General features: G+C 36.2%; 2 protein-coding genes and 2 long non-coding RNA genes across 10 annotated transcripts; 2 read left to right on the forward strand and 2 right to left on the reverse strand.

The window, feature by feature from the left end:
- Window positions 1–50683: 50683 nt before the first annotated feature.
- LOC114318935 (putative disease resistance protein At5g63020) lies at window positions 50684–100689 on the forward strand. Of its 7 annotated transcripts, XM_082879752.1 has the most exons (10): window positions 50684–50911; window positions 55037–55160; window positions 55305–55440; window positions 70153–72904; window positions 83305–83694; window positions 84651–85040; window positions 86667–87386; window positions 87536–87614; window positions 99889–99933; window positions 100579–100689. In XM_082879752.1, exons 4-8 carry the CDS (start codon window positions 70262–70264, stop codon window positions 87611–87613), a joined length of 4221 nt encoding a protein of 1406 aa, XP_082735878.1. In that variant the 5' UTR covers window positions 50684–50911; window positions 55037–55160; window positions 55305–55440; window positions 70153–70261; the 3' UTR covers window position 87614; window positions 99889–99933; window positions 100579–100689. The 7 variants fall into 7 exon arrangements, with proteins under 7 accessions (XP_082735878.1, XP_082735880.1, XP_082735881.1 ...); XM_082879754.1 differs by lacking the exon at window positions 99889–99933; XM_082879755.1 differs by lacking the exon at window positions 84651–85040.
- Window positions 96764–98427, reverse strand: LOC145795433 (uncharacterized). Its single transcript, XR_014336384.1, has 2 exons — window positions 98063–98427; window positions 96764–97008 (listed from the first exon to the last, which is right to left on the reverse strand). It is a non-coding gene; the product is annotated as an uncharacterized LOC145795433 (long non-coding RNA).
- A 157-nt stretch (window positions 100690–100846) lies between the features above and the next one.
- LOC145795432 (uncharacterized) lies at window positions 100847–101621 on the reverse strand. Its single transcript, XR_014336383.1, has 2 exons — window positions 101177–101621; window positions 100847–101012 (listed from the first exon to the last, which is right to left on the reverse strand). It is a non-coding gene; the product is annotated as an uncharacterized LOC145795432 (long non-coding RNA).
- A 20671-nt stretch (window positions 101622–122292) lies between these two features.
- On the forward strand, window positions 122293–127969 carry LOC114318933 (indole-3-glycerol phosphate synthase, chloroplastic). Its single transcript, XM_082879759.1, has 10 exons — window positions 122293–122588; window positions 123298–123558; window positions 123647–123823; window positions 125263–125337; window positions 125484–125528; window positions 125618–125782; window positions 126325–126403; window positions 126803–126885; window positions 127013–127081; window positions 127592–127969. Exons 1-10 carry the CDS (start codon window positions 122448–122450, stop codon window positions 127682–127684), a joined length of 1188 nt encoding a protein of 395 aa, XP_082735885.1. The 5' UTR covers window positions 122293–122447; the 3' UTR covers window positions 127685–127969.
- Window positions 127970–144179: the final 16210 nt, after the last annotated feature.

Consider the following 144179-nt stretch of genomic DNA (forward strand, 5'->3'; position numbering starts at 1 on the left):
TAAACCATTAAGCACAAGACCTCAATCTCATGCTTTAAACAAGCAAACGGGTTGAACCAACTTTCAAAGCAAAGCAAAAGCCAAGAAAGGAGGCAGGTTGCAGAAGTGATTAAGGGTGAAAACAAGTATGGAAAGCCATAAAAAAATGCTATCAACTCAAATAGGTGGGTGGCTAAAGCCTAAACCACCAACCTAGGAGGACTATTACACTACAAGCATGCAATACAAGGCTCAAATACAACGAATAGCTAAAAATAGTCCTAAAACAGTGCTAAATCAGTCCTAAAACATGCTGGAATCAAGACAAAAATAGCTAGAACAATAAGCTAAAACATGGAGCTATGTAAGCTAGTAAACAAAGCATAAGGAGGGGAGGCTACCTCCTCTATTTTTGGACTTCAAAACAACATTTTGGCCACTGAAAAAGTTCTGAAATTTAGTATTTAAAAGCTCAAAGAAAGTGGACAAAGAGGTAGGAAACATAAGGGTAAAGGCCTTGGAAGCTAGGTGGGAGGAATGGTGAGCCACCCCTCTACCCTTATTGGACTTAAACCATAAGTTTTAGCCCAAAATTTCAGAGTTTAAACAGCCCAAAAATAGTAGGCAAAATAGCAATTAAAGCAAAACAATAAACTAAGACTTATAACTCTTGAAGAGGAGAACACTTTCCAAGTGTTAAACCAACACTTACACACCGTCAAGAGCTCAAAGTAGGCTCAAAAGTACCTTAGCTCAAAGATCACAATGTTTGGTTTAGAGTGCATAGGCAAAGGCTCACGAAATTTGCAAGAGAGAGAGAGAGAATTATAGAGAGAGAAAATATTCGCTCTAAAATTTTCTAACCTTAAATATGAAAGGGGAGGTCTCCTATATATAGACAAACATCAAACTCCCTCAAAAATATCAATACATACACGTGTAGGCAGATGCAAGCATCGGTGGAAACAGCTGGCACAGTTGGCAAAAATATCTGCAAAACACACTTGCGGCTGGCAGGCCACTAATTCTGGCCAGCGGGCCTCACAAGTGGTCGGCAGCCAAGATCAGTGGCTGGCAGCCAACAGTGGTGGCTAGCAGGTCCCAAGGTTTTTCAGGCTTGAAGAACTATGGTTGTGGTCCAAAACAAGGCAAGAGGTGTATAAGATTTTGAAGGCTTAAAGCGATGGTATTTTGTTGAGGACTCCGAGCACTTGGCAAGCATATACACATTTATCATTGGAAGTGCAAGTGATGACGTCCAAGTCATAAGGGCGGTCAAAAATGGGGTGTCTATAGTTTCCCCTCTTTGACAAAACTCAAAGTCATGAAATGATGTGAGTGAATGTCAAAGCCCGAAGACAACCCATTTTGACAAGGCCGTAAGACTTGGGCAAACAATCAAGACATAAATTAAATGGTTGCGCTCACAAGCTGCCTACGTATCCCTTTGCAAGGAATCAAACCGGCATAGTTCTGAGGCAAGATACAAATGCTATGCACGAAAAAAAAACTTTGAAAGCTGGAATCACACGCTTCGCGAAGCCGGCTATTTTGAAAACTCATGATCATGCAAGATGACGCAATAAGCAATAACGGATGCAATAAGCAATAACAAGATAACAACATATAAATGAGCAGCTTTAAGCTTAACATGCAAAAAGATCTAAAACACACTCTAACTACGCCAAAACGTGAGACAAGGAAGGAAAACATCGATTAGGGTTGCGTTTCACGCATCCTGAGAAACAGAGAAACGAAAACCGCTTAAGGTCACGTTTCACGAGTCTTGAGAAAGAAGAAAAACCACTCAAGCTTGCGTTTCATGCGTCCCGAGATAAAAGCAAAATCTCTTAGGGCCACGTTTCACGCGTCCTAAGATAGAAGAAAAAAACCGCTCGGGCTCGCATTTCATGCATCCCGAGATAAAAGAAAAACTGCTCAAGGTCACGTTTCATGCATCTTCAGATAGAAGAAAAACCACTCAGGGTCGTGTCTTACGCATCCTAAGATAAAACCTGCCTGGGGCCACACTTTACGCATTGTGAGATAGAAGAAAAACATTGCTCGGGCTTGCGTTTCACGCGTCCCGAGATAAAACACGCCCAGGGCCGTGCTTTACACATCCTGAGATAAACAACAAAATCGCTCAGGGTCGCGCTTCACGCATCCTGAGATAAAACACACCCAGGGCTATGCTTCACGCGTCCGGAGATAAAAGTAAAAGATACAAAGAGGAATGGGCATGTGCAATAGATGCACAAAGTGAACAAGTGCGATAGATGCACAAAGTGAACAAGTGCGATAGATGCACAAAGTGAACAAGTGCGATAGATACACAAAGTGAACAAGTTCGATAGATGCACAAAGTGAATAAGTGCGATAGATGCACAAAGTGAACAAGTGCCATAGATGCACAAAGTGAACAATATTACAAATCAATATAGTGACAAAGCATATTCTATGCAAGATAAACAACCGACGTATGATGCTAATTAAAAGCATGTTCTATGCAAGAAACAAAAACAAATTCTATGCAAAATTGAAAGCATGTTCTATGCACAAATCATGAATGATGTAAGACGCCTGTGCAACATAAGTGTATGTGAAAATGCATATCCTATGCAGTAGACGAATACAACTATGCGATTTTGACAGAACGAGCAAAAATTATATTTGGTGACAACCTCCGATTTACCTCTCGGAGACTTTGCAACATGTTCAAAAAGGATACATCTCATTCATATTGGCAAGTGGAGAACGTTTGCATGCCGAAACACAGTTTCAAGATCCCTTAGAATCAATCCGAACCCAACAATGAACCTCTCATACACTTCTCGGGTAACAGAGGCACAAAACAACACCAGGACACAAGTGAGGGCCACCAGCCACCTGCTGGCCACAAGTTGGGCTTGCCAGCCACTCGTGCACAAATCAAGGTAGATTTGTCTTTTTTCCTCGAGACTTTAAATATACACACCCACACTTCATTTCTCACACACCCACACATCTGAAATCTTCACTCTCTCTCTCTAGGTGCTTCCTCTCTCTAGATTTGTGCTTTTTACGCGTTTTCCAATGCCCCATGCAAACTTTGTTCATAAAGCCCTCTTGATTCTTTACACTTTGAACCGATCAGATTTTGATTTCGTCGCTTTTCTTGCATTTTCACCACTCTAGGCTTGTTCTCCTCGAGTTTCTCTTGGGTTTTGCAAACTTTCCCGGGTTTTGACTTTTTCTTCTATTTTCTCTCTCCAAGGGTTGACTTTTTCCAAGTTTACCCTATTTTCTCCATTTTTCTTCATTTTTCACCCATTTTTTCACCCACTTTCTAGATGGCGGATGATATTTCCCATGACACTCCTCCCCCCCGAGGTTCAACCTCCATTATCATCCTTTGCTGAGTTTGAGGAGTCGGTGATTACCGAAGCCGGTGAGGCGGTAGACGACATCGCAGTTGATCTTGAGGTGGAATTTGCTCCAGAGCTCAAGCCAAAGCCACCACCACTGAGGGTGCGGCCCTTTGATCTCCTGACTTATCATCCTCGTACCTATATACTACCGACTGGAGGCATCAGGCATTTTAGTTACTTCACTCGTGGCATGCCAAAGGACCTCCTATTGAGGGAGCCGAACTCCTATCTTTCTTCCAACACTACCAAGGTATGAACTCTATTTTCATGCAATCTTGTCTTCCCTTTAACTGCATTTCTTGCACTACCTTTTATCCGAATGCTCTTTTGTCACTGCATTTCATCTAATTCACCTTTTCTTTGCCACAGGGGGACTCTCTCTCTTATAGGGGATATAGAACGATAACGGCAAGAGACTAGTATGATGTGCTCCCCGCCGAGGTCCGCGACATTATTGATGAGGTCGGCTTCAGCCTATTATGCTCTCGGCTCTCACGGCACATAGCGAGCCAGACTCTTCTCGGGCCGTTGGTGGAGAGGTGGTGGGACACCACCAACTCTTTTAACCTCTCTTCTGCTTGGGAGATGACGATGACTCCCTACGACTTTGCCATGCTCACAGGCTTAGGAGTAGAGGGTGATTCAATCCCCTTCGATATGGATATGGGCGAGTGGGAAGCCGCTTGGATTCTCCTGCTGGGAGCACGCCCACCTCTATACAGACCGACGATGGTAAGGTATAGTTGGTTCACCGAGCAGTTTCGCAGGAGCGAGCCCGAGACACCAGAGGAGGTGGAGTAGTACGCCCGGGGTTTCTTGATGTTTCTCCTCAATACTATCTTGTTTTCGAACAGGTGGAACACCGCAGACTTATATTTGCTGAGCGCCCTGGTGACACAGCCCCAGGTGCGATTTTATCATTAAGGTAAAGCTGGTCTCGCCACCCTCTACGGCTACACAAGCTCCACTTTTCGGATGAGGGGAGAGCGAGTTGGAGGTTACTGGCGAGCCTGGGAGGTATGCACCATACCTTTCTGACTTTGTACTTTCTGTTCAATATCTGTTTACAACTTGTGCTTTCTGCTTTGTACTTTCTGCTTTAATATATGTTCATGATTTGTGCTTTCTACTTTGCACTTTCTGCTTTAATATCCGTTCAGAACTTGTGTTTTCCGCTTTAATATATGTTCACAACTTGTGATTTTTGCTTTAATATTTGTTCATGACTTGTCAATAACACTGCTGCTCTTTCCTTGTAGTTGTGGGTTTATGCTTACTTCCTAGCTCTTGCTCCGAAGTCTGTGGAGGAGATTTTTCCTGTGGTACCGTATTCATGATGGTATGACGGCCGGTGTCGACGTCGAAGCCGTGATGACACGATCTTCGCCTTTTTCCGTCGATACTTCGATACGGTGGTGACTGATGAGGTAACTCAAAACGCACAGTCATTTTTTCTTTACTACTGCTCTGATCCATACTTCGACAACTAATAGCACCAACAATCTGTACATTCTCTATTTGCAAATCACATAGCAGTCCTTGGCAACGATGCCGGCTAATGTGAGGGACCAGTACGCTGGGACTTGGGCCACATCTCACTTTCAAATTTTACTGGAGGGCCTAGTCTACCAGGCCTTGTTTCTAAGTGAGCGATTTATACGACAAATCATAGGCTCGCCTAATTTGGTTGCTCTGATGCTACCCCCAGTGTCCATGAGGACAACAAATAGCCTGTCGGTTGATGCGATCATCCAGTTCATGGTGGGCCTAGACACTAACTTTTTCAGAGTATAGGGCGACTACGTGACATTCATCCTGACTTATCTTATGCCCCCTCTGACAGGCATTCACGTAGGCGAGGGAGCAGAAGCTCTTGTGGCGGGTGAGATGACTCAGGCGACCAGGGCCCATACTAGAGGGGCCCCTCCTATTGGTCAGATGACCAGTTGGCCGAAGATTCCACTATGCTCACATGTTGGCGGCTGATCGAGATAGCCTACCAAATTTGGATCGAGCCGGCAGAGGCAGGTAACGGATATATCAGAGCTCGAGGCGCACCTCAAGTATGGACCACACTTTACAATTTACATCCCACATTTCCATTTCAGATATGTTTATTCTAGTTATTGATCAGTCAAATGCACTTGCAGGCACCTACGGAGTATACAAAGAGCCTCCTTGAGCTTGCCTCTCTGATTGGCATGGTGCAAAAGAGAGAGACGCTACTTGGTCTCCACGGTTTTAGGTAATTTCCTCCATTTCAGCATGCATTTCACTACTAACTCTATTGTACACCACATTTATCATATTCCCATTGATACATTGGCACCTCAATAGTTGTCTTTCCCAAACTACACTGATACACTGCATTGGCACACTATACTCATATTGTATCTGATTCTTGCATGACGCTCATTTTACATACTATGCCTGTATTTGATACATACACTGTAGCTGATATGTTAACAACTATTTTTCCAGATTCTATCTATATCGAGGGCACCAGTGGCAGTAGCAGCACCAGCACCAGCTGCACCTCCTCAAGCAGCAAGAAGAAGAGAGAGGTAGGCCCCAGCACGTTGCCAAGTTGTAAGCCATGACCACGGCAGGGATAGAGGTACTCGAGGCCGAAGCAGTCCCTCAGAGCTCGTTTTGAGCAATGACGATGCTGAGTGTAGCGACTCTGAGGAGGCAGCGAGTCGACATTCTGAGTCATCTGAGACCGGAGATGATGATGTTGGCTTAGGTTTTAAGAGCAAAGATGACGCCGAGACTGGCTCTGAGGCAAGGAGCGAAGATGATACCGGCTCTGGTTTAGAGTCTAATTCTGACAGCGGTACTGATGGAGACAGTGCCTTTAAGTCCCCTCCGAGGAAGAGAACGAAGACAGCCTCTTGAGCTTGAGCTAACTGGTGCCGATTTTTGTACTTTTTGCTTAGTTTCTTTTTGTTTGGTAGCATAGCACATGTATAGCTTCATATAGGTTTTACTGTTGCTTTTGAAACTTGTACTCCTCTTGTAAAAAAAAACATGATCTGAATAAAACCTCACAGTTTTTTATGAAAAGTGTTGTTATTTTTACATTATGAGCACCATATTTGCATGAAAATGAAACAGAATTGAATTTGAAAATGAAAACTTGCATTGGCACAATTTTCTTAATTGGGTAATGAGACAACCAACAACCAAATACAAAATACAACTAGACAAGCAAAGCAAAAACAACTCAAACATGGTTATGCACACTTGCTAAGACTAAAAGACACGAAACAAGACCTCAAAACACAAAGATCAAGACAAAAACTAGGCTACCAACACTACCCAGGACACAAGTGGATGACAAGCCAGAAAAGGGGGTTACCAGCCATAATTAGTGGCCTGCCGGCCACCACTGGTAGCCTGCCGACCATTAACAGTGGCTTGCTAGCACAAATGTGAGGATCACTAGATTGCTGACAACTGGCCTCCACTCATAGCCTTATCTTCTACAAAAGGTCCTCCTTCGTGATTTTTTCTCCAGAACCTCATTTTAGCTATTATTTCTTCTACAAATGGAGATGTTCCTTGCCAAGAAGCTCATGGTTGGATAGCCACTATAGACGGCACGAAAAAGGTAAATCTTTGGGGTTTCAACATAAACGTGGTTTTTTCGTTGAGCCATACTCCACTTTACTTTTCGTTCCTCCATGCCGTGTCCCAATGCTGGGACCCAATTACGCATGTATTTCACTTCGAAACACAAGAAATGTGCCTGACTCTTGAAGAATTCTAGGTATTGTTAGAAACCTTGCATGATGAGAAAATCATGCCTTAGCCCCATTTTGGCTGCGCCCAAGCTTTGGGATGAATGTGTAGGCTCACTTTGCACGAAGCTCGATCTTTTGCCCATAACGGAAAGCTAGACATACCCAGCTTGATTAATCGATTTTTTGACATCGGTGACAGGGGAAACTTCCTCTGGCGAGGTTTTCGGCAACAGGTCCCTCTGTTTACGTATGCTTGCGATTTCTTTCTTGCCACTAGTTACGACAGAACCAGCATTTGGTTGATCGAAGTGGCCCAATGTCTAAAAGAAGGTAAAACCTACATCGGTTTGGCCCTGGCCAAAACCCTGATGGACTTGGATGCTTTTCATCGGCAAGAGACCACCAGGTTTACAGGGAGTCCACTACTTCTTCAAGTATTGTTTTCTATCCTTTCTCATATGTGTTTCTCATATCACTCGACACTCATGCTCTATTTTCTCTCAAAGCCCTTTCTTTTCTTTTCTCTCTACATACATCTCTCTATTCTTTAATCTCTCTTATTTTTCATCCCTTCCCAGGTATGGCTTATGGATAAGCTGAAGGTGGTAGACTCTTTCCCCGAGTACTCAGCTCGAGCTTATTTCTCCCGCCTACGACTAGTGGATTTTCCCAACGAAGGATGATGGTGCAACTGGATGTGCAGCAGGTCTACGGTTGACATTGCTTGGCATTGCCCCTGGCTTCATCTGACTGAGATGAGTTATAGCATGACTCGGCAGCCTGGCATATAGTTGATTGGCCTCACACACTGCATGTTCTACTTTCCCTTCCGGTTCAAACGCCAGTTCAAGCATGATTAGACCTGCCCAAAGGAGGGTGTAGACTACCCGGCTTCATTCCCGATTCGTGCTTCGCACTTGGCTAGGTACCTCACTACTTGGAGGATGAGAGAGCTTCTATCCCCTTCCTCTAGTTTCAGTTATGCCCTTTCTGGTGAGTGCTTGGCTTGGCTCGAGGAAGAGGCACAAACCGGGCCCACTTTGGCTTCAGAAACTTTCTCAAGCATGAGCAGAAGACACAGGAGCACCTGACTCGCCTATGCCCCTAGTTTATTGCTTTGACCTTTCTTTTCAAATTTTATGATGTAATAAACAACTTTGATTTGTATCAAAGAGTTAGAGAACTTTATGTTTGAAATCAATGGAATTAAAGTTGTGAGCACTAAAAATTTTCCTTTTGGTCCAAAAATGGTCTAAGTTGTAAAAGGTAAAATTTTGAACAAAATCAACTTTTATTAAAACTTTCCAAAACCATTTTCGAACGTGACCACCACCTAACAGGCACAGAATCAATCCTCAAGATGTACAACTCCGAATCAAAAGATCATAACTGCCCCTAATTGAATACATTACTGCTCTGCATTGTAACCAGCTTTTCTACCTAGAAAAAAGATCACAACCAAGCTCTTAGATAATGGATAGACAAAGATCACCTGATTAGACAGATGGACAGGACAGTTGAGTTGGAGGTGATTATGGCCGAACTTCAAGATGAAGTTGCCTATGTATCCTAAAGATGGGAATTAGGCCTTACCTAGTTCGGTTCAGGTTCATTCGAGTATTAACTTTCTCCTTTTGGGCTCTAACTTTTACCAAAGTCGCCCTTTAGGGTTTTCAAACTTGCGAGCTTAGTTTTTCTTTATTTCTAATTTTTCATGCTTTAACTTTTCCCTAGGTCGCCCTTTCAGGTTTTCAGCCTAGTAAGCCTCTTAAGGATAGTATTTCTAACTTGTCTATATTGATCGGCTGCGAAAATTCCAGGCCATCTAGGACCACGAGAATAACTGCCCCTCCTAACCAGATAGCTTTGATGATGTAAGGACTAGTCCAATTGGGTCTGAACTTGCCCCTAGGGTCATGGATGGGAGCTCGGTTGCCTCTCAGCACCATGTCTCCCTCCTTAAGATTCTAGGACTTAACTTTCTTGTTAAAAGCCCTAGCAATTTTGCGCTGGTAGCCCTAAACATGATATAATGTTTTTAGCCTCCTCTCATCAAACAACATTAACTCCTCAAATCTACTCTATTGCCAGTCTGCCTCTGCTATCAGATACTCAGCCATAACTCGCAACGACGGGACTTCTATTTCAATTGGCAAAACGGCTTCCATTCCATAAAAGAGAGAATAAGGGGTTGCACTTGTAGATGTCCGAATCGAAGTTCTGTAGCCCCAGAGTGCGAATGGCAATTTATCTAGCCAGTCCCTGTAGGTCTCAACCTTCTTTTGCAAGATGTTCTTGGTTTATGGCATGTATGTAGATGACTTATGAAATGCTACATTGCATTTGTCCAACAAGTCTATCACATTTTTCTTGAAGTGGGAGTCGTTATCTAATATGATCTCGTTCGGGACTCCGTACCGACAAATGATATTATTTTTGATAAACTTAGCCACATGCGATGCCTTCAACACTGCATACAACTGAGCTTCCACCCACTTCATAAAATAATCTGTCACCACCAAGATATATTCATGCCCATTCGACCCTTTTGGTGTGACTGCACCGATAACAGCGATTTCCCAAAACGAGAAAGGCCATGGCGAAGTCATGTTGCAAAACTTTGATGGCGAAATATTCATACGATTGGGATGAATTTGACATTTGTGGCATCTCCACCCAAAACCAATACAATCCTCCTCCATGGTGGACCAGTAGTTACCTTACCTGAGAATCTTTCGGGCTAGCATCACATCATTCATATGTGCCCCGCATTCTCCACCGTGGATAGCCTCCATAAGGCGCTTCGATTCCTCTTCTTCCACACACAGCTTATACATTCCCAGATGACCTCTTTTATACAACTTACCCCCACAGATGATAAATTGGATAGCTATTCGCCGCATTCCCCGTTTGTCTTTGGTATTTACCCCTGGTGGATACACCTCATTTTTCTAGGAAGCTCCAAATATTGTAGTACCAAAGGGTTTTGTCTTGCACTTCATCTATTGCGGCAATAGTTTCGTAAGCTGGCTTGTATTTCTATTCAATGATAATCGGACACATCCAAACTCCAAGTGGAATGTCTACCATAGAAGATAGAGTTGTTAAAGCATCAGTGAACCTATTGTTCTCTCTTAGTAGATGTGTGAAAGTCAATTTTTCAAACCTAGGAACTAGAATATCCAGGGTCTAATGGTAAACCTTCATCTTCTCTTCTTTGACTTTCCAGTCTCCATGTGCTTGAGAAACAACTAAGTTCAAGTTCCCGATAACATCCAATCTTATTGCCTCTAGTTCCAGTGTGGCTTTTAAACCAGCAATACACGCTTCATATTCTGCTTCATTATTGGACACCTTGAACCAGAGTTTGAAAGCTAAAGGTATATCGGAGTCGTCTGGTGTTATCAACAACACACCTATCCCATAACCGTACTAATTAGACGCTCCGTCAAAGTACATCGTCCAAGTTTCCTCTTCAACTTACAGAATGGCTTCATCTGGGAACAAGTATTCTACTGTCTCATCTCCTTCTACCGGGTGGTTTGCCAAGAACTCCGCTACAGCTCTTCCGTTAACTGACTTGCGGGTGGCATATTTGAGATCAAATTCAGAGAGAAAGAACAACCAACGAGGCAGCCTACCTGTAAGCGTTGGTTTCTCAAAGAGATATTTAATGGGATCTAATCTTGAAACCAGGATTACAGAGTGAGCTAACAAGTAGTGCCTCAACTTCCTGGTAACCCATAACAAGGCTAGGCAAGCCTTCTCCAACGGAGCATAGCGGGTCTCGTAATCCAACATTTTCTTGCTCAAGTAGTAGATGGCTTTCTTTCCCTTATCTTCAGATTCCTGAGCGAGCATGTATCCTATGGTCGTGTCTGTTGCTGACAAGTACATAATCAAAGGCTTTCCCGACTCTGGCAGCGACAACACAGGCGGATTCTGGAGGTACTGCTTAATCTATTCAAAGGCAAATTGATAACAATCATCCCATCAGAATTTCTTCCCTTTCTTCAGGAGAACAAATACTAGTTCACAAGTCAAGGTTAATTTGGAAATAAACCATCTTATGAATTGCACTTTATCCAGAAAGCCTCGCACCTCCTTTTCAGTCCTCAGTGGTGACATTTCTAGGATGGCCTTGATTTTGAAAGGATCTACTTCAATGTCCCTCTGTGTAATCAAAAAGCCCGGCATTTTTCCTTCCGTTACGCCAAAGGTGCATTTCTGCGGGTTTAACCTCAATCTGTATTCCCTGATTCGCTGAAAGAATTTCTTCAAGATGGTGTAGTGGCCCTCTTATTCTTTGGACTTGACAATCATGTTGCCCATGTACACCTCGACCTTTTTGTGGATCATGTCATGCAAAATGGTGGTCGTAGCCCTCTGATAAATAGCTCCAGCATTTTTCAAACCAAACGACATAACCCAGTAGCAGTAGGTACCCCACGGCGAAGTTAATGATGTCTTCTCTCTATCCTCAGGTGCCATCAGAATCTGGTCGTACCCGAAAAACCCATCCACGAACGATAGCAATGCATGGTCCGCAGTGAAATCCACTAACTCATCAATATACAACAGAGGAAAATCATCTTTCAGACTGGCTCTGTTCAAGCCTCGGAAGTCCACACACACCCGGATCCTACCATCCTTCTTCGGCACTGGGACAATGTTGGCTAACCAAGTCGGATACTCAGATACTCACAAGAAACCTGCCTCGATCTGCTTGGTGACCTCTTCCTTAATTTTCAATGCCCAATCCGGACGAATTCTACGTAGCATCTGCTTGACGGGTCAGGCCTCGGGGTCAAGAGGGATCCAATGCTATACAATCTTAGGATCGATTCCAGGCATGTCTTCATAGGACCACGTGAAAACATCTTTGAAATCTTTAACAAAGCAATTAAACGCTCGCGCTTCTTCAAAGACAACGTGGACTCGATCTGGGCCAGGCACAGATCCTTCTTAGTACCCACATTAAAAGTAAAGATTTCATCAGCACAGGGTTTAGCAAACCTCTCCTCCTCTCGATTAATCAAGTTTTTCAAAGCTAGGTGCATTTCTTCCCCTTTATTTTCATTAAAATTCTGAAAATCTTGGTCAATACAATAAACCAACAGCACGGAGAATTACACAGAATCTGCAGAGTTTTCATTCAAAAGGTCCAGATCTTCGGTTACAGACTCAAAAGAAAAACTGAATGAAAACCGAGACAAGACTTTAGTATCCGGGTTACCATCCCCAGAAATACCAAACTTAGACTCAGAAGAACTTCAATCTGATCCCTACTCCATAAATCAGTGGAATCAGATTCTAGCTCATCACCCAATTCAGAATTGGCAAGATAGCCTTCCTCTAGCTATCAGGTAAGAGATGGTGCCCCTGATGCATCCAAAATGCCACTAGTTGGGTTCACACCCTGTTCTTCCTCGATCATGGAGATGTTAAGGTTATCTCCCAAGTTCTCTAGGTCGGCCACAGGACTTGTCAGGAGACTAGCCAATGCTGCCCCTACTCCCAGTTCGCTGCCATCTGAGTCACTTTCTATGCTCTATTCAACTTTGATGCTCGGCTCAGCCCTATCTAGAATATCACTGTCCTGTAGCTGTAGGTCAAAGAAGATTTTGAATTCGGGGACACGTTCCTTCGTGGAATTCACCCAAGGCTCGGGAAAGCCACAAAAAGGGAAATCTTCTCCCTCCCGAACAAAGCAGCCATTCAGTGTCCCTCGGATTGGCCTGTGGATAAACTCATAGTATTTCTCAGCTTGCTTGGCCTTGGCTCTACCTTTCATTTCTTCTCTCTTCCTGATCCAATCTTTTTTGGTGGGCACATAGCCCAGACCAAAGGCATGTGGGTTGTGTGGCACATCTATCAGTGCTATAACACCTTTCTGACCACTTCTTCTAAGGCCCATTCCTGGAACATGCTGCAGTTTGTTGATGAAATAGATAGACTGGGCACTGACATACATGCCTTCGTCTGCGGCTCGGATGGTCTGCACTACTCGAGCTTCAACTCGAGTGAATCCTGAGAGGAATACATCCTCCTCGCCATGGTTGATTTCCAACACTGGCGTAATTACCTCTGGCGGCGGATGGATAGATGAATTCCCAAAAATAATCGCCACTCCTCCCCTATGAGGATACTTCAACATCTGATGAAGAGTAGAGGAGATGGCCTTTACATGATGTAACCAAGGCCTTCTTAACAATAAATTGAAGGTAGTCAGCACATCCAAAACATGGAACTCGACCTCCTACTCAGTTCAGCCAACCTGGACTCTGACTTGCACCGTGCCCATGACCTCTCTGCTTGTATTATCATATGCCTGAATTACTTAGGCTATGGGAACAAAGTCTATTGTTTAAGGCCAATTGCATAGGCAATGCGAGAATGACAGACATTGATGGCCAAACCGGTATCTATTAACACCACCGGCACCCATTTCTCCCTACATTCCATGGATATGTACAAAGGTTTGTTATGGGTCGAGCCTTCTAGCGGTAGTTCTTTATCAAAGAAGGTAAGAGTTGGTCTGGCGCCACTTAGAAAGACCAATCCCACTAGCTGCTCGAGCGTGGTGTCAATGGACAATTTAGCCTTGTCCATCATCGACAATACTGCCTGTCGGTGTACCTGGGAAGCCATGAGCAGACCCCAGATAGAGATGTCAGCTTGAATTTTCTTAAGCTGTTTCAACACTGCCTCTTCTTCTAGTTGTTTCTCGGCCTCTCTATCTTTTCTAGACACCTCTACTTAATCCAAGCGCAGCGGCTTAAAATACCGCCCATTTCTTGTCAAATGGTCTATTTCCTCAGCATACCATGTATTGTCCGAAAGGCACTCACCCTAGTCTTCGTCAGTGTAGGCTAGATGCAGATCACCATCGTCCCACCATTCACCTTCAACAGTCGACAAATAGTTGTCTAGCTCTGTCTGTATCACCTTCACATCATAGGTATCCCCCATAGGGTGTTGGGTCATTATAGCTTCTTGGTTGTCTTCAGCCCTTTCTAGTTCAAACTGCCTTAATGCAGCTTCATGTTCCGTATCCGCAGTGCTCATAGCGCCCAATTCCTGGGATGAATTTTCCATACCAGCACTCTCTGACAACTTTCTTTCTCATCAGCCTTTCCGACCACTACAGTGATCCCCGCTTCCTTTCCCTCTAGTTTCATTCCAGCTTCTTCTTCCATATCTGGCTCATCACTCAACCATCCAGAGTTGTCAGTTGATCCGTTCAAGTCGAACTAATCGATCTGTACCTCCCCCTGATCTTGCTCGTCAAAGAACTGCAGGTTGTCCAAATCCTCCTCAAGTTCTACTTGATCATCCAACCCCTAGCTCAGGCCATCTTCCCTGACCACATTGATGTCTACCAAGACCGGCAACACTAATTCGAGATCATACACCCAATTAGGTAAGTCCTCAGAACACTCCAGCAACAGAGTAGTATCTTCCTCCAAGGTAGACTCCCCTTCCACTGTAAGCATCACTATAGGCTTGGGTTGGAGGTTGGATGTGCCCATCATGCACAGATCCGCGCCTTTTGGAATGAACAACGTCGGTTTTGGTAGGTAGGAGGGGTAATATATACGCTGGGGTCATAAGAGGTGGCCAGTGTATGGATCATGTTGAGATTTCGAGGTGAGGGAACTTGATTATGGGTTGGGAGTGGATTTGTGGTCACGTTGGGCTTTTGAGGTGGTGCGATCACCTTGTTGTCAATGAGGTCCTGAATCTTATGATGTAATCGAAAGCACTGGTCGGTATCATGACCATGCTGTTGGTGAAATGTGCAGTATTTTGTGAGGTTATGTTTGGATAAAAGCGGATCAGGCAATGGGTGGGGTTCTAATGGTTTGAGGTGCCCTTTTTTGACTAGCACCTTCATAGCTTGAGACAGGGTAGGGTTGGGCGGTGTTTGTGAGCTTGTGTTGGCAAAGGGGTCGGTAGTTTTGGTTGTGGTGACAACGCTTACATCTGATGGCCTCGCAGCTGTGCTACCACTGGTAGCATTGGAACTGCGTACAAACGGCCTTTTTCCCGGCTTCTTCTCGTCCGTAATAAGCCCCTGTTTCATGGCGTCTTCGATTTGCACTCCTATTTCATGGAGTTCTGTAAATATAAACAGAGGTAGGACAATCATCTTTTGCAGCAACTTGTCATGCAAATTTCAGACAACCTTCCTAATCTGATCCTTCTCAGAAGGCCTTATGGTCAACATCAAGGCCTTAGCTCTCTACCTTGTCACAAATTCAGAGAAGCCATCTTTCAACTCTTGGCGTGTTGCTTCGAGATCACGAGTTGTGACTTTGATTTGAGTATTGTACAAATACTGCGTCATGAAGGCCTCGGCCATCTCCTCCCAATTCTGTTTGACAGAGTCCTCCAACTTAGCATACCATATGGCCGCTATACCCGACATGGTACGGCCAAAGAGAGACAACTTCTGTACTCTAGTCAGGCCCATAGGTCACAAGATATCCGAAAAAGCCAAAGGTGAACCATTGGATCCCCGAAGCCGTCAAATCAATCGATGTGCGGCATTTTGAACCGATTTGGCAATGTCACTGCAGAATCGGTATACCCGTCCTCTATGTCCGGGATAGAGTTAACCCCTTGTGCTCTCTTGAACATTTTTTCCAGTTTATTGACCTTGAGTACAGTTTGGTCAACCTCAAACTCAAACGGAGCCTCAGTCTGATAAACACTGGGATTGGCTCTGCTGGATTGCCCTGATTTTCTTGGACATTGGCAGTATGAGCAGTGGCTTTGGGTGCTGGAATACCCGTGGGAGGTGTATGGGATGCAGAGGTCGTAGCCAGCTGTGGTTGCTGTTGTTATAGTCTGGCTATAACCTCAGCCTAACGGGCCGTGACCTCGGCTTGGCAGGCAGCATCTTGCTGTAGGGTTTCAACTGTCTGCTGCAGATGATGTATCAATTTTTTCATATTGACTGGGGGATACTGTGTCATCAGAATAGGTGAGTGATCTCATGCTGGGCTAGAAGTAGAAGACTGTCCCTGAACCTGACTGGACACAGGTGAATTGAGGGGTGACTGCTATAAAAATTGAACTGGTGAACTCTATCTGATTCTCCTTCGTCTTGTAACAGGTGGGAGTGCGGTGAACACAAGCTGTCCCTGAACAAGATCCCCAGCTTTGCAAAGCTGTCTGACTCGGGTCTAGAGTACTTGGGGGATATCCGAACTTTCTAAAGCTATGGTGGTAAACTACCTAGCAAAAAAAAATAAAACAAAAGAAAACAGTAATCAGAAACCGCACAATACCTTAGCTAAAACGCTATCAACACAGACATGATCAAAGTTGTAGGATGGCACTCCACATTGAATTCAACCCCCAAAACGTATACCAAACTTGCAAACTTGCAACTGCTATGCACATTCTTGTACAGTTTCACTGTAAAGCACATACGAGTCAAGTGAGAGCCAAAACACCCCTATGAGCGGGTAGGGTTACCTTGTCCTAGTTTCGTCAGGAACTAGGGTTCACTATTCAAACAAAATGGTTTTCACGCAATCCTGTATTTCGGATGAGCATCAAGTCCTAGTTTGGACCAGTCTCTATGGCTTTTCAATATGCAACTAAACCGAATGGTCAAAAGGGTACCTCAACAAGACTACAAAATATACCTCTCACACCTAACACCGAGAAGTAAAAGGAGGATCAAATGGTACAGCGGTTGTCTAGATCCAAGGGTTATGTTCCCATCATAGCAGAACCCACAACCGGTCAGCCTTTTGGCAAGTTTTTAGGCAAGACTCCGGTAAATCGTCCAGGAATAGCAGATGGCAAACACAGTGACTTAAGTGCACCAATGCAAATGTAATGCAAAGAAACATATAAGTGTAGATAAAATTTCACAACATTAAGTCAAGTTCTCTAAATTCCCCAGCAGATTCACCAAAAACTGTAGCTCAACTTTTCACACTCCTTTCGAAAGACGAAAAATCCCTACAGTATCGGAGTCCTGCGGTTCTGAATCTGATCTCACAAGCGCAATGTGAAAAAGATAAACAGCAAAGAGTCCAAATCTGAAAAATCTTTTGAAAAATAAATTTTGAATCAAATTGCCAAAAATGGACTGCTTTGCCAGATACATAGTCACCACCTAAATATTTTTTGAAAATTTAGGAAACCCATGCCTCCTGCCAAAGGCTACGTGTCTGTCATCACCAAGATTGTCTCAGCTTGGGAACTTAGGTACGAGAGGGGAAGGTCATGAATTGAGCACCCCAACTCGCCCAATCAAAGATCGGCCTCTACTAATTGTGATGTGAATGTTATTTGTATTATATGCTCTTGTTCCAATTTATTAGGCTAACTTACAATGTGATGCGCACACAAAACATTTGATTTCATGTTTGTTTTTGAAAATTGTTTTGAATATGTACCACTTGAAAAAGTGATCGTATATGAACATTACTCAAATTATTCCAATTCAAGCAATTAGCCTTCATCCACAAGCATTCAAGCAATTTATCAATTAAGCATTTAGCCTCATGGCAAGCATGCTAGACATGGCAACACTAACATACAATGCAATATGCTAAAACGAACAAAAGCTCACCTAGTACTCCAAGCCAAAAAAGATGACAGAGTTAGAATAATGCATGATCCTAACTATGCAATATGACTAATGCAACAGATGCAATATACAATCACTAGGCTCGACTACTAATATGGCATATAAATCAATTTGATAGCATGCGGTCTAAGCATGTATTCAAAGAACGTTTAACTAACAATGCAAGTTAGAATAATGCGCCGAACTCAATGCATACAAGACAATGGATGCAAGGAATGAGAGATGCTAAACAAAACTTGATGCCCTAAACTAACCATCATAAGTAGGTAAATAAAAGGGAGAAAGACGTGGGGTTAGAAGACATACACGTTATTACAAGTTTGCACCCTCATGTAGGAGGGTCCGAATAACTAACTAGCTAAGCTAATTACTACGAATTAACTAACCATTACAAAACGAATTAAACTATGCTAGCTTAATTATTACAACAACAAATTAAACAACTAGTCTAAAAATAATTAGAACGCAAAACTAACTAAATATTTACAAGACAAAATTAACTAGCTACAACTAATTAATTACAACAAATAACTAAGCTAAGTAATTAGATTAAACAGCCCCGGGAAGTGAGGAGTGCTCATGTATCTACGCAAATTTCCACCCAAAAAGGCCACTGTTCTGCTGCCAGAAAGCCTCTGTTGCACAGTTAGAATACTTGCACTATTTTTCACCTCAAAATCAGCTATCTTCTGTTTCAAAAGGGCACTGCTCAATTTGAGAAAAGTGGCCAATAGGCTAGAAATGGTGGCCTCCTAGCCACAAATGATATCTTGTCGTCCAGAAATGGTGGCCTGTCGGCCACAAAATCGTGGGTCCTCCTACTACAAAAGAGAGCAAACAAAGCACAACCAAGGCATTTTCAAGGGTTGTTTGTACACCTTACCCCTCCTTATCATCAAACAGCTCGAAGGAGTGACAACCTTAATTCACAAGCCATCAATCGATGCAATTTCATTACATGATGGCCTATGAACCAAGGTGTACAATTTCAATAAATGCACAAATAAAGACTCTCAAACCCCCTCCCTATCATAGATTGACCAAGGGAAGTGGTTGATATTGACTCTTGAACAATTTACATCACTAACAAGTATGAAACAATTCAAGACTTAAGGGTTCAATTAACGTCCGATTGAACCCAAACCAAGTTATTATCTTGCATCATTTTTAGTCCTCATTTTATTACTCCATTTTAATTACCAACCATTCCTTAGTAAATTAAGTCCAAAGGTGAGCTTTAAGTCCTCTAATGGAAAGAAACATCAAGCCAAGAGTTGTTTTAGGTATGAGAGAAGTGTCATGCCGTTGGTAATGAACCCCCAAAGGGATTAAACCATTAAGCACAAGACCTCAATCTCTTTGCTTTGAGCAAGCAAACAATTTGAACCAACTTTCAAAGCAAAGCAAAAGTCAAGAAAGAAGGGAGGTTGTAGAATTGATTAGAGGTGAAAACAAGTATGGAAAGCCATAAACAGATGCTTTCAACTCAACTAGATAGGTGGCTAAAGCCTCAACCACCAACCTAGAAGGACTATTACACTACAAGCGTGCAATACAAGGCTCAAATACAATGACTAGATAAAAAAATTCCTAAACCAGTGCTAAATTAGTCCTAAAACATGCTGGAATTAAAACAAAAATAGCTAGAACAATAAGCTAAAACATGGAGCTATGTAAACTAGTAAACAAAGCATAAGGAGGGCAGGCTACCCCCTCCATTTTTGGAATTCAAAACAACATTTAGCCACTGAAAAAGCTTTGAAATTCAATATTTAAAAGCTAAAATCAAGTGGACAAAGAGGTGGGAAACACAAGGGAAAAGGCCTTAGAAGCTAGGTGGAAGGAATGGTGAACCACCCCTCCACCCTTATTGGCCTTAAACCATAACTTTCAGCCCAAAATTTCAGAGTTTAAATAGTCCAAAAACAACCCAAAAATAGTTGGAAAAATAGCAATTAAAGCAAAACAATAAGCCAAGACTTATACCTCTTGAAAAAGAGAACACTTTCCAAGTGTTAAACAAATACTTACACACCCTTAAGAGCTCAAAGCAAGCTGAAAAGTACCTCAGCTCAAAGATCACAAGGTTTGGTTTAGAGTGTATAAGCAAAGGCTCAAGAAATTTGCAAAAGAGAGAGAGAGAGAGAGAGAATTGTAGAGAGAGAGAAAATATTTTGCTCCAAAATTTTCCAACCTTAAAGATAGAAGGAGAGGTCTCCTATATATAGACAAACATCAAACTCCCTCAGAAATATCAATACATACATGTGTAGGTAGATGCAAGCATCAGTGGAAACAGCTGGCACAGCTGGCAAAAATATCTGCCAAAACACACTTGTGGCTGGCAGGCCACTAATTCTAGCCAACAAGCCACACTAATTCTAGCCAACAAGCCACACAAGTGGTCGGCAGCCAATAGTGGTGGCCGAAAGGTCCCAAGGTTTTTCAGGCTTGAAAAACTATGGTTGTGGTCCAAAACAAGGTAAGAGGTGCATAGGATTTTGAAGGCTCAAAGCAGTGGCATTCTGCTAAGGACTCCGAGCACTTGACAAGCATATACAAATTTATCATTAGGTGTGCAAGTGGTGACGTCCAAGTCGTAAGGGCGGTCAAAAATGGGGTGTCTACACTCGGCCGGGTCTAAATGAGCCTCGACCGGGTCCAAAAATCTGTATTTTAAGCCCGACTTCAAACGGATATATCTCCCTTATCCGGACTCGATTTTAGGTGATTCTTGAGTCTAATTTGAAGCCACGGAAGTCTACTTTCCAATGGTTATGACCTCACATACAAATTCTAAGTGGTCAGAGAGATATGCCTAATTTACTGAAGGTTGCTCATTTCTAACTTAACAGATTGATGCCTCACTTCTTCCCCAACAAGCTTCTTCCCTCCCCTCTTATTCCCTTCAACTTCAAACCTATGCATAAGATATTTTTAAAGATTTTTCAAAGATTTCACCTCCCTTTCATGTACCTCCACTTTGTCCTTACTTGGTTTACCGAAAAGTGTAATATTTTAAACAAAATGCGAGCTTCGAAATATTGTAGAAACATTTGAAAAAATATTTTCAAAAAGAGGGTTTCAAGGTCTAAAATAGTTTGGTCAAAATGGGGTGTAAGGTTTGGGATTAGAGCTTGAATCCAAATTTCTTTGCGGAGAATTTAAAAGATTGCACAGTGTAACTTTTATCATCGGGTGTTTGGAATAAAGCGCCCAAGTCTTAAAGGCGGTCAAAAATGAGGTGTCTACACGATTATTCCTAAGCTTGAATATCCATACCATACCTCGAGCCATTAGAGATAGCGAACCCAAATGGCCTAAATGGGCCCAACTGGACCCTTAAGGATTACTTCACACCCACTGCATATACATCACCATCATGCATTCATTTACCGGACACCACTGCTGCTCATTATGAGCTAAGTCCAGCACAATCCAAATGCTTCCATCATTCCATGGACTAGCTCATGATGACCCTTACAAACATTTGCATGAATTTCTGGAAATTTGCTCTACGGTGAGGATCCAAAAATTCACCAATGAGGCCCTAATGTTGTGATTATTCCCCTTTTCACTGAAGGACAAAGCCAAACACTAGCTGAACTCCTTACCTGCTAATTCTATCACAATTTGGGATCAATTATAGCAAAAGTTTTTGGAGTACTTTTCCATTGGTAAGACTAACCAACTCAGGTGAGCCATCACCGATTTTGCTCAAATTGATGGCGAGCTATTTCATGAAACATGGGAAAGACTTCGTGACCTTCTCCAACAATGTCCCCACCACTAAGTGCTTTATTGGCAACTTGTTTAGACCTTTTACTATGGCTTAAATGAGCCTCACTGCCAAATGGTGGATTCATCTTGTGGTGGGACATTCATGTCCGAAAATGACGCCGAGGCATGGCAACTATTTCAGAACTTAAGTGATAATTCCCTTCACCATGCCTCCACAGCCCAGCAAGTTCAGCAACCGATAGTTGGAGCCCTAAAAACCAAGGGCATTTATGAGGTAGGGAAAAACCTATAGTTAGCCCAACAAGTAGAGGCATTGTCCCACAAAATGGACCAATTGTTAGCTTCAGAACATGCCCCTACACAACAAGCTTAGCCTCAATTTCACGAGGCACGTGCTATTTGTGCGAGCCCTACTCATGACTTGAGTGAGTGCCCTTCGGCATCATAATTTTCGAAATTAGTCCAAAAGCATGTGACTGCAGCTCAAGGATTCTTCAACCGGGTAATGACCCATATTCTAACACATACAATCTGAGATAGAGAAATCACCCTAATTTTTCATGGAGACCTCCTTCACAAGGCACTTCTTACAATCCTCCACCGCCAAGGCAGAATTTTAATAATTTTGCCAACCAATCTTCTTATCGACCACCACAACCTTACCGGCAACCACAACCTCTGCCTGTTCCTCAAGGCAACTCGGCCTTTGAGACTCAGGTGTTGGAAGTTCTCTCAAAACTTAAGGGGTTAGCACCAGTAGTTCACTCCCATACTCACTCCATTGCCAAGATAGAGGGCCAATTGGGTCAAATGGCTAATAACATGAATAGGAGAGAGGAGGGAAAATTACGGAGTCAGACTGTGGCCAACCCTAAGGGTCAATATAGGGTAGAGGGGTTGTTGGGAATGGAAAGCACCATGAACAGGTGCAAGTGGTGATTACCTTGAGAAGTGGGAGGGAGTTAGAGCCTCAGCCAGTTACGTCTGATGCAACTAAGGCTAAGAACGGTGATCATGGTGGTCAACCCAAAGAGAGCAAGGGTGAGGGAGAAACACCTAAGGGAGATAACTTAGCCCCTAGCACTTCACATGTGCCTAAGGCACCCTTTCCCCAATGCCTTGATACACCGTCCCCTTTTAATAAGAAGGCGGCATCCATGGAAGCGATGATGGAGATGTTTAAACAAGTTAAAATCAACCTCCCCTGTTGGAGGCAATTAAACAAGTACCCTCATATGATAAATTTTTGAAGGACCTTTGTACGCAAAAGCGTAAATCTAGGATATATGTCCCAAAAGGTCATACTCATGGAGCAAGTAAGCTCCATCTTATTAAGTAAGACACCCCCTAAGCTTAAAGACCTGGGTACCCCAACCATTGCATGCATTATAGGGGACCATTTTATTGATAAGGCCTTGTTAGATTTAGGGGCTAGTGTTAATTTGTTGCCGTACTCTGTGTATGACAAATTTGGTCTTGGTGAGTTGAAGCCCACTACTATTACTTTCCAGTTGGCCAACCAGTCCCTCAAAGTGCCACGTGGCATGATTGAGGATGTGCTAGTAAAGGTCGATAGGTTTTATTTTCCTATTGACTTTTTGGTTTTAGATATGGAACCAGTAGCCAGCTCTAGGAAACAAATCCCAGTGATCTTAGGTCGACCTTTCTTGGCTACAGCCAATGCATCATAAATTGTCGCACCGAGGTTATGGATGTTTCATTTGGAAATATGCAAGTGAAACTCAATGTTTTCCAAAAAGAGAAGTGTTTATTTGTGGATGTTGTGGATGGGATTGTGGAGGAGGCTTTACCCTCAATTCTTGTAGAGGACCCTCTAGAGGCTTGTCTAGCCCATTTTGGATTTGAAAATTTTAATATTGATGGGTCGGTTGAAGAGGTGAACGCCTTACTTAATTCTTCTTTTACACCGGATTTTCCTCCATGGAAAGCCCAGTTTGAGTCCCTTCCTTCTCTATCTACAGAGCCTGCCATACCATCCTTAGTCACACCACCTACACTTGAGTTGAAGCCACTCCCGACCACACTCAAGTATACACTTTTAGGGCCAAAGGATACTTTACTTGCCATCATTGCATCAGACTTAACTGTAGAGCAAGAAAGTCAAGTATACTTGAGTTGAAGCCACTCCCGACCACACTCAAGTATACACTTTTAGGGCCAAAGGATACTTTACTTGCCATCATTGCATCAGACTTAACTGTAGAGCAAGAAAGTCAATTAATGAGTGTTCTTGTGGCACATTGGAGTGCTATAGGGTGGTCGGTGGCTGATTTGAAAGGGATAGATCCCTCCATGTGCATGCATCATATACATCTAGAAAAGGATGCCAAACCTTCTCGGGAAATTCAACAGAGACTTAATCCCAACATGAAAGAGGTTGTGAAAAAAAGAGGTTTTGAAATTTTTAGATCCGGGTATTATATACCCCATCTCCGATAGCAAGTGGGTGAGTCCCACAAAAGTGGTGCCCAAGAAATCGGGCATCACTGTTGTCGAGAACGAGCAAGGAAAGTTAGTCCCCGCACGAACCACTACTGGGTGGCGAGTGTGTATTGATTATAGGAGATTGAATTCCATGACTAGGAAGGACCATTATCCTCTGCCATTTATTGATCAAATTCTTGAGAGGTTAGCGGGGCAGGGTTTTTATTGTTTTCTTGATGGCTACCCGGGGTATAATCAAGTCTCGGTGTACCCCGCTGACCAGGAAAAGACCTCGTTCACTTGCCCTTTTGGCACTTTTGCGTACAAGGGCATGCCCTTTGGGCTATGTAATGCACCGGCAACTTTTTAATCGTGTATGATGGCCATTTTCTCCGATATGGTGGAGAAATTTCTCGAGGCTTTTATGTATGATTTTTCAGTGTTTGGACCGTCTTTTGAGGAATGCCTTAGGAATTTGACTAGAGTGTTGGAAAGATGTACTGAGGCAAACCTAATTTTGAGTTGGGAGAAGACCCATTTTATGGTTCATGAGGGTATAGTGTTGGGATACATTGTGTCCCCTCAAGGTATAGAGGTAGACAAAGCTAAAGTCGACCTCATTGCAGGCCTTTCTCCTCCCATTTTTGTGCGTCAAGTCCGATATTTCTTAGGGCATGCAGGTTTTTATCGTAGGTTCATCAAAGACTTTAGTAAAATATCTCATCCTTTGTGTAGTTTAATTGCTAAGGACGCATCTTTTATCTTTGATGAGACATGTTTGAAAGCCTTTGAAACACTGAGAGTGGCCCTTACTACCGCCCCAATCATGAAATCACCCGATTGGTTGCTTCCCTCTGAAATCATGTGTGATGCCTCAGATTACATTGTCGGGGCTATGTTGGGCCAAAGGGTCAGTAGGGCACCATATGCTATACGCTAGTCGCACTCTCTCGAACGCACAATTGAATTACACTACCACCGCGAAAGAGTTGCTAGCTATGGTATTTGCCTTAGATAAATTCTGGTCCTATCTCCTAGGTTCCAAGGTCATAGTCTTCACTGATCATGTTGCTTTGCGATATTTACTATCAAAGAAAGAGACCAAACCTAGGTTAATTAGATGGATTTTGTTGCTTTTGGAATTTGACCTAGAGATCCGAGATAAGAAAAGATCTAAGAATGTGGTGGCGAATCACCTCTCCCGAGTCCTTGTTGAGTATACTAGTGACCCTTTAATTTTACATGATTCGTTCCCCGACGAGCAACTTCTTGTGGTGTCACGAGCGAGCCCCTCATGGTTTGCACATATTGTGAATTACTTGGCCATTAGGAAAATTCCTCAAAATTGGTCTAAGCAAGACAAAGACCAATTCTTTTCGCAAGTCAAGTATTATTTTTGGGAGGATTCGGAGTTGTTTAAATATTGCTCCGACCAAGTGATCCGAAGGTGTGTGCCAGAGAGTGAGGTACATAGCATTCTTACATTTTGTCATTCTTCTGCATGTGGCGGTCATTTTAGTGGGCATAAAACGGCCGCCAAGGTTTTACAAATCGGGTTTTACTAGCCCACCATTTTTAAAGATGCCCGTCAATTTTTTAGAACTTGTTTGCGCTATCAGCAAATAGGTTTGATATCTCATCGTGATATGATGTGAATGTCCCTTATTCCTATGGTAGAGATCTTTCATGTTTGGGGGATTGATTTTATGGGCCCTTTCCCGTCATCGTTCAAGTTTGAGTATATTCTTTTGGCAATGGATTATGTTTCTAAGTGGGTGGAGGCGATAGCTACCAGAACAAACGATCATAAAGTAGTAATCAAATTCTTGCATAAAAATATCTTTAGTCGTTTTGGGTTTCCTAGAGCCATAATAAGTGATCAGCGTATGCATTTTTGTAACCGGTTCTTTGAGTCCGTAATTAAGAAATACTCTATCACTCATAAAGTTGGCACTCCATACCACCCTCAAACTAGTGGCCAAGTGGAAGTCTCTAATAGGGAGGTGAAGCATATAATAGAGAAAACGATGAGGCCAGATAGGAAAGATTGGTCAAAACGTTTGATTGATGCATTATGGGCTTATCGCACTACTTATAAGACACCCATTGGGATGTCACCATATAGAGTGGTGTTTGGAAAATCTTGCCACCTCCCGGTTGAACTTGAGCACCGAGCATTGTGGACCATAAAGAAGTTTAACTTCAATATGGCCGCAGCAGGGCTCAACCGGAAATTGGAACTCAATGAGTTGGAGGAAATTCGAAATGATGCATATGAGAGTTCGAAAATTTTAAAGCTCGGACCAAGGAATTCCATGATAAGCACATTAATAGAAAATCCTTTGAACGCGGCCAAAAAGTATGGCTTTTAACTCCAAATTGAGACTCTTTTTGGGTAAGCTTAGATCAAGATGGGATGGTCCCTTTGTGGTTGTAGAGGCATTTATTCATGGCGTTGTTGAGGTGCAAGATCCAAGGAATGGCCACACTTTTAAAGTAAATGGCCAAAGGCTGAAGCCGTATATAGAGGGGATTGGGAATGGGGATATGATTGAGTCCATTGCTTTAATGGACCCGTTTTACTTTGATTGAGAGATTGATGTCTGGTTCTCTTTTCTTTCCTTTCTATTCTATTATATTTTTCTTTATTCTTGTTATGCTTTATTTGACGCCTAGGAGATTTTAAATCCTCTAAAGGTGTAATTCCTCTGGTGTTAGCCATGCCTGAACGACATCTGACGGTCTGGTATAGCCACCTAACTGTGTTTGTAGTGAGTTCCTAGAAGACCAACTTAGACGGTGGAAACTAGAGTTCGAATGGCAAAGCCTAGAACGCAAAGGTTTGGAATTTCTGAGACTAGAGTCTGGTTTAAATATCCATGGGTGTAGAGATTGCTTCAAAACCACCCCGGCTTGAACTCTGTATGACAATCCCATAGGTCGAGTTAGCTTTATGCGCCTCGATCCTGGATACCGAATCAACCTAGTCTATCACCCTATTGGAGAATAGGGAAAGTTACAAGCATTGTTAGGGAGAAAAGTAGTACCTGTGGTTTTCACGTGAAGATTATACCTTTGTTGAACATTTATTTATTTATCTTCTTTTTTTTTTTTGAAATGCTATATTTATTTTGGATGTAAAATGAAGGTAGAAATGGCTTGAATTGTTTTTATTTATTTATGTACTTGGGCTTTAAAAAAAAAAAAAAATCCTGCACGTGCGGCTAAAATCCAAAATCCAAGGTTGGCCACTGCTTTAAAAGCAAGTGCGCGAGGTGTGGCTTGCACGCCGCATGTGCGGGAAACTTTCTGGGTGTGGCTTGGACTCCAGCACGTGCAGGACGTCGGAAAAAAAAAATTCAGATTTCTTTGTTACAATTTTTTTTTGTATTTTATTTATTTTATTTTTGTTTTTCAAAAAAAAATTATACAACCCTAGACCCACTTCAATCACTCTTACAGATTTTGTCTCTCTCTACCTCTCATCATCTTGTTCTCTCTCTTCCACTCTCTCTCTCTTAACCCCACAAACCCACAAACCCCACCATCACTAACCCTTCAACTCTCAACCTTCCCTCATTCTTCCTCAATATCACCTCACTGCCAGTGGCCCTTTTCTCTCCATCTATCGAATCTCCGGCGACCACCATTGTTTCGGGCGAATCTCTGCTTTTCTCTCTCTTTCTTCACTATTTTAAGGTAAATCCTTCTTTTTAGTTTAGGTTTGTATATTTCTTCTTTCAATCTTCACTTATAGTTAGGTGTAGGGATAGATTAACTTGTAAAGATTCATCCAAAATAAAATAAAAAAAATTTAAAAAAAAAAGTGTGGAAAACGTTTCTAGGTGGTGCACTACCACACATGTGGCCCCCATCGACGCACGTGCGGCCCCTATCGGTGCACGTGCAAAGATTTCAAAAAAAAATTGTTTAGCCTATTTAATTCTTTATTATTTACTAAATTGTGTCTTTTATTTATTTATATATATATATATATATGTATTATTTTGCTTGCTTACCATAGTTTAGTTCATTCAAATAGTTTAGTTCTGTTAGTTTTAATTATTTAGTCATTAGTTAAATAAAATTGTTGTTTAGTAGTTAGTTTAATGTCGATGCCTATAACTAGTTGTAGTATACTAATTTAGTTGTTGTTTCTTTTATTTTTATTCGTATTTTATTTTAGTTTATTTATTCATTTTTTTTTATGATGTATGTTATTTATTTTATTTCTTTTATTATGTTTTTGGAAAAAAAAAAAGAGCAAGAACAAGAACAAAAAGAAGAAAAATGATGAGAATTGCATGTGGTACATCAGTGAGCAGACTTGTGCTTTAATATCTTATTTTATTCTCATGCTGGTTCCACAAGTATATGTGTCTATTGTTGGTGTATACAGGACATGAGTCGACAAATATCCACCTGGGCCTCCAAAAAGGCCAGAGGTTCATCCTCCTCGGTGTCCCCACCGCCACCATCACCACTATCCTCGCCGCCACCACCAGTTGAGTTGCCACGACCGGAGTGGGCTTCATGCCTGCTTCACAAGCTCACACAGTTCAACATTACCTATTTGCAGCATGACCCACACACTTCTTGGGCCGTTGAGTAGCTCCACCTCCGGCAATAGTTGGGCCTTTGCATGGTTTCGGCGCCCACTTATCCTCGTTTAGTACGGCTCTTCTACCAGAACATGTATGAGTCGCTCACTGAGGTAGGACTTTTGTCCACTATTGATGGCTACATCGTCAGCATCACAGAATCCATGATTGCCCAAGTGTTAGGGTTCTTTTCCAAGGCGGACCACCAGCCCTTCTCGGAAGTTGAGGGTCGACAACCCATACGCAGTCTCATCCAATAGTACTTCCCGGGGGCCCATGATAATGCAAGTTACACGTGCTTGCACCGGCGTAAGCTGCCTGGCCATTTGTTATTCATTGACTCAGTGATATATAAGAATGCCCTTCCACTTGGGCATAAAGCAGAGCGCCGCATGGAGTTTGTCCGGGTCCTACATGCTTACCAACATGGTTATCAAGTCTCGCTTGCGCACGTGATCTAGATGCATATGCACAAATTTCGATAAGAGGCCGTTCAGCCTCAACCAATGTAAAGCCTGACTTGGTCCCTGCCATGTGCCAACTTTCTCACAATTGTCTTTGAGCTGAACAGCCTCCCTATTGTTCCGACTGAGGAGATTGACACTGTTTATCCAACTTTCAGGTAACGAGAATGGCAGCATAGCTTATCCCCTATCCAGCAACAAGTTGGTGCCCCGGTTGATGAGGCCCATAACCCCGTCCATGACCAACCACCTCCTCCTGCCTCCCCTGTGCCTCCCCAAGGGGACCCACTATACATGACTTAGGAGGAGTACTTACAGCTTCAGCACTCTGTGGATTAGGTCCACAGTACTCTTCACGACCACCACTAGATTCTCATGGGGTTGCGTACGAATTTTTAGGCGCATCGTGACTATTCTTAGGTAGCTTTCGACCAACTCAACGCTTACCAACTCAACATTCAGTAGTCAGTTACATCACTGCAAACTGACTTTTATACATATCAAGAGTCCAACCAGCAGTGTTTTGACTAGCTCGGCGCTCAGGTTCAAGACACAGCATTCGAAACACAGTCATTAATGAACGCCTTGTTTGCCTAACATTTTCCTCCACCGCCACCATCGGATTCTCAATAGTACTAGACTATCTTTTTCATTGTTTCTTTTATTTCTGTATTTTCCTTTTAGTTGTTTCTCTTTCTAAAAAAAAGAAAAAGGTGTGTGTGTGTGTGTGTTACAATTTGTCTACCTGGATGTGCACATACAATCTCTGGTAATATTCTGTCTTGCCTATTTACTTAGCATTTGCTTCCATGGAGGGCAATGTCATATTCAAGTTGGGGGGTGAGGGTATTTTCTTTTGTGCATTTATATTTGGCTCATAATTCATGCTTATACATGTTTCACTTGAGTACATTACTTCACTTGATGTTGACTTGTTGCTAGTAGGGTGATGATATTTGCATATGTTAATTGGTGAGCATAGTAGACTTGTATGAAAAGGTTTATTGGGTAAACACTCGCATGTGATGTTTGCACTAGGATAGTTGTTTGTGGTTGTGGTATAAGTACACTTATCATGAGTATGCCCTGACTCACATGAACACACTATCATAATGGTGACCTTTTTATTATAATCCCCGGTGTATATCATTGATAATTGCTAGTGTTGTAGAAAAAAATAAATGACTAGCCTTGATTCTCAAAATAAATTCAAAAAAAAAAAAAAAACACTTGACTTGTTTGGGTTCGTAGCCTCTTTAACTCGAGTTATTAACTCGAGTCATTGGCCCAATACTTGCTACATGGGTTAATTAGAAGGCTTAAGGGACCTAAACATTGCACAATTAAGGAAAAACAAGGAAAATGACTTGTTCGGATTCATAACCTTTTCAGCTCGAGTAATTAAGCTCGTAGGGGTGTCTTCACACCTAGCGCCCTAAAACCGTCTAGTTTGGGAGTCATTGGCACAATGCTTGCTACATGGGTTGATTAGAAAGCTTAATGGATTAGGACATTGCACAGTCTTTCGAAAAAAAAAAAAAAAAAAAAAACATTTTGAGAATCCTAGTTACAAAAGTTTAATCTTGTCTGTATATGTTGGGGGTTATTATGAGTTACACTGGACTATTATACTGGTCAGTTAACTAGTTATGGAAATTGCATGTTACACCGAGGTTACTGATGATGTGTTCTACTAGCATTCACAAGTACATAGAACTTGATTTGTGTAATACTGAATTGCAGTCTCTACTCAATAGATTCCTTCATACTTGTCTACTATACCTTTAATGATTCATCATGTCTTAATATTGCACTGTAGTGGCACATAAGTTAATTCTTGAGTGGTGTAGTGTGATTGATTGTTGCTGGATAGATGTGAATATGTTAATGTTTGTGGGCATCATTTCTAGAAACCCTCACGAGACTTTACTCGTCCATTTGGGGTAACTTTGTGGTTTAAAGGCTTGTTACATATGCTAAACGCAACCGTTCTTCTCACAAAAGAGGAGATAACTATATTTTGTTTAATTTTATTCTTTCCTTCTTTATTCCTTGCTTGAGGACTAGCAAGTTCTAAGTTGGGGGATATGATTAAAGCCGAATTGTGCAACACTGAGGCCGTTAATTAAGATCTCTAAACTTTACTTGCTTGTCAAACTATATATTTTATGTCTGTTTAATGCCAATCAGGTTGTACATAGCAGGAGCATAAAATGAGCAAAAATGCAGGACTTGTAGAGAAAAGTGCTTCCCGCACATGCGTTAACTTTCCCGCACGTGCAGCAGCACCTCAGAAATTGTTGCCGTTTTGAACTTGTTTGAAAGACAGCTGAGGTATAAAAAGAAGAAAGGGAGGTTGGATTAGGGTTTTGATATTTTTCCAAGGAAAGAGAGGCTAGGGTTTGAAACAAAAGTACCTGAAGCTTGAAGCATGTCTCCCATGGTGGTTTCTTCTCCATCTACCTTTTCCCACTTCTCCATGAGTGGCTAGGCTCCTCTTTCTAGGGTTTTGATGAAACCCTAGCTATGTAATTAGGTTTTCTCTTTGCTTTTTGATTATGTAAAGGTTTGAACAAATTGTATGGTGTTTAAGAAGTTTCAAATTTATATTTTTCATTATCTCTTCAAGTATTCTGCTTTATGTGATTGTTGAATGTTTTCCATACAATGGTTTTCTATTCTTTCATGTTCAAGGTATGAGACGAGCCATACTACGATGAATGAGTCATGTTGCTACCCTAGTTTAGAGCGAACAACTCGTGCTACTTGAGATGGTTTGTGCCTATACATTGAATGTGTTAATTTTCTTGATAAATGTTTCGAACTTGTAGTTGCAAAGTATATTCATTACCCTAGGTTTTTCCACAATTAGTAATTCTAATTTCAATTTTAATTGCTAGTTTAATTGCTTTTTTAAATTTAATTAATATTAAATTATGAACAACCATCTTTTTCATCAACATTAATTTAGGAATTTAGTATTTAAATTAGTTTAATTTCACAATTGTCCCTGTTGATCGATACCTAGACTTACCATTATTCTAAGAAATTTGGTTTAGTTTAGTGTTTAATATTTGGTGTGTGAAACGACCCATCACCTTTCCATGCGGAAGCGTGGTTTCGCTCATTTCTGATACGCGGCAGCATAGTTTTATTGCTTATTGATTTCATTTCAATTGTTGGGTTGCCTTGATTTCAATTTCTCATTTTTTGAGTCGTATGCCCGTTTGTATTCTTAGCTGTTGCATTGCATCATATTTGTATCATGTTGCATTTTGCCCCTGAACTATGCTAGTTTGATTCCTTGCAAAGGGATACGTAGGCAACTTTTGAGTTCAACCAATTTACCTTTATGTCTTGATTGCTCACCCAAGTCTTACGGCCTTGTCAAAGTGGGTCGTCTCTGGGCTTTGACATTTACTCACGTCATTGCATCTCGAGTTCTGTCAAAGAGGGGCAACTGTAGACACCGCATTTTTGACCGCCCTTAAGACTTGGGCGCCACCAATTGATCACCCAATGATGAATTTATACGTTTGTCAAACACTCGATTTCCTCAGTAGGAAGCCTCTATTTTGAGGCTCAGAAGCCTACAAGCCTTGCATCATTTTTGGACCAAAAACACAGCTTTTCAAGCCTAACCACCAGCGGGCTGCAGACCCACTTGTGACAGCCCACTGGTGGCCGGCCGGCCACTTCTAAGTGTACGGCCGTCCAAGTAGTGGTCGCCCGACCACTTGTGTTTTGAAAACCAGATCTTTTTGCCAACTGTGCTAGCTGTCTCCACAGGTGCATGCACTACACCAGTTGTTTGTATACTGATATTTTCAAGAGCCTAACATGTTTTTCTATATATACATGATCCCCTCTCATAAAATTAGGTTAGAAAATTTTGGTGAAACCAAATTCTTGGAAAATATATCTCTCTTTTTCTTGCAACCTATATACATCTATACATACCTTACCTAGGATCCTTAAACTAACATTCTTGAGGGTTCTTGGCTGAGGTTATTGAGCTTGAATACTAGCATTTGAGGGTGTGAAATTGTTGGTTTATAACTCAAAGAGTTACTTCTCTTCAAGAGGTATAACTCCTAACTTCTTTCCCTTATTTATTTACCATCTTTACTTGCTGTTTTTAGACCATTTTTCAATTGTGTTTATGGGCTAAAACTTGCGGTGAAAGGCTATCCAACACAGAGGGGTTGACCACCCTTCTTTGTACCTTGTGTTCCAATCTTTTACCCTTATGTTTCCCATCTTTTCATCAACTTTGTTTAGCTTTTTACCACTGAATTTCAGAGGTTTTCAGAGTTTAAAAAATGTGATTTTGAAGTCCCAAAAATGGAGGGGTTAGCTTTCCTTCCTTGTGCTTGTTTACTAGCTTAATATCCTCAATATGGTAGTTTGCTTTTTCAAGACTTTCCATGTGAATTCCAGCACTATTTAGGACTGTTTTAGGTCATTCATTTCATTTATACTTTGTATAGCATGCTAGTAGAGTAATGGTCCTCATAAGTTTGGAGGTTTAGGCCTTAGCCACCAACCTATTTGAGTTAATAGCATTTATTTCAAGCTTTCCATACTTGTGTTCACCTCTAATCATCTCTAGAATCTCCCTCCTTTCTTGGCTTTTTATCTCTTTTGAGAGTTGTTTCAACCAAGTGTTATTTAAGCTTGAGAGAGAGGTCACCCCATGCTTAATGGTTTAATCTCTTCGAAGGTTCATTACCAAAGGCATGACCTCTCTTTCATGCCTAAACAACTTCTTGTTTGACACTCCTCTCCATTAGTGGACTTAACTTTCACTTTCGGACTAAAATGACTAATGAATGGAAAGGTAATAAAATGAAGTAATAAAATTGGGGCTAAAATGGAACAAGGTAATAAAATCAACTTGGGTTCAATCGAACGTTAATTAAACTCATTGAGTCTTGAGTCATGTCATACTTGTTAGTGATGGCAATGATCGAAGATTCAAGGTCAACCACCTCCCTTGATCGATCATGATGGGGAGAGGTTTTTGTTGGTCTTTTTTAGCTTTATTTATTAAGTTTTTGTCCCTTGATCCATAACTCATCACGCAGTGAATTTTTGTTGATTGATGGTTTGATGATAAGGAGAGGCAGGGTGGACAAACATCCCCTAAAAATACTCTGTTTGTGCTCTATTTCATGTCTATTGCAACAAGGCAGTACCAAACATTAGTGGGCAGCCGGCCACCTTTATAGTACGGCCGGTCAGCCACCTTTTTCATCCAGGCAGTGTCCTTTTTTCCTGTAGAACAAAGTAGAGGCTAAGGTATAAAAAAAAATAAAAATAAAAAAGCAGTGCAATTTTCTGACTGCAAAACAACATCATTTTGGTAGCCAAACAAAGGACATTTTCGGGTGGAAAATTTGCACTCATGCATGAGTCATCCCTCACTTCTCAGTGCCCGTTCAATTATGTTTAGTGGTTGACTTGCAAATAATTAATTACTTAGCTTTGTTAGTTAATTAAAATAGCTAATTAAATTTTATGTTGTAATTAATTAGTTCGTTTCAATTTGTAAAAACTAGCTAGTATAGTTAATTTATTTATTTTGGTATTGTAATAGTTAGTTAATTCATTAATTAGCTAGGGCATTTATTCGGACCCTCCTATGCAAGGGCAAATATATAATAATTCGTGTGTGTCTTCCAACCCCTGTTCTTTCTCCCTTTTATTTACCCGCTTATGATGGATAATGTATTACATCATACTTCATTTAACATTTTTCATGATTTGCATCTATTTGTCTTGCATGCATAAGGTTCGTTCATCATTCTAATAGCATAGTCATTTATTACTTTCTTGAATACGTGCGCTACCGCATGCTATCAAATTGATTCACATGACATGTTAAAATCGAACAATTGTATTCTCGCATGTATGGCATTAGGCACTTGCATATTAGAGCATGCATTTTTCTAATTATTTTATTTCTTTTGGCTTGCCTTGGAGTACTAGGTGAGCATTTATTGCTTTAGCATATTGCATGCATGCGATTGTTGTCATGACAAACATGATTACGATGAGGCTAAGTGCTTAAGTGATATACTTGTTTGAATGCCCGTGGATGAAGGCTAGTTGCTCAAATTGGGATGATTTGATCCATGTACATATGAGCTCACTTTTTCAAAGTGACACATGTTCAAAACAATTCTCAAACAAACATGAAATCAAAACGTTCCAAATTGAGCAAATTAGTCTATACTTGTGTGTAACACATAGTACGATTAACCTAATAATCGGAAAAAGAGCATATATTGTACATAAGATTCACATCATGATTAGTAGAGGCCAATCTTTGATCGGGCGAGTGGGCTGCTCAATTCATGACCTTCCCTTCTTGTACCTAAGTTCCTGAGTCGAGACACTTTGGTGATGACGGATAAATGGCCTTTGGCACGAGTCTCGAGTTTCCTAAATTTTCCAAAAATATTTAGGTGGCGACTCTATATTTGGTAATGCAGTCCATTTTTGGCATTTTGATTCAAAATCAATTTTCTAAAGGATTTGTCAGATTTGGACTCATTAGTGTTTATCTATTTCACATTGCACTTGTGAAATCAAATTCAGAACCACGGGAGTCCGAACTGTAAGGCTAATCGTATTCGAAAGGAGCACGAAAAACAAGCTACAATATCATGACAATTGCAAATCTGGATTCTGATTTCTTAATAACAATGCATGGACAAATTGGATCATTCACATATCCCTCTTTCAACAGATATACACTGAGGCGATTGTACCACATGCGTCCAAATTATTTCAACCCGTGTATAGATCTTTGTAGCTTGATTGAATAAACACTTATGGGTTTTGGATTAGATGCTTCTGGCATTTTAAATCCTTTAGGAACTTTTATATATATATATATATATGTATGTATATATATATCAGTATCAAGTGATCCATATGAATATGCCGTAACAACATCCATTAGGCGCATATCTAAATTTTCTATAATTACCAAGCTAATCAAAAATCTGAATGTAATTACATCCATTACAGGTGAATATGTTTCCTCATAGTCAATACCAGGTTACTGCGAGAAACCTCCTTGCCCAACAAGTCGTGCGTTATGTCTTACAATTTCATTTTGCTCATTGTGTTTTCGAACAAATACCCATTTATATCCCAGAGATTGTATCCCTTCAGGGGTCTGGACTACAGGTCCAAATACTTCATGTTTTGCAAATGAGTTTGACTCTTCTTGTATTGCTTTTTTCCACATTGGCCAATCATTTCCCCATCAACATTTTTCAATAGTTCGTGATTCATTGTCATCATCACTGTTGATAATATTTTCAACATTACTTATGATAATGTCAAGAGCAACTTTAAACGAAAATATGTTGTCGACAACAATTTGATTTCTATCCCAAACTTCTCCTGTACTCATATAATGTATTGAGATCTCATTATTTTCAGGTACCTTTTCCACTTCAGAGAATAACTCTTCAAGAGATTCCTCTTCTGGAGATTTATAAGTAGGAGATTTGGATAGACTTACGATAGCCTATTTTGTGATTCTAGCCTCTTCATGAGTGCTTTCATTTATGGGTATGATCTCTTCCAGAGATCCAGTCATGGTCTCTTCTAAAGTACCAACTTTTTGTTATTGAGCTTTTCTTTTTCAATGAATTTTGTCTTTTGCACCGACAAGTCTTCCACACTTCTAGCATGCCTTAAACTCGCTTGCTGCTATGCCTACTGATTGTCTGATAGGGACATCAATTCTTGTTGGGGTATTAGCAGCTAGTATGTAAGATTTTCCCACATTCTTTATGTCAGTGAATGCATCTAGTAACTGATTTGCAATACTTTGCAAATGAATGATCCTTTGAACTTCGAATTCACATTGATTAGTATGAGGATCAACATGAGATAACGTCGAAGTATTTCAAGTGATTTCTCATTGAGCTTCAAGCTGTGACTTGTCTCTCTCTAATGATGGGAAAATTGTTTCATCGAAATAACAATCTTCAAATCGCGCCTTAAACACATCACCAGTCAAAGGTTTTAGATATCTAATGATTAATGGAGAATCAAAACCAATATAAATTTCAAGTCTACATTATGGGCCATCTTAGTGCGCTGTGGAGGTGTAATAGGAACATAAATAGCGTAACTAAACTCTAAGATGAATAACATTTGGTGGTTGACCAAATACAAGCTGCAATGGAGAATACTCATGATATGCAATTGGTCTGACACGAATCAAAGAAGTTGCATGCAATACAACATGACTCCATGCTAAAATAGGTAATTTACTTTTCATAAGCAAAGGCCGAGCAATCAACTAAAGTCTCTTAATGAATGATTCAACTAAACCATTTTAGATATGAGTGTGCAATAGGGTGTTCAATACCAATGTCAATGGACATGTAATAATTATCAAATGCTCGAGATGTAAATTCACTAGCATTATGCACACGAATTGTCATGATAGGATGGTTTGGAAAATGAGCTCACAATTTAAATATTTGAGCAAGAAGTCTAGCAAATGCAATATTATGTATAGAAAGTAAACAAATATGTGACCATCTAGTTGACGCATCTATTAAAACCACAAAATAACGAAATGGTCCACAAAAAAGGTGTATGGGTCCACATATATCCCCTTGAATTCTTTGCAAAAATGATGGAGATTCAACAATTATTTTTGTGTGTGATGGACTGGTAATTAGTTTCCCCTGTGAACAGCCAAAATCTTGGATAATCAATTGGTACTCCCTCCGTCTCAAAATAATGGTCCCTTTTGGGGAATCTAACTTTTTTTGGTAGTACAATTATTGCATTTGAAAAAAGTTGATTTTCCAAAATAATCCTTTTGATAGTACATTTTTTGGGAATATCAATGCATAATTGTACTTTTTATGTTGTTTATTAATTTAAAAGAAGGGTAAAATAGGAAATTTATATTATTTTTGTACTTGATTTTTGAAGAGGGACTAATATTTTGGGACAATGAAAAATAGAATAAGGGACTAATATTTTGGGACGGAGGGAGTAAAAGAATCTTTTAGTTCTTTAATGGATGTCCTTGTGAATTTTTAATTATTCGATGCATCATTATAGATTCTAGATGCTTGAGTCGAGCGCGGGTCGGTTGCAACCACGGAACCTCCAATCCGCCATCCGTCCGCCAGATTGGCGGATTGGAGAAAATCAATCCGCATCCATCCGCCAATCCGACGGATGTGGATTGGGCGAATTGACGGATGGATGCGGATCGGTTTGGCGGTTTAAAATTTTATAAATTTTCAACATAATTCAACCTGTGCACTTTCTTAACAAAAAAAAAAAAGTATTATAGTCATTAAATTAAAAAAGTATTACAATCACTGCATGCCTCATTCAAAGAAAGAAAGTTTGAAACTTTAGAATATTACAATCACTTTACAATATATGATTCTTAAAATATAAAAATAATTCAAATCACCAAAACCATGAATAGAGCAGCAGTAGAGATAGTATGCCTCTATATTGTTATATCTATATCTGTTTTTGAAAATAAAAAACCAACCAGCATATATCATCTTTTTTATATATTATTTTTAGAGTTAGATTTAAAAACCAGAAAATATAGATAAATAATACATTTATTTTTTTCAATTCAAAAAATATATTCAAATTGAAAACTCTTTTTCAATAGAATATTTAAACTATTTTTCAATTGAAAACACAAACAGAATATCTAAACAAATTGAAAACATAAAATCTTACAAATTACTAAGGGTGCTCGTAGTTTGATGGTTTGGTTGCAGCCAAATGAACCTCAAATTCGCTATCTGTCCAAAACTTGGAGGATTGGAAAAAAATCAATCCGCAATTGTCTGCTCGTCATCACGCATCCGTCCAAAATGCAGCAGATCGGTTCGGTTTAGTTGGTTTGGGTGGATCGATATATCCGCTGCTCACCCGTATGCCATAGCATAAATATTTTTGGGTCAAAGCATTTCTGGTGCATTACAATATGTGATTCAATCATTTTTATCGTTGTATAATATAATCCAAATGAAAAAATAGGAAGTTTTTCTAATGCTAGTTTCTGGCTAGAATTAGTTGAAGCAATCAATAAATACTCATTGTAACTTTTATTTATAATTTCAATATGATAACCATTACAGCGTATATCTTTAAAACTTGAAAGATTTCTTCTGGATCTGGTAGAAAATAAAGCTCCATCAATACAAATTTTTATTCCACTTGGCAACATAATATTAGCTCTTCCAGAGCCCTCAATCAAGTTTGCAGAACCTGAAATTATATTCACATTAGCTTTTTTTCATGATTAATTGTATAAAATATTTTGCATCACGTAAGATTGTGTGTGTGGATGCATTATCTACTAAACAGATATCATCACCAGTCATTTTTGAATGGGAAATTTGGCTATAAACCCCCTTTACTTTCCTTTCATTGTTAGAAGGACTAAAAAAAAATTATACTTTCTAAACCCCCTCATAATTATAAAGTCTTGCATAAAGGACAAAATTTATTATTTAAATATTTTATCAGACTATTATACCCTCACATATACACAATCCAGATACAAAATTTATCTTCTCTCTCGTCTCTCACTTCTAACCCTAGCTTCCTCCATAGCCGGAGCTGTGTCATTCCTAAGCTCCGACGATCTCTCTCCGCATCTTCTCAACTCTCCTCCTTCAACTCTCCTTCAACTGTTCATCTTCTATCTCGTCTCTCTCTTCTAACCCTAGCTTCCTCCATGGCCGGAGCTATGGAGAACTTGCAAATCGCGCTGATACATATATATATATATATGTATATCTATATATATGTGTGTGTTTGTGTGTTTTGATATTTGAATTCGAATATATATGTGTTTTGAAATTTGAATTCGAATATATATATATCTACATATTCCGATCTGTAATCTATATATATATATATATATCTATATATGTGTGTGTTTTGAGTCTTTAAGATCAGAGATTTGAATGATTGCATGGATCGGTCTCGGCGATCATTTGATTCGAACTCAAAAGCTCAAAGATTTAAAGTAAAATCTGAAAAATCTGTGTGTACGAAAAATCTCAAGATTTTTGAAAGCTCAAAGTTTCAAAAATCTGAAAAATCTGAAAAATCTGAAGAACCGGGGTATGAAAAGTTGAGATTTCTCTAAAATTTTCAAATTATAAGCCTGATTCAAGGATTATAGGCATGATTCAATGTTTTTCAGAGTAAACATCGATTGATTCAAGGATTATAGGCCTGATTCAAAGCTCAAAGTTCAAAGTTCCAAGTTCCATCGATTTTTCAGAGTAAACATCAAATTTCATTTGATAGAACCAGAGTAAAATTTTATTCTGGTTCTATTGCTCTGTTTTTTTCATTTGACAGAACTAGAGTAAAATTTTACTTTTAGTTTCAGATTCTCACAGTTTACTTATTTTTCAGAGTAAAATTTTACTTTTATACAGAGTAAAATTTTACTTTTAATTTCAGAGTGTAAAATTTTACTCTCATTCAGAGTAAAATTTTACTTTTATACAGAATAAAATTTTACTTTCATACAGAGTAAAATTTTACTTTAGTTTCAGAGTGTAAAATTTTACTTTCATACAGAGTAAAATTTTATTTTCATACAGAGTAAAATTTTACTTTAGTTTCAGAGTGTAAAATTTTACTTTCATACAGAGTAAAATTTTACTCTGAAATACATAGTGAAAATGTCTTAATAAGAGAGCTGATAGATATGAGGGTAATATAGTAAAAGAAACAAGTTTTAATATATCAGGAGGTTTTGAAAATACTTATATAATTCTTGTCCTTTTAAAAGAGAAATTAGATAGTGAGGGGGCTATGACCAAATCCCCCTTTTTGAATTAGTCAATGTATTAATGAAAGCCATGCCTATATATAAAACAAAAACTGAAATTCATTAATCTCAAATTTCAAAGTAGGAAATTACAAACTCCCAAATCAAAAAATAAAACTTAAAAATCATAATCAAAGTAGGACAATACAAAACATAATATAATATTTAGAGAATCAGGTTAATTAATGTGAACATTTCCATCACTAATTAAATGATCAATTTTTCCTTCAGAATCTTCAAAGAAATCCGAAGCATCAAGATGAGTAATATCTATTGGTGCATAAGGATCTGTGAAATTCATTTCAATTCATTTTCCTTCTTTTTTTCTTTTTTTTTTTTAATTGATGCTTGATAAAAATCCACCAAATATTTGGGCGGATGATAGGTACATGACCAATGTTCTTTCATACCATATCTGTGACAAGCAGTTTCATATATCTTTGTAGGTTTATTCTATAAACTTTTTCCTTTTTCTTGTGATATCTCAGGATTATTCCACTTATGGTGGAATGGCATGGTATTTTTCTAAACATGTCCTCCACGGATTTGATAATTATTTCTACCTCAGCCACATCTAAACCCATGACCTCTCCCTCGTCCATAACCATGACCTACAACCTCATTCACATACGGGAATGGAGCAAAATCGTAAATGGTTTTTCAATAACAATTGATTAGTTTGTTCAACCACAAGATATGAAATCACTTCAAAGTACTTTGCAAATTGGCGCTCCGCATATTGCTATTTCAAAAGCACATTATTAGCGTGAAATGTGGAGAATATATTTTCAAGCATATCTTCTTCATTAATTTTTTCTCTATATAATTTTAATCAAGAGATAATTTTAAATAAAGCAAAGTTGTACTCACAAACTAATTTATAATCTTGCAGCCTCAGGTGCAACCAATCATAACGAGCTCTTAAGAGGATTACGATCTTTTGGTGCTCGTATCTCTCCTTCAAATTGTTCCACAAAATAAGTGGATCTTTTACCATGAGGTACTCATTTTTTAATTCTTCTTGGAGATGATGATGAATGAATATCATTGCCTTTGCGCAATCCTACAAGGATGTTTCATTTTCATGCTTTATAGTATCTCCAAGATTCATTGTCTCAAGGTGGGTCTTAATATCAAGGATCCAAGATAAATAATTTTTTCCAAAAAATGTCAAAAGTTGAGAATTCCAATTTTGAAAGATTTGACATATTTATGCACTCAATACAATCAAAATAAAATATTTAGTATCACGTGAAAACAAAGAACTTATTTATACTTATCTCAACCGCTAAGTAACTTTTACTTCTTAGCTGGCTAGAATCTTGTACTGATAATGTGTTATAAAATTAAAGCAATAGACAAAATGAGAGCTAAAGAGAATACTAAAATTTTAGAATCAAGAAAGTAAATATTACTTCTCATTCAATCTTATGCATACCAAAATATCTAGTAAACATTTGCTTATACAAACAAAATTTTGATAGATACAACATATGAATTTGGAGAAGTTGGTGGAGATAGGAGGTTGGTGAAGTAAGTGAAAATGGTGAGGTTGGAAAAGTTGTTGAGGTTGGAGATAGGAGTGTTTGTGGTTCGGTTGCGGCCGGAAAACCTCCAATCCGTTATCCATCTGCCGGATTGACAAATTAGGAAAAATCAATCTGTATCCGTCCACACAAAAATACCAAATACCAACACTTGGCATTTGATAAAAAGATTTTCAAATTGAAAATATATTGAAAACACAACAAAATATCTAAACTCTTGTTCAATTGAAAATACAAACAGAATATCTGAATAAATTGAAAACACAAAGTCTTAACGGATAGGTTCGGTTTGGTTTGGTCGTTTTGGGCGGATTAGAATATCTACTACTCACCCCTAGTTGGAGAGGTAATATGTTTGCCATAAGGTTTTTTTTTTTTTTTTTTTTTTTTTGCTATTTTAGCCACAAAAAGACAAAATATGTTAAAAAGTCAATAAGATAAAATGTCACATTCAAATCATAATAATTTTATTTTTTTCCTTTTCTAAAAGTCAAAAAAGTCAAAAAAAATCCATCTCAAATGAGACTTTTTAACCTCAAGATAAAATAATTAAAAAGCCAAACTTTTTAACCTCAAGATAAAATAATTAAAAAGACAAAAATTCAAAATGTCAATTCAAATGCCAAACAAAGGCTAAATTAACACAATCTCATCTACTAAATTCTGTTATGTTCCATTAATCTCATCTTCTTTTCTTTTAATGATTATTTAAATATTTTACGATACAAATCAATTTTTTAATTTTTGAAGTTTAGCTAAAAATTTGGATAAGTGATTGCCACTTCACTTCTTTACATAAAGCAACAAATGTCTTGTCTAGACAACTAATAAATGCACTTATGGCACTATCCATCATTGCTAAAAGTTTGGATAAGTGGATTGCCACTTCACTTCTTTACATAAAGCAAAATGTCTTGTCTAGACAATTAATAAATGCACTTGTGGCACTATCCATCACTTCTCACTGGGAAAAAAATAACAATAGAGTGATATCAATAAAAAAAAAAATAGAATCATAAATATATATAATATTTTAACTATTAAAAAAGAAAGTATTTTGAAACTATAATTCTTGAATTTTAAAAAAAAATAACAATATGGTGATATCAATAAAAATCAGTTATAGAATCATAAATATATATAATATTTTAACTATTAAAAAAAATACTTTGAAACTCTAATTCTTGAGCTCTAAAACCAGCTCTAATGAGCTGACAGTAGATCTCACCCACTATGATGTGATGTTTTGGTCTTGGTTTGTTTTTTTTTTTTTTTCCCCCTCATTGTCATGTCATTAGTGTTTCATTAGAGCACCAAAATTAATGCTATGAATCTTTACTATTATTAAAATGTATAAATTTTATTGTAAATTTCTTTTTTTAAAAAAATATATTTCAATCTAAGATTGTTTAGAAAACAAAACAAAAAAAAAATTGCAATACAAGTCAAGTGATTAAAAAAGAAAAAAAAATTATATAAAAAAAATCGATCGTTGTAATAAATAAATTTTTAATTTTATCAATTTAAATTATTTTTTTTTTATTTTCTTTCAATTTAATCTATTTGTTTATTATCGTTAACTAAAAATGATAAATAAAAAATATATATATTTTAGTTATTAAACTTAAGCCCCGTTTGGTAAGATGGTTAGGACTAATTTATCTCACTAAAAGACAAAATAAGCTAAAATATAATAAGATAAAATATAATATTCAAACCATAACAAAAATAGGTTGATGGTTTAAATTGAAATCAAATTAAAAAATTAAGATTTAAATTGATAAAATTAAAATTTTAATATTTGAATACAATGGTTAAACTTTGGGATTTTGTTTATAATTTTCTCAACAAAAAAAAAAAAGAAGAAAAATTAGATTTATTTTAAGTTTAAATCCAAACTTGAGAAAACTTAAGGGACCCGTGAGATCCATCACAGGTCATGCTTCAATGATTAGAACAGCATATTTTATAAGACCCTATGTGTATAGTATTCATGGATTACAAATATGTTTTTTAAAAATATTCCATGAATTTTTTGAAGACAATCACAATAAAATAAAATGTTACGATTCTTGAAATCAGCTTAATTTTTTTCACGAATGATATACACTAAGGTTCCTTCATAATGAACATGTCAAATTAAGATAAATGACATTGACACTCCCTGAATTTATTTGAAATGACAATGATACCCTCTTTATTTTTTGAAATATCATTACACTCCCTTATTTTAATAGTAATATGTGTAACAGTTGTGTCCATTTGTTCATAGACTATCAATTAATAAACAAAAAATGATGTGTTCGGCATAAAAAAAAGATCTGAAATGCGAAAATTACCCTTCCTCTCCCCCTTTCTCTCTTTGTTCCTCTTTTCCCACTGAAGGCCACAGCCACAATAGCTTTATATATATATAGGCCTCATCTGAGAAGATTTTTTTAACTAAAATAGTCAAAAAGATAAAATATCAAATCACATAACTCCTTTTTTTTTTTAACATACTTTCGTAAAAAATTAAAAAATCAACTAAAATAGTCTATTCTCAAATAGGACCATATGTATGTATAGGTATGCATATTTACACATATCCATCACCACTATTACAAAATCCATAATCAATTCAAACAAATATGATATTGTAATTTTATAGAGGAAAAAGAGGTTAGAGAGAGAGAGGAGAGAGAATTGCTAGGGAAGATTAGTTCATCCCGCACCACCAGTTCAATCTCAACAATAATAAACAGTGGTTGTAGGGGTAGAGGAAATAGCAATGACAGAGACCTCCACAAAATACAACCCCCACAATCTTTAAAATGATCTGGACCATTCATGTCACTGTCAGAGATAGAGAAAAAAAAATTCAAATACATCAATAGTTAATACATCAATGAGGGTCGTGGGAGTCCTCCTTGTAGGGGACCCAAACATTTTCCGTAGAGGAAATTGTTGTGTCAGTGAAAATTGACAATGGTGGTGGTCTTTTCGGTTGCTATAGCGATAGCGCTGATATAAAATATCTTCTCACTTTTTTCTCTACTATACTATTCTCTCATTTAAAATAAATAAAGGGTATTATAATAATTTTACCATTGTAATTAATTGTGTCATTTGACAAGGGGTAACAGTGTGATTTCAAAGAGTAAGGGGACGATACATTGATTTCAAAGAAATTCGAATGTAATGTTCTTCTCAAATTATTAAATGAATCTCACAAATTTCTCAAGTACTCTCAAATAGACATTAAAAAAAAGGGAGGTGATTGAGTGCAAAACACTGCTGTTTCACTTTGGAAAGGTAAATTGTGTCATAAAATTTTCTTTGAGACCTTGTTTGGAAACATGTTTTTTTAATAATTTTTTAATTTTTTGACTAAAATATGATGTAAAAACAAATTAAAAAAAAAAACTAGTAGATTTGGGATTACTTTTTGATTTTTTACGAAAAGATGTGCAAAAAGTAGAAAGAAAAGGAAATCTTTGACTTTTTGATATAGGCTATTGGCTTTTTGATTTTTTTAGTAACTTTTTAACTAAAATCATCACTTGCTAAACGAGGCCTGAGTAATACTAAAATCCAAACCTAACTATTAAAAAATTATCTAAAATTGTCATCTAATTATTTAAATTTATTTTATACATAAATTTTACGGTATATAAATTTAATCACAACCAAAGATTATCATTCTGAAAAGATTTGAGGACTGTAAGTCTGGTCCCAGACTTACTCATTTCTTTAGCTCTCACCCAAATTCCATACCTGTATAGTAATTTTTTATGTCCCTACTTTGTTTGCAATTATTGAAAATTATAAATATTTACCATTCACTTCCCACTAACACAAGTCAGGAAACCGAAGCAATCTTTTCATTGGAAAAATAGATCTCTGATTTGAAAAGTCTCCCACTGAAGGTAATGTTTTTAGTAATTTTTTGATTTTTAATAAAAAATATATATAAAAAAAATAGAATGATATGATAATTTATAGTGACTTTTTATTTTTTATCTAAAATATATAGTTAACAAACGAGGCCTTAATTTAGTTTTTAAAACATGAAAAAAAAAATTTATTTGGTTAACAAATTTAAAATACAACTCAAAATTCAATTTTTTCCTCTTCTATTTTTTTTCTTTTTCTTTTTGTATTATTAATAAATCAATCAATCGCTTTTTCTTTCTATCGTCTCCTCTCACATTCTATATATTATTCAATCAAATTTTCTCTCACACTCATCTATTAAACTAAAAAAAAAAAAAAATTACAAATCATCCCATAACTATTTTCAAAACTTATGAACAAATAAATTTTTAACTTTCAAAACTCTTCTCAATGACTTATCTTTCAAAATACGACTCAAAACTCATTTCAAAAACTAAATCAAAATGAGCCTTTGTTTAGTTTATAATTTTTTTCAATCACTTTTTCTATCTTTTATCTTCTTCTCTCACATCTTACACATCCATCAATCAATTTTTCTCCCTTTTCTCTCATTCTCTTGGGATAAGCTCTCTTTCATATCTCATTTCTCTATACCTTCTCCATACTTGCTTGTTTTAATTCAGACCCTCCAAACAGTCTATCTTGTAAGCCCCGCAACGAAGGTCAATCATGTAAAAAATTAGGTTCATCGGACAACTATAAACATAGGAACAAATCATATTTTATTTTATAAAATAGATGGTTTAAATTTAATTATATTTACCATTCATTTTATAAAACAAAATTCGATTTATTTTTGTATTTATAATTTTCTAATGAAATTAAATTTATGCATTGATGACTTTTATTATGGGACTTACAAAATAAACAGTTCGGATCATAAGTGCATGTATGAATTATAAACCATATAAGGAGTATGAAGAAGTATAGAGAGATGAGGTATGAAGGGGAGCTTATCCCTATCCTTTTACAATGTGCGTATCAATCAATCATTTTTTTCTCATATTCATCTATTTAATTACAAAAAAAAATTACAAATCATCTCAAATTATAAAACTACAAAACTCCAACTATAAAATAATTTTCAAAATATATAACTAAATAAATTTTCAAATTTTGAAGACTCTTTTTGAAAATTTATCTTTTAAAATTAAATTTAAAACTTAACCAAATGTAGCCGTATGGTAGATTTTGATTTGATTTTAGAATCATGCTCAAACAAACTCAAACAAAGTTTTCAAAATTCAATTCAAAAATTCTTTTTAAAATTCATAACCAAACTATTTTCAAAACTCTATTTTTAAAAAAAAAAAGTATTCTTTTATTTTGTTATTTAAAATTATTTTTTATTTTTTTGAAAAAATATTTTTTTTATTTTTATTTTTGAAGAAAAATATTTTTATTTTTTTATTTTTACAAAAAAGTATTTTGTTATTTTTGTAAGTATTGGCCAAATAATTTGTTATGTTAGATATATATGACCGATCCAAAAAAATTTAAAATATTTTAAAAAATAAAATAAAATATTTAAAATAGAATAAATGAAATTATTTAAAATAAAAAATTTAAAATTTAAAATATTTAAAATATTTTAAAAAATACAGCACACAAATTAAAAATAGTAAATAAATATTTATAATAAAAATATGTATCCTAAAAAAATAAAATTAAGAAATTTTTTAAATATTTTAAAAAAATAAACTCAAAACAATTTCAAAATACAACTCGAAACTCAAAACTATTTTCAAATTTTTTTCAAAACTCATAACCAAACAATTTTTCTTTTTCAAAACTCATTTCAAAAACTTGTCTTTCAAAACATAACTCTATACTCAAAACTTAATATAAAAACTAAATCAAATCGAGCTATTTGAGTTTTGAACTCTTAAAAATTATTTTCACAATTACGGATTTATTTTTATTATTATTATTATTATTATTATTATTATTATTTTACATTTGATCAATGCCATAGTGTAGTGGGTTCTAGCTCAGAAAAAAATAACTTTTAATCTTGCTTACATCATGATTATGATCTCACGAGATAATCATAATCCAAATAGCGTGAGATAATCATAATTCAAATAGCGTGAAACACGTTGAGTCTTACCGCGTTTGGGCTTAGTCTTGGACTAAAATATTTTAATTAAAAAATTTAAATTTTATTACAAGTAGTCTATCATTTTTTTTTCCTGTAATTTTTATAAAAAATTAAAATAATATTAAAAAAAATTGTTCTAAACGAGGCCTTAAATAATTGAGGACTTTCCAATAATTGATGACTTTAGGGACTATTTGGCATTTTTTTTAGTCATATCATTTTCTATTTTTTTATACATCTTTTTATAAAAAGTCACAAAATATGTTTATTTAAATTATTCCAAACACCCTCTTAATTTTCAAAATAAAAAATTGAATACTTATTTTTTAAAATTGAGGACTTTTCAATAATAGAGGACTTTAATTTTCAAAATTAAAAATTTAAAAATTGAGGACTTTTCAATAATTAAGGACTTTTTAAAAGTTTGAACTTTTAATTCATATTTTTTAATTTTTGATAATTTTTTATGTTTAAAGAAAAAATTGATGATAAATTCAATCTAAGTAATGTGTAAGGCACTAGTATATGACCATGACTAAAGGCAATGTGCAATTAATGGTGAGATCAAAATATAATTAAATATTAAATTATTATGTTAAAAATTAATTTATCAAATTTGTTGCTAAAAGTTTGAGGTCAAAATATAATTACAAGTCATGTTGGTTTCGACTTTCAAATGAATTTTGTAAAATTATCCAAGGATAAATGCACATATTATTGTTTATGCGTCGTGGGTTTTGTCACTGACATGGGTAACAAAGTTCTATTTAAAAAAAAAAAAAAAAAAAAAAAAAACTCCTCTTTTCAATTTTTAAACAAATCACACCACCCTATTATCTCTCTTGTCTTTCTTTCTCACTTGCCTTTTGAAAAGATTCCGTACTAGTAAAACATAAATACTCCATCCGTTCCAAAATATTAGTCCCTTATTCCATTTTTCATTGTCTCAAAATTTTAGTCCCTCTTCAAAAATCAAGTACAAAAATAATATAAATTTCCTATTTTGCCCTTCTTTTAAATTAATAAACAATATAAAAAGTATAATAATGACATTGATATTCCCAAAACATGTACTATCAAAAGGATAATTTTGGAAAATTAACTTTTTTTCAAATGCAATAATTGTATACCAAAAAAAATTGAATTCCCCAAAAGGGACCATTATTTTGGGACAGAGGGAGTAACTTTTATCTCTTTTTTTTTTAACAAAACCCAATTTAAATTTCGAGTTCAAATTTATTTTTTTTAAAAAAAAGAACAACATTTTCCAGAAAAAGTGGATTTAAAAAAAAAACATTTAAACCCACTTTTTTTTTTTTTTTAATGATGTTGCATTTGTTAATAAACAACATTTTTGTTATATTTTTAAAAATTTTAAGTTTAACATTGTCAACCAAAAAAATATTTTTTTTTCCACAAACATTTTTTAACATAGCCACATTTTAACATAGCCACATTCACAATCGTCTCTAGACTATTTGATAGTATTTTTTTAAAAGAATTTCTACTCTCCTCACACATAAAACATTGGACATTGTCTACCGGACTATTTTTAAAAAAAATTACTACTCTCCTCTTGTTGCTTTGTTTTCAAAAAAATATTTTTCAACATGGTGGATGAAATAGGAAAATGATCTAATCTCGTGTGTGATATTATGTATGTATATATATAGATATATAAAAATATTTTAGAATTTTAATTAGAGGTGAATCCTAATGTGATAGTAATGTCTATGTCTTTTTTTTTTTATTTTACATATTATTAAAACTCAATTAAAATTTTAAAATTAAGAGATATATATTGTTACGTAGTTATATGTGTACATGGGTGAAGTATATGGTGTGTATGTATATATATAAAATAAATGTACATATATAATTTATTTTTTTTGGGGGTGTTGTGCCGACAGAACCCACATGGTTGTCTATCAATTCTCCAATTGACTCATTTTGTTTATGGACTTTTCTTAAGTGTGCAACTTACACCTTACAGTTACGTTTTTCTGTTTGCTGTCCTGTTTTATGTTTACATCTTCCATTTATACCTTTTGTGTTGGTTGCATATGGTGTATAACACACCATAACACTACCCTTTGTTTATTATTATTATTTCTTTTCCTATCTTTTCCATCACTCTCCAATTGACTCAATTATTAGCCCATTATTTATTCATTTATTTATTTATTTATTATTATTATTATTATTATTATTATTAAAGAAACTAACCAATGGTTTCTTCAAAACCAGCCCCCAGTTTTGACAAAAGTGTTCAAAGCATTAACAAAAAGTTGCCTTTCACTATGTGAGTTCACTTATGTAAGGCTGACAGAGAGGAAGAGACTTAGTGGCGAATCCCAATACCTACTCGTCTACTCTTCATCGATGGTGAATGGAGAGTCTGTGAAGAAGAAACGTATCCTGTAATCAATCTCTCCACTGAGAAGATCATAGGTATATATATTATCTGCTCATATATATATATATATATATATGTATATTATGTATGTTTTTGATTTGTATCTCTTTTGTCGGATTTAGTCGAAGATCGAAGTATCACTCTTCAATTTTACTTATCTAATTTACAATTTGTCTACACTTCTGCTTGGTTGATGAAAAAACCAAATGAAATATATATATATATATATGTATACGAAAAGAGAAGAGAAAGAGAGAGAGAAAAAGAAAAAGAGAAGAGGAGACAGTAAATAAATAAATCACTCTCCTAATACTAACGGACTAATTTTCAATACTAAGTGTTGGGGCAGACTAACAATCCCAATATGCAAGTCCCATCTGAAACCCTCTGGCTTATGAGGGCCCGTTTGTTTTGGGAGATAGAATAGAGGGGATTGATAGTGAGGGGATTATTAATGAGGGGATTGATAGTGAGGGGATTAGTAGTGAGGGGATTGATAGTGAGGGGATTAGTAGTGAGGAATTGTTAAATTATTTTTATATAAAATAATAAAGCAAATAAAAAAATATAAAAAATTAAAAATTATATTTTAAAAATTTTTTCTCATATATAAAAAATAAAAAAAATAAAAAAATTTCTAATCCCCTCACTATTTTTCTAATACCATCTCTACCTCCTCCTTACCAATCCCTTCTCCAAGGGTATTAGTAATACCAAGGGACTAATAGTCCCAAGGCCTTCTCCCAAAACAAACAAGGCTATTACTAATACCTTGGTATTAACAATCCCAATACTCTCTCTTTCACCCAAAACAAACGGGGCCTGAATTCATTCCCAAAATCTATAAACAAACATGAGGTATGTTCACTGTTTATCATTCACAGTCCACTCTGAATTGTGAAAGAGAAAAACAAACGGGCCGTAGAGAGAGAAAGTCCAATTCTCCCTCTTTGGTGGCATGCTCTACTCTCTCCCCCCTAATCCCTTAATATTTTTGGAAAATATTATAGTTTTAAAATTTTTTATCAAATAAATAATCAAAATATCTCATATGTAAATCTTATCATGTGAGAAATTTAGTCATTTATTTGGTAAAAAATTTAATATTCCTAACATTATCCAATATTTTTTAATACAATAAATTTGTGATTTTTTTTTATTTTATTTATGGAATTAGAAAATAAAAGCCAATCTCTTTATTTTTTTTAGTTTTCTGTTAATTTAATTTATTTTCTCTCTATAACGCTGTGTTATTTGAGGGATTTGGAGGGATTTAAAAAGAAAAAAGAAAAAAATAAATAAAATATACCTCTATTTTATTAAATTTTATACACTTTTTTGTCTTTTTGAATTTTTTACTAAATTCCCTAATAAAATACAACGTGAAACTTATAACAAATTCTAATAAAAACATAAATATACAGCATCACAAAAATCAAAAGTTGAGAAACCAAAGAAATGGTCTCACCAAGTTTTTATTTATTTATTTATTTCTTTTATTTTTAGAGATTGTTGGGGATAATCTAAATAAGTACTTTTTGTCTTTTTACGAAAAAATATGCAAAAAAATAGAGAAGTGATGTGATAGAAAAAAGATAAAAAGATAGATTATTTAAGAGATGGCAAACCACCCCTTAGTGCCTTTGTCTCCCACTAATTCTCTCTCCACTCTCTCTCTCTTCTCATGCATAAGGGTGCGCATTACACCCGAAAAATTTTCCCCTCCTATTAATCTGCAGATACGCAACAAAACAGTCCGAAATACTGTTGTATTGTCACGACCCAACATGGACAAGGCAAACCCGTCGAGGGTCACACCTCAAGCACTATAATACTTGTACATAATAATTACATATATAATTTTTATATTTACATCACCAACAATGTATAAAATCTTTCAATCAATCATCTTATATTAATTGATTCATTCAATCACAAAATATTATCATATCACTACGTTAGTTCTGTTGCACCATTATCTAAAAACACTAATATGAATTTTTTTTACATCTAATTTCATAATAAAAAATATATATTTACAATCAACTTATTTCATAAATACAAAAGATAAAATTACATCATAAAGTGACCCTATATAAAACCTCAACTACAAAACACCCACATTTCATCCTCCGGAAAATCTAAGCTTGCAAATTGAGGCAAGCCAGCTATAGTCTAGAAATCTGGAAAAAAAAAAAAATAAATAAATAAAATAATAATTTAAAAATAATGAGCTAGAGCCCAATAAATATCCCAATCTCATGGAGTTATAAAACGTATTCCTTCCAATTGGGGTCAATAATAAGGATAATAAATATCAGAACTTGATTGAATTAAAATTAATACATAGTGAAAAATTTCATAAACCATTATCAAGATTTTTCAAAGAATATATAATAATGGGAAAAAAAAATACATTTGAACAAGGAAATCAAAGCAAAAATATAATTTTTCAATACACTACATAGCCAAATTTTTCAAAGAATATAATAATGAGAAAAAAAATACATTTGAACAAGGAAATCAAAGCAAAAATATAATTTTTCAATACACTACATAGCCTTAGGGTCGCTCACCTCATGACTTAGATGGTGACAATACCGTTACCTAAAATATATCCATAGGAACATAACTCATGTCACAAAAGTATTTCAATTCTTATTTCAATATTTTGGTCTCCATAACTCTTTATGTACAACGACCATTAAAATATTTCGGCCCTTGTGCCCCATAGACTATATTTATGTGATCAACAAAAAGAAATATTTTCATATAACGTTTCATTGTCATTCCATCATCATCATCACCATAATCATAAAATTTGAAAGACTCAACTTAAATAAATTTTCATAAAAAAATTGATGCTTCATTATACAAATGAAATCCTTTATTTAAACTTGATTTTTGACCTCATTCAACTTATAGATTTTTCAATACATACTAATATCATGATCACACATGTAATTTAATTCATTCTCAAACTTTGTATTTCAAATAGAGATAATGAGAGAAAGGTAGAGAGAAGTTAGAGAGAGTAGAATGAAGACAAAATGAAATAAAAATATGCAATTATTTTATTTTATTTTATTTTTTATTTTTTTGGTGTTGAAAGGTGGTGTTTGGTCACACCCACAATCAAGTTTGGAATTGGGTTTAGATATCGTAAGTGAAGTTTAACTGAGGGGCGTGTTTGACTCTAGATAAATTTTGGGTATGTTATGGGTCCGTTTGATTTGGGTTATAGGAAATGATATTAGATTAGGATGCATGCGGGATCTAGTAATATTGTGTTTATTTATAAAACGGAGATAAGATTCATAATATCTTGAGACTATGATAGGTCTCGATGGATGTGATTAGTAATTCCCCGGGGAAGATGATATTAGAAAAACAATCCCTCGGGATTAGAGAAGGATTTACTATTTTGCCCTCTATTATCCTACCTAATTTACTTACTCTACTTGATTAATATGGTCTTTTCTTTACTATTTTTTTTAATTATTCCACTATTTTTTACTCCACCATTCTTTATATCAAAATAATTTAATATAAAAATAATTTTAATATTAAAATATAATAGTATAATAATATTTATCCCACAAAAAATTAAATTAAAAAAAATAGTACAAAAAATATATATATATTTATGAAATATAATTTTTAATATTAAAATATAATTTGAATATTTATAAAATATATTTTTAATATTAAAATATGTAATGCATTTATTAGTTGATACAAGTCTAAATTTGATAGTAATGTAACAAGGGTATTTGTGGAATTTCACATGGTTAATTCCACTCTCTCAAAACAAACAGGAACTATTACCAGTTCACTAGTTATCAAACAAATACAATTTTTCTTAATCGCCTCACTAACAATCCCAGTCAACCTACCTCTAAAAACATATTTCCTCATCTATTCATTATTACAATTTGCAAGATCTGCAGATAGGTGAACAAAAAGCTAAGGTGAGCTATTCTTTGCTTAAACTATTGTTGTTTGATCTCATCCTTCGTTTAAACAAACCACTATAAACTTTTACATCAAAACTTTGATTGATAGTTATTGTTTCATTTCTCTTTCTTTATGGGTTGATCATGTTCTGTTTCAATTTGATAAATACACTTTGCAAAAGCTAATAGTTTTCATTTTTTTAGTTTGGTAAGACATTAAGCTTTGCAAAGCGGAAGAAAATTGATAAGGAAATTCTTGTGAATCTTGTTGGTGACAAGGAAAGATATTTAAAATCTCACATGGTGCTAAAATCTTGGGATCTTAGAGGTATGTCTTTTTATTTTGCAGACTTTTTTTATTTAAATTATGTGCTATTTAAGTTTCTGTGAATATTTTTGTAGATCTTCTTGTCATCAATATAGTATTAAAGCAAAATGTTGCTTCTTTCATGATTTTTTCGTATTTCTGCAGAATTTTCTTTTCTGTACACCCTTCATTCAAAGTTGAATATATCTATCTCACCATGACTTCCGATTGAGTAAGATTGATGGTGTTGGAATTTTATCATTCATATCTAGATCGTGTTATTCTTGACATCGTTTGAGAGGTAAAATTCTACCTAAGTTCCTTTTTCTTTTACAAATCAAGTTCTTTTGCATCATAGATTTAGGTATGAATTTAAAAAAAGAAAAAAAATGGAAAAAGGTGAGACAATTGTTAATAAAATATAAGTTAAATTATTTTTTTTTTCCATTTCTCTTTTATTTTCAAATTTCTATTGAAATCTATATCCAAATACTGTGTTATTTCCTCGTTTGAAATTTGCATTCATTCAACGAAAGCTATGTTAGTATATTACATTGACGGTATGAATATGGGTGTAGTTGGGATTTGAGGGGAGACACAACAGCCACTGGTGTGCAATAAAATATGATTATTTTGGGATTCATTTTGATAATTTGAATCGTTCACATTTTCGAATACATCGAGTCGAATATGCCTGTAAAAAATCAAGTTAATCAAATATCGTTTACCCATTCATCCACTCACATTTGTATCTAAAAAATAAATAATAAAATGTGAGTGGATGAATCGGGAAATGATATCCGATTAACTTAATTTTTTGCAGGTATGTTCTAATTGATGTATTCTAAAATGTAAACAATTTGGATTATCGAAATGGGCCCCGAAATGGGCCCATTTCGCTGCACAGTAGTGGTTGTTGTGCCCTCCACACAACAACCATCCCAAATCGGGTGTTAGTTGCGTGTCCTGGATGGAATAATATACTTAAAATTTTATTGAAAAATGTATAAAGAAATCTTTTTTCAAGTACTTATATTTCAATTCATACATAACATACTATTGTATTTCAATAAGTCTTATTATTTAGACAATTGATTAACTAAATTCTAATTCTCATATTTAAAGTATTTTTTGAACAATTTTATCTTACAAATATTTTTTTAAACCCTTAGCAACTTAGTGATGTGAGCATTCATATTTGATAGCGTGAATGTTCACATTGACATGTAAATATTCACATTAATAGTGTGAATGTTCATATCACGGTACATTCACACTGTCAATGATAATGTTAATGCGTTTTACCCTATTATTATTAGGGATATTTTGATAATTATGTTTCACATAAAATTTATTAGAATATAAAAAATTAAATGAAATATAAATAGGTAATTTTATGCATGGAGCTAAAAAACACATCTTGAAAATATCGATAAATTTCTTATTATTTTTTTTGGACAATAGCTTTAGTGGTCCTGGACCTCCTTACACATAGGGATGTTTTGAGAAGATGGTTAAAAACTGCTTTTTAGTTTTTTTTTTTAGCTTTTTTGTGAGAGGGGAAGTGGGTTAAAAGCTGGGAAGTGGCTTTTAACCCACTTCCCAAAATGGCCCTTAATCTTAATTGATATACAAGTATTTGAAGACTAGATTATCAAGTTTTGGAAGGCCACCATAACCTCTATGTTTAGGATTCAAATAGTTCATTTTTAAGTATTTGTATGAATGGAATATTGATGGTCTTAGTGAAAATCAAATTCTTTAAAAACTAAATCATTTGTCCATGATCGCAAATAGTTATCTTAATAATTATCCTGATTATACTTAACCTGAAATTGTTTCTTTAATAACCTCCGATTTTACTGGTATGCTTAAATCATAGTGGGATAAATATCTCACTTCAGACCAACATGAATCTATTCAACATGCAATTCAATTAGATGAAAATGATTTCCCTATCTTTGATGAAGATATAGGATCCAATAAACCTGATGGCATCAACACTTTAATCTATACCATAATCAATCACTTTATTGGAACACCTATAAATATTCATTCATGAATCCATGATTAACTTAGTAACCTCACCTGCCCTACCTTAAGTGATTTTTGATGGTATAAAGATGTTTTTACATCTAGAGCCATGCTTAGAGATGATTGTACTAAATCATTTTTGGGGAAAAAAAATTCATTAATGGCTTACCCAATCTTTTTGCTCATAAAATTAGAGATGTTCTTAGTCAAACTACTGGTATCATTAAATATGATAATTTAACTTATGGTGATATAATTAGTACTATCCAAAAAGAAGGATTAAAAATGTGTATTGATCTAAAACTTAGTCAAAAAGATACTAAGGATAAAAATAAAGGTAAATATGAATTAGGTGCTTTCTGTGAACAATATGGTTTACCTCCCATTGCCTCTTCACGACGAAAATATAGTAAAACTAAGAAACATAAATCTTATTCAAAACCATATAAAAAATATCACAAAAAATATACACCTGCTAAATCTACTGCTAAATACTATGATAAGCCCAAAAAGCAATCTCACAAGAAAAATAAGCAGTCAAGATCTACCCAAGATGTTACATGTTACAATTGTGATAAAAATGGTCATTATTCTAATAAATATAAACTTAAAGACAAACTTAAAGATAAACTTAATCAGTTACAACTTACTGATGAAACTAGACATCAAATTTATGAAATATTCCAATTAAACAATACTCCGTGTCAATCATCTAATCCATCTAATACCTCATCCAGTACGACTCACTCTTCTAGTAATAATTCTAACTATCACCTAGTGATAATAGTTATCATGACGATATTGAATTAGGCTGTAATGATACTAGCTGTAAATACGTTAATGTTCTTAGTAAATCCCAATAGGAAGAAGATTCATTAATTGAATAAATTAGTAAATTAGACAATCCTTAATTAAAACTTAAATATACTAATAAGTTAAAATCTTTATTAATAAATAAAGAAAAGAAACCTCATTAAGATAAACCAATTATTAGTTTAACCAAAACTTTAGAACGATTTAGAAAAGATAAACAAAAAGAAGTAACGATATATGATTTACAAACTGAAATTACTCAAATTAAATTAACTATTCAAGAATTAAAAACTAAAGATAAATCCTTAGAAGAAGAAATTTCCATATTAAAACTTAATAAAGTTTTAATGATTTCCAAACTACCAATGAAGCATCCTCAGAGGAGTCTAGTTCTAGTCGAGTTATCTTCAATAAATCCGCTCATTCCCATAGTGATCAAGAAAGTAATCGTCTCAACTTAACATCATTAACCAAATCCATATTCAAAAATCAAACTCGTTGTTAATGATTTTCAAATTGAAGTCATAGCTTTAATTGACACCAGTGCTGATTTAAATTGCATACAAGAAGTGTAACGCCCTAAAAAAAAATACATAAAACCCATCACTATAGACATGCATTGATATAAAAGAAACTAACCATTTCTATTCATAAGAGTAATTCTTACAACTGTATTACATGTTAACAACAAAAGCAAATGCCCTATGGGCTTACAGCTTTCCAAGTTAACACTTGGTTACAAAAAGAGGAGTACTAACTCGATACATATTAAGCCCTTGGCTTGAATTTACATGTAATACATCAAAATAAACAAAAAGAGTCTTCAACTCTCATCTTCATCCAAGCTATGTCCTTGGAGGTGACATACTACCTGTACCTGAAAATAATGTCCCATATATGGTGAGCCAACGCCTAGTAGAGATATGTTAAACACAGTATGAGCAATAACTAAGACATTAACAATTGATAAATGTTCAATTTCCATAAACCAATTCATAACCCATTTCCATTTCATGACCACAATGTTCATGTCTTATTTCAGTTTTCATTCCTTATCAATTTCACAATTTACATCAACGGCTCAGAACCTGGCCAACCACTTATATGAAACAATGACTCATATTAAACACTTCCCATTTTACAATCGATAAACATATTAGTTGTATCAACATCTCAACAGATAAGTATACAAGCTGTATCCACATTTTAACAGATATGCATATTAGGTATATCAACACTTCCAATGATAAGCATATGAGCTGTATCAATACTTCCAAGATAAGCATATGAGCTGTATCAACACATTATCTGACAAGCATATGAGCTGTGTCAGTGGAGTCCATCCCCTATCTCCTCCCAAACAACATCCGGTTTAGAGGTCCATCCCCTATCTTCCCCTAAACCGTGGAGTACATCCCCTATCTCCTCCTACACACACAACATATATACACAATGGTAATATACACAATCAATCAATACGTAACGTCAATGTATTCTATCAACCGTCATACTCTATGACACATCCAATTGATTAGTTTTAGTTTGCCTAATCATCATGCATTGTCTACAACAATCAAACTACCCTCCACCAGTAGCCCAAGCAATTATTTCTAAACAGATAATAAAAGCTCCAACAGATAAAATATCAATGTTTTCAAAAGTGAGCGATTAATAAATCTAACTCCACTATTCAACCATACACTGAGTCAATTTCATTATTCCCAACTCAATTCCATATAGCTACAATTTTCCCCAAATTAATTATACCAATTAATTTTAAACAACAAATTAGGGCTTTTACCCCCAACTCTCAATATCAACTCAAAGGTCCAAATATCACCAACCAACAACTATATCCTCATTTTGAAACCCAAAATACATATTATGAGCCCAAAATCACAAAACCCTCTTTAATACATTTTGAAACCCTAAGTCCCAAAATCAACCATTTAAATAATAAGCTCAAAATCTAGGTTAAAACCATAAGAGTGAGTAGGAATCCCTACCTCAAAAGATGACACCCAACGAAGAAGATGGTGAAAACGAAGTTGCTCCAAACCACGAGTTTCTCGGATCAAAGGATAGCCCTCGACGATCAACAATTTTTTTGTAAAGGCCAAAGGTGAGGAAACAACTCTTATTAGGTCAATACCTAGAGAGAAGGCAAGGTTCTAGAGAGAGAAGCTCTCAAATGGCTTTTTAGAAAGCAAGAGAGAGAGAGAGAATATAAAAAGTGAATTTAAAACACCCAGCTGCCAACTGATATACGACATTCCCGTTCGAGCGGAGAACACAACGCTCGAGCGTCAAGAACAAAAAACTAGGTACACTCGAGCGCAAGAAGACCCGCTCAAGCACCAAGACATAAGAATAAAGCAAATTCGCTCGAGCGCGAAAACCAGTCCGCTCGAGCGTAGATTTCCCCCTCCCAGAACTTACACCGAAAAGGTAATACCCGCTCGAGCGCCAGAGTACCCGCTCAAGCGCCACCACTCGAGCGTAAAGAAACTCGCTCGAGCGTAAAATCACACCTGCAGAAGTTTTGCAGGGACACGAAAAACTGGGAGTGTGCAATATCCACTCGAGCGGGATGACCAAAAACCTGACAACAAGATTTCAGACCAAGGTTCAACCCACATGTTCGAAACAAGCCCAACACATCCTATAACTCAAATAAACGGAATTAAAGGATGACAACAAGATAGATACAACTACCAACTTCACGGAACCGAGTCTGGAATACAACAGAATAGTAAAGGGACAACCAAGATCGCTATAAGAAGGTTTAATCCCTACTAAATATTATCATAAGACTAGTGAATTGTCACGCCCTGAATTTTACGAGGTCCGGCCCACGTGAGTAAACCACCCAACGATAGACGATCACTAACAACACTCATGCATATGTATATAATATAAGCACACAATACATGTGTTATTCCAATTTTATACATTTTTAGACACAACATCGAAGTCAAATGGATGCTTTGTAACAAAAACATTCAAAGATGTTATAAATCAAATTAAGATGCCCAAAGGCTTACATCATATACGAAGGGTGTAACCATTACAAGAATGGCATGTGGCTAACAAATACATAAATGGCCCTTGGCCGACAAATAAAGGAACCACCCTACACGGTTCCAAACACAACTTCAACATCTCAATCCACGCCCGCATAAGCATACTTGAAATTTTTTTTCAGCCACGTAGGGTGAGCATAAAACCCAGTAGGAAATATTTCATAAACTAAATATGCTCTACCAGTGTAAATGATCATGAATGCAATATATACATATATAATATGTTCAATGCATTCTCAAATCCATTTTGTTTCTCAATAAAAACACTTTCTTTCCAGTCTTCAAAACCTTTCGTTTATTTAAAACGTTTTTTGAATTCAATACATTAGTTTGATATAAAAATCAATTTCCACAAGTCAATCCAGATATCTCAATACCAACTAGCAATTTCATTTTCAATACGAATACATCGTTAACCAACAATAAATACACTGCTAAAACAATTTTAAAATGATTTCTTTCCAAAACCAAGATGATAATAAGTAAAATGGGTAAATCTCCAAAACCAATACAACCTTTCATGAAAATTCCATCCGCGGGAAACCGTCAAACGAGACCCATGTAAATGTAGGCTATACAAGAACTACAATTTCTATTTTACGAAAATTTCATCCGCCGGGATCGACACCCATATATATTCGCGATTTTTGAGACTTTCACCCTGGACACACAGGCCAACTTAATTTAATGGAGTCCATCCCCTTTCTCCTCCCAACAATGGAGTACATCCCCTATCTCCTCCCAAACATTATACATATACAATGTATTAAAACACACAATCATATTCAATGACGACTATTTCTCAGATTTATCATTTTATTTACGCTTTCCAAATGACACAATACATGTGATCCAAAATATGATTTTCAAAATAAAACGAATGCTCTTAAAACATAACATAAGAATTTCTAAAATCTCTTTCCAAAACATATAGTTTAAATTCTCAAAATCCATTGCATGCTCCATGGTATACATGATTTATAAACAGTCCAGTTTGTCACGCCCCACTTTTTATTACTCGAAATATTACCAATTTCATTTACTTAATTCCATTTCAGAGATAACATGCGGAAATAAACTCGTATATTCAACTTGTAGAAGTGAATAACATTGCTCTCATTCGTATGCAAGTAAATACAACATGAGTACACTAAATAAATTGCCCTTGGGCTTACATCATTAAAGTCAAGAAGAAGGGTATAACCCTTTTTACATAAATGGCATTCCGCCAACACAAAAGAGGCCCCGTGGCCAACAAATAAGAAGATCCAAAACCTTGTAGAACATCCTGGCTATCACCTAAAAAAGATTCAACAACGTGGGATGAACATATAGTCCAGTAGGGATCTCAACATGATCTCCAACAATAACAACTTACAGATAGCTATGATCATGAATGTTCATTCTCATACTAGAATAGTAATGTGGCAGTTTATACAAAATATACATAAGTATGAACTTTTTTCGAAAACAGCCATTTCATTAGACGCTATAAGCGGTTCATCTTTATTTCCTTTTCATTACCCATTTCCACAAACTTTCATGACAATAACAGTTCTAGAAAACAATTTCACCAAGCCCATTACTCTTCCCCCATTTTCCGTACTTACAACAAAATGACCTTTTTTGAAAACATGTTCACAAATACCCCATTTTCCTTCACACTTTCCAAAATCTTAAAATGGCATTTTGGTTTGTTCCCAATACATTTATATCAATACATGCATGCCTTAAATAAAAGGGAAATAACAAATCATCAACATGTATATAATCCACAAATGAGGCAGCTCGGCCTTTCAAAACTGTAACCATCGCAACCCATAACATACTTAGATACACTGACGATAACAATTACAACTCTGCTCTACCGGCTATATGCACAGTAAGCTAAGGATACGCCAAGCGATAAGCGAGATAATAACTCATTTTAAACATTTCATACCTCATAATAGATACACATTTTAGTACTGTATCAATCTCAGATAAAAACACTTCCATACTTCACAAATGATACACATTTTAGTGTTGTATCAATATCAACCAAAAACACTTCTATACTTCACAAATGATACACATTTTAGTGCTGTATCAATATCAAACAGTTTCCGGTTTAGAGGTCCATCCCCTATCTTCCCCTAAACCGTGGAGTACATCCCCTATCTCCTCCCACACAACACAATGTATATAAACAATTATCATATACAAATTCCTCAATACAACAAAGCATCAATAACAAGTGTAATACATACACATAAACTATTCAATAATGTTTAACCAACACAAGTGTAACGCATACATCACAATTCAACACACCAATGTCATCCTCCACCGATGACCAAGGACAAAACCTCTAGATGCATGTATTCAGTACACCTAATAAAAGAGACTCAACTCTCAAGCAATCCTTAAACCCAACAACGACACTAGTATGATAGGTAAAGATAAAACCCCCAAATGTGTGTATTCAACACTCATGATACAATAGTTCAATTCTCAAATTTATTTTCTGAGACTCACATAGAGTTAACATTTCATTTACCATTTTCAAGATCAACTTTCATAATTTTTCAAGTCAACATGTTCCATCACTTATTCCAAAAACACTTTTTCCTTTTTACAAAACCAATTACATTCTCTTCATTTTACAAAATCATTTCCATGGATAATAAGCTATAACCCAACTTGATTCATTACGTTCATTTCAAAATAACTCCAATACCATAATTAATCCTTTAACTGATAACACCTTCTACACAACTCATATTAACAATAGAAATTTACCAACATTGTTCAACCATAAACCCTTTTTATTTTACCAAATCAAAATATAATTTAGGGCTTTCGCTTCTTTCAATAATATCATGCTAATTTTATTCTCTAATTAGTCCAAACCACAGTCAATGATAACAAAACCATTCTCAAACAACCAACCCTAGGTTCCCCTCATGATTTTAAAACAAATCCAACACGGATATGATTTTCATGCAATACAAAATTACCACATGTCTATCTATAGACGGAGTATTGAAAAAGAACAAAGAAATCCCTACCTCAAATGGAGAAGATGAAGGCCAAAAACCAAAGTGCTCCAAATCGCCAAACTTTCAGATTAAAATGAAGATCAAGGGATGCTCCACACTCAATACAAAGGAACTAGGGTAGAAGATCACTGGAACTAGATGTATTTATAGAGAGAAGATGTAGTCTATAGAGAGAAACTCTCAAGTTATTCATTCAATGAACTTCATTAAATTGATTAATGTATCTCATACATTCATGATACATAATGCATCTTCTATATTAATGAATTCATTAGATAGATTAATATATCTTACATATTCATAATAGAAACATAATGCATCTCTAAGATTCATTCATAATAAATCCATCACATTCAATGTATTAGCATTAGTCTTCTATACATTGTATAAATAGGTATCAATGATTAGTCACCATCTAATTGATGTACATGTATCTTACTAATGAGATGAATCTAGTATAATCATGCAAAATCTTTGAAAAGTTGACATATATTACAATTAAACAATGAAGGTAAAATCGGGATCGCTATACAGTTTGCCTAGTCAGCATGCAATTTCTACAATAATCATGGCTATCCTCCACCGATAGTCCAAAACAAATATATATAAATAGATAAATAAATTCCATTAAAGATACACTTTTTCAAAATCTCAAATGGGAGTAATAATACATATCTAACTCCATCATCATCCTTAATCATTATTTCAATTTCACATTTCTCAACATTTATTCCATTTCCTCTTTACAATCTTAAAAATTACATTTTAGGGCACAACTCTCTTTCTCTTTGAAAATTCATTTCAATGCAAGAAATAGCTCATTTCAACATATATCAACTCCAAATTCATAATCATAACCTTTTTCGAGAAAACATTTAGAAACCCCTCTTTCACATTTTGATTTGATAATCCAACAATTTTCCAAAAGACCAACATTTTAGGGTTTCTTCAAATTAGGGCTTTTCACTTTTAAAAACTCATATACATTATTTATAAGTGGAAAATAAACTTTTATAGTTAAACCATAGCTCAACAATCCCATTTGGAACAAATTCTAACTTACAAAGAAATTATCAAAACTCAATTCAAGAACAATGGAATCTATATATTTAAAATACACCACAAATACATTACCGAACTCATATTAAGTTTAAGAAATAGACCCTACCTCTTGAAGCAACAAGGAAACAAGTCGGACCGGTGACAAAACAACGATCCGTTGAGATTAAATGGAAGCCCTTATCGTGCTCTACGTTTTGATATATGGAACTAGTGGTCAAAGATGTATAGAAATAGATGAAATCAAGCCTACAAAGCTTAAGAAACCAAAAATGGCGAAAGGAGAGAGAAAGGGAAGTGAGAAATGAAGAGATTTGATCCAAAAAGTGGTTTTTAAATATTTGATTATGCGTTGCATGCTCGAGCGTCGAAAGTTGCGCTAGAGCGCACTATACTCATAGCACAGATTCGCAAATTTCAAACAAGTATGTCTCTCTCGTCTGGACTCCGTTTAGGGTCGTTCTTGTGTCCAAATTGAAGCCCCGAAAGTAAGATTTCTAATGGTTCTAGCCTAACATTAAGATTCAAAGTGTGGAGAGAGAAAATGATAAAGGAGTAAAGACTACTCAATGACAGCTATTAGAATTTGGAGTTTTTGATTCAATCTCACCCCACCACTATGGTAACACCTCAACCAAGGTTCAAATATCGACTAAGAATATTCACAATCAAGATAATCAAAGAGTCAAATATAATTCCATTATAACAGGAAGTACAGAGTGCTACATGAACAATTAAGTTTGGCAAATGGAAGTCAAATGCATATCAAATACAAATTACCCAAGCTACATATTTGTCAAAACCAAGTTTGTTTTAAAACATCGTTTGTTTTAGTCTGAAATATGACTGATAAAGTCATTTTAATAACTGTATTTATCTTCTTATTATACCCATTTACTACCACTAAACATGGTATAACTACCCAAGCTTTTGGTCAAACAGTCACCTTCAAATTCGTAACTCCTCCTGAAATTAAAGAATTAAATTTGTTAAAAGAATGTTCCATATCTCAATCTGTTAATTGATTAACAAAACAATTGCAATTTCTTATAGAAGAAGTCAACTACAAACAAATTGAAACTCAATTAACCGATCCAATTCTTGTTTTGAAAATTGAACAGTTCAAACAACAATTAGAAACTACTGTATGTTCTACTTTAGTTCAAAATCACATGAGACTTTTCTGACTATTTTTGAACTATAAGGTTAAAGTGCTTTGGTTTTTAAAATTTTACAACTTTTAAAATATACATATGTTTTTTTATTTTATTTTTAAAATTTAGATTTTTTATAGGAAAAAATTTATTTTATGCCCTTATGGTTTGAAACCAAAGCACTTTAAGCGCATAAAATAAATTTTTTCCTATAAAAAATCTAAATTTTATAAATAAAATAAAAAAAACATATGTATATTTGAAAAGTTGTAAAATTTTAAAGTTTTAAACATTAAAAAAAGAAGAAGAGGGATTTGGAAAGGAAAATATATATATAAAATATGAATGAAATGTAATTATATTTTACCTATAGTTTACATATTTTTTCTTTTTCTTTTTCTTTTTTCAAATCACCTTACAAATCTATGAATCAAACATAGCTTTAGATTGTATTTTGTTCAAGGACTTAAGAATGAATTTGAAGAAAAAAAAATGAAAAAGATAGGTGAAATATAATTTATAATTTATAAACCAAAAATGAAAAAAATGAAAAGGACTATATTTTATATTTCACCTAATTTCAAACACATTTTTCTTATTTCTTTTTTAAATTTCTCATAAAATTTATAAACCAAACACAACCTTAGAGTAGTTGGTGGAACTTCTAAGGGGTCGCTTGGGATGTTTTTTTGGGGTTAAATTAGTTTACAAAAAGACAAAATAGGTTAAAAAGCACAAAATATTTCATCCAAACTATAATCGTTTCACTTTTTCTCTCACAAAATTATAAACAAATAAAAAATTTATCCCAAACAAAACTTTTTAAGACAGACTAAAATAGGCAAAAAAAAATAAAAAATCAGGCTTAAACAATTTATTCCAAACCACCCCTAAGTCCAACAATATATATATATATATAAAAATTTGTTTGGTGAGATTTTCTAGCGAGATTTCTACATATGTGCATTTATTGTAGGTAGAGGTGCTCATGGTTCGATTGCGGTTGGGAAACCTCCAATTCGCCATCCGTTTGCCGGATTGATGGATTGCAAAAAAATCAATCCGCATCCATCCGCTGGATTGGGCGATGCGGATTGGGCGGATTGGCATATGAATGCGATCGGTTTGGTGATTTAAACTTTTATAAATTTTGAACATAATATAACAACTTGTCAACATTTTTTTTGGATAACAATTCAACTCAACATAACCAAAAAATTATCAAGTAAATTGTCAAATACCAATAATAAATATATATAAGAAAATCATGCATTATCAAAACTATTTCATTTTTATTTTTCAATCAAAAACTATTTAATTTGTTTTTTTTTTTAAATGACAAAATTAAGCCTTAAACCATCTCCAACGGTGAACCAAACTTGGCATAAGATTCAATTTTTGGTGAAAAAAGCACTTTTTGGTGCTCCAACCATTTCACCAAATTGATATCAAAATGAGAATTCAACAAAAACATCATCAAACTGAGAACAAGTTACAGATTTTACCAAATTATTGTTCCTGACTGTTGGAATAGCTGAACCGGTCAACCAGCCGGTTGCCCAGCTGATTGACCAACCGGTCGACCGATTAGGTAGGTTCAAACCGGTCAAAAAGGTTCAAACAGGTAAAAAAAAAAAATTCCTTACCGGTTGACCAGCCCATTGCTTCAATCTGCTTCACTGTTGGTTCTTCCCTCATGCTCGAATTGTCTCTGTGGAGATCTGAACTTGAATACGAATCCATAGATCCGACCCCGAATCCCTGATTTTGATCTGAAGTCCTAGCTAAGATCCAACTTTGATCCAAAGGCTAGTTGCGATCCAACTTCGATCCGAAGCCATAAATCAGGTCACAATTGACTTCTGTGCTCGTAGCTCAATTCCAACTTGGATATAGCTGCAAATCTAGTTCTTCATTTTGGTCGCAATTGTGATTTGACTATTGCGACTTGGATTTCTATCAGAGTTTGACTTCGAAGCTTGGATTGAACTTCGATTTCACCACTTCGACTGTGAGTTTGGAACAGATTCTTAGATCTAGTTCTTCAATTTTGGGATTTAGTTGACTCTAGTATACCTCAATCTTCAAATTCATCTTCAATCTCTGTTTCAAGTCCAGATTTTTTGATTTCATTTCTGATCAGTAACTCTTGGATCTTTGATCTGGAATGTGGCCTTACCGGTCAACCAACCGGTCGCCCCTCCCCTTTTTGATGCTCACCGTTGGAGCCAATGGTATCAAATTGAGAGAATCGTCCTTTTTTTTTTTCTCAAATTTGATGAAAAAAGAACGTCACCGTTGGGGATGCTCTTATATTTTTTACACAAAAATATCAAATATCAACACTTACCATTTGATAAAAGAATGTCCAAATTAAAAACACAATAAAATATTTAAATTCTTTTCAATTAAAAAAATAAATAAAATATCTAAATAAATTAAAAACGCAAAATCTTATTGTGAAAGTCCATTTTGTTGCCAAAGTCGCAGAGAGTGGCTTCTCGAACCAACTTGGGGAGAAGTACTGATCTAAAAAATAAAAATAAATAAAAACTTGGGAAGAAGTGACTTTTCAATTCTATGATAATTATTAAAATTTTAATTTTGCCATCAAATATTATTATATTTTGTCATTACTAACCCCTAGTGATTATTATATTTATAAAATTACACCTTGTTTGGTTTTCAAATTCCAAAATTAATCTTTAATATTTTGTGTTTTGCATTTTTTGTCTTCAATAATATATATATATATATATATATGTTGTAAATTTAGTGGAATATTTATTAAGTTTTAGATACATCTAATCTAGAGGCTTCTAAATAGTAAAATATTTGTGAAGAAAATTAAAAAAATTACCAAAAATAAAAAATATTTATTAATATTATTTTTTGTTTTTAGTGAATCGTTTAATATTTTTTAAAAAAATATTTTTCTTTTCAAGTACATTTACATTAAGCGCATCTAAAAAAATTGACCAAAAATGAAAAAAAAAAAAAACATATAACTTAATGATAATTTTCAAAAACTAAACAAAACAGAGATTTTACCAATTAAAAAGTATTAAAAAATGTTGAGTGTTCATTGATTCATATGTTTTTTTTTTTTTTTTTGAGTGAAATATTGATTTTAGTATTTATTTCAATGAAAATAGTTTATGTTCAATTTTTAAAAAAAATGTCGAAAATATATTTTGAAAAAACAATGAAGTGATTTGACTTTTTTTCTGTTTGAACAAACTAAAAATAATTTTAAAAAAATGGTCATAGAAAAAAAATTTCGGGGAAGTTCCACCAAACAGGGCCTTAGTGTTATTGATCTATGTTTTAAGCTCATCATGAATTTGATTAGAGATTGGAAATAGAATAAGATAAGTGGCTGAAATTTGAATGAATTATAGTTATATTTTACGTATATTTTAATGTTGAGTAAATCGTCTAAAAAAAAAAAGAAGAGGTTAACAAGACAATTGTAACCTCACAACACCATTTGTTTTTTTAAAAAATAAATAGTTAGCATGATTTTTTGATAATTGTTTCTTAAAAAATTATTAAGACTTGATCATGGGATTATAGATATCCGATTAACTTAATTTTTATTTTTATTTTTTGTTTTTTATGAATAATTTGTTTGATATACCTTACAATATGAATAATTCGGATCATCAAAATGAATTAAGCATAACAATAACCCTATCCGTTTTCTTTTTCTACTTAGTTAATGTTAATTTCTTTTTCATTTTTTTATTTTCCTAATCGGAAAAAAGAGAATTTTATCTTCACTTTTTATTTATCTTCTTTGATATCTCTCTTTTTGTTTTACATGCAGATACGGATTGAGAGAGCTTTAACCTCTAAAATTCGAACCTCAAACTAGTTTCTTCTTCAATATTTGTTTCAAAAAAAAAAAAAAAAACAGAAAAGAAAGTGGATTGAAAATGTCTATCCTTCTGCAACCCGTACTGGATACAATTGTAGGGAAAATAGTTGAGCCAGTGATCCAGTTGGTGGTGGGCCATGTTGGTTTTGTTTTTCAGTACAAGAAGAAGCGGAAGAAACTGGAAGTTGAAATCAAAAGCCTTGAACAGCAGAGAAAACAGATCGAAGAAAAAGTTGATGAAGCCATTGCTCGTGGTGAAGAAGTTGATGAACGTGTTTCAATCTGGCTAGCGGACGTGGAAGAAATAGTTCAGAAAATTAAGGATGACGATACAATGAACGAAAACATGCAGTGCTTTAAATTCTCATGTCCGGATTACATCTCGCGCTACCGTATTAGCAAGGAAGCCCAAAACAAGATGGAAGAAGTAAAAAAACTCACTCAAAGTGGTGATTTTAGCACAGTTGCACATCCTAAGCCATTTGCTCAAGAACTTCAATTCACATCATCAAGTGCGAACTATGCAAATTTTGAGTCGCGAGAATTGGTTTTCAATAACATCATGGTGGCATTACAAGATTCCAATGTTAAAATGATTGGAGTATATGGAACAGGAGGCGTTGGTAAGACGACAATGGTTGAAGAGATTGGCAAACAAGTGAAAAATGGACTTTTTGATGAAGTCGTGGTAGCAGTTGTCTCTCAGGACGCAAATGTGAGCAACATTCAAGGGCAACTCGCTAATCGCTTGAATCTGGAACTAAAAGGGGAAACTGAAGTGGGAAAAGCAAACCAATTGTGGAATAGATTGAACAATGGGAAGAAAAATCTCATTATATTGGATGATGTGTGGCAAGAATTGAACTTGAAGACAATAGGGATTCCTATCACTGATGGAAACAATTGTTGCAAAGTTGTGATAACGTCTCGAATCCGAGGTGTGTTGGAAAAGATGCATGTTAATAGATATGTTCCAATGCAAGTATTATTAGAGAAAGAAGCATGGGCCCTGTTCAAGACGAAGGTGGGAAATTCTGTTGACTTTGCTGAACTCCATGATATAGCTGATGCAATCTGTAAAGAGTGTGGAGGCTTACCGGTCGCTATACTTGCAATTGGAGCCGCATTGAAAGATAAGAAAAAATATGTTTGGGAAGATGTACTTGATCAATTCAAAGATTCCATGCTAAATAATATTGCAGGAATCGACCCAAAGGTGTATGCTTCCTTAAAGTTAAGCTATGATCGGTTAGAATCGAGCGATGCAAAATCATGCTTCTTACTATGTTGTTTCTTTCCTGAAGATGCTAATATTTCAATTGAAGTGTTAGCGAGACACTGCATAGCGAGAAGTTTGCTTGGACAAAACACAAATACACTAATAAGAGCAAGCCGTCGAGTACTTACAGCGGTCGACATCCTCAAAGATGCTTGTTTGTTGTTAGAAGGCAAAGATGAAAACTTTGTCAAAATGCATGATGTCATTCGAGACGTTGCTCTTTCAATTGCCAAAGATGATGGCAAGGAAATTCTAGTAAAACATGGTGTCAAAAAGTGGCCCGAGAAAGATACATGCGAATCTTCCTCAGCAATGTCATTAAGGTTCGACAACACTCTTGAGCTTCCGGATGATTTGCTATGTCCACAACTCCACACCTTGACCATACTATTGAAAAGGAATATCAATCCTTTGCTTAACGTTCCAGATAGGTTTTTCAGTGGAATGGAGAAACTTACAATTTTAGAATTGAATAGAATCTGTATGTTGCCTCCATTATCTCTTGCTAATTTGGTTAACCTTCGGATGTTATGGTTAGATTATTGTGAGTTGGGAGACATAGCTATACTCAAGGATCTAAGTAATAACCTTGAAATACTTAGCCTTCGAGGTTCTAATATCGAGGTTTTGCCATCAGAGATAGGACAATTGACTCGTCTTCGGTTGTTAGATCTGGGAAATTGTAAAAAGCTCACAAAGATTCCACAAGGTGTCATATCCAATTTGTCTCGCCTGGAAGAATTATACATTTTAGATGAGTTTGGGTATAGGGAGGAAAGAAGCAAAGTGAATCTTGATGAGTTGGGGAAATTGACGCTATTAACCACTTTACATATTCACATACCAAATGTCATGCTATTGCCCAAGGACTTGTGCTTTGAAAATTTGATCAGATTTAAAATATTTGTGGGCAAGGCTAATGTTTTTTATGGAACTTATTCAAAGTCGTGTAAACTTGCGGGTGTTTCCTTAATGGACAAGTTAATCGTTTTGTTGATGAGAGCCGAAGAACTACATTTGGAAAAAATTGAAGGTTTACAAGAGGTGCTGCATGACAGAGGTAGAGAGGGGTCTTTGATGGAACGTCATCGACTAAATCCATCAGGGTTCTTCAATAATTTATTTGAATTAACAATTATAGATTGTGGGTTGAAATATCTCTTCTCCTTGTCCTGTGCAAGAGGATTTCCACGACTCCAGAGACTACGAATATTTGCTTGTGAGATGATGGAAGCAATAGTTGGAAATGAAGAAGAAAAATATGAAGATGAACTCTCAAGTCAAGTAATTAATTTCAGTCAGTTGAAATATCTGCGTCTCGCAAATCTACCCAAGCTCATAAGCTTCTACCCCAAAGTGGAGAAGATGTCAGCGTCTGAAGGAAATTCTTCTACCCAGCCACAATTTTTGTTTAATGAAAAGGTATGCTTCATCAATACCCTTTTTATTTGTTTTAATCCATTATATCTAGTTATTATAAAATGCTTTATGCATTAGGAATACAATCAAATAGTGCTAGGGTCTTTTCAATAAAAATCCAAATTGTTAATCCCTGAAAAAATCACCAAATTGTTGGTCATAGCATGAAATCATTACAACAAATTAAGATTTTAAAAATAAAAAATTATGAATAAAATTACTTTTTAAGAACAAAATATTTAATTTGTCAAAAGTGTCATTGTTGTATGTTTAATGATGAAATTAACTATTAAATGATGAATTATTATCGTTTTTTGACCAAAAATTGTCTAAAAGCGAACATCTTATGCACCAAATTGTTTTTTCTTAAAGTGTATTTATTAACAATACTTTTAAAATTTTAATGCAAAAATATGTTTTTTGCCTTTTTAACAAAAATTAGTCCCTAAATGTTTCTCCCTTCATTTTGGGGACAATAATTTGATTTTTAAAACTCTCTCCCTACCCTCTATAAATGAAGAGAAATATCAATTATTTCTATTATTAAATTTCGACGTCAAATTTAATTAATCATTTTTTTTTGTCACCAAGCATTCTAAATGAAGTTTTAGGGATTGGTTTACTTTTAGATATGCTACTAAACAAAACTAATGTGCTCCTACCTAGCCCCCTACTCATAATCTATATGAAGTAAAATTTAGATTAAGGCCCAAAGCATTAATCTAAATTTTTTATTTTAAATGTTAAAAATACGCATTACATAGAAACATTGGTCCATCTAACTGTATACAATAATGTGACTTTCCAAACATTGGTTTACTTTTATGCTTTTGTGATTTTTTTTTATTTTATATTTTAAATTGATAGAAGATTAATTATAAATATGAGAAATATTATATCAAATTGGACAATTAAAATTCAACAGAAGACAAAGCCATATATTGTATCAATGGTGAAAAATCTAGTTTTATCAAAAAACCTTTTGAAAATCTATATTTGTCTCGTGATAAATGATTGTTGATTTAGGTAATCCCAATTAAAAATCATATAACCACAATCAATGTAGAAAAGAGAAAGGGTAGAGAGAATTCAACCACGACACAAAATATTTTTTACGTGGAAAAATCACAATTGGAATCTACCAACTTATGATAAAAAACCACGGGCCCTTGGCCAAACAAACAATCCACTATGAAAGAAAAAGAGTACAAGAGATATCTTACAAAGGCGACTCAGGGCTCACGCGTTTGCTCAACCTATGCGTCACTCTTCTTCCTCCACTAGAACTTCGCAACGGTTGTCGAATCGTCACAACACCAATGACTTCGGAATCCACCGAAGTCTACAATCTCGGAATCTTCCGAGAATAGTTCACAATTGAAAGGTGTGAAGGACTTAGAATAGCTTGATGATTAGCTTGATGTTCTTAGATGCTAATGAATCATCAAGCACATGAGAGTATTCCAATATAATCCTCACTACAAAGTTTACTCTCAAATACTTGGCAAAATCTCTCTATAACAAAATGATCTGTCTCACAAAAATGTATTTGACACATAAGAATGATCTCTCTCACAAAAATGATCTCTCCAAGACGATGCTTGGTTACCAAAAAATGAGTTTAAACTCAATCCAAGTAAAGCCCGAGGCTTGAACAACATATTTACATCAAGAAACAAAAAGGAAAGCCTTAAGCTCCGAGTCCTCCCAAGCTATGTCCTTGGTAGAGGTATATCATTAGCACCTGAAAGTTGTTTTCCACATAGGGTGAGTCAAAGCTCAGTAGGAATACTTTAACACAGTATATTAATCTTAACAAATCATAAGGTGAATGCACATGCATGTCATTTTTAAACATTCCTCGTTTTCCATCTCTAGACCATGAAATGCCAGATTATATATATATATATATATATAAATTCATAAAAACAATCCTTCTATACAGAAAAGAGGGCAGTGGATACAAAATACTGGGAATCTCTAGATATATGTTTGCCAGTAGACTATACAAATACTACCCAAGCCATTTTACCAGTACTAACCGGAAGGATCGGCACCTAATTGTGCGAGTTTCTAGACTTTCACCAAGGACACACATGCTAACAATATAAACCACAACCACACCCCCTAACCAAATTCACCAAGGTATACACCCATTTTTTTCTTCTCAAAATCAATATATTTACAACGTTCAATGTATAATGATGCACAATGCACAATGGATGAGAAATTAGTTTCAATTCAACCTAATCCTTATGCAATGTCTACAACAATGAAGATTATCCTCCACGGATAGCCCAAAATAGATATTTATGTACAATAGATAACCTCCAATCAAAAGATACATTTTCATCAATTATAATGGGAGTGATATTACATATCTAACTCCACCATCATCATCAACATAACCATTGTTCCAATTTCACAATAACCAACATCATTTTCCATTCCTTTTTCAAATATCCAAAATTAGGGCAAAAGCCCTTTTTCTTTCCAAAATCACTTTTGAAAAAAGATTTCAACCATTTCAACACAACTCATCCACAATCATATTCGTACAACCATTTTCAAGAATCAATTTAGAAAACCCCTCTTTTGATTTCAAACCAAATCCTAGGTTTTACCAAAAAATTTTGAATAGATAACCCTTTTAAGCTAAAAATCATATAAAAGAGTCAAAGAAATCCCTATCTTAAAGTAAAAGACACGAAGAAAAAATGGTTAGAACTTGACAGTGTCAAAAGCACTAGATGCTCCAATTAAAACGAAGCCCTCGACATGCTCAACGTTTTTCTCCAAAGGATTAGGCTGAGGAAACTCATAGATTGAGAGTATTTGAAGCTAAAGTTCAAGAACTAGAGAGAGAGAGAGAGAGAGAGAGAGAGAGAGAGAGAGTGGATCTAGGGCTTTGGAATGTTTAAAGAGAGAAAGAGATAAAAAAGTAATTGAAAAGGCCTTTCTCTTGGACTAATATATGCACAGACGGCTCGAGCAAAGAAATGGTCGCTCGAATGACAAACACAAAAAGAAGACATGGCTTGAGCTACCAAAACCACCGCTCAAGCACACAATGTCCCCTTTCAGTAGTTTCAGACCTGTAAAAGTTTGCTTGAGTGCAAGAAAAATCGCTCGAGTGAAGAACTCAAACTCTCAGTAGTTTTGCAGACTGCAAAAGATCGCTCGAGCGTAGGAATGGTTGCTTAAGCAAACAAGCAAAATTCTGGGCAACAAGACTTGGAAAAACTAACTTCCAAACCTGTTTCAAACACAACCAAAACTCCCAATAGCCAAACTCAATGAGCAATAAGACTGAAAATGAGTTGAATAACAATTAAATACACGGGTCCTTAGATTCAAAAATAACAAATGGGTCAGGTCTAAACTAGAATAATTATAATCTCCCCCCTTAAGGAATTTTGTCCTCGAAATTTAAAATTAACCTTCATTAAAAGAAATTGAAAATATTTCCATATAATCTAGATTGTAACTAGGATACACCGAGTTTCTCAATACCAACTATCACAGTTCAATTTCCTCGAAACATATACAATGTTAATATATTACAACATTTTCAATATATGTTTCAAACATTAACAAATAGGTTTAGATACTTCTCACGGACTTCTGCCTCACGCTCCCAAATCGCCTCATCAACCTTATGGTGTCGCCACAATACCTTAACTAATGGAATAGTCTTGCCTCGCAAGACTTGGTCCCGAGAGTCTAAAACCTTTACCAGTCTTTCCTCAAATGAGGCATCCTCATCTATCTTTAACTTGGTCCAATGTGTGAAGAATCAGGCTCATACTTCTGGAGCACATAGATATGGAACACATTGTGAACCCTGGACAGTTGGAGTGGCATGGCCAAACAATAAGCTACCTCTCCAATCCACTCTAGAATCTCAAAAAGCCCAATAAATCTAGGAGACAACTTCTCGCTCTTCCCAAACCTCATCAAACCCTGTCTCAGTGATGTCTTCAAGAACACATGATTCCCTACCTCAAAAGATAACGGCCTCCTCCTATGGTAAGCATATCTACGTGTGGGGCTCTAGAGATTTTGACAAATCTAAAAATTCCCGTGATATTGATTTGTGATTATGCTTTAATTTTTAAATAATAAATAACAATTCCAATCAAAAAATCAAAGACAAATCAACACAACGATTTAACGTGGAAAAACCACAATTGGAACACCTCCAATTGTGATAAAAAAAAAAAAAAAAAACACAGGCTAAAGCTGCAAAACAATCTACTAAGAAGACAAAAAGGAATTATACAAGTGTACTCTCAATTACCTAGCGAATCTACGCTCGAATTGAACCAATCCCATTTGCCTATTCCATCACCGTCTTCACCTCAGAATTGTCTTGTCCAACATTGAATCCACAACACTAATGTCGAATCCACGATGATGAGCAACTTCGGAACCAACCAAAGCTTCAGGCTCAAGTTCTCCGGAATCCACTGAAGAACGCTTCTCTCTTAGTGAACAAAAAAATAAGAACAACCCTTGATGTTTGACAACCTATAGTTCATTGATCAATCGATCACCTTCTATACACCAAGGAAATTCATATAAAACACCCTTCAAAAGAAAACACTCTGTTTCTTCTGCCTCTCTGAAAATTTGGACGACTCAAACCTTGAAAACAGCGAACAACAAACAACACACTTTATAAAAAATAGGATCACGCAGACCACTTGAGCACACATTTCACCGCTCGAGCAGTAAAACTTTCTTCCTAGAAGTTCAGGTGCTCTGCAAAAATACTGGATGACTAGGCAGCTCGATCCCTATACTTATTCACCAAAGTGACAAACATGAAAGGATTAAGATTACAAACTCCTTGCATAGGCACAATTCGGGTTGGATTCGTATCTAAATACTCATAGTCTCACTAAAATAAAAGATCGAATAAAATTACAACTGAAAGGCGTTTTGTCAAACGGGATTGCCAATAACAAAAACTTAACAGTTTCTTATTTTAATTGCCATTTGAATCACATTGAATGAATGGGCCATACCTTCTGTATGCCCTAAAGTTAGACCTAACATCTCCAAAATACAAAACCTAAAACATCTCCAGAAGCACAACAAAATAAAATAAAAATCACTCTAAAAAAAAAAAAAAAAAAAAGTTGACCCAAGGCCCATCAAAAGTAAAACTTTTACGAGGGATTTGGTGATAGACCCCTCACTATCTAATTTGTCTTTGAAAAAGACAAGAATTATATAGGTACTTTTAAAACACCCTAATATGTTAAAACTTGTTTCTTTTGCTATATTACCCTCATATCTATCAGCTCTCTTATTAAGCCATCTTCAAAGTATATTTTAGAGTAAAATTTTACTTTGAATCACAGTAAACTTTACTCTAATTCAGTAATTTTACTATGAATCAAAGTAAAGTTTACTATGATTCAAAGTAAAATTTTATATTGTTAAGCAAATCAATATGTTTTTAACCAAAGTAAAATTTCAGAGTAAAGTTTTACTTTGAATCAGAGTAAAGTTTATTATGATTCAAAGTAAAATTTTATATTTTTAAGCAAATCAACATGTTTTTAACCAGAGTAAAATTTTACTCTGATTCAGAGTAAACTTTACTCTGGTTAGTAAAATTTCTGTGTGAAATTCTTATTAGAGAGATTCTTATCAAAGAGAGAGAAAGAGAGAGAAATTGAATAGATCATCATCATCCATTGAACAAGCTGAGCATGAACAGATCAATTCAAAAACTAATAAAAACACAAATCTATATTACAAGGATATATAACCAAAAAACACACAGATCAAAAACAAAACAAAAACATTCAAATATCTCTTTATCTTTTGATTTCAAAGAATACATGTGTTCAACAACATTCATACACAAATATATATATACAAATATATATTCAAAACTCAATTCTGTGTTTAAAAAAAATATGTATAACCAAACAACTCCACCAAACATGCCTTTGTCGCCTCCTAGAGTGCCACGACAGCGTTGATCTAGAACCCTAGATCGGTATTGAACCTCAAATCGGTGGAAATGGTAATCGCACATAAACATATCTGCCTCTCTCTCTCTCTCTATGTACATATAAATATGTGTATATCTATAGCTAGAGTCCGGCGACAATCGCTGCCGTAGCCTTCGCATAATATACATACATACACTCATTTACGGATATATATATACATATACACATGTATGTATGAGTCATATATACATACATACATGCACACACGTATATATAAATACATACATACACATATACATAGGAAGAGCAAATCAGCGGAGACGTGGCAGAGCGTGGCGTGTTCGCCGGAGGGAGCAGTAGAAGAGGATTGGACACCGGCGGTGTTGGCAAGGTCGACGCAGGAGTTCCAGAGGCGGTAGCTGAGCTTCCAGATCTGAAGTTTGAAGGAGTTAGAGAAGGGAGAGAGACAAAGAAAGTGGGTGGAGAAAGTAGGAAGATTTAGTTAAGGGTATAATAGTCTAATAAAATATTTAAATAATAAATTTTGTCCTTTACGCAAGACTTTATAATTATGAGGGAGTTTAGAAAGTATAATTTTTTTCTTAGTCCTTTTAACAATGAAAGGAAGGTAAAGGGGGTTTATAGCCAAATTTCCCAACTTTTACTTACCCCCCAATAAGTAAAACTTTAACTATCCATGGGTTCCAATACTAAAGAATGAAAAAAAGCATTCATTCACAAAGGTTAAAATAAAATAAATAAATAAAATCTTATCTAAAGCCAAATCAAATTAGAATCATCATGATGTCCAAACACTCAATATGTGTAAAGGTTGTTAATCTCATATTAATGGTTAGAATTAGGATTGAAAATCAGTCAAGTCGAGTCATATAATAGGTTGTTCAAATTTAATTTGAAAAACTTAACTAATTTAAAAATATATATAAGTTTGTCTTCTCTACCATTTGAGCCGAACCCAAACGAGTTTTAATCAAACAGAGTTTGAGCAACTTGGTATTTTATTGCCCATTTAAGTTTATAGAACTAAGTTTGAGCTAAACTCAAAAAATCGGCGAATTTCAAAATGTGTTCAACTTTAACTTATTTATATAATTAAGTCATTCTTCAATTGTTTTTTATTGAGCCGAATATAAATTGAGTTCAAATAATTTGATTTGTTTTACCATCTTAACTTAAATAGATATGCCAAGAAAATGAGTATTAAATTAAATAAGAAATTATCAATATAAAAAATTATCAAGGCACGGTGGTGAATTTTTTAAATAAAATTTTCTTCTTTTTCATAGGTCTAATACTCAAATCTACAACATAATTTGCCTTATCTAAAAAAAAACTAATAATATTATGGAACACAAATTATTAAAGCCAAATAGAAAAATAATGATGAAAGATGGATGTAACACCCCAAAAATATATACATCTGATAAACCCAATTTAACTCATAACATGATCTAATTCTCAATTATTCCATCATTAACATGAGAGAGAGAATAATAAATACTACATTCATTAATGTAAGGACCAAACCCCCCTTCTTTTCTATTCATGACTTTCTAGTAAGATTCATAAAACAAATCACATGCATTCATACATTCACTATTTCTAAAATATGAATCTATGGCATGTGATGACAGAAATTTAAAGCAAGCTAAGTACCAAATAATACCTTATTGGCTACAAGTTCCAAGGCCTTGCCTGGTTACACAAAAGTGGTGTTCACACCCCAACATGAATAGCCCTTGGCTTGCAAAAAGAAAACAAATAAAAGCCAAGCTTCGTGCTCCAAAAGTTCCTCCTTGCCTTCACTTCGGCAAAGGCACATCACAATCACCTGAAAATGGTTTCCACTAAGGGATGAGCGTAAAACCCATTAGAGATAATCTAAATAAAGTGCATGCAGTTTAACATTATCATGAGGTGCAATGCATATGAGATGCCAATGTCAAAAATATAGGTTTTCTCATTTTGAATTTCTCATGCCATGCACTTGTTCAAAAACATAACCAATTTAATCATCCATTTGATAGAACAAGGGGTGTTAAATATGACACTGGTAATCCCTAGGCTGGTGTTTGCAAGTAGGCATAACTAGTACTACCAATCTCTATTTTATCGACTCCTAGCCGGAAGGCACGTGGTACCTACTTCGCGCGTGGTATATCTATTGATAATTTTTCACCCTAAACAATACCAATCTACACCCCCTATTTGAACTTACCAAACGTATTTACCCCATAACTCAACACATTTCAAATATTCCCAATGAATCAATTTGAAACAAAATCAATTGCAAGAATTAAATCATCAGATTATGCAATGTTCAATGCCATGCATGAGTTTGCAAATATTTCAATTTACCTATTTCACATGCAATTTCTATAATAATCAATACAACCTTCAACGGTTGCCCAAATAATTATCTCTGTACAAAATATAAATTTCAAGAGATAAATATAACTCATAACCTCATATTTTCAATCATTTCAACATAGTAGTAACAATCACATATTCAATCTCCTCTTTCCCAACTCAATCAAGAATCATAATATTCTTAAAAGAAATTTCATCAATCTTCCCTTTTTATTCAAACTCAAGAATTCATCAAGAATTTTCATAATGCAAAAAATAACATTCGTTTCTTTCAACAATTCTCAATACCACAAGAAGATAAATATTTTCATCTTTCTCAAAAGTTCAATATTTTCAAATTTAACAATTTTCAAAGGAAACCTCAATGGTTTTCAATTCCCAACAACATTCTCATCAATCCCATCCCTATAAACATCCACTTTCAAATTCTCATTTGTTTAGATAAACATATATTTTTAACTCTTGTAAGCTTTTCACAAACTCATCCCAAAAATCTAAATCTTAACATTTTAAATTTCTAGGGTTTTATTAAAATTTGGAGATTTCTCATGAAAAATAAAATAAAAAAAAATTCAACTTCCACGAGCCATACAAAAACTAAACTCAACTAACAAGAGATTTTCAAAAAAAAGTTGAGAACTTCTCCCTTTTTATACATTTAATATACTATTAATAAAACCCTAATCTTTTCAAATATCACACTATCAAAATAACACATAATAAAACTAGAACACATACACAATGTTTAGAAAATCCTTACCTCAAGTTCTAGAAGAGGAGAAGGAAGAAAATGCCCAAAATTGATGGTTCCAAAAAAATGATCTCCAAAATGAAATCCTCACCAAGCTCTTCACTTTGATCTCAAGAACAAGGGTCCAAAACCTAATAGATTTTGGCAGATCAAAGATTTTGTGTAATGAATGTTTAAAGAAGAAAAAAATGAGAGAGAGATTTAGCCAAGAGGTAAAGAGCAGAGAGACGGAAGAAGAGATGAAAAGAAAGAAGAATAAAAGAGAAAAAGAAATGAGGGAAAGAAGTGGAAGGGGCAACCCCTGCATGGGTTGCCTCTCATTTACATAATATATATATATATATATATATAATAAAGTATATTTTCACACCATCATAATATTTTGTAACATAAATGATAAAATTATATAATATTTTCTCACCACAAAATATTTTTTCTTTGATGGTGCACACCATTCATATTCGTAACTCTCTTATGGTAGTAAAATAGATAATAATAATAATAATAATAATAATAATAATAATAATAATAATAACAACAACAACAACAACAACAACAACAACAACAACAATAGGTGATTACAACGAGTCGCGATTCAATCAATTAGATCCAAAATGAATCAAATTTATAATATAGAATAAACCTCCAACTGAGATGAAAAGATAAAATAATCTAAATAGACTCAAGGTCGCCCCCACCATTAACATAATCAAATATGAACTAAAATAATTAAGTTTGGTCTAATCAAATAAGACCATAAAAATTTAATTTATATAGGTTCAATACCAAAAATCAAGAGTAATTGAGACTCTGAAATTTCCAAGCAGGTCTCACAAAGTCAAAATCGAAGGGTAATATAATATGTTTTTCACAAATTTAAATCAAATGGTCCACCACGCAACAACTACAGTAGTAATGACAACACAATAAAAAAAAAATTAAAAATTCATACTAATTCAATACTAACCAACATGCAGACTTGCAAATGTATTAAGAAGGTTACTAAATAGGTACCAAGAAAATAAATAATTAAATAAATCGAATTTGATTCAACTCATTACAGAGGAAAACAATGTGAAGAGGTCATAACAAAAAGGTGCTTGGTTAATAATTAAGTAATACAATAAATATTTCAAAAGAATATGGAGATATGAAATTATCAATTTGCTTGCCATTTCCACTCATACATGATCAGAGCACGCATTTGGAAACTGTTGCAATTATCAATTGTTGCTTATCCACAATCTTGTAACAGTCACTAACTACAAGTGTTGTAAATTACTTTACAGGTTGCTTTCCCCATCTTGGAGGAATTGGTAATTCAGAAATTGCCTAACATAACACAGATATGGGAGAAGCAATTACTCATAGCCTCAGAAAATGAATCAAACTCCTTCTGCCAACTGAAAGTTATGGTGGTTTCTAATTGTAAGAAATTGGTACATGTGGTTCAGTTCAATATGCTCCCACGACTAGAAAATCTGAATAGATTCAACATCGATAATTCTCCAAAGACGAAAGCGATAGTCACGGAGAAAGAAAAAGAAAAAGGAACCACTAGTAATGATATCATCGTGTTTTCTCAATTAAAAACTCTTAATCTTTCTACGTTGGTGAGCCTTAAAAGTTTCTGCAACTGGCCTACAAGATCTGAAGTACAACCCTTGTTCAACCACCAGGTTTGATTTTCCTAATTTATTTTATTAACCCCAGCCATGGGAAAGTGTGCACACAAAAAAAAAATTAAAATTCCTTTTCAATTACAATTTTAAATTTGAAACTTATTTGAATATTTTCTTTCTATCCAAATCCAAATAAAAGTAAAATAATTGAAGGAGGACATGCTAAGGGCCTACGATGGAAATTACAATATTACCCAAACAAAAATATGTATGAATTCTAAATTTAACACTATATTTTTATTTTGAATATGAATCTTAATATGATTTTATTTGGATAAAATTATGTCCAAAATTGTGATTTGCCTAATCTTGATTTGGAGATCATTAAAAAAATATTTAAACATTGGTTTTGTAATTTGCCTAATCTTGATTTGGAGTTCATTAAAAAATATTTAAATACTGGATATCTAAAAAAATATTTAAATATTGGATATCATATTTTGAGTTCAAATAATTTGATTTGTTTTACCATCTTAACTTAAATGGATATGCCAAGAAAATGAATATTAAATAGATATGCCAAGAAAATGAACATTAAATTAAATAAGAAACTATCAATATAAAAAATTTATCAAGGCACCGCGGTGAATTTTTAAAATAGAATTTTCTTCTTTTTCATAAGTCTAATACTCTAATCTACAACATAATTTGCCTTATCTAAAAAATAACTAATAATATTATGGAACACAAATTATTAAAGGCAAATAGAAAAATAATGGAAAACAATGTGAAGAGGTCATAATGAAAAGGTGCTTAGTTAATAATTAAACAATACAATAAATATTTCAAAAGAATATGGAGATATGCAATTATCAATTTGCTTGCCTATTGCTTTTCATTTCCACTCATGCATGATCATAGCACGAATTTGGAAACTGTTGCAATTATCAATTGTTGCTTATCCACAATTTTATAACAGTCACTAACTACAAGTGTTGTAAATTACTTTACAGGTTGCTTTCCCCATCTTGGAGGAATTGGTAATTCAGAAATTGCCTAACATAATACAGATATGGGAGAAACAAGTACTCATAGCCTCAGAAAATGAATCAAAGTCCTTCTGCCAACTGAAAGTTATGGAGGTTTCTAATTGTAAGAAATTGGTACATGTGGTTCAGTTCAATATGCTACCACGACTGCAAAATCTAAAAAGATTCAACGTCGATAATTCTCCAAAGATGGAAGCGATAGTCACGGAGAAAGAAAAAGAAAAAGGAATCACTAGTAATGATATCATCGTGTTCTCTCAATTACAAACTCTTAATCTTTCTATGTTGGTGAGCCTTAAAAGTTTCTACAACTGGCCTACAAGATTTGAAGCACAACCCTTTTTCAACCACCAGGTTTGATTTTCCTAATTTATTTTATTAACCCTGAAGCTTATTTGAATATTCTCTTTCTATCCAAATCCAAATAAAAGTAAAATAATTTGAAGGTGGATATGCTGGGGGCCTACGATGGAAATTACAATATTACCCAAACAAAAATATGTATGAATTTAAATTTAACACTATATTTTTTATTTTGAATACAAATCTTAATATGATTTATTTGACTAAAATTATGTCCAAAATTGTAATTTGCCTAATCTTGATTTGGAGTTCATTAAAAAAAAATTTAAATATTGGCTATCATATTTTGTTTTTTGGGTTTTGACTGATATGATTTTATTATGTTTCACAATCTGACATTATTCCCTTATAACCACTTTAAATTTACATTGCAATTTCCCGATCATCAATCCTAAATTGCCTTCCTTTGGAATTACGCCTCTTGGGTTTTAGGGAAATGATAACAATTTCTACATGATTCTTAGTTGTAATATTTCAATATAGAAAAATCACTATTATAATTTCTTCCAAAACCTCAAAAATATTGAGCAATCCCTATTATAAGAGGTCACAAATCAACTCCCACAACTTCACCATTATGAAAATGTTGCTTGCCCCTGCCCAAAAGAAGTTCAAACCGACCACTGATCCAATTTTAAAACTACATTAATTGATGGATTATGCATGCTGGTTTGAGTTGTTACTAACAATTAATCAATAACAGCTTAAAGCCCGATCTTCTCTACTTAAGTGCTATGTGTTAGGGGCCAATGTTGCTATATCATTGTCGAGAACACAAACTAAGAGAAATTACTCAATGTTCTAGGAGACAAAATGTTTAGTGTTAATCTATAAATGGAATAAAGAAATAATACTCAAAAAACTAAACACATAATGAAATATAGATATCTTACAAGGGGTGAGATCCCCTAGGATGGATCTAGGGGGTGTGGAGGGAGGTGACCACACCCCCCAAAAATTAGAAAATATCATATATTAAGTTAGAAATTTAAAAGAATAAGAATTTACACCTCCAAATATATGTGAGACCTACCTTTTATGAGATATTTGTATCTCATTTTTTGTTTTGTTCAGTCAAGCCTTCACGTCATGCTATGTGGCAGCTTTATCTAGAATAAAATCAAAAAATTTGTAATTCAAAGGCATGGTCCAGGTTTGATCCCAAGACTTTGAGTTTAATTAAAAGCAGTCTTACCACTTAGACAACATACATATTATAATATTAATTTCTTTATTATTTATTTTTATTTTTACTTATTTGAATTGCACACGCATTGCGTGTGTCACTTGCTAATCATTATTTACATGATTTATCATTTTTAATAAACAAATATATATATATATATATATATTATTTTGAACATTTGGATTATAAATTTGGATAGAAATTTGGAAAGACATAGGGAAATAAAAAAAAAATAATTTATATTTTGTTGGCATTGCTTTTACAATTATTTTTTAAAAATCTTTGCTTAAATTCATAATCCACACATAAAATAAAATTTTGGCTCATCAATATGAGAAACATGTCTCATCAATCATCACTGACGTTGAATTCTAATATACAAGCCTACTTCATCCTGTTATTAAACAAGATGACAAAATGAATTTTTGCAGGTTTTTTTTCCAAAGTTGAAGACACTATTTCTCGATAATTGTGTAAACTCAAGAGAGATACATCCTTGGAATGTTCAGGCTGGCAAGATAAGTTTAAAATGCTTGGACGTAGCAAATCTGGACAAATTAATTGTGAGAAATTGTAGTGAGGTGGCAGAGGTTTTCCAACTTGAAAGGCTAAATGTTGGAGAAGGACAACATGTTAGGCCATTAATTGAAGTAAGAATGATGGAATTGGATGGATTACCTCAATTGACATGTTTGTGGAACAAGGATCCCCATGGAATTCTGGGCCTTCAAAGCCTACAATACCTAACAATTAAGAAATGTTCCCTCTTGAGAAATCTATTCACATGTTCCACCGCCATGGCTCTTCAACAACTTAAAGTACTTTATTTGGAGTCTTGTCCGATGATGGAAGAAGTTATTGGAGCAACAGAGGATGGGCACAGGGAAGTTATTGATGATGTGATTGAATTCCCAAAGTTGGAGTGGTTAATACTGAAAGATCTACCGAACCTCAACAGTTTTTGCAATGCAAACTATAATTTTAATTTGCCATCATTACAGAGAGTTGTTCTAAAGAGGTGTCCGAAGATGCACAACTTTACTTTTGGAAAAGTACGCATGTTACGGATACTTGTAAGTACACGTGGCGATGAAGGCCTTCAGACAAAAGATCTCAATAAGTATTTAGAGGAACGACTTTTGAAAGGAGAGGTAGACTTTTTTTTTGGACTTGATTTATGGTTAATTATTTTTGTCATTTGATGAACTCTTTTATCTTTGAATATTTGCAAGAGACTACTCAACTGGAGTGTTTCATATGTATTTTTTGTTTATTTGTATTTTACTTTCTTTTCTTTTAGGAATGTGCAACCGTGGATGAAAATGATTACGATGGCAAAGAAGAAAAGTTCTCCAACCTTTATGGGCTACGTGAGTAAAGTAAGCATGATCATCCTTTATTATAAATATATATGTATAAATTTCATAATATTTATAGGGAATTTTATAATAAATATGTTTTAAAAAAAAGGGGAAATTTTATTTTACCCTCTAAATTATTACTTGAAAATCAATTCAACCCCTATACTTTCAATTATATGAATTTTACACATAAACTATTCAATTTTGAATCAATTTCACCATTGTTGTAAATTGTCTATAATTAGACGACATTTGCTGATGTGGTACCAAACTTCATTTAAAACATCATTTTGTCCCCCAAACTCTCCCTCAAAAATCAATTAGACCCCTAACATAGAAAAAAATAAATTTAAATATTTAATAATAATCTTTCATCTAAAAAAGTGTGAAAATAAATTTTAAATTAAAAAAAAAATTGAGGATTAGTCATGTTGAGTGTTCTTTAGAGAGTAATTGCTAAATTTTGCGTTAAATTGTCATTCAATAGGTGATACGACTGAGTAGGTACTAATCTTGATTTTGTAGACAAATCTCAATATATTCATTTTCATCGTTCAACATAATTTTCAAATGGAAAAAAAGCAATGTTACTCTCACTCATTTGGGTACTAAATATTTTAGTCAAAAAGTCACTATAAATTATCACATCACTCTCTTTACTTTTCTACACATCTTTCCGTAAAAAGCCAAAAGTTACTAAAATAACCTATTCCCAAACGAGGTCGTGGTCTAAATTCAATTTTAAAATTACTATTAATCGATCAATTCTATTGAAAGTAACTTGGGAAATATGCTAGCAACAATTGCGACACACACACATAAAGTAGCAAAGGAAATTTCTACTCAATTAGTTTATCCAGGATCAACTCAAGATAATTTATGATTCAAAGAGACAATTTGAAATGAAGATTTTATATTTTAATTTTTTTTTTTTTTTTGCAAAGTACATTATTTAAAGATTATTTATTTTTTCATTTTAGATTAAAAAAAATAATTAATTAAATATTTGAGGGTTTGATAGATTTTTGAGGTATAATTTGGGGGTAAAATGAAGTTCAATGCCATGTCAACAAATTCTGTCTGATTTTAGCTGGCAACTAATGCTGGAGTGAAATTGATTCAAAATTGAATAGTTTAAATGTAAATATTAATATAATTGAAAGTATAAGAGTTGAATTAATTGTTAGGCAAGCAGTAGGGCCCTGAGGGGATCCCTAACCAAGGTATCTCTTTTGGGTGCGAGGCTTGGTAGATCATAGAGAGAGAGTCTTTCCTTCCAAAGTCAACTCTTGCGATTGCGCCTGTAACGCCCCCAAAAGTACACAATAAATATTACCCAAAGACATACATAAATGACAGTATAAATCAGGGTAAAAAGTCTTTTCATTACAAGAAGCTCATAATACAAGAGTTCAACATAAATAAGTACCCTTCGGGCTTACACATTTCCAAGTCTTGGCTTGGTTACAACAAAAGAGAGACTAGCTCTTACAAATAAGCCCTTGGCTATACAAAAAGAATACATAATCAAAACAAGAAGCTCGTGCTTCCAAAAGTCCTTCCCCGCTATTGTCTTGGCAGAGGCATGCCCTCAATACCTGAAAATGGTGTTCCCCAAATAAGGTCAGCCACAGCCCAGTAGAAATAATCTATCATAGTATATGAAACTTAGCAAAGGTATAAGTATACTATACATACACAATGTCAGTGATAGAGACATCCCCATTTTATATAGTCATAAGGTATCAATTTCCATTCATTTCGTTACATGGACCAATTTCATCATCTCTTTAACAATACAAATGAGACTACAATTCATTAGTTCTATATTCACATCATCAATGTATAAACACTTCAAACTTTTCTTTCACGGATATTTCGTCCGGGGACAACCGTCAAACAGGACCCATGTAACGTAGGCTATACAAGCACTATAATTGTCATTTTATGGATATTTCGTCTGCGAGCTAGGCACCCATGTATAATTTTGGGACTTTCACCCAGGACACTCTGGCCAACTTAATTATAATGAAGTTCATCCTTTTTCTCCTCCCAAACAATCATTCATACATATGCAACGTATTTAAACACAGAATCAAACAATGGAGCACATCTCCTTTCCACTCCCACATAGTCATATTCAATGACAAACAACAAGAGATTAGTTTCATTTCACCTAATTCTCATGCAATTTCTACAACAATCATAGCTATCCTCCACCGATAGCCCAATACAGTTATTTCTAAATAGATATTCAATCTCATGATAAATAATTTATTCAAATTTTCAAAGAATGAGTTAATACATAACCAATCCTACCATTCATATGAATGCCCTCTCAATTTCACATTTTCAATGTCAATTTTAATTATTTATATAAAATAATAATGATAGTCATTTTAGGGAAAAAATTCCCCTATTCTAATTATCAACCCAAATATCATTCTCATCCATTTTGACCCATCATAATCTCATTTTCACAACCCACATTCATTTATTTCATGTTCGACAACAATTCCTCTTTCCATATTATACCCAAACCCTAGGTTCGCTTACAACACCCTCAAATCACATCATTGTTACACAAAATACAAATAACTAAGCTAAATATCATATAAAGGTGTAGAAAAGATCCCTACCTCAAAGGAAGAAGATGAGTCAAACAAGAGAGAAACTCCAAGAATGTCGAAACCCACTTCTATTTGGATCAAAATGTAGATCTTGAGATGCTCTACTTTTTTTCTCAAAGGCACTAGGGTGAAAAGATCAATGGATCTAGATGAAATCTAAGAGAGCTTGTGAGTTTTAGAGAGAGAAACTCAAGAACTTGGTCTTTGGAAAGTCATAGAGGGAGAGAAATGAAAAAGTGATTCAAAATGTGATCTTCTCGGACTATTATACACACAGTCAGCTCGAGCGTAGAAAGCCCCGCTTGAGTGTCAGACACAAAGTTCTGCTCGAGCGTGAAAAGTGGCGCTCGAGCGTAGGATACGCACTTCCAGTATATTTGCAGAGGAAGGACCCCGCTCGAGCATGGGACTGGACGCTCGAGCGTCCGATGCACTGTCCCAGTATTTGCAGACCTACAAAAAGAAATATTGAGAGTTGACAAATCCCACTCAAGCGCAAGAATGGCCACTCTAGTGGAGGAGAAAAATTTGTGAAGCTCGCTTAAGCGCGAGAATGCCCGCTCAAGCGAAAAAACCAAAATCTAGGCGTAACAAGTTTGGAAAAGCAAGCAACAAACCTATTTCAAACGAACAACCACAACCTGATAACCAAAATAGAAGGGAGACAAGTGAAATAAGATATAAATAACCATTCTAAACCATACCAACCCGAGTCCAGAATACCATAGATAACGAGTCAAAATTGGAATCGCTATGACCTCCCCCCTTAAGGAATTTCGTCCCCGAAATTACAAATCATGTTCAAAATCAACATTAGACCATTCACAATAATGTTATTCCCATATGTTCATCACCATGACCCATGCTCCGGTCATCCATCTCCATCGACTCGATACATAAGTCCCATATTAAAAGAAATTTACAAATTTCCAAAACATTTACAATGTTAATCAAAATCCACATTTTCAGAATTTTCACAACATATACAATGTGTCCAAAAGTGATATAACATCCATAATATTCCATATTCTCAAAACATATACAATGTTTATATTGAATTCATATTTTCAAAATGCCTATAACATATACAATGTTCTCATAATCTAATACATATGCAATGCTTATACTTTTTATCATCAAAGTCAAAATCTCAATACATGATTAGATATCAACAAACAAGTCCAGATATTTCTCTCAAACTTCCAATTCACACTCCAAGTCGCTTCCTTGACCCCGTGATGTTTCCACAGTACCTTTACTATGGGAATTGTCTTGCCTCGCAAGACTTGGTCCCATCTGTCTGAGACCCTCTCCGGTCTCTCCTCATACGAGGCATCCTTATCTATCTCTAAGTCGGTCCAATCCAATACGTGCGATGGATCCGGCTCATACTTCCAAAGCATACTAATGTGAAACACGTCATGAACCCTGGAAAACTATGGCGGTAACGCCAAACGGTAAGCAACCTCCCCAATTCGCTCAAGGATCTCAAAAGGGCCAATAAACCGAGGGGACAACTTCCTACTCTTCCCAAATCTCATCAAATCTCGTCTAGGTGATATCTTCAGAAAGACATGGCCTCCCACCTCGAAAGACAATGGTCTCCTCTTACGGTCGGCATAACTTTTCTAGCGACTCTGAGCCATAACCAACCTCTTACGAATAAGTGTCACTTTCTCCGTCGTTTCTCCAACCAACTCTGGACCCAACAAAGGTGCATCACCCACCTCAGCCCAACACACTGGAGACCTACAAGGTCGGCCATACAAGGCCTCAAATGGTGCCATGTCAATACTCGATTGGTAGCTATTGTTATAGGCAAACTCCACTAAGGGCATGTGCCTCTCCCACGACCCTTTAGAATCAAGCACACAACCTCGAAGCATATCCTCAAGGATCTGAATAGCACGTTCGGACTCTTGTCAGTCTGAGGATGATACGCAGTACTAAAGGTCAATCTAGTGCCCAAGGCACTTTGTAAGCTCTACCACAACCAAGCTATGAAACGCAGATCTCTATCTGAAACGATCGTCACAGGGACCCCGTGCAACCTCACTATGTCCCTGATATACAAGTCGGCGAGATGGTCCACCGAATCACTCACACTCATAGATATAAAGTGCGCCGACTTAGTCAACCGGTCAACTACCATCCAAATGGTATCATTACCGCGTTGAGTTCTTGAAAGCCCACAACAAAATCCATTGTGACATGTTCCCGCTTCCACTCAGCTGTAGGCAAGGGTTGCAACAAACCAGCTGGCCTCTAGTGCTCGACCTTCACTTACTGATAAATAAGGCACTTCGATACAAACACGGCTACATCCTTCTTCATACCCCTCTACCAAACCTGGCAACTGATATCATGATACATCTTTGTGCCTCCGGATGCATTGCAAGGCAAGAATGGTGAAACTCTTGGAGTACTTCCTCTCGGCAAGACTCCGATACGAACAAGCGGTCTCGGTATCTAACACTCGTGTCAGGGTACACACTCAAGCCTCGTTCTACTTTCCCACTAGAGATCTTTTCCCAGAGGGTTTCTATTTCAAGGTCACTCTTCTGCGCTTCTAACACTTGGTTCACAAGTGTAGGTTGTGCAACCACAGAAAACAAGGTCGCAGACTCAACGGACTCAGCAAAGTGCAAGTCAAACTCCCCGAGAGTACCCAACATTTCCCATTCTCGGATGGCGATACAGGCCACACTGCTAATAGACTTCCTACTCAAAGCATCGGCCACAACGTTGGCCTTTCCCAGATGATAATGTAACTCAAAATCATAATCCTCTATGAACCCCATCCACCTCCTCTGTCTCAAATTCAAGTCTTTCTGGGTAAACAAGTACTTCAGACTCTTGTGATCGGAGAACACTTCAAATTTCTCACCATAGAGATAATGTCTCCAAATCTTTAAGAAAAATATCATCGCTGCTAATTCTAGATCATGAGTAGGGTAGTTCCTCTCGTGTTTTCAACTGACGCGAGCCATAGGGTACTATCTTCTCCTCTTGCATCAAAACACAACCCAAACCTTCCCGTGAGGCATCACAATATACATAATAGCCTAAAGGGCAAATTACAAACACCCTCCTCGAGGTTTGGTGAAAAATACAAATTCCCCCCTGAGGTTTGAGAAATTACAAATTGCTCCCTAAGGGTCAAATTTTCTTAACAAATTAGGGGAAATTATGAGGGAATCTGTATGAAAATAAAAACCTCAGGGGGCAATTTGTTGTGGAAATATAAACCTCAGGGGGCGGGATGTAATTTCTCAAACCTCAGAGGGGAATCTGTATTTTCACCAAACCTCGAGGGGGGTGTTTGTAATTTGCCCTTGCCTAAACCCCTCTCCAGGATAATTAATACTAGAGCTGTGGTAAGTCTAATCTTGAGCTCTTGGAACGATTTCTCGCAAGTCTCATCCCACGCAAAATTGACTCCTTTCATCGTCAGCCTAGTTAAAGGTGAAGCTAGCTTAGAGAAATCCTTCACAAACCTCCGATAATACCCGGCCAACCCCAGAAAACTACGAATCTCGAAGGCACTCTTAGGTTGTGCCCAATCTTGCACTGCCTTTATCTTGGATAAATCTACCGTCAACCCTTCCCTGGATACCACATGGCCTAAAACTTAACTTCTCTCAGCCAGAATTCACATTTCCCAAATTTAGCATACAGTTTATGGACTCTAAGAAATTCAAGCACTATCCGCAAGTGTTCCTCATGTTCCCTCTCAGAAGGTGAGTAAATCAAAATGTTGTCCACAAAGACGACCATGAAATGATCTAGGAAATCACGGAAGATCCGATTCATCAAATCTATAAATACAGCTGGAGCATTGGTTAGCCCAAAAGGCATTACTAGAAACTCATAATGGCTATACTGCGTACGGAATGCCGTCTTCGGGATATCCTCTTCCCTTACCTTCAACTGATGGTAACCCGACCTCAGGTCTATCTTAGAGAAACAACAAGATCCTTTCAACTGATCGAACAGATCATCTATACGAGGCATTGAATACTTATTCTTAACAGTAACCCTGTTCAACTTTCGATAATCGATACAAAGTCTCAAGGCTCCATCTTTCTTTTTAGCAAAGAGGGTTGGCGCTGCCCAAGGTGAAGTACTAGGGCAGATAAAACCCTTATCTAACAGTTCCTGGAGTTGAACCTTCAACTCACTCAACTCAGCAAGTGCAAACCGATATGGTGCCATAGAAATCGGTGTTGTTCTAGGCACTCAATCTCTCGGTGGGGTGGCAAACTAGTAAGGTCTTCGGGAAAGACATTGGGGTATTCACAAACCACCCTTGGCAACTCAAGCAGGACTTCATCACATTTACTATTCAAGAAGCTAGCGAGGAGACAACTAAGTTCACTCCGCCTACGTGGATCATATACTGGTGATAAGACTCTATCCACCCGGTCTCCCAAGAAATAAAAGCAATTCCCGCTCAAGGTACATACAGTAACCCTCTGACGGTAGCAATCTATAATAGTCCGGTATGACAATAACCAGTCCATACCCAAAATAACGTCAAAGCTAGACATGTCAAGCAAAACAAATGCAAATGGAAGTCGACGACTAGCAACCTTTATGTCACAATCCCGACACCTCTATTTCAGAATAACTTCACCACCAATAGGTGATTCTAGACAAATAGGAGATGCTAACTGTGCCAACTCCAACCCCAAAACCGATGCAAATGCAGATGAGATAAAAGAATGGGATGCACCTGTATCGATCAACACATTAGCAACTGAATTACAAAACAGGAAGGTACCTCTCACTACTGAAGGAACAGGTACAAGGTTTGGCGCTGTGACAGCATACACACGCCTTGTTGGTCTCTAGTCTACCTGCTCACCCCTCGGAGCATATGCTGCACTCACTGAGCTGAAGAAGCTCCCTAATTGGCCCTCAAGGCTTGTGCTGAATGTGCTGACTGGTGACTCTGTGTCTGTCTTGAGCCAGATGCACCAAATGTGCCACCCAACTATGGGCAAGACCTTTTCAGGTGCCCCGTCTAACCACACTGATAGCAAATGGGCGGCTGTCCTCTACTCTGACTCTGAACCTGAGGACACGCTGAAGATGAAGTTGTCCGCTACGCTTTTCCATTTTGCGGGCAAGCTAGAGACTTGTGACCCAACTGGCCACATTTGAAACAAGTCACATCTCCCTGACCACCTCTCCCAAAATCTGAACTCAATACTGGAAACGTGGACCTCGACTGAGCTCCTTGGGACTGCTAAGGGTTAGAACCCTTCTGCCTCTTACCGTCCCCCTAACTGTCTTAACTCCTCCTGGAGCCCCTCATCCTCTCATCCTCTGCTTGCATGATGGTCTCAAGATGGGCCGCTACCTCCATAAGGCGCCCATAATCTCTAATCATGGACCCGATCACTCGAAACATGAGTCTGGTCCTCAACCTCTTCTCAAACTCCAAAAAATGGCACTTCTCAGTCGCCACCAACTCAAGTGCAAACCTAGAGAGGCTAGTGAAGGTGGCCTCAAACTCGGCCACAGGCGTGTTCAACTGCTTGAGGCGAGAAAACTGATCCATCAACTTCTCCCTAACAGTGAGAGGCAAAAACTTGTCCTAGAAGGCGTTGACAAAAGCCTCCCAAGTCCCTCCAATGCATCCCCGCGCATACTTCCACCACTGACCTGCATCCTTTTTCAGTTGGAAAGATGCCAAGCTCACCCTCAACTGGTCGTCCTCAATGCCAAGTATCTCGAACGTCTTCACTATCTGTTCAAGCCACTTATCTGCCTTCAGCGGCTTCTTTGGGTCACCCAAAAACTTATCCGGATTCGATTGGAAAACCTCCCTTTTCAAAAAATAAGGCCCTGCCTCAGCTACCTAGGCTTGGACTTGATTCTTAGCTCTGAGAATGTTCATTGATTCCCTCAATGCTCCGGCCATTTCGTGGGCTAAGGCGCCTATGGCCTGTTGACCTACTAGCTCGGCCATGTTGGCCTAACCAACGCCTTCCTCCTAAGCCGGGATTTCATCCGGTATAGGCATCTCGTGCCTCATAGGCCTACCATGCCTATCTCCACAACCACATCCTGACATCCTAATAAAGGTAACGAAGAGATTAGCACATTCACAAATGTGTCGAAGCTAACTCACTCGCCTCTTAATACATTGGACAACAGTAATTCACTTCACATAAGCACATAATCACATCAACACATACGAATTTCATCTTCAGATAATGACCGTCCTGCGGCGTTGCTAGAGTTCCAACTGGAAATAGCAGTGATCAAGTGCCTTTCTAACAGGACTCCTAGAAACCCATAAACCCAATCAACATCCAAGAAATTCAATTCCATACCCAGATAATCACATAAGCATGTTGTCATATAAGCACATATCATTCACACTTAAGTCTCTAACAAGCGAGACAAACCCATTGTGGTACTAACCACTTCCCATGTACCCAAAGTATTCAAATCCGGTACGCTCTGATACCAAGTTGTAATGCCCTCAAAAGTACACCATAAATATTACCCAAAGACATACATAAATGACAGTATAAATCAGGGTAAAAAGTCTTTTCATTACAAGAAGTTCATAATACAAGAGTTCAACATAAATAAGTGCCTTTTGGGCTTACACCTTTCCAAGTCTTGGCTTGGTTACAACAAAAGAGAGACTAACTCTTACAAATAAGCCCTTGGCTATACAAAAAGAATACATAATCAAAACAAGAAGCTTGTGCTTCCAAAAGTCCTTCCCCGCTATTGTCTTGGCGAAGGCATGCCCTCAATACCTAAAAATGGGATTCCCCAAATAAGGTCAGCCACAACCCAGTAGGAATAATCTATCAAGTATATGAAACTTAGCAAAGGTATAAGTACACTATGCATACACAATGTCAGTGATGGAGACATCTACATTTTATATAGTCATAAGGTATCAATTTCCATTCATTTCATTACATGGACCGATTTCATCATCTCTTTAACAATACAAATGAGACTACAACTTATTAGTTCTACAATGACGTCATCAATGTATAAACACTTCAAACTTTTCTTTCACGGATATTTCGTCTGTGGGCAGCCGTCGAATTAGGCTATACAAGCGCTACAATTGCCATTTTACGGATATTTCATCTACAGGCTAGGCACCCATGTATAATTTTGAGACTTTCACCCAGGACAATCTGGCCAACTTAATTATAATGAAGTCCATTCCCTTTCTCCTCCCAAACAATCATTCATACATATGCAATGTATTTAAACACAGAATCAAACAATGGAGCACATCTCCTTTCCACTCCCACATAGTCATACATGTACAATGTATATATGCATAGTCATATTCAATGACAAACAACAAGAGATTAGTTTCATTTCACCTACTCCTCATGCAATTTCTACAATAATCATAGCTATCCTCTACCGATAGCCCAATACAGTTATTTCTAAATAGATATTCAATCTCATGATAGATAATTTATTCAAATTTTCAAAGAATGAGTTAATACATAACCAATCCCATCATTCATATCAATACCCTCTCAATTTCACATTTTCAATGTCAATTTTAATTATTTATATAAAATAATAATGATAGTCATTTTATGGAAAAAATTCCCCTTTTCTAATTATCAACCCAAATATCATTCTCAACCATTTTGACCCACCATAATCTCATTTTCACAACCCACATTCATTTATTTCATGTTCAACAACAATCCCTCTTTCCATATTATACCTAAACCCTAGGTTCGCTTACAACACCCTCAAATCACATCATTGTTATACAAGATACAAATAACTAAACTAAATATCATATAAAGGTGTAGAAAAGATCCCTACCTCAAAGGAAGAAGATGAGTCAAACAAGAGAGAAACTCCAAGAATGCCAAAATCCACTTCTATTTGGATCAAAATATAGATCTTGAGATGCTTTACCTTTTTTTCAAAGGCACTAGGGTGAAAAGATCAATGGATCTAGATGAAATTTAAGAGAGAATGTGAGTTTTAGAGAGAGAACTCAAGAACTAGATCTTTGGAAAGTTTTAGAGAGAGTGAGAAATGAAAAAGTCATTCAAAATGTAATCTTCTCGGACTGTTATACACACAGTCTGCTCGAGCGTAGGATACGTACTTCCAGCATATTTGCAGACGAAGGACCCCGCTCAAGCGTGGGACTGGACGCTCGACCGTCCGATGCACTCTCCTGTATTTGTAGACATGCAAAAAGAAATACTGAGAGTTGACAAATCCCGCTTAAGCGCAAGAATGGCCGCTTGAGTGGAAGAGCAAAATTTGTGAAGCCCGCTTGAGCAGAAGAGCCAAAATCTGGGCATACAAGTTTTGGAAAAACAAGCAACCAACCTGTTTCAAGCGCACAATCACAACCCGATAACCAAAATAGAAGGGAGATAAATGAAATAAGATATAAATAACTATTCTAAACCATACCAACCCGAGTCTGGAATATAATAGATAACGAGTCAAAATCGGAATTGCTATAGCGCCCCTCATCTATTAGTCTTACAATTTCTATCTTTCTCTTTCTGGCCGTACTCTCGGTGATAGTTTGTGGGGTAAAATGATATTTCTTCAAAAAAAGTGTATCATATGTCCAGTTATGATTTATCGGCTGAATATAGTAAGCTGATACTCCTTTATTAAAAAAAAAATGTATATATATATATATGTACAGTAATGCTATCATATGCGAGTTATGTCATTTGTGAGTTTGATTATCACTATGACATAACTCAATACAATGCGAGTCATAAAAAAATTAAAAAATTAAAAAATGAAAAATAAAAGATTGAGTTATAACTAAACATCATATGAGGTATAACCGAACAACTCTTCAATCATAACTAAAATAACGTTATAACTAATATCACAATGTGTCATAACTAGCAATACAAAATGTCATAACCAAAGACATAAAGGTTGTAACCAAAGCATAGAATTGTCCTACATTATATATCTATATATATATATATATTTCATAATATTTATAGGGGATTTCTATATCACACTTTAAAAAATGATGTATTATATGCCCAACTTTTTGGTCTTTAGTTATGACTCATTTCGTTATAACCAAAAAGATCTTTGATAATACCTCAAGTGGCATTTGATTATGACGCATTTTGGTGTTAGTTATAACTCGTTGTAGTGTTGGTTATAGTGTAGTTATGACTTACTGTAATTATTATTTTGGTTTAACCGGAGAATTTATTCGTTATATCTAAAGTGATATTTAATTATAATTTATTGCGGTCATTATGATTGAAAGTGGTATTAAAATCACAAACAAATTGTCTTAAATTGTATGTGATACACCCCAAAATAGGAGTGTGTATTGTAAAAGATCTTTTTATTTGGCATGTTTGGTGCAACTTACTGTAAGTTAAAAGTTAATAATAATAATAATAATAATAAAAACCCTCCTCCATCTCCTAAATAGTCTTCTTTTTTTCAATTTATTTAAACTATTTTTGTTTTGTAATTTATAAATAAAAGGTTCACTAAACAATCTAACACGTTTTTAAAATAATAATTTTTTTTTATAAACAATTCAAATAATCTACACCAAACAAGCCCATTACAACATTGCTAAATTCCTGATGAGTATGATTAACAACTTTTTAATGTATGTTTATATATCTGGACAGGTAATTGATAGAATCGTTGGCAAGCAGCAAAGCATTTAAGTTCAGGTTTAACTCTCTTACTTTAGGCTATCTTAAAAAAATCATGAATATGTGAAGGGATTGTGATTCAAATAAAAAGGAAATAGAAAAAATAAGAAGAAAATGAAGTAAAATAAACTAAATTTATTTATTTCAATATTTTTTTTTGATAAATATGTTATGTAAATTTAATCGTTCCAATTATAAAAAATAAATAAATAAGCAATCATACAGAACACAAGATATATATGATACGTTCTTAGTTCCCTTCCTTCATAAAAGACTCCTGACAATAAATCTACACATATAGTAAAAAACAAAAGACACCTCACAACAAAATTCAAAATCAAAACATGATATTAAGATTTGAGTCCCTTTATTAAGAATTTACTGAAAAAGAAAACTAATCAAAAGTCACCTGTACATGTTCATTGAATACGAGAAATTATTTGAATTTTTATTTTATTAAATAGTTTCTTCCTTCACAGATTGCTTCTTCTCAATTTCAAAATCAAGAAGTTCTTATTAAAAACATTTTGAATTTTATTTTCTTAAATGATTAAATTCAAAATGCTTTTTACAATTATAAATCTCCATGCATATTCTAATAATTTTTTGCAAGGGAGTTGTCTATTTTATTTTATTTTATTCCATCAATATTTTGGTGTGCAGTTATATATTATCAAGTTCAAGTTGCTGAGATTGGAGTATGCTGGATTACCCTCCTTATAGCCAATGATAAAACTTATTGCTTCTTCCAATTAGTTAAAAAGAAAAAATAAATTGTTGGATGATTTCTAATTGTGTGTGTGCATTGTCATGTACTACTACTTCATTAGTGTGTTTATTGGAAAACTATTCAGCTACCTATAGCTGTATAAGTAATGATGTATGTATGTATGTATATATATATATATATATATGTGAATATGTGTAGTAGTAATAAACCGAAATGTATTGTCATATTACTCTATCTTGGTTCTTGGACGTGTCGATGATATAATTTGTATGATTTTAGATACATGCTAATTATGAGTCCAGATCCTCTTCAGCCTTCCTCTCCAGTCCTCCCTCCGATCAACAGCCAGGATTTGGCCACGTCACCCCTAACAAAAGCTATGGCTCAAATTAGCTATAAAAAAAAATAAATTAAATTGAATTCAGCACAGCAAACACACAGGCAAAACAGAGGCTTTCACATGAGAGAGGCAACAAACAAAAAAAGAGAGGGAGATGGAGGGTTGTTCTGCGACTACCATCTGACGATTACCAATAATTTCAGCAGCAACAAACGGTAGTAATTTCAGCACAAAAAATTAACAAAAAAACAACAGCAAAACAGCACCAACACAGCAGCACTTTCAGCACAAAATAACAGCAAATCAGCAGCATTTTCAACAGCAACAAACATCATTAATTTCAGCACAAAAAATGACCACAAGCCAGCAGCGAAATAAGGCTCTGGTTCGCGGTTGAAATCTTCAGAGTAAGGATGATGTGCTGAGGGAGAAGGAGACAAACAGAGGAAGAGAGGGAAAGACCCTCTGTTTTGCTGTGCTGAATTCAATTCAAAATCTTTTTTGGGTAACAAATGACATTAATTTCAGCACAAAAAATGACCAAAAGAAAACAACAAAACAAGGCTCTGGTTTGCGGCTGAAATCTTCGGAGTAAGGATGATGTGTTGAAGAAGGAGACAGATAGAGGAAGAGATGGAGAGACCCTCTATTTTGCGAGCAAGGATCCTCTAGAGTTTTTTTTCCCCTAAAGTTTCCTAGAGTGGTGCATTGTGTGATTGAGATTTAATGACAAGTCACATCAATTTTTCAACATTAAATCTCAACCACACAATACACCACTTTAGGAAACTTTAGGAAAAAAACACTCTAGAGGATCCTTGGTGCTATTTTGCTGTGCTAAATTCAATTCAAATTTTTTTTTTTTTTTTTTTGGTTAGCTAATCTAAGTCGTAATTTTTATTAGAGGTGACGTGATCAAATCTTGGCCGTTGAACGGAAGGAGGACCGGAGAGAATCCAGACTCGCTAATTATGTGGGATATACAAGTATTTTATTTGTTTATTTAATTATTTTTATTGGTATTTTATAATCATAATTCTATTGAAAAAAAAGATTGTTGGAGCCAAAAATTCAGTTTTAAACTTTTTATTGTCGAAAGATTCATACTCTTATTTATTTATGTCCATAAGGACAAGCTATCCTACAATGACCAAAATACCTATTCACTCCAGCTCTGGCCTTCATTCATTTCGCTTTGCTCAAGAAATCAAACCACCACCTCCACCCACCGTTTCTTATCCCACATTCTCTCTCCACACTTCTTTCTTCTCTCTCTCTTCTTCTTCTTCATCTCTTCTGCTACTTCTCATTCCGACTTCGCCGTCAATGGCGTCCTCACCGACGCCGAAGCTCTGTACATCAAGCAAAGACAGCTCTTGTACAACAGAGACGAGTTCGGAGACACAGGCGAGTTTGTGACCGTTAATCCATCTCTGGTCTTCCCAAACCCTCGTCTCCGATCCCCAAAACCTCACAGCCGATTGGGTCGGATCTGGTGTTTGCAACTACACCGGATTTTTCTGCGCTCCGTCGCCGGACAACTCCTCGATCTTCACCGTCGCCAGCATCGATCTCAACCACGGCGACATTGCCGGGTACCTCCCGAAGGAGCTCGGACTCCTCACAGATCTCGCATTGTTTCACAACAACTCGAATCGATTCTGCGGCACAGGCCCTCATAAGTTCAAGAACTTGAAGCTTCTTTTCGAGCTCGATCTCAGCAACAACAGGTTCCCGGAAAATTCCCTCTGGTGTTTCTAAAATTGCCGAGTCTGAAGTTCTTAGATCTTCGTTTCAACGAGTTCGAAGGCAATGCCCCCATTCTGGTGTATTTTTCTCGTATTGACTACTCTTTGGTGAGATTACTTGTTTGATTGCCGAGAAAATTTGGAAATCTGATTGAACTAACGAAATTTTGCTACTTTTTTTTTACCAACCAAACAAAGCACTTTTGAGATTTTTTAAATAGATTTATTTTTCACTATTGTTGGCAGATGTCAACGAAGGAACTATCAAAGGAGATATCTTACATATTGTGTGGTATTTTGTTGTGAATTATGGTTTGAGAAAAAAAAACAATTGTGGAAAATTTAGGCTCAGTTTGGCTATATGGACACAAAACTTTACACTGTGTTTGGAAAGAAAAGAAAGAAAAAGAAATGAAAAGAAAAGAAAAGATTCAAACAAAGCACTTTTGAGATTTTTTAAATAGATTTATTTTTCACTATTGTTGGGAGATGTCAACGAAGGAACTATCAAAGGAGATATCTTACATATTGTGTGGTATTTTGTTGTGAATTATGGTTTGAGAAAAAAACACAATTGTGGAAAATTTAGGCTCAGTTTGGCTATATGGACACAAAACTTTACACTGTGTTTGGGAATTTATAAGAGAAAAGAAAAGAAAAGAAATGATTGTGATTTTTCTCTTTTTTATTTGGATAAGAAATAAATAAAAGAAAAGAAATGATTGTGATTTCTCTCATTCTTGTTTAGTTAGATTTTATTAAGAGAAAAGAAAAGAAATTATTCTATGTTATATTATTAAAATAACATTTTTATATTTTCAATTATTTTATTTCTTTTATTTTTATAGGGACAAAATTGGTATTATAAAAATAGTAGTTTCTTTTCTCTTCCAATCTCTCCATTCTTGGAAAGATTGAAAATGAGGCTCATAAGAGAAATGAGTTTTTCCCTATTTCTCTCCATTTCTTCCTATTTTTCGCCATTTAGGTTATTCAAACAAGTAAGAGAAATACATATCTTTCTATTTCTTTTCTTTTCTCTCCAAATCAATCAATCCAAACATAGCGTTAGGCTCAATTCATATTAAAAGAACCAATTTTAATAATTTATAACTATTTCCAATTCTGGTTTGTTCTTTGGAAAAAAGGCTTGCGAACCAAGTTCTCTCTTGGTTTGTGATAGGAAGCATTTTACATTCATTTGAGTGTCAACAAATTTTTTTATTTTATTTTAAATTCCCAATAAGTACGGGTGGACAAATAAATTTTGATAGAAAATTTGTAAACATAAAAATATTGAATAGATAAAAAATTGGACAGGTAAAATTTAGACAATGAGAAATTTGCACAGATAAAATTTGGACAGATAGAAAATTTACACAAAAAAAATTGAATAGATAAACAAAAAATTGAACAGATAGACAAAACAATATGAGCAGATAGACAAAAAATTTGGACAGATAGATATAAATTTGAACAGATAGTCAACAAAAGACAAACAGATAAAAAAAAGTTAAAGGGTAAAATTAAAAACAAAATGCCTTCTAGGACTTCTCATCAAATTATTTCACAAAGTGTGAACCTATCACCAACATAAAAAAAATCACTGGATCTAATGCCTTAGATAATTATTAAAATGGATTGTTCACCATTTTTTTTTTTTTTTTTTTGAAAAAAATATAGATGAATAGGTTTATAATTAGGTTGGGTAACCTTACTAGGCTAGGGAGAAATATCTTCAGTGCATGTCACGCCACAACTTTTACTACCCGAGTAACATTACCGCATTCGTTATTATTAACTAATTTCCATAAGGATATATGTAAATGTAATAATCATTCACATTAACGAATAACAAAGATTCCCTTTCATTCATACATTTCATGCAAAATGCAATACAATTAAATGAAGTTGCCCATAGGTTTACATTACAACATAAAGAAAAGGGTTTAACTCTCTTTACATTACAAGGCTCCTTGGCCAACAAATAAGGGAAATCCTCTGATCTTGAACTACTCTTCAACTTTGTACCTGAAAAGTTATCAACAACATGAGATGAATATATATTCCAGTAGGAATCCCAATGACTCAAAACAATAGCGACAAATAGACGGATAAGATTATGAATGTTCCACCTCATACTATATAAATAATGTGGCTTTTATAATCGAAGTATCATATATATGTATATCTTTTCCTGGAAAAAAAAAAAAAAAAAAATTTCTTCATCAATAAACGAAAAACCTCATTTTAATTTATCTTTACAATTCATCATCGTCATTGCAAAAATTTTCAAAACTCAAAACACAATTTATAACACAATCCCAATTACACTTCCAATACATCAATCATATTTTATGGCCTAAAGTACAAGGGCAAATGAAACGCCCACCACAATATATATATATATATATATATGTAGAGAACCAAAAGATAATTAACAGAGTAATAACACATACTCTCTTGTTTTACCGACCATAGGTACGGAAGGCAAATGGTACACTTTTTCACAACAATAATAACATAATTCGTATTTTATTGGCCATAAGCATAGAAGGCAAACAGTACACCTTACTCTAAATACCCTATTTTGACCAGCTCTAAGACTTTGGCGCTTTCTTTTGATTACCTGATGATAAAAACAAGAATGTGTTTCTAACAACATCCTTAGTAAGAAAGATGGAATTCGAGCCTTATCCCCAACCCTAAGCTTGTTTTCTCTTTCGAAACTTTCTTTTTGCTCTTTGTTCCAAGCATTTCCATATTTTTTCGAGGCTCATTTTTTTAAAATTTCAAAATAAAATGTTTTCTCAGGAAATTGAGTAAAGAATAGTGTGCAAATAAGAGGAAATGATGATAATTTTGTTAAAAAATCTTGTTTCGAGCAAAATAGTCAAACCAAGGCCAATATTTTGGCTGGCCGGCCAAGAAATTGGTTGGCCGGCTAATTCGTTTAGGAATAGGGCAATTTTGGCAGATTTCTTGTTTAATGCGTGCAGGACATGCCACCTTCGACATTTCTGATATATTCATATACGAGATGCATGTACTCTCAGCCTCCATTGTCAAAAGCACTTGCCTCTTCAAAAAATGAGTAGTTAATGCAAGGGTCAAGTACTTTATTCTTGTCACCTCATAGCCCCTTGTATCCCACCATCTTCTTGACTTAGCCTTCCACCATTGCCTACAAAGATCATCAGATTGTTAGGAGGGATGAGAGGATTTAAAAAAGAAGAGAGAGATAGAGAGAAAGAGAGAAGTCTAAGCTTTGAATTAAAGAATTGGCCAAAACTTCCCTTTTCCATAGACACTGATATACCATCTTTTATATATCAAAACCATCCAAGAAATTTCATTATATCCAAATTCTAGTAGCTTTGATTAAAGGAAGAGTGATTGTTGTTGAAAGTAAAAAAATCATAGAGTTAAACAATTCCCCCTGCACACATTGTTAAACAACCCGAAAACACCATTCTAGCAAAAATTCCAAGTTTTTGAATTGAGGATTGAGAACATAATTCACAACCTGGAGGATAACCAAAGCGAAGTTTGGAAATCAAGAAATTCATCCTTTCCTTAAAAGGTGAATTTTGCAAACTTTTATTTTCTTGCATTTTCTATCTTATATTTGATTTTCTTGCTTCAATTTCATATAGTAATCTAACTGGAAGTGGTTAGTCGAGTTATCTACATATTTCCCGTTTGTTTTTATTTTCTGGTGTTGCAACAAAACAGAGTTTTTGAGCTAGGCCTAATTGGCTGGCTGACCAATTTATTAGCTTGCTGGCTAATTAATTTGTTGGTCAGCCAACTTCTTCTGGGGCATAACAGAGTAGTCTTCTGATGACGAGTAGAACAGTTTCTAAAGATCTCCGAGGCACATGAAGTTACTGTTTTTCTTTTAATTTGAGAGAGTTGTGAGGTTTTTATTTTGTTGTAATATTTTCTTCCTCTCCTCTCTTATTCGGATATGTAATTATTCAAGTGTTGTAATAACTCCCTGCCTTGCTTCTTTTCTATCCTGTTCTTTTACTTGCTTTTCTTATTCATAATTATGCAGTATATTTTGCATTTCATTATATCCATGATTCGCATCCATGTTTTATACATTAAGAGTCGACCAAATTTGCATTTGTGAGTTTAATCGATTATTATGTGATTTTGTGCTCTACCTCATGTTTTGAGATGATTCACATGCCATATATTAGAAGCCAAATCGTTAATTGCATTTCATGAGTTAATTGCATTAGAATTTTGTATATAAGATCATACATGTTTTGTTAACTTTGTTTTGTAACTGTTCACGGGACGTTAGTAAATATGTAAGTTTTTATACTTTAGCATCCTACTTGTATGTGTTTTGCTTACTCTGATTAGCATTCTACCATAAGGCTATTTGCTTATTTGGTATAACTCTATGCATGTTGATGGATGGAAGTTGTGTCGCTTAATTTAGAATGATGTTGATTTTTATGTTTATAAATTTTTTTAAGTTGTACATCCCCAAAACTCTTTCAAAATATATGAAATCAAGTTATTCCAAAATAAATGAGACAATCAATATGTGTTTTTTTCACATAGTAAATTTTAGAATTTATTAAATAATCGAAATATAAACATATACAGTGAATAAAAATCATATCATGATTTAGTAAAAGCCGATCTTTGATCGAGTGAGTGTGGGTGCTCAATAATGACCTTCCTCTCTCATACCTAAGGTTCCGAATGTATTGCGGGGTGACATATATGGTCTATGTCATGGGCCAAACCCGCCCCCATGGATTAGATTCATAACCGGTCAATAATCATGAGATTACCTGCGGTCTCAATCTGCAATCAAATCGTATTTAATAATAGGGGGCCAAATTGCGGAAGCAAAATTTGGAAAGATTGTTCAATGAGCTGTGCATACATGGCTCAACCAAAACATTATCATATATGAAATAACTCACACTATGCAAACATCTATATTATGTATGTATTCCATAAGTCCAGGTTCATTCAAAGCCAATATTAACAAAAACCAAGGTTATACTTAGGGTTGGTCATACATGACCACAAAAAGAAAAGCAAAACAAAAGTAAGGCCTCTTACGGGAGGCGACCTTGGTTGACTCCTCAAAACTTGGTTTCTCATTGCTCACTGGGGTTGAGGCTGGACATCCTGCTGCTCACCTACATACATATAAATAAGGAGTGAGCTAATACCTAGTGAATAATACCAAAGCAAAGGAGTTCGTGAACAAAATTCTTACAATCATAATTCACTATTATGCTTGGAAATCAATAATAAAGCAAAACAACCTCAGGTACTTTCTATCATTTCTCAATCACGAAACGACCTTGGGTCCATGTAGCATACAAAGCAACTTTGGGTCTATCATAAGCAAAACGACCTTGGGTCCATTACACACAGAATGACCTTGGGTCTAATACACACAGAACGACCTTAGGTCCAATTCACGTACACATTTGTGTGCACACATTTAAATTCATGGTCATATACATATTCATTCTTGTACCCAAAACGACCTTAGGTCCATTCAATTCTTTATCCTGAATGGCCTTCGACCCATTTAACAATTATATAGAACGGCTTTAGGCCCAATCCACATCCTTACTGAATATACTGAATGGCCTTAGGCCCATTTCATACCCATACGTCGACCACTTCGCATATTTCATTCCGAATTAAGTGATTAGAATATTCATTCATAATATCACTTCAAAAGTTTAGAACCTTACCACATAGGCATCATTTAGAAAATAATGCATATACAAAAATATCTTTGTTAAGATATTACTCATAGTGTTCCGGTGCTTGATTTGTCCTTGCACTTGACCTTGGAGCCTTCAATCCGTCTAACTTTATCAAATTCTTGAGCCTAGCTTCCCAATTCTTCAACCTTTAAGTCAATTCTCTAAGAATTTGGTCTTTTTCTCTCTCAATCAAATGTTTTCCCTCTCTAAAGTGTATAGTCTCAGCCAAGAGGTGAGAGATGAGCTCAATGATATAAGTTAAGCCCCTAATTAACACATATATAAATCTCACCAATCATAGTGACTAATCAAGGCTTAGGCCTAATCAAATGAACTTAATTAAATCAAATTAATCTGATTATTTTGATCCAAATCAATTTTTAATTAAATTTCATCGTAGGCTCTAAAAATTATACTAATTACAATCATATAGTTAATTTCAGTTTCTATAGCCTCTAAGGTCTTCAATTTCAAATTATAGCAGAAAATATGCCAGATTTTTCCTACGGTGAACAGATAATAATTCAAAACCACATATAATCATATAATTAGCACTCAAAATCATGTCAGGCATTTAATTATAAGCATAACTAAGATTAATTAGCATAACACAGAGTAGGGTTGTCACAGCCTATGCATACTTTGTGTATTTATTGCTAATGTTAGTATGATTTTGTTATTGAATATAGCAGGTCGAGTGAAAAATGGGTAAATAATGTAATCCATGTGATGTTGTCACGACCCAAACCCGCCCCTATAGGTTTAGCACCGTAGCCGGCCAGTAATCCGTGGATTACCAAAGGCCTCTGAACAGATGAGCAAATAATAAGGGGCTGCGGAAGCAATAATACAAAATAGACAAGGTCCAATGAGCTGTGATAACGTACATGTGACAGAACATTTCAAAACTTATTTATATATACATAAGCATGCCAGCCCAGATCCACAATATCTACATGATAATTACAGATTGTACTACCCAAGATCTGACATTACAGAACAAACACAAGGACTAGCATGTAAACAAAAACAGTCATGGCGTTAGGCTTCGTTCGGAACCTCCTCGAGAGGCACAACGGTTGGCTAACAAAAACAGTACAGAAGGCCGTCAACTCTGGCCCTGGTCATGTGCCGGCTTACCTACATACATAATATAAACTGTGAGCGAAAGCCCAGTGGATAATAACAGAGTAAAGGGGTTTAATGAATGATGTCCATCACAAGTTAGAATCCAGTATTTAAATCAGAACATATTCAAATTTCAAAACAGAAATAGATTCAGATACACACTTATGTTCATATTCAGATTTTACGTAAGATTATACGTGGTACATCCATTAGCTATCGATCAGATTGGTCCAGAGACCCATATACATAGTTGGTACCAACGACCATAAAGGTCCATATCTTGCACACAAGTAGCCATGGTATTGTTACCCCCAGGCAAGGGCTACGTGCAGATTGGCCGCGGTATTGTTACCCCCGGGCGAGGGCCACATGAACTAAGAGTGCCACAAATACTTTTCAGAAAATTGGACATTCATTCATAATTTGTAATATAGCATTTCAGAAAATAGATCATACCATATCAGTCAGAAAATACATAGGTTAAACGTAACTTTACAGAGTTATTACTCACAGTGGGCCTTGAGACAGACAGACGGAGTAAACTTGGTCAAACGGTACGTGGCACGTGACCTACACAACACATAATAAATGCACACTTGAAACACACGTTCTAATTGTACAAAACTTATTTCGTTGGCTCTTAGTGTGTTTCTAACCCTTAATCCTCACTATAGAGTCTTAAACATGGCCTAGGAATGTCTATGATGGAATGAGGATGCAAAGATGCCTTGGAAAACATTTTTCAAAACTTGCTGAAAATAGGAGTCTCGCTCGAATGTGACTCTCTTCGCTTGAGCGAACTTTTCAAAACAGAGAGGTCGCTCGAGCGTAAACTCCTTCGCTGGAGCGGTCTGTAAAAATGCAAAAGTACTGGTTGTTGAAATTTTACGCTCGATGCACGCTCGATGCTCGCTCGAGCATGAGACACAGCTCTTCGCTCAAGCGTAGGTCTCGTCGCTTGAGCGTGTGTCTGCGTGCACCAAAACCTGAGAGCTTGCAATTTACGCTCGAGCCACCATTCCTTCACTCGAGCGGAGCTCTGAACAAACAATGGTCGCTCGAGCGTGGAATCCTTCGCTCGAGCAAGGAAGCCAAATTCTGAAATTTCCAGATTTGCCTCCCAAGCTCAAACCAAGCATTCAACACCTCAAAACTCGACCTCTTGGGCCCATTTTCTGTAAAACACTTGTAAACTCATAGTATAAGGTGTTTCAAAGATCAATTTGTAAAATCAAAGCTCAAGAGTGAGTCAATTGAACACAATTTCAAATAAAATCTTAAGAACAAAACTTGAATGTAACATGCAAGAATCTCATTGAAACCAAACCCTCCAAAACATGATCAAGCTTGATAATTTGATGGACAACAGGATGAATGACCACAATGTGAGTGAAATTAATACATGCATGGAAGAATTCTTAAAATTCAAACTCAAAACATGGAAACTTATGCACGCATGCATGAATTACTACTAAATTCAACATTTAAACCAATTCTTGACTTTAGTCTTCAATTTTACCATGGATCATGCAAGGTATAACTTAAATGCACAAACAAGAAAGTGATTTTCCTACCTTGGGTCTAAAATTCAAAGTCTACAAGCTCAATTTTGCAAAATCCTTCACTTCCTTCTAATTCTCCAAGTTAATCCCTTGTTGGAACCAATTCTTACCTCACCCTCTCTCTCCTACGTTTTTGGTCTCAAAAAATGGTTGAGGAAATAATGTAAAGAATGTGCTAATTGAGTCCCTAACAAGTGTATGGGAATGGCCACTCAATGGCAAGTTAGTAATTAAAGCAACTAATATAATTCAACATTATTTAATCGAGTTTATTCGTACCAAATCAAATTTTAATTAAACCTTCCATAAAATCACATAAAATCTAACTAACATTAAATAGTAATCAATTTCGGAATCGGACGCCGATAAGGCTTCAATTCGCAATTCAAAGTCGAAACGTGAACAGGTCATTTTATGGCAAACAGATAGAAACACATAAATAATGCAATACACATGCAAATAAATCCCAAATCCTTCCTAATCTACTACAAGGCATAATTAAGTGCGAATTAACATTAATCAGAGATCGGGGTCATTACAGATGTGAACCATTTATTTGGTGGGGAGTAGTAAACCATAAGATTGCGATAAATGTCACGTAACAATAATAAAAGCATAATATGCTATTGGTGCGGAAACATTAGGACGACTTGTTTGAAAACTAGTTAAATAGTGGTTGGTGCCACGCGCTGGAGAAACTTGTAATCAGCTTATATTGGTTTGTTGCACGTCTTCCTGTTGTGGTTCCCCATACGGCCGCACCGGCCACAACGAATTTGTTGCACGTGCTCTCCTCTCGATAGTATCCGTTTTTTCTTCGGCCTACCAGGTGGACGTTTAACAGCAGGGGGTTTGATCACATAATCATTAGGGTTGAACGGTGGTTGTTCCACTGTAGATATTGGGTAGATTGTAGGTTCATATGTTGAATGGTATTCGGACACATGGAAGTATGACTCGACAAGTTCATTCAAGTCCCTACGACTCTTTCGAACAACAATCATAGCATGCACACATAAGAAGCCGTTGATTTGCCACCGGAAGCACGAACATGTATGATGGCCTACGTCCACAGTTACAGATGAGAACGAGTGGACTTCATATATGTCCGCATTTGACTGGTTGACATTCTATGACCTGCAGGCGTTGTCTAATCGGGATTCCATTTTGGGGTAGATCGCACTAGTTCAAGTTTGGGTTACCACACGATGTTTCACCATTTGGCGTATTATTTTTTCCCTAATGTTCTTAACCATGCGAGTAATTGGAAGGTTGCGTGCCTCCCGTACCCATGAGTTGAATGATTCGACGGCGTTTGAACACATTTCGCCGTAACAGCGGCCCCTGTAAATGGTAATGTGAAAGAGTAATTATGTTATTGTTAACATATACGAGTGAGAGGCGCACACTAAGATGTGTACTTGAAGAATGCATTCGCCCAGTGTTGTGAATTTGCATTTGCTAGGAACTCAGTTGCGACATCCAGTCTAGATTTGTGGAATTGTTCAATTTTCTGGTTAAATGCAGCAACTGTCATTACGTACGCGCAATGGTGTAATTTGGTGACCAACCCAGCACAACGCATACTATTTGTGTACCGTAACTTGTCTCGCGGGTTCCGTTGCAAATGTTGGAGGCAAAAAGAATGTTCCGCAATTGGGAAGACGGTTGGCATCGCTTCAAGTAACTTGACTTTTTGGTCTGATATGAATGTGAGTTATTGTGTGACATCAACCACCTATGTGAGGTGACTGAGGAACCATGACTAGTTCGTAGTGTTCTTGGAGTCGATAACTGTGTAAGCTAGTAGAAACAACCCCGTGAATGAAGATGAGAATGTCGTAAATTGAATTTGTTAATATGCAACATACGTAACAGGCTGCCAGTGGGGTTTTGGAAAATTATGTGTGTTTTTATTTTAACTTGTTGTTCAAGAAAATTGGTGCATTGTTGGCAGGTTGATGAGGCATACTAACCTTGGTTATCGTCCTTCACGGTAGTGGCGAGTAGGAATTCTTTGAAACGTCCTTTAAGGAAAGTTACGTTGAAGAATAAAAGTGGACGACAATGCTTGAACCCCGTTTATGCATGCTTTGAATGATATGAAGTACCGGGTGAATCGATGTGTGCGGTCATCATACTCGATATTAATGTAGCTGTCGGGGTTGTGTTCCAACACAACGTCACTGTACCAACGTAACTGGTCAAAAGATATGTTGTGAGCGCCAAATAGTTCGCCTCTTGCTTTTCGACCCCAAGCCACACAACACAGTAAGTAATGTCCAGACCATAGTCTTGCTTCAAATCCAATATGACCTCAATTAGTCGTGTGAGTGGTCTGTCGCGTACCCGTTCCGTGATAATATCGACAACTAACTCGGAGCCAACCAGCGATGTAACAACCCTGACCTCTGATTAACGTTAATTCATGAATAAATGAGCCTAATCAGTAATTAAGTGAAATTCTGAATTAATTGCATGTGTGTGTGTCGCACTATTGTGCTTATATCTGTTTATCGTAGAAAGATCTGTTTGCATTTCTATTTCTTCTTGCGAATTGAAAGCCTTATAGGCAACCAATCATGAAATGGGATTTATGTGCTATTTAGGATTTTTAGAACATTATGGTAGGTTTAATGAAAATTCGATTCGAAACGATTAAATTAGAGTAATCTAATGTCCAATTGATTAATTGATCAACAATTTAATTAAACCATTAACCAAGCCTATATAAGGCTCTCATATGTGCCTCCATTCATTCTTTTTTTTCATCTGAACACATCTTGAGCTTACACACACAAACCAAACGTGAAAGAGAGAGAGAGAAGAGAAGTTTGAGCTCAAATTAAGAAGATTGCTAGAGAACTTAGAGATTTTGCTTGTAATTTCCAACAATTGATCATCTAGGGCATCATTGACAAGCCTTGGTAAGGATTCAACCTTTAGATTGTATAATTATGATGTGTAGGACATGAACTCTAGAGAATTGTATTGGATAATACAAGGATTGAGTTAGAAATAAAGAGAATTGAATAATGTCATGCATGCATGCATATATCATGATTCTTGAGTAAATTTCTAAAGAATGTTCACATGCATGTGTCTATCTTAACTTGGTTTTGAGAATTCATCACATTTCTTACCATTTGACCTTAATTGATCATGTTTTGGAAAGCTTAAGTTCAAAGTAATTCAAGCATGTCATGTTTATGGCATATTCTTAAATTTCAAGTTGGAGTTTTGATTAATTGATATTCTTTGGGGCCTTTTAAAATCATAGTATTTTATAAGTTCTTAAGTGTTTTCTGGAATTTTGATCCAAAAAGATGAGTTTTGAAGTGTGCAATTCGAGTTTGGAGCTTGGGAGTACAATCTGGGAATTCCAGATTTTGCACTTTCGCTCGAACGGCACAATCTGTGCTCGAGCGACCACCCTATGATCTTGCACTTTACGCTCGAGCAACCAAAAACTCGCTCGAGCGAAAAATGCAAGCTCCCGGAAGTTTTCACATTTTGCAGACCGCTCGAGAGACATAGGTTACGCTTGAGCGGGGACCTCAGTATCACGCTCGAGCGATCGTCGAGCGGCCATCGAGCAGAGATTTCACATAATCAGTACTATTACAGAATTTACAGACCGCTCGAGCAAGGGAATCTGTGCTCGAACGACCCCTCATATGTTTACATGTCCGCTCGAGCGAGGGAAATTGCGCTCGAGCGTGACCCCTGTTTTTAGCAAGTTTTGTTAAAGGTTCCAAAGTGCATTTTGGCATCCACATTCATCCTAGGCATTTCTAGGCCATAATTGGAGCTCAATAAGAGGATAAGACCTAGAAACACACTAAGGACAAAACGAAAGAAGTTAAGTACCAACCGAGTGTGCGTTTTATTATGTGTTTCTATTATGTGTATGTAGGTTACGCACCACAAGTTGTCTGACTTGTCTATTTTGCAAGTGGAACCATCTGTAAGTAATAACTTTGTAAAGTTATGTTCATGTTAAAGTATTTTCTTATATGATATGACAAGAAATAATCAGTTTTCTGAAATGCTATGTTCTGTATCAATGAATAAATGTCCAATTTTTGACAAGTATGCGTGGCATCCTTAGCACCAGGCCCTTGCCCGGGAGTAATAGTACCATGGTTTACAAGTGCAAGGCCCTTGCCCGGGGGTAACAATACCGTGGTTTCAAGGCCCTTTCCTGGGGGATAATAATACCGTGGCTCAAGTATGATACAAGTTTCCCAATACCGGAGGTTCCTTATGGAACTAACAAGCATGACAACGCTAATGGATATACCATGTATGATTAAGCATAAACTCTAATTTCTGTATGTAGTTGGAACAAGAGTATGATTATACATCTGTTTTCAATATGATCTCTAATTTTTAAATCTGTTACGGACATAATTTATTTAAACCCTTTACTTTGTTATTATTCACTGGGCTTCCAGTCACTATTTATATTATGTATATAGGTGAGCAGGCGCGTGACCAGGCCTAAATTGCTGTCTGGAGTGTTTTGTGTCAGCTAACCATTGTGCCTCCCGGAGAGGTTCCTTTTGAGAAATCAAGTTTTGTGAAGCTCATGAAAATGTTTTGTTGGTTGTTTTGCTTATCTGTACGTTGGGCTAAGTCCCTCATAACATTATATGTATGGTGCTTTAAGTTTTATAGAAGTTTGACATTATATAAGTTTAAAACTTATTTGTCTCATGTACGTCTTCACAGCTTTATGGACCTTGTATTTTGTATAATTGCTTTCGCAACCCCTTATATTTTTGCTATTCTATTAAGAGGCCTTGGGTAATCCTAGGATTACTGGCCGGTTACGTTGCTAAATCTAAAAGGGTGGGTTTGGGTCGTGACAAGCGGGTTTTTCGAAGTGCGTATGGTGACACTGCAAATGTGTTCACTGCTCCACTTTCATAGGTAAAAAAATCTGTTTGCCTCTAACTTGCGACCATGAACAATCACGTACAGCCATTGGTTTCATGCATTGTACACACGGCGATTATACAAGCGGAGTCTCTTTTTTTTAATTTGAACTGGAACCCACATTCGACGACAAACTTCCTTAGTACATTGCGGAAATCCGAAGCTCTATCCTCAAACTGCTGGCTGATGTGTGTGATACCAGTTGCCTATAAAGCTGAAAGGAACGCTGTGTCATTGTTCGGACAAAATGTTGGCAGCAAGTCCACATTGTCGTCAATGTCCACAAGGCTACGCCCACATACCACGTCATAAGAGTTAGCCCTCGGATTGGATGGGCCATCAACACGACGACCTTTCCCTTCAATTCGGTGTTGTTCAATGATGACATCAACAAGTTATGCATGGAATACACGAGCAATGCATACCATGTTATGCATGTTGACCCTGGGATCTTGTAAAACAACAGAACTTCCCTCGGTGATATGCTACCATATTTGGTACATACAAAATCAACAAGTTTGGAGAAGCTGTATGGCGGTTGCAGTTCGTATGCGACATTGACTGAATGATAACAACACAGTAACATGAAGAAGAAGTCCATCTGCATAAGAGAAATACGTTTCTAAAAAAAAAAACACCAATGATAGAAGGTACACACATACACACATACAACGTAAATATCTATGTGTGAATAGAAATGAATGTTAACATCCACACGGTAAACATTAGTAAGCCACGAACAACAACAAATGGCGAAAAATAGGGTTTATGTTCACATATTAATCCACAAACAGCAACAAAAACCCCTAACAAAAGGTCCGTGCATACTGACAATATCCGTAATTGCCATTGCATTAGTAAGCCACGAATAACAACAAACAGAGAAAATGGAGTTTACGTTCACACAGTAATCCACAAACAACGACCAAAACCCCCAACAAAATGATTGTGCATACTGACAATATCCGTAATTGCCATTGCATTCAGGATTGGTATTTAAAATTTTTTGATTTCGAAATGCGAAACACGGTGATTTTGCCAATTCTCACCCATGATGCAACAAAACGTGAAGGTGTGACAAAAGTGAGGCATACCTGAACATGGCTATCTCTTTTCACGTCGTCTGCAAAAAAACTCCTTGCCCACGTTGTTAAACAAGAAAAATTCAAAACCCTAATTCCCCTCCTTTGGAACCCTTTGTGAACGGAAATACACTCTATACTCTCCAAAACGTTTGATCACTTATTCTCAAAAATAACAAACTTGGCTACTAAACTACTGAGGCTATATTCGTCTAAGCAACCCTCACCCATATTTGAAAAAGGACTTTGTGGTCACACATTCCACCTAAAAAGGACTCCGCAATCAACCATTTAAAACATAAGACCAAACAGTATAGCATTTCCCAAAATACGACTTTCTAATAAATTTCCCCCCAAAAAATTGCAATTTTAATAGTTTATTCCTATGATAATGAATTGATTAGTTTTGTTTGTTTGTTTTTGTTTTTTTAATTATGATTGTTTTTTTTATTAGTTTTTACTACGGTCATGTTGGGAAAATAATTATTAATTTTTTTTTTTGAATAATATTAAGAATATGAAAAAATAAAATACCAAAAAAACTACTAAACACTCTCATGAGTGTAGGTTTTTGATAAATTATTTAAGATATCTAACATTATTATTTTTATTTTTTAATTAAATGTTGATTGTAAATCAAATCAAATTAAACCAAATAAAGTCTTAAATCTTATCAAATGAGATTGACTACATAAATTCTTCTTCTCCACTTGATTCAATTCAAAGTGTGATTCATTTTATAAGGGATTCGAGGATTTTTTTACATGTTGATGGTTAACTACCTAACATATAATCCTTCCTCCTTTAACCGAGGTTAGAATCAACAAAGTTGTTAAACAGGGCTGACAAAGTTTTATTAAATGTTGATTGTAAATTTTAAAATTCAATTGAGGGTAATCATTTGGTTGAGGACCTATAATGTTACTCAACTAGTCTTTACCCTACTCAAGCCAATACCTTGGTCGAATTGGGTTGAACTAAAGCCATGTTTAGAAATAATTTTTTCACTTTTTAACTAAAATATGAGATAAAAAATTAGTATGTTTATGATATTTTTTTCTTTTTTACGAAAAAAAGTGAAAAAAAAGAGTACAGAAAATAAGCAAATATTTGACTTTTTATATAATTTATTATTTTTTAACTTTTTAACTTTTAAATTACTTTGAGCTTAATACCAACAAGTTCCTCCAGACTAATACTATTTGGGCATGTTTGATTTATGAGATTAATAGTCATGTGATTAACAATGCATTAAATTAGTTTAAGATTAGTTATTCAGTCAGGTTAGTGAGATACATAATTTCTTCATATATACATTTATTTTGTAATAGATTTGGAAATATATAAAGAAAATTTACTTATAAATTCCATCTCGAGGAATAGTGATTTATTTAGTTCTAAAATTTTCTTATAGATCAATTAGTTCTATTGATTTTGGAAATGTATATTTAATGTATTATTTAAAAATTAAATTTTACGGTTATACCTTATTTTTATTATTTCCTTCTCTCTCTCTTTTTATGCTATAAAGGTAAGATACACAATATATGAGAATCAAATTTGGAATGAATTTTTATATAAAAATCTTTTTTATTTGAAAAAAATTTCAAAATGAATATAAAAATAACTTATAATATGAGATTCTTCAAACATTCTAAAAAGATATGAGATTTTTCAAACTTTTTAAAAAGAGTACAAAACAAAAACTACTTAGTAAGTTTTGGCCAAATGTATAATTTTAAACTATAATACTCCAATGTAAAACTCAAACGTAACACTTAATGTAATATTAAAAAAAATCTTAGTGCAATATCCTAATGTAACACATAAAAAAATTCATTATTATACTTTTCCCAAACGTAACACTCCAATGTAACACTTCAAAAAAAACCTTAGTTTAACACTCTAATGTAACACACAAAAAAACTATTTAGTGTACTTTTTTCAAACGTAACACTCTAATATAACATTTCAAAAAAAAACCTTAGTGTAACACTCTAATGTAACACACACAAAAACTCCTTAATGTAACACTAAAAAAAATATTTTAGTGTACTTTTTCCAAATGTAATACTCTAATGTAATACTCTAAAAAAATTCCTTAGTGTAATATTCTAATGTAACACACAAAAAAACTCTTTAGTGTATTTTTTTCAAACGTAACATTTCAATATAAAACTCTTTGGTGTACTTTTTCCAAACATAACACTCCAATGTAGCATTGAAAAAAAAAAAAAAAACTTCTTAATGTACTTTTCTTAAACGCAACACTCCAATGTAACATTAAAAAAGAAAGAATATGAGATTTTTCAAACAATTCCAAAAGGAGTACAAATATACCTTTTTGGGTAAATACATAATTTCAAATTATGAATGTTACGTTTGGAAAAAGTACACTAATGAGTGCTTTTTTAGTATTTTTATGTGTTATATTGAAGTGTTACGTTTGAGGTTATACTGATTAGAGTATCACATTTGAGAAAAGTGTATTAAAGATTTTTTTTTTTTTTTTTTGTTATATTGGAGCGTTACGTTTGGGAAAAATACATCAAAGAGTTTGTTTCGAGTGACACGTTACATTTGAGAAAAGTACACTAATGAATTTTTTAATGTTTATATTGAAATATTACATTATTGGAGTGTTACATTAGAGTGTTAAGTTTTTGTTCGTAATGTGAGATTTATTCTAAAATGAGAAAAAATTTAAAACTTCTATAATGCAAATTTTCTAAATGTGTAATTTTACAATTTGAAAAACTCATTTTTATTCCTAAAAAATTAAACCCAAACATATAAGTGACTATCATTTTATGTAATTTTTACTTTAATGGGATCTTTGAATTTATAAGAAAAAAAAAGAACTAAACAATACACAAAATTATATTTTGAAATTTATTGGTGCCCATAATTTTATTTGTTATCAATGTTCAAAATTGATTTTTTTTTTTCCCTTTATTTTTTAGACGAATTAATTTTATTTTTTTAATATGAAACTTGGTCGGTGACCGCGAGATCCTCGTGTAATTAATGGAAAAAAATCCCCCCCAAAAAAAGGCCAAAAACAATTAAGGACAAAACTAGGTCGGCGACCGTGAGATCGTCCAAACAGAAGTCTATACTCTCCTCTACTATAGGGTGCTTGCAAAGACCGTGAGTTGAAAATAATCAATTAAAAGATACAATAAATAAGAAAAAATTATTTATAAGTCTTATTAGGAAGACTTATAATATATATGGTATTACTAAAAAATTTATGTTTTTATAAGTTATGTGTGAAGTTATTGACACATTTACCTTCAATATTAGTTACGTAACGTAACGTAACAATATCAGATGGGACATTACATAAACGTAACGTGGCACCTACATAAATGTGACATAACGTGTCACGTTACATTTCGCAAATTTATAAGATTTTTGATTTTTTAAATTAAATGTGAAAATGTTACTTGTTCGTGTATTTTGAAATTCACATTCATATAGATATGATCTATGGTAACACTATAGAAAATTGAATGTTACCATAGATTAAATTTGCGAAACGTAACGTGACACCTACATAAACGTAACGTAACGTAACCATATCGGATGAGATAGGGGTGTAATTTTGGCCCGTGGCCCGCTCACAGCCCGATGTGGCCTCGGCCCGTTAAGGCCTGAGCTCAAGCCCAGCCCGATACCTTGGGCTAGGGCCTGGGCCATCGTTTTGAAGCCCGGCCCGTGGCCCACTCAAGGCCCGCCCAAAAGCCCGGCCCACCCGATGTCCATTTTTTTTAATGAAAAATAATAAAATTTTGGTAGGAAAAATTAAAAAAAATTGTTTAGGCCTGCCCAAAGCCTGAGGTCCGGCTCAGCCCATTGGCCCGCCCAAAGCCCGAATACCCCTGGGCCTGGGCTAGGGCCTGGCCTAGTTTTCTGGCCCGTGGCCCGGCCCGACTCGACCCGATTGTTTAGCGGGGAGCTCGCAAAGCCCGACATGGGCCGAGCCGGGCCTGGCCAAAATTACACCCTTAGATGGAACATTACATAAACGTAACGTGACGTGACACCTACATAAACGTAACGTAACGTGACGCCTACATAAACGTAACAAGACTTCTACATAAACGTAACGTAACGTGTCACGTTGCATTTCGCAAATAGGATCTTGCAGAATACATTTCTATCTAAATAGGACTTGAAACTCTATAAGAAATTACACAGGACTTAACATAGCATAAGTATCCGAAATAGGACTTATAAATAAGTCTCTCTTAAAATAATTAATAAAATAAAATAAAATATTTAATTTATAATTATTTTATTTTATTTTGTTGTTACAATTATCAAATTAATTAAAAAAATTAATTAATTTTTCAAACATAACTATTTTAACCGTTAAATAATTAACTAAAATAACACTAATGCTCCGTTTAGTTTGAGAATTTAAGAAAGAATTTGAAAAAAAAGAGAAAAATAATATGAAATTAAGTAAAATGTAAGTATATTTTATTTATATTTTACCTATTTTTTTCTCTTCCTTTTTAAATCTCTCAACTAAACACATACAGCATAAAATAATCAACCTCCCAAACAAGACCTATATATATAAATATAAATACTACTCTCTCCATTTCAAAATAATAGTCCTTTTTGAGGAATTTAAATTTTTTTTATAGTAAATTATTACACTTTAAAAAAAACGATGTTCCAAAATTACCATTTGATAGTATATTTTTTAAAAATATCAATGTCATAATTGTACTTTTTATATTGATAATGAATTTAAAAAAATGACAAAATATAAAATTTATATTATTTTTGTACTTGATTTTTGAAAATGAATTAATATTTTGAGATACTGAAAAATAAAATAAGAAACTATAAATATTTTGAGACGGAGGAACTAATATGCCAATAAATTTAAATACTAGTATATCTATAAATATCTATAAACACTAGTATAAATATAAGTGGTGTTTTGAGAAATTAGTAAAAGTTTAATTTTTTTTATTTTTTTAATCTATTATATCTTTTTATAAATAAAAAATATGAAAAATTTGAGTAAAAAATTAAAAGTTAAATTTTTATTTTGTTCCAAAAGACCTCTAAATATCTATGGATAAATTCTAGATAAATTCTAGTAAATCTATAAATATCTCGACAAAGCCTTTTCCCTCTCCGATCTCCGGCACCGACGACAGATCAATCCATCCTTGTATCGACTTTGTCCCCGAGACAAGTAATTATTAATTCTTCATCCATGGAGGGTATAGTTTCATTGAGACCATCAACACCTAGGGTTTCATTTCATTTCCCCAAATTCCCATCCTCTCGATGCTCAATCCCCTCGATTCTCAGGTCTCCAATGGCCGATCAAAGAATCTGTATTCGAGCTCAACAGGTCTCTATTGAATCCCCTTCTGCGTTTTCAATTTCAGCTCATAATAGTTTATACCCACACAAATGTATGTAATTGATTTTCATTTAGTGTTTTCGATCTTTGATTTGAATGGATATGGAAATCTAATTTGGACATATTGTGAAAGTGTAATTTTTTAGATTCATATGTATCTAAAAAAAATGAATCATTTAGTTTGAATTATAAATTGCAATTCGCGTGTTTTGGCTTTTCAATGGATGGGTTTAGAATCAGCATGTTGATTAGAGTTCAATATGTATTATTTTATTATAAAATTATCTACAAATAAATTCTGAATATAAAATGATATTATTGTAGCTCACCAATTTGTCTTATGTTAATAACCAATTCTTCTGTTTGGTTGCGTTTTTGTTTTCAGTTTTCATTTTGTAGAAAACACCCTAAACTTGTTTGATGAACTGTTTTCGAAAACTACATTTATAAACAATTTTACACAAAAATGAAAATGATTTGAAAACAATTAAGTGATTTCAAACTTTTCATTGTTTTTGTTTTTGTAAAAAGATAAAATAAAATCGAAAAGAATACAATAACACAACCAAACAGGCCATGCTGATTCTTTTAGTATGCTAATCTCTTATGCTTTAGCTTCATTATGGAAGACAAGGCAACTGTTGTTTAGAGTACTCTGGAACTTCTGAACTAAAATATCTTCTGGATGTTTTTGTAGTCTGATTCGAAGGATGTATCTTCAACACTATCCCCATTTAATGAGTCCGAAGAAAATGCTCTCAAAATCAAGGAGTGGGAAGTGGGGAGGTTCCGAGATGAAATAGCTGCTAGCCAGGGTATAAGGATCAGAAGACGGCCGCCAACTGGACCTCCTTTACATTATGTGGGCCCTTTTGAGTTCCGCATAGAGAATGAAGGGAACACTCCTCGTAACATACTTGAGGAGATTGTATGGAACAAAGATGTGGAAGTCTCACATGTACTTTCTTGGCTTTTGAATAGAGCATTTTGTTGTCTTTTTCCTGTTCTTTCATATTGATGAATTGCCCTTATACTTTGGTTTTCAGATGAAAGAGAAAAAACCTTTGTTTTCGTTGAAGAAAGCTCTTGACAACGCTCCTCCAGCCAGAGATTTCGTTGGAGCTCTAAGGGCATCAAATTTACGAACTGGATTGCCTGGGTTAATTGCTGAAGTGAAGAAGGCTTCTCCAAGTAGAGGAGTTTTAAGAGAAAATTTTGATCCAGTAAGTTTTCACGAATCTATGCATAAAGTAAATAGTAGCCATGTAACAAAATTTTGATTCCCTGCATGTTATTTTCATGAGTGACTAACTGTGTCGTAGAAAATAACATGGAGGGCATAGGTTTAACCTAGTCCCATGCATAATGTGGTGACTGTGGTACTTGCCCAGAAAAGCGTCAAAAGTTGTTTCTGAAATCTTGTTCCCTGGTATCCATTGACATCTATTGTACTTCCACTCCTGGCTTCTGAATCTTCTGATAATGGCAAGAATGTCATATTGCTGGTTTGAGAGGTTGAGCTGACTTTTCTGGACAAACATTTTATGTGAATGTGGTGACTGATGGTGTCATATTACGAAGCCCTCCTGCAGGCAGCTCAGTTCATTGCAAATGTCACTATTAAAGCTTGATTGGAGTGCTGACTTTCCTATGCATTTATGATGAAACATATATCTGTTGAACGTGCACAGAGTTTGGTAGCAATATCCTATAACAGTTTCCCTTATACAAGAATCTAGGCAGATACATGAAATTGTTTGCTTTTCTGGGCAATGGACTAATGCTGTTATTAGTTTAGGACTCTATGAATAGTTGAATAGTAATGTTTGATATAAACACAAATTTCTTGATCCATTACCTTCTAGAAATATTGATTTCTTTACATATTAGTAGCACGTGGCATTCATGTCCCTTGGCAATGGCCAGAAAAGGTTCCCAACATGTAATGAACCAGCAGTGCAGAATAATAATTTGTTGTTAGTTATTAATGCCATTTTAATGAATCTTATTACTTATTAAAATAATAATAATTCGTTGTTTTTGCCTTGTTGTATGGCTTGTCTTTATTTTCATTGTACTTTTTATTCATGTGAATTCATTTGCATTTTGAATGTCTCTTGTTACAGGTTGAAATTGCCTAACTGTTGCCTTTAGACAAGGATTGAAACAGATTGATGAGATCATGAGATTTTTATCTTTTCCGAGCAATGGGTTAATGTTGTTATTAATCTAGGACTCTGCAAATAGGCTGTAATGTAATGTTGGAGCATAAAAACAAAATTGTGGATTCACTACCTTTCAGGAATATTGATTCCTTTTGCATATTATTTATTGACAGCTCATGGCACTCATGACCCTTGGCCAGAAAAGGTGTCTGACATGAATAAGAATTCATTGTTCTTGCCTTATAACACAGTTTGTGCATATCATCGTATTTTTTCTTCGCTTGAGTTATATTCAATTTGAATGTTGCTTGTTAAAAAAAGTACACTCAGTTTAGTCCTCATGGGATGGTCTGGGAGGAGCAGATTCAGTATAGACCAAACCTTTGACATTGTTTGCACAAAGTGGTTGCCCTTAGGTTCAAACTCACGACTTCAAGATTAATAGGCCGAGTTTTAGCTACTAAACCAATTGCCCCCTTTTGAATGTCTCATTACAGGTTGAAATTGCCCAAGCTTACGAGAAAGGTGGAGCAGCATGCCTCAGTGTTTTGACAGATCAAAAGTATTTTCAGGTAAAAAGTCCAATTTTCTACTCCCAACATTGACTTTTGTAGTTTCTAGGTTTTATGCAATTGTGTGGGAAGTTGGTGGCTTTTGATCTTAAAATTGTTTTCCTTTGCTAATTACCTGTTGCTTTTATCTATTACAACCAATTAAGGGAAGCTTCGAAAATCTGGAGGCCATCCGGAATGCTGGAGTAAAGGTGTGCTTTTTTAAGCGTTTTCCCTTGCACAACAATCTTTGGTACATGCTTTTATATTTTATGTTTTCTAACACAAACTAAATATGCAGTGCCCTCTATTATGCAAAGAATTCATTATAGATGCATGGCAAATCTACTATGCTCGAACTAAAGGTGCAGATGCAATTTTGTTGATTGCTGCTATTTTACCGGATCTTGATATCAAATATATGACCAAGATTTGCAAGATGCTTGGATTGGCCGCACTTGTTGAGGTTCGGCTGGTGCTTTCTTCATTTTTAATTTGTTATCCTCTCAATTATTTGTTATCATCTGCTTCGAGTTTAAAGGCCTGTAGCTATGTTTTGTTTCTAACTAGTCTTGAATATGGAACCTTTTCTATTATTTTCCAGTTGAACTAGGGAAATAAATCCTTTTTAATTAATGATGTTGACAATGTTTCTCTTTTTATGATTTTTTTTTTTTTTTTTTTTTTGGGTTGATAACTTCTGTCTGACTTGTAGAAAAAAAAAAAAAAAAAAAAAAGTTTTGTCTGCATGATAAACCTGTAAACTTTGGCAGAGGCATGAGATTTGACTTCATTTATTTTCCCTGTTGGTCATTTTTATGTCTTATTCTACTGCAAGGTTAACAATTCCTAGTTCTCCTGGACTAGCGAAGGGATTAATATATTTGGACACATGAGCTTCTGTCTGAGTTCCATAAAATTTTGCTATTTCATTCATAAAGTTAAAATTTCATCATGTGGATTATAAAGTGCATTTATTATTGCTTCTGCTTTTTCGTATCCTGTTAGGTACACAATGAGCAGGAAATGGATCGCATTCTTGGAATAGATGGTGTCGAACTTATTGGCATCAACAACCGTGACCTCGGTAATTTTGCAGCTTCTTAGAAATCCAAATTGCTGGTTCCTCTGCTTGGATTACTCCCATTTTTATTTCTTTGCAACTCTTTTTCTATATGCCATACCTTATTGCTGATTGAAGACCAATACATTCATATATATCATGAGTTCTGTAATAATTTCATTTATTTCGTCCAAATTTTTACAGACCAATACTAAAGTGTTCGGTTCAGTTACATTAATTAGACATGACTTCTTTTTTTTGAGGGGGTTTCAAAAAATTTCAATCTCCTTCAAGGATTGAATTCTGGCCCTCACCATCAAGGCATGATAATAAAACAAAACAAAAGTATTAAAGCTTCATGCATACCCAAGTATGATTCAATCGTCATAAATTTTGTTACCAACAAGTTTTACTTTTATACAGAAACATTTAAGGTTGATATTAGTAATACAAAGAAGCTTCTTGAAGGAAAGCGTGGGCAAATGATCTGTGAGAAAGACATAGTTGTAAGTGACACTATTCTCCATACTGACCTTATAATTTTCAGTGTTTCCCATGGTGATCAGAAGGATGCTTATTCCTTTATGCTCTAATGGACTCTGATCTAACTTTCCTCTTTTTTAAACTCTTCAGATTGTTGGGGAGTCAGGGCTCTTCACTCCGGCTGATATTGCTTATGTGCAAGAATCTGGTGTTAAAGCAGTAAGCTCTGAATATCTTTAGTCAACCTTTTTCAATTTTTTTTTTTTAATAAAATTTTTCAGGGTCTTCTTGTCGAGACTGATCTAAAAAGTTTAAAAAAAAAATTCAAATTTTTTTTAAAAAGCTCATCAAAGATGAAAATAAGCAGAAAAAACGCCAGCTTATAATTTTTCTCTTTTTTTTTGGAACAAGACGCCAGCTTATAAATTGGTTGCCAAAGGAAGTCTTTATGTGCCATGTGCTTACAACACCTGTATTATTTAATTTTTTTTTAATCTAAATTGATTCCTGATGGAGCAAGATTAGGATTTCCTTGGGTTTTTGTAAAACATGAAAGCAAGGAAATCTAAGGATATTGCTGTATTTCTTTATCCATTGCATCTTTGAACTTAGTATTGTCAGCAGTTGATTTCATGGCTGTGTTTTGATATAAGCAATTTTGGGCGAGTAATTTGATATATGTGCTTCCTGAATTTTGCATTTGTACCAAATAATTTTGCTAATTTGCAGGTATTGGTTGGCGAGTCAATTGTGAAAAAGAGTGATCCTGCAAAGGGAATAACCGAACTTTTTGGTAAAGACATTTCTTGTAATTTCCAATGACAAACTCTCTTTCCCCTCCCTTGCGAGTGGTAACCAGGTTGCTTTAGCACTGGTTCTTTTGTAGTTTTGTGCTTTTGCATCATCGCCTTGTGCAATTTTCTCTTCGGTTTAGGTTACATTTCTTCGTGATCGAGTGGCCCGTTTGGTGTAACTGTTAAAATATATTATAGATTATAGATTATGACTTTAGTCAAAATTATTAATCTGTTTGATGTAGCTGTTGGATTATAGATTTAAATTGTTGAGTAGTATTTGTTGAATAAGTTATAAAGTAGCTTTTTGCTATATAAATGTATTTTTTACCATTGTTAGTTGTAAATTGAATTTATCTTGACTTTTTGTTATAAATTACATATTAAAATATCATTCCAACACCAAATTAATATAATGATCTTATTTTTAGATAAAAACAATGATATAAACGTTACAAGAAAATAAATTTATTATATTTTAATAACTATTTCCTTGACAAATTGACATTAAAATTTCATATCTTTTCGAATCAATCTCATAATCATCATTTCAAACCGGATGCCCATATCGGTCTTTCCCTACCACTGCTTCTTCGTCCACGGGGACATACTCAGTATGTTTATCATGGGAGTCAAATATAATATCCCTTAAATTAGTTCGTCTAATGAAGTTGTGGATCGCTATAGTTGCATAAACAAGTTGCCGTTAACAAACAAAATTCTAATTGCATGGAATATCTTTCGTAAAAGGCTATCTTGCTTTCCAAATACCAAATTGATCTTTCTATTACGTGATGAATGCGTTTTGTTGAATCTTTCATGTGCAATTTGAGGAGGCCGATGGTCAATGCAATGACAGTCAACATCCTACACAAATTTTTAGCATCAAAGCATGAATAAAAAATTTCCAAATTTTTCCTAAATCCATTGAATATTCTTACTTTTCTCAATTTCAACAAATTTGAAATAGACAAAATCACAAATAACCAAAACAATACATATATATACATGCATGTTGAATCCAAAGCAAGAGAGAAGAGAAAAAATCGAAAGAGATAAAGGAAAAGAGGTGAATAGAGAGAACGAGAGAGAGAGAGAGAGAGAGAGAGAGAGAGAGAGAGAAAATATAAGAGATTTAGAGCCAGAAACAAACTAGAGCCACATGTCGTCGAAAATGAACCAAAGCCGGAAACAAACCAGAGCCGCATGTTGCCAGAAACGAACCAGAGCCGCACGTCTTGTTGCTGCGTTTTGCTGTTTGCTGCTGCGTTCTTCTCTTGCCAGAGAGAAGATTAGGGCTAAATATATATATATATATATATAGGTGTTATAAGAGTAAATACTTCAAAACACTAAGGATATTTAAGTAATTCAAACTCTCCCTCTGTATAATCTACAATCAAAAGCAGCTCCCAGCTGCTTCTGATTTCCAACGTTTTTCTTTTCAAAAAAAAGCTATGAAAGGTGAAGTTATTGGCTTTAATTTTAACCAAACAGTCTTTTGTAGCTTTTGAAAAGCCAGAATCAGTAATCTGATCAACATACGCTGGAGCAAACACCGCCCATGTGCTGCAAGAAATTGTTATATCCTTGAAAATGCTTATGTAATGAAAATTATATAATTTTATTTCCAAATGTCATTTGGAATGGATGCATTTGTAGTGAATTTTCATTTTGAAGTTCCATTGAGTTTGAATCTTTTCTTTGTGGTTTGAGAATTGAGACTTAAGTTTGGGAAATTCCTAGTAAGTCCTTATTTTTGGGATTTATTTGATATTCTCCCATTAAGTTTTGTTGGACTGTCCCATAAATCCAATGCTTATTAGCAACCAATAAAACAATTCCATGTCATCTAAATTTTGCCCATCTATTGTTTTTTTCCTTTCTTTTCCCAACACCAACCTACCCTCTCCCTCATCAAAACCCTCCGCTTTCCCATTAGAAAAGAATATAATACAACAATATTTTGGACTTGGGGATGATGATGGAGGTTCATCTTGTTGCAATTATTCTCAAATACCTTGGGAGTCTAGTGGCTATTTACACAATTGCAGTTGATTGCGAATAATTTTTGGGGGAGTGAGGAAGTGGATGGGGGTGGTGTGGCATGGGAGAGAAAGAGGTAGGGTTGCAAACGAGTCAAGCTAAGCCAAATCGAGTTTTGCTGAGTTTGAGTTCGGCTTGATAAGTAATTGGGCTCATACTCGGCTCGACTTGACTTGTTAATATTAATAAAATTCGAATTCGAATTCGACTTAGCTTGGCTCGATAAATTTTTTTAAATATTATTTATATTATTTAATTATACTATTATTTATATATATATACATATATATTTATATATTAGGACACTTGATTCATAAATTTAATTTTCAATTTTTTTATTCAAGAGTAAACACTCTAAAATACTTTGTCTATAATCTTGCAAAATGACTAAACTACCATTCAGGTCTCATTTGGGAACAGACTTTTTTAGTAACTTTTTGGCTAAAATATTCAATTAATTCTCCTATACAATAGAAGGCCTGCATATATAGGCCGAGAAAGAGTATCCTACTACAAACCTAATTATGAGAAAGAATATCTTACAAGAAACCTAACTATAGTTATTCCCAAATACATTTGAAAATCAATACCTAATATATCTAGGAATATATACCATATATACATTAACATCCCCTCTCAAACTCAAGAAGGATAAATATCTTGAGTTTGGAGAGAGAAACTAAAATATGAAATAAAACAAAATAAAATAAAAGGTAAATAGATTGCAAAGTTTAAACGAGAGCACAAAAGCGCTTGAGATAGATCAGAGATTGGAGCTAATGTCGGGAGACAGTTTATGGTCGTGTCGGACCGTTATAGGAACTGGCCGAAACTAATGCCAAGACAGTTTATGGTCGTGTCGGACCGTTGTAGGAACTGGCCGAAACTAATGCCAAGACAGTTTATGGTTGTGTCGGACCGTTGTAGAAATTGGCTGGAACTAATTGTAAAAATTAGTCGGAACTAATGCCAGAACAGTTTAAGTTCATGCCGGACAATTGTAGAAGCTAACCGGAATCAATGTCCGGATAGTTTACGGGGTCATGTCGAACCGTTGTAGAGACTAGATGTTGAACCAGCAAACGTAGCATACACATAACTTATGACATGGTGCTAAACGATGATGGTAACGGATGATTGAGTGCGCCAGGGGACGGCTAGGATGGTGCGCCAGGGGGCGACTTTAGTGGTGCGCCAAGGAGACGGCTTAGAGAGTGCACCAAAAGGAGGCGACTTAAAGAGTGCACCAAAAAAAGGCGGCTTAGGTGATGCGCCAATGAGATGGCTTAAAGAGTGCACCAAAAGGAGGCGAATTAGAGAGTGCGCCAAAATGAGACAGCTTAGAGAGTGCACCAAGGAGACGACTTGGGTGGTGCGCCAAAGAGACGGCTTAGAGAATGCGCCAAAGAAGGCGGCTTAGGTGGTGCACCAAGGGGCGACTTGGGTGGTGCGCCATAGGGGCTGGCTTGAGTTGTACGCCACAGGGGGACAACTTAGGTGGTTTGCATAGTGTATAACCATGTTCACCATGATATAGGTATAATATCCCCCTCAAACTCAAATAGGTTTGAAGATAGAAACCTATTTGAAGTTGAAGCTGAGGGAAAGACAGAGTAGAGCAGAAGCACAAAAAAATTAAAAAAATAAATAAAAACATGATAGAGATATTTGGGATAGGAATATATCAGCGAACAAAGGAGGAGATCAGCACTAAGCGATACTGACTGGAAAATATGACGGCTGCCTCTCACCAGTAAAGCGAAGAACACCAATAGCTTAACCTATAACTCTGATATCATGTTAGAATAGTAGAGAGAGAAAATAATATGTATTGTATTAAATTAATTCTTCTATACAAACGAAGGTCTATATATACATGCCTTCTATTGTATAGGATTAACTCATTGAATATAATACAGATACACAATTCCCACCAGATGTAAAAAAAAACTAGTATATTTGAGATAACTTTTTAGTTTTTTACGAAAAAAAATGTGCAAAAAGTAGAAACAAAAAGATTTTTTTGACTTTTTGGTATAGGATCTTGGCTTTTTAGTTTTTTTAATGACTTTTTGATTTTTAGGCTAAAAGGTGATGTTATCAAATGAGGCCTCATTCTCTCCATCGTTTCTCTCTCTCTCCGCTCGGCAGCACCACCTCTATCACTATCTCCGACCTCCAATCTAAGTTCAATCACCACAACTCTGCCGTCGCGTGAATCAACAACGGCAGCTTCGGATCAAGTTCAGTCGCTGCCGCCATGGTCCTCGCCGTCGCCTCACTGGCCACTCGCACTTCATCGAAGGCGTTGTCCTCTTTTAGGATGGCCCGTTCTCTCTTTCTGGTTGCTTTGTCGAGGTGATTTGATCTAGGTGAGTTCAAATCGTTCCAGCGTGAGTCCGATTTGAGTCGTAGGTCGAGATCTGTGAGCGATCCACAACGACTCGCCGCCGCCGTCATCGTCTTCTTCTCGTCTCGCGCTCATGAAGCACTACATCTCTAATTCATACACAAAACATACATATATATGAAGCTAAGTTGGCCCAGTTCAAGGGTTAATGAAGCTTCTGGGTGTTGTTTGACTAATTATTATTTTTGGTTGTATATATGGAATCATCTTCATCTTTCTCAAAAAAAAAAAGAAAAAAAGAAAAAAAAAAAAGAAGAAATGTATGGACATTTTACATACAAAGATCTCATAATCAACCACAATCAAATCAATGAACAAGCCAAGTGCTCAAACAAACCTTACTTATTTATTATTCTTTTGTGTAGTTAGTTCTAGAGACAGAATGATATAAGTAATTATTGGTTTGTATATATATATATATATATATACATGTTTATGTTGAAAACATGATTTAATCAAAAATTTATGTATTAGTATTTACTAATTCATATATATGTACATATATGATTGGATCTGCAATCTCAACCACTCATTTTGATAGTTGAATCTCTTGTTGTTGTTGATAATGATATCTGGCTCGCCTTCTAGTGCAACTCCTTGTTTCTCGTTTTTCCCTTCGTCTCCTGTAAGTTTTCTTCTCCTTCATTTTTTATCCTGCTTCCTTGTTTGCTTTTAGTTTTCCATAATCCTTAGGTTGGCCAAAATGGCAAAACATCTGAAGGAGCTCCTTTCAGCAGATCGAATCTTCAGCTTTCGACGCCATTTTTCCATCCCCGATGACGTCCATTTGTCACTTTTGGCAGACAGCACCACTAATATAGAGAGGGATGATGAGAGCACAATCGTCTTTCCTCTCCTATCAATTGCTGAGGATAGAGTCCGCTTTCTCCTTCACCCATTTTTAAGGGTCGTTCTTCGATACTAGGGTCTAATCCCTTCCCAGCCCAACGTGAATTTCTTTCGCATCATAATGGGAATTGTAGAGCTAAATCGGCGCCTTAGGATTAATTTAGGTATACCCGCCATTCGGCACTGTTATGTCCTAGCCAAATCTACTAGCCGACTAGGACGTTACTTTCTTAGAGCCAAGGATATTGACCATTACTTAGTGACTATGCTTGCCAGCTCTAGCAAGCGTGTCAATGACGTAATGGCCGTTGTCCGCGGCAATTGGGAATTCGGCGAGGGTGAAGATTGCCTAGACCTTGTGCCAAGGCAAAAAGGCGAACCAGGTGGCCGATTAGATCACTTTTGTTTCTGTTATTTCCATACCTATATTCGGCACTATATACATCTAATCGTTTTGTTTATGCAGGCAGCGACTTGAAGATAGTGTTAGTTTCAGACGACAACGTTGTGCTTGCAGAAATTAAAACCGCGCTACAGTTCGTTGGCCGTCCAAACCTTCAAAAACAAGGGAAGGCCATTCTCCTATGGTACGAGCCGACTTACACGACATTCTCAGCAGCAAACAACATTCCGATCACGCGAGACGACAACCATCTTACAGCCCTCATCTTCCCCAGCTTCAAAAACTTGAGATAGATTGGTTTAAAAACATCCGATTCTGAACACATGGAAGAACAAGCGGCCGAACCAATCACCGAGGACCCAGACCAGTTAGCAACCGAAGTTGACGAAGCTATTAACTCGGCCTTTGAGGAAGCCGGACTGAACTCGTCTGACCCTCCGTTCATATCAGGCCGAAGGGACGCCTTTGAAGATATTTTTACAAATTTGGGAGACCTTCCCGGCGCTTATTCTGAGGGTATGGCTGGGGAAAGTCTTACGCAGTTGGCACGAAAGAAAAATGCCGAACGCATGGCCGCTTGACGGAAAGCCGAGGCCACCCATTCTGGACCTGCCTTGAGTGAATCTTCCAAACCCATTATTGTAGAAGAAACGGCTCAAGTTCATGCGGCCGAGACGGAGAAGGATGTCGAGCGTCCGATTACCGAAGAACGACCGATTTTAGAAAATCGGGGAGAAAAACGTACCACCGAGAGCGAGGCCGGCTCCAAGGAGGGCCCCGTTGATAAACGGCCACACTTAGAGGAGTCGGGTGTGGTTGCTCCTTTTGTTGTTGAACCAAAGATAAAAAAACATTCCGATCTCCTCTAAAGCGTCGGCTTTAAAAGATCCAGCTGTGGCGCTGAGCTTGGCTGCCTCGGTCTCCTTGCCGGCTGACAAGGCACATTTCGTGCCGAGCCGAATTTGGTAGCAATAGCATTAGCTACCCAGTCGGCCCTTTTGGTATGTGACTTGATCTTAACTCCTTATTTGGTTTGGTTTGGTTTGCATATGGTATTTCTTGGTATGTGACGATCCCAACTTGTTTTGCAGACGGTTGGAAAGATAGTTGAACTAGGCCACCACTAGCATGATGCCATTGAAAGAATTGGCCGTTTGAAGTCGGAAGTCGAAGGTGAGAGGAGCAGGGCCGAGTTCGAGGCGACGAGAGCTACAATGGAAAGTGCACGAGCCGAAGCTGAAAAGGAGAGGGCTCATACTACTGACCAGACAGATCCGACGCCGAGGAAAGAGCAAACGCGAGCGAGGAATCGCTCAAGTTAGCCAAGGAGGCGCTTGCCAAGCTGGAGGCCGAATTGGAAAAGTTGAAGAAGGCTAAGGAAAAAGCCAACTCCGAGGCTTCCGCGGCGTTCGAGGCTGGGAAGAGCGCCGCCGTTGAAGACTATGTAGAAGAAGTCCCCAAATTCGAGAATCGGGGATTCAAACACGACTGGCTCAAAGCCCTTGCTGCTGTTGGAGTTACATTGGCCATGCCAATTCCGTACGAGCAAGTGTACGTTGAGCCGCTCGAGTCTGATCCTGAGGCTTGATTTGGGAGACATTTTAGTTTTGTTAGGTATTTTCAATTTCAATGTATGTTTTTGTAAACATGTTTTGTTTTCTTAGTTTCTTAGTAGACAACTATTTTCTTGGGGTAATCTTCATGTATAAAATGATGACTATGCTGTATTCAATTTATGAATAAATATTTCCCTTACCTTGCATTATTTCCTGTATTTAATTGTGGTTATCAATGAAGATTACTATTTTGTTTTTGATATTTTGGGTAAAACTATTGCTGTCTGTCGCGCGGTAGACAAACGTTCGTGTTCACTTGTCGATTAGATGACTAAGGGTTCATAAATGTGATCAGATTAATAAATGCGGTCTTGCCGAATATCATTAGTTCGTGGGGCTTAGGTATTTGGCCGATCAGATTAATAAATCTGCCATTGCCCCAGCCAATGTATGAACTCTAAAAGTCGAATATCGTTAGTTCATGGAGTGGTTGTGGCACAAATCGGTCGGCATTAGGCTTAGGTATTTGGTCGATCATATTAATAAATCTGCCCTTGTCCCAGCCAATGTATAAACTCCAAAAGCTTAATATCGTTAGTTCATGGAGTGGCTGCAGCACAAATCGGTCGGCATTAGACTTAGGTATTTGGCCGATCAGATTAATAAATCTGCCCTTGCCCCAGTCAATGTATGAACTCCAAAAGCCGAATATCGTTAGTTCATGGAGTGGCTGCGGCACAAATCGGTCGGCATTAGGCTTAAGTATTTGGCCGATCAGATTAATAAATCTGCCCTTGCCCCAGCCAATGTATGAACTCCAAAATCCAAATATCGTTAGTTCATGGAGTGGCTGCGGCACAAATCGGTCGGCATTAGGCTTAGGTATTTGGCCGATCAGAATAACAAATCTGCCCTTGCCCCAGCCAATGTATAAACTCCAAAAGCCGAATATCGTTAGTTCATGGAGTGGCTGCGGCACAAATCGGTCGGCATTAGGCTTAAGTATTTGGTCGATCAGATTAATAAATCTGCCCTTGCCCCAGCCAATGTATGAACTCCAAAAGTCGAATAGCACTTCTAGATCGGAATGAATCAATAATGCTGAATATTGGTGGTTGCTGGAGTGCGCGCATTGATGATTTCGCCTCGGGAGTGGGGTGCACTCCTTAGTGATTAAAAAGGGGTTGAGAGGTTCCATATGGGTTTCATAAAGTGACTCGATTCTGCTCGTCTTTCGTGGCCGGAAAAGTGTGAATATCAACCAAACTTTTCTTTAATAGTAAGGAAGAAGGCAGAACTTTGGCGGAGTTGGACTCATCAATGAATCGAGGTGGCGAGCCTCTCCATACGGGCGGTAGGGCATCTGTAGAGCACAAGACGAAGCAGGTCACTAAGGAATGAGAAGCGCCAGTAGGGGAGCTCCCCTTGTTCGCGAAGTGAGCCCAGTGGACCACCGCGCCCATTGAGCTTTTCTGTTTTCATTGGGAACAGACCGATGACAGAGGCGGATTCCATCATCTGGGACCCGAACGTGGCAGTCGAATTTGCACGATAGATTTTTCTGCCGAAAGTACAGCAGTCGATGGTTGGTCGACCTGACTTAAAGGTGTTTCGAGAGGGCGTTCATGGGGTAATGAAAGGGCTGTACACCGCCAATGAAATCGGCATGCGCCTTCGTGGTGCGCGCTGAGAAATAGAGAAGAATGATGAACACATTCAAAGCTTGGAAGCTCACGCGGAAGCGGCTGAGCGCGAGCTAAGAAAGGTCAAGGCCGCTCAGACACAACCAGTCGGAAAGGCTAACCCAATCGTGGAAGAAATGGTGACCCAGCGGCTTATCAGTACTGCACTTGCCGATCGTGATACCGCGAGCATGTTTACAATAGAGTCCGCGAATAGGAGGGCCTATGAAAAAGTCTTCTATGAAGGCCGGAAAGTAGGGATACAGAAGACCAGGGAAAAGCTCGCCGAGGAAGTTTGTTGATGTGAAAATCGTGGATTTAAGCACGGTTAGATCAAGGCACTTCAAGCCGAGGAAGCTCTCCAAGCAGCAGGCGTTGATTCGGCGTTGCCGCTATACCAACGTGATCACTTCCCCTTTTCCGCCTTCGAAGTCGAGAAGAGTGACGACGAGGGAGACGCCGGACAAAAATAGACATTGTAATGCTCAAACACAGATTGTGTGCAAGATTATGTAATTATTGTCTAATTGAATAAAATGTTTTATTTTAAATGTTTGTATTTCATTCTGAATTTTTACATGCTTAATTAGGCATCTCATTTCGAATGTTGGCATGTTTTGTTTTGTTCATGCAGTTGGACCGGCCCAAGTTAACTAAGCATTTCATTTTGAATGTTTATATGCTTTGATGTGTAAATGGTTTTTGCCGACTCAACTTAACGGAGCATCCCACTTTGATGTGTAAATGTTTTGTTTTGTATGCTTTAACCTTTGTCGTGAAGGGCGCTCCGAATTCGGAATATTATTCGGCCTATGAGCGTCATGCACCGATAGGGCTCCGAATCCAGAGACTTTACTTGGCCAGCCGAATCTGGAGGCTTAACCAGCCGAAAGGCGTCATGCGCCGATGGCACTCCGAATTCAGAGTCTTTATCGGCCCAAAGGCGTCATGCGCCGATGGGGCTCCGAATCCGGAGACTTTATTTGGTCAATCATGATATCCACGAAGGGCGCTCTGAATCCGAAGGCTTTATCGGCCCAAAGGCGTCATGCGCCAATGGGGCTCCGAATCCGGAGCCTTTTATTTAGCCAATCGTGATATCCACGAAGGGCGCTCCAAATCCGGAGGCTTTATCGGCCCAAAGGCATCATGCGCCGATGGGGCTCCGAATCCAGAGCCTTTTATTTGGCCAATCGTGATATCCACGAAGGGCGCTCCGAATCCGGAGGCTTTATCGGCCCAAAGGCGTTATGCGCCGATAGGGCTCTGAATCCAGAGACTCTATTTGACCAATCGTGATATCCACGAAGGGCGCTCCGAATCCAGGGGCTTTATCAGCCTAAAGGCGTCATGAGCCGATGGGACTCTGAATCCGGAGGCTTTATTTGGCCAATCGAGATATCCACGAAGGGCGCTCCGAATCCGGAGGCTTTATCGGCCCAAAGGTGTCATGCGACGATGGGACTCCAAATCCGGAGACTTTATTTGGCCAATCATGATATCCACGAAGGGCGCTTCGAATTCGGAGGCTTTATCGACCCAAATGCGTCACGCGCTGATGGGACTCTAAATCCGGAGACTTCATTTGGCCAATCGTAATATCCACGAAGGGCGCTCCGAATTCGGAGGCTTTAATCGGAACACTTTTGAACTAGATTTCGCAGTGAGTAAACAGGAATCTTTGCATTACAAAACTGGAATGTGTACATGGTGAGCCATTCAAAACTAGTATCATTCCCCACACGTCGGGTTTAATGATAGAATTTATGCAAGTGCGTTGAATTCCAAGGCCGTGGCAGACTCCTTCCAGACATGTCTTTGAGTCAATATGCCCCTACTCCCGCGATCGAATCGACCTAATAGGGGCTGTCTCAGTTAGGACCCAATTTTCCATCAGTCGGTTTCCTGGCAGTTGGGAGTACTTTCTTCAGAACCAACTCTCCTGGTGTGTAGCGACGCAGCTGAACACGTTGATTATACGACTTAGCAAGCTGGTGCTGATACCGCGCCATGGATGCAAGGGCACAGTCTCTTCGTTCTTCAATCAGAATCAAATCCAAGGCCAGCATCATATCGTTTTGGCCCATATCAAAAACTTTCGATTTCAAGGTTGGGAGGCCGATCTCCAAGGGTATGATTGCCTGGGTTCCAAAGCATAGAGCAAACGACATTTTCCCAGTAGATCGCCTCGGCGTAGTTCGATGAGCCCACAACACACTCGGTAATTCTTCGACCCATTTGCCTTTAGCTTTCTCTAGCCTTTTCTTGATGCCGTCTAAGATGGATTTGTTAGAAGCTTCAGCTTGACCATTGCTTTGTGGATAAGCCGGCGTGGAAAAGTAGGGCCGGATACCATACTTGCTGCACAACTCTCGGTAGACGCCACAATCAAACTGGGTGCCATTGTCTGAAATGGGTGCTCTTGGAATGCCAAATCGTGTTATGATATTTCTCCAAATGAAACACTTCATGTCGGTATCTCGGATGTGCGTTAGTGCTTCCGCTTCTACCCATTCTGTAAAATAATCTGTCGCAATAATCAAAAATCGCTTGTTACCCGGGGCACAAGGCAGTGGTCCGACGATGTCAAGTCCCCATTGGGCGAATGGCCAAGGACTGGTTATGGAGCTTAACTCTTCAGTAGGCAGGTGGGTCAAAGGAAAGAACTTCTGGCACTGTTCATACTTTTTCACGTAACATTCGGCATCAGCTCTCATTGTCAGCCAGTAATACCCCTGTGTCAGGGCTCGATGAGCCAAAGAGCTCCCGCCAGAATGGGCGCCACAACTGTCTTCATGTATTTCAGTCAGAAGTTCTTCGACTTCGTCCGGATGCACGCATTCCAAGTATGGACCAGAAAGGAATTTTTTGTAAAGCTTTCCTTGCAGATCCAAGTAGTATTGCAGGGCTTTGTTTCGTAGCTTGTGCGCTTCTTTCTTGTCCTCTGGGAGCTGTTCGAAAGACAGGAATGCAGCAATAGCATCCATCCAACTCGGTCCAAATTCTATAACATTGACCTAGACTTCCTCTGAAGGGCTAATGCTCGACTCCAAGATGAAACCTACTTCGATGGTCCGTTTAATTTCTGAGTTAATGGCGGATGCTAGACAAGCCAGGGCATCTGCATGTGTGTTCTGATCACGTGTTATCTGATTCAATTCATGATGGTCAAATTTGCCAACAAGGAATTAGCCGTTTTCATATAAGCCGCCATACGGTCATTTCGTGCCGCGTACTCCCCCTTTAGCTGATTGATCACTAGTTTTGAATTGCAAAATACAAGCAAACACCGAGCACCCAGAAGATGTGCATTACGCAAACTGGTTAGAAGGGCTTCATATTTTGCTTCGTTATTTGATGCTTCGAAGCCGAGCTTGACGGCCTACTCAATTATTGCGCCATCGAGAGCCATGGTTACTACTCCGGCTCCATTGCCCCGTTGATTGGATGATTCATCATAGTACAATTGCCAAATGTCCCCAACATATATTCTCCAGTTCGGCTTAGGTCGAATTTCATCAGACTTGAAGTCGGTAAGACCCTTTGTGAATTCGGCAACAAAGTCGGCAAGCACTTGTCCCTTAATTGAGGTTCTAGGTAGAAACTGAATATCGTAATGGCCGAGTTCAAGAGCCCACTTTGAAACACGTCCTAATGCTTCTGCACTTCGTAGTACTGATCGGAGGGGGTAATCTGTTAGCACCCCGATGCTATGCCCTTAAAAGTAATGCATCAGTTTTCTTGCTACCATGACAAGGGCCAGAATGAGTTTTTCCAACGAAAGGTAGCGTGTTTCAGCATCAACCATTGCCTTGCTCACATAATACACCGGCCGCTACTCCCCCAGTTCTTCCTTTATCAATACAGCGCTGACGGCCCGGTCGAAAACTGCCAAATACAAAATGAGCGGATCACCGGCTGAAGGTGTTGTCAAGAGTGGAACTGATCGAAGGTAGGTTTTAAGGCCGTTGAAAGCAGTTTCGCACTTGGTGGACCATTCAAAAGCTTGCCCTGCCGTAGTGTATGAAAGAATTGTCGGCAGCGGTCCGTGGAATGACTGATGAACCTGTTGAGTGCAGCGGCCATCCCCATTAACTTCTGAACTTCCTTGACTGATCGAGGGGAGCCGAGTTCTAGGATTGCTGTGATTTGCCTTGGGTTGGCTTCGATTCCTCGGTGGTTGACAATGTAGCCCAAGAATTTGCCAGAGCCGATCCCAAACGCACATTTGGAAGCGTTCAGCTTCATTCTATATTTACGTAGAATGCCGAATGTCTCTTCTAGATCGGCTATATGATTCTGCTCTTCCTTGGACTTGACCACCATGTCATCAATGTATACTTCCATAGTGTGGCCGAGTTGCTCCTTGAACATGGAAGTGACCAGTCTTTGGTAAGTTGCCCCTACATTCTTCAGCCCAAAAGGCATAACCTTTTAGTAGTAGGTTCCTCTTGGGGTGAGGAATGTAGTTTTGTCTTGGTCCTCCGGATGCATGGCGATTTGATGGTAGCCTCTATAAGCATCGAGGAAGCTCATACGCTGATGGAGTGCCATCGCATCTACAAGTTGGTCAATTCTGGGTAGGGGAAAACATTTCTTGGGGCAGGCTTTGTTTAGGTCCGTGAAATTAACGTACACTCGCCAGGTCCCGTTTTTCTTCTTCACAACCATAGTATTAGAGAGCCATGTAGGGCAGGTCACTTCCCTGATTGCCCCGGGGTCAAGCAACCTGTCAACCTCTTCAACAACAGCGGCAGTGTGCTCTGTGGCTGACCGTCGGCTTTTCTGAATGATCGGCTTGCATTTAGGGTCAACATTCAAACGATGCTGCGAAACTGACAGATCTACACCCGACATGTCATATGGTGTCCTCGCAAATACATCAAGGTTGCCGAGTAGGAAGGAAATTAGCTGCTGCCTGTCGGCTTGATTCAGGGAGGCGCCGACCATGAAGAACCTGTCTGAGTTGCCATCAATCTCAACTCGATCTAGGGCTTCCGTGGCCTTTTCACTTTGGAGCCATCCAATATCGTCGAGGCTCTCTCGATCGGGCACCTCAATTGAATTCATTTGCAACTCTTTTGGCGTCTTTTCAACAAGGAGATAACATACTTGCGCCGATTTCTGGGAGCCATGGATTTGCTCAATGTCGCGCTCTATTGGGAAGCGTAGCAGCTGATGATAGGTGCTTAGCACAGCCTGCATAGTATGCAACCAAGTTCGCCCCATGATAAGATTATACGACGATGGCAACTTGATGACCAAGAATTCCACATCCACTGTTCGGGAGCCCGCTCGGACGGGTAGTGTAATTTTTCCCAACAGGTATTCTGGATTGGCGTTGAAGCCGAATAGTGGATAAGGAGCCGGAGAGAGATCCGATTCAGAGAAGCCGAGTTTGGTGAATGTCTTGTAATACATAACTTCCGATGTGCTCCCCGGATCAATGAGTACGTGCTCAATGGTGAATCGATTTACGCGTAACTCGATCACCAAGGATCGCTGTGGGGAAGTGTCACTCCGGCCAAATCCAAATCATCAAAAGCAATGGTCGCAGCTTCATAGAGCCGCTTAGCCGGAGTGAGTTGATTTTGAGGGTCGGGATTCGACTGAATCGTATGCACCGCGAATGACATTGGCAGGCTGTATATCATGTGGATTACGCCGAGTGGGGGGAAATCCTGTCTTAAGGCTATTGCTTTGGTTGAGTTGCCTTTTCGGATGTATTGTTGTAGCCGACCATCTTGTACCAATTCCTCCAGGTGATCCTTCAATGCGTAACAACTCTCAGTATCAATGTCGTGATCCTTGTGATACTCGCACCGCCTATCCCGTCTTCTCGTTTCAGAAGGTCCCACCATTTTGGACGGCCATTTGAAGAACGTAAGGTGTTGGACTTTGGACATAACCGCGCTGATCGGCTCTAACAACTTTGTGTATTTCTTGTCGGCGTGCCTTGTGCGCCTGCCATCGACGTGCAGTTGTTCATTTGCTCGATGGGGCATTGATCGCTCGATCGGCGAGAATCCTGTCTTTTGTCCCGTTTAGCCCAATGTCGCGGTTCGGGGCTTTAAGGTGGTACAGAACTTATCGGTTGAGCAATTTCAGAAGGGGCCGTCTTGTTGGCTACGTTTCCGGCTTTAACCCGCAAGGCGTCATCTTCCACTTTGTAGTATTCCTCAACTTTCTTTATCAACGACCAGACTGTTTTGGGGGGTCTTCTAGTCAAGGAGCTGCGGAAAGCACTGTCAGGGTGCAAACCCATTTTGAAGGCGGTGATAGCCATAGAGTCGTTGCAAACGTCATCAACAAGATTAAAGCACTCTCAGTAACGTGCCGAATACGCTCTTAGTGTTTCTCTTGGCTGGATCTACATTGCCCAGAGAGAGTCGACCTATTTCAGCTGGACCTCGTTTGTGATGAATCTGGCCTTGAAGGATTCTGTAATTGATAGAAGCTCTTGAACGAAGTCGGCTCCAGTTTATAATACCACCTGACAGCCAGTGGTCCCAAACTATTGGGAAATATTCGACACATGAGGGCCTCGTCGTCTGCATGCAATGTCATGGCTTGCTTGTAGTGACGGATGTGATCAGTGGGGTCTGACTTTTCATTATAGAGAGTGAACGACGGAGCTTTGAACTTTTTGGGCAAGACCGCCCTTGCGATCCGTCATACAAAGGGATCATGCTGGTCTTCTTCGTCTGAACTGTTCCTTCTTCGCTTATGCCTTATACGTACACTCTTTTCAGAAGAACTGGTAGCTTCGAGTCGACCCTTCTTTTTGGGCTCTGGGGATAATGAGTCAAAGTCACTATCAGTGTTCTGTTGTCGGGCTCGAGGTCGTCGACCACCTGCCCTCAGAGATTTTTCCGGATCTTGGTGTATAGCTTGTTTGGACTTCGCTACTTCCAAGGCCAAATCCTGACGGAGACGTTCGTTCTCAGCGATCATGTTCTCCAACCTCTGTTCATTTTGCTTTGCTTGCTCCATAATCGTTTGCATTGCCTCTTGTGCTGATGTCAAGGGTGAACTGAAGTTCAAGGCCCTTCTTACGGTAATATTCTCTGGTCCAAGCATATTGCTTGGAGTGGTTTCATCTTGCGGTGTAGGGTCGATAGTGACTGCCGGAGGATCTTCCGTCACGCTCGCCATGGATGTGCTTGAGTATTCCCACAGACGGCGTCAATTATGGGGAAGTGGTTTGGAAATACTCTTCTGATCCTGGGAGACGCTCGTGATCTTCAGCTAGTCACCTGAAGAGGAATAAACACTCCGGTCGGGGGTGCCAGAATTAGCACTCTGACGGGCAAATCAGTCTCTACGCTCTGAATTACTTGTATTTTAAGTTAAGCGTAATGGTTCTCACATACTTTTCTCTGACTGAAGATCCTGTATTTATAGTATTATCTTTGGGCCTTAGAGCCTGGCCCATCCCTGATCCTTTACATGTACTTCTACTCGGCCTTTGTTCTACTGGTTGGAATGCTGGCCATTTTATTCGGCTCTTCAATTGACTAGGATCAATGCCGAATAGAGGTTATGTTCTGGACCGGACTGGTCCATTCGTCTCTATT

The sequence above is a fragment of the Camellia sinensis genome, chromosome 7, assembly GCF_055761805.1.
Source record: "Camellia sinensis isolate YWXY chromosome 7, ASM5576180v1, whole genome shotgun sequence".
In the NCBI taxonomy this organism is placed as follows: domain Eukaryota; kingdom Viridiplantae; phylum Streptophyta; class Magnoliopsida; order Ericales; family Theaceae; genus Camellia; species Camellia sinensis.

Coding starts and splice junctions, on each gene's coding strand:
- LOC114318933 (XM_082879759.1), top strand. CDS start 122,448: ATGGAGGGTATAGTTTCATTGAGACCATCAACACCTAGGGTTTCATTT. Junction 125,338..125,483: donor CAGATCAAAAGTATTTTCAG/GTAAAAAGTCCA, acceptor CAACCAATTAAG/GGAAGCTTCGAAAATCTGGA. Junction 125,783..126,324: donor GATTGGCCGCACTTGTTGAG/GTTCGGCTGGTG, acceptor GTATCCTGTTAG/GTACACAATGAGCAGGAAAT.
- LOC114318935 (XM_082879752.1), top strand. CDS start 70,262: ATGTCTATCCTTCTGCAACCCGTACTGGATACAATTGTAGGGAAAATA. Junction 85,041..86,666: donor AACCCTTTTTCAACCACCAG/GTTTGATTTTCC, acceptor GAATTTTTGCAG/GTTTTTTTTCCAAAGTTGAA. Junction 87,387..87,535: donor AACGACTTTTGAAAGGAGAG/GTAGACTTTTTT, acceptor CTTTTCTTTTAG/GAATGTGCAACCGTGGATGA.